Below are 144,179 nucleotides of genomic sequence, written 5' to 3'. Positions count from 1 at the left end.
GAAAATTAAAAATTGGACTGCACCAGGTGACGATGAACTGCATGGCTTTTGGCTTAAACACCTAACAAGCCTTCATAAACAACTATCAAAACAGTTCAATCACATTTTGCAAGGAGGTGATATTGAACAATGGCTAACAACTGAGAAAACTCAGCTCATAATTAAAGACCCAGCAAAAGGTGCAGTTCCAAGTAATTATAGACCGATCACCTGCCTGCCAACCATGTTCAAATTATTAACTGGAATAATAGCAGATGAAGTGATGCAACACTTATTAACTAACAAACAGTTTCCAGTTGAACAGAAAGGAAATTGCCCGAACACCAGAGGCACAAAAGACCAGCTGCTGATTGACAAAATGATTTTAGAAAATTGCAAGAGAAGAAAAACAAATCTAAGTGTTGCATGGATTGACTACAAGAAAGCCTTCGAATCATTGCCTCACACATGGATACTAAAATGTTTAGAAACAACTGGTGTCAGCAAAAACATTCAGATATTTATAAAAAAGCAATGAGCATGTGGAGTACACAGTTAACAATCAATGGTGAGACACTTGGACAGGTTAGCATTAGAAGAGGCATTTTGCAAGGGGACTCACTACCCCCTCTGTTGTTTGTAATCGCCATGACCCCACTTTCACAAATACTAAACAAAACAGGCCTCGGATACCAAACATCTAAAACATCCAGTAAAATCAACCACCTGCTGTACATGGACGATCTGAAGTTGTATGGAATGTCCCAGTCAGAAATCGAATCACTGCTAAACACTGTCCGTATATTCAGTAGCGATATAGCAATGGAGTTTGGACTAGACAAGTGTGCTGCATTAATAATGAACAGAGGGAAAATAAGAAAAACAGAAGGAATAGAACTGCCCAATGGAAGCAAGATCAAGAACCTGGAAGAGAAAGAACCTTACAAATACTTGGGCATTCTCCAGGCTGATAACATCGCACACACTGAAGTTAAAAGAAAAATTGGAAGTGAATACATCAGGAGAGTTCGAAAAATCCTCAAGTCCAAACTCAATGGTGGGAACACCATACAAGCCATAAACACCTGGGCTATACCTGTTATCAGATACACTGCAGGAATAATAGACTGGACCCAGGCAAAGCTAGAGACGCTGGATCGTAAGACCAGGAAAATCATGACCATCAATCATGCTCTTCACCCCCGCAGTGATGTCGATAGGCTCTACCTCACTTGCAGCTCAGGTGGAAGAGGAATGCTGCAAGTCCATCAAACAGTAGAGGAGGAGAAAAGAGGCCTTGAAGAATATATCAAGGACAGTGAAGTAGATGCACTTCAAATGGTCAATAACGAGGAACTATTCAACACCAATGAAACAAAGCAGGCCTACAAGAAAGAACAAGTCAAGAACCGAGCAGAAAAATGGAGAAATAAGCCCCTGCATGGTCAATATTTGCACAATATAAGTGGAAAATCAGACATCACTGAGACCTGGCAATGGCTTAAGAATGGCAACTTGAAGAAAGAAACAGAGGGTTTAATACTGGCTGCACAAGAACAGGCACTAAGAACAAATGCATTAAGAGCAAAAGTCGAAAAGTCAACCACAAAGAGCAGGTGCTGCCTTTGTAAAGAAGCAGATGAAACCGTGGACCACCTAATCAGCTGTTGTACAAAGATCGCACAGACTGACTACAAACAAAGGCATGACAAAGTAGCAGGGTTGATACACTGGAACATCTGCAAAAAATACAAGCTAACTGTAGCCAAAAATTGGTGGGACCATAAAATTGAAAAAGTGGTAGAAAATGAAGATGTAAAAATATTATGGGACTTCCGACTACAAACAGACAAACATCTGCCACACAATACACCAGATATAACTGTAGTCGAGAAGAAAGAAAAACAAGTCAAAATAATCGACATAGCAATACCAGGGGATAGCAGAATAGAAGAAAAAGAAATAGAAAAAATCACCAAATACAAAGAACTACAAATTGAAATTGAAAGGCTGTGGCAGAAAAAGACCAAAATAATCCCAGTGGTAATTGGCTCCCTGGATGCAGTTCCAAAAGACCTTGAAGACCACCTCAACACCATCGGGGCCACAGAAATCACCATCAGCCAATTACAAAAAGCAGCTTTACTGGGAACAGCCTTTATTCTGCTACGATATCTATAACCATTGACAATAAAATTCTGGCATCCCAGGTCCTTGGGAATGACTCGATGTCTGGATAAAACAAACCAGTCAATAACGCCTGTCTGACTGTGTAAACAAGAAATAATAATAATATTAAAATAATAATAATAATAATAATAATAATAAAATACCTGTCTCCAGAGTTCTTTGTCAAATTATAATCCATTTTCTCCTCTTCCCTTTGTTTTGAAGCTTTGAAACAAGTTATCTTTTCTCAGTGTCTTGACTACCTTTATGCCAACACTTCTCTTTATTCTTTTCTACTGTAGTTTTGTCTTTTTCAATTGGGGGCCAGTTTAGATGATAGGCTGGGGCCATCCCACTTAGGGGTGTACATGAGCACGTCCCATCCCCTTCTAATTGCATGGGTGTGGTTCATATGAACCTCCCCCTCACATGTGATATGAATACCTAGCATTTCTTGTTGAGAACTTTTGAGAATCAAACACAAGATGTACTGCATTCTCTATGGAGAATTTTTGGCTCATCTTGAAACAACACTTCCTTTTTCTTACTGCAAATATGTCAGATGTTTTGGCCAAAGAGGATTCAAAACATTTTGCTCTATGCAAAGACTGTAGATGTGTAGAACTCCCCTGAGAAAGTTTTGATGTTCAAATTGAAATTGGAAACAGATTTAGGCTAGACATTAGAAGAAGTTCCCAGCTGTTTGACATTTGAACATTATGAGGTTATTCACATGGCTGTTAGGGTTCAGGAGTTGCCAATGGAAAAAAATTAATCCAACTACTTGTGAGGAAAAGTTCAAATAGACTTGGCCTTCTAATCTGAAGTATTCCTTTCCAAAAGTTGGGTTTGTCCAAGGTAGTGAATGAGATCTTGGCAAGCTATTCCCGGGAACCCCTTCCCCAGGTAAGAAACTTCGCTAAAAGTTCTACAAGGCTTTATTTGATCTCACCACCATCTCAGCAAGTGCACAGAAGCAATGCAGCTCAACTCAGAGACCCAGTCAGACCCAGAACAAATGTAATACAATCATTTTACACCTTCCACAATTTACTGGAAACAGTTCCGCCCCTGCCCCTCACCCCAACCGGGAACATAGTAGGTAGTGCCATCCTGCATGTACACACTTAATAGAATATTATGTCTCCACATCACTGACATTTTTTCAACTTCCCGAAATCATGCCCATAAATATCCTTGTTTACAGGTACCCTTGACTGGTATCACTGTCCACAGGATATTGCAGACTCCCATTTTTCCATTCTGCCCCATGTTGAAACCCTTTTTAGCCACAAGTAACCTATTCCAACATTTCTAGCACCAGTATATATTAATTTCCCCACTTAGGTAGCCTCTGACCCACAAACATCTGTGCTAAAGTTCGGTCTGAGCTAAGTATAAGCTTATTTATTATTGATAACTATTTATGGATTCATATAGAAATTGTGCATCAAAACATGTTAACGCAACTGAAAACTGGGTAGGACAAGTCAGCATAGGTTGGGGAGCTGTGTATGCTCCAAATTTTTGGTTGTGTGGGAGCAAACAACTTGGTAGGAGGGAGAAGTGACTGGAACTATCCACATAACCAAGCAGTTGGGGGAGTGAGTGGGTGGGGGCAAGGCTGCACGAAGTTTACCATCCCCTCCCAGATGATCCACCTATCATTGCTGGGAGCGTGAACTACGCTCCAAGACAATTCTCTGCTGAGCTAGACAGTGCAGAGCTCCGGAAGCCACGATGACATGTCTCGGCCTCCTGGTATCCCACAATGCACTGTGTGCTGAACGTGGTACATTGGGGGATTCCCCCAGGAGATGGGCTCTCTAGGCACCCCTCTCTGTGTCATTGTTAGCCCAGGCTAAAATCTGGGCTAGGCAGTGCTGCCCTACCAAGATTGGGCCTGATCCTGGCAGTTCTCATATACAACCCAACCCAGGCTGAACTTCCCTAGCCTGGGTTAGGTTGTGCATGAGAACAGTTTCACTTTGTGGAATCAAGGTAGGACAGCTTTTCCTCCTACCTTGGTCAAATGTGGGGTATGAAAGCTGTGTAGGATAGCAGTGCCCTACCCAGGTTTTCCTCCTACCTTGACTCTTCACAATCACTCCTCCCTCCTCCAGCCTAGTTGTTTGCTCCCACACAACCACAAATTGGGAGTACACACAGCTCCCACACCTGGGTAGGACACTTGTCCTACCCAGTTTTCAGTAGTGTGAATGGCCTCTCTGCCTCCAGCAGTGGTGGTCTCTCCTTCACTAGAGGTTTTCAGACATAGACTGGACAGCCCTCTGTCAGGAATGTTGCAGCAGATTCCTGTACTGAGCAGGGGATTGGGCTAGAAGACCGCCAAGGTTCCTTTTTGCTCTAAAGTTCTGTGAGTCTATGAAACTCCACACTTTACATGCCATTTGGTGGCAACTCTAGCTGCGAGTACTAATCATGGAGTTCCACTTGAGTCATCACAAACATTTAAACATGGAAGAGGAGTCAATCAGTGGAGTAGAACCAGAAAGGCTGAAGGACACATGAGAGCCGAACACTCCCTGCCTAGCCACTGAAATCTCATTAAAACACTTCTGTTATTTCCCCCTACGGCACTGCTGCCAGCAAATTTGCTCAGATGAAGAAGAAAAAAACTCAGAGGTGTCATCATCAGATGAATGTCTCTGGCGTTCACCTCCCCAAATAAAAGATTAAATTCATAAAATGCTGAAACTTTAATGACTTCCGATCTGTCCTATCCAATGGTGATTTGTTATCCCAAATACTCCTGCCATCACATTAATGAATGCTGGATCCAGTGGGGCTTTCACACTAATCCCCATTCTTTAGCTATGTCAGCTCTTCAGTGATCACCATGTAATTAATCAGATGCCGGTGCTTGGACTGAGGACAGGCTAATACGGTGCCTAATGAAATTTATTAATGGTGTCCTGCATAATTTATAGGATCTAATCATCCTAGCCTTGGTAGAACAACAACATGTAAACAGTTTTCCTTCATTAACTAACATGTCAAGATAAATTAAGAGTCTAGGGTTTTTCATTTTGCTGTCAATTGTTGACTCAGATTTCTTACCCACAAAAGGAGGAATGGATAGGCTTGTTCTGAAGGAGCTTAAGTATGACACATGTATAACATAAACCCCTCTTTCTCACAGAGCCCACACTTTGACCCCGCAATCTGGCATCTATCCACTCTACACACAAAGTGTTCTGCTTAATGGGACACTGCACGGAGGCTATGTAGTAGGCAAAGACAGCAATCATTCTGAGTTCCACAGTCCAGAAACCAGAAGCGTGAATACAGTCAGAGAGAAAGCGAAACTAACGGTTGGAAGCATAAGAAGGTGCTAAGAAAGACAGCCCTCCATTTTCCATCACTGAAATACCTTTAACTGATAGTAGCCAAGGAAGTGGTCAAATAAAATTCACCCCCTTGGGTTCCATCAAGAATCATCTTCCTTATGATGACAGTTCTGTCTCAAGTCCAGCCTATTTCTGGAACCATAGCCTGATGAGACATTTTCACTCCTCAGATCCAATATGTACTAGGGCCCAGGGGAGCTGCTGAACACCTTGAGGCTGCCACCCCAGAAGTTCCCTCACTTGGGGAATCTGCAGAGTCAGGGGACCCAGTGAAGTCCACTGTAGATCTGGTGTGAAGTCCATACCAGATCTACTCTCAACTATCACCCTTAGGACAGTGGCAAGTGGAAGCCTGCACCAGAAGGCATAGTACATCATTGACAGCATCAGGCCTTTTCTCTGAATTCTACTTGGAGGAGGAAGAAGACATTAAGCATATTCTAGACTGAGATTCCACTTTCTACCAGAAGATGTGGGTAGCATGCCCAACTATAACACCACCTCCCAATTGCTACTATGATTTTGTACTGAATTGTTCTGTGCAATGGTATTTTTGTTAGCCACCTTGAGTATTCCTATGGAAAGTGAGATAAAATTCTAACAGGAAGTAATACAATGAGACTGTTCTCATGCACAGCCAAAACTGGGCTAAGGAAGCCAAGTCTGGCCTTGCCTCCTCATAAGAAACCCCTCATAAGAATCTTCCTGGACCTCGGTGGCAAAACCACCAAAGAGGCCCGCCTTCTAAACAAGGTTGGGACTGGGAGCAAATGCTCCCTTAGACCCTTTTCTCTGCTCGTGTGCAGTGCTGGCTGCTTTTAGACAGCTCTGTAACACTGATGGGCACCTGCCCATTGTTGTGGGGAGCCCCACAATGCACCACACACTCACACAATACATTGTGGGAGCTCCAGCAGTGGGACGATGAGTCCTGACCCCTGCACCTCTGCACTGCCAGGCATTGCACACTCTGATCCTCCTGTACCAGCAGCTGGATCGTCTGCAGGGAAGGAGAGCTTCTGCCGCCTTCCCTGCTGCCTGCTGCCCAGCCCTTCTCACAGATGGTGAAAAAGGGCTCAGTGTCTCATCACTGAAGCCACATGAAGAGGAGACTGCAAAATAAACAGGTCTTTCGAAGACCTCAGAGAAGATAGGAGAGTGTGAGGCCTAGCTGATAGGCATCCTCTCGCTCACACAGAGCCAGCATAACGGCTTGGTTACACTCACAGCAGAATAAGATGTGGAATGTTGCGGAGTGGACTGCATCCGTTCAGAGTGAGGGTAGGGGAATCCTATTTTTAATGCTCCTCTACCTTACGTGGCGCAGCGGGGAAATGCTTGACTAACAAGCAGAAGGTTGCCGGTTCAAATCCCTGCTGGTACTAAATTGGGCAGCAGCGATACAGGAAGGTGCTGAAAGGCATCATCTCACATTGCATGGGAGGAGGCAATGGTAAACCCCTCCTGTATTCTACCAAAAGAAATCACAGGGCTCTGTGGGCAACAGGACTCGAAATCAACTTGACGGCACACTTAACTTGGAAAGAGCCAGCATAGCATAGTGGTTAGAATGTTGGACTAGGACCAGGAAGACCCGAGTTCGAATCCCCATTCAACCATGAATCTCACTGGGTGATTCTGGGCCAGTCATGTATCTCTCAGCCTAATCTACCTCACAGGGTTTTTGTCAGGATAAAAATAACCATATACACCACTTTGAGCTCCTCGGAAGAAGAGCAGGATATAAATGTAAACATCAACAAATAAATAAAATAAAATAATTTCCCCAAAATAGAAAACCAGCATTGCAGGCAAAGGACTGGGTTAATTTCCCTACCCATAGGTGCTATTTTCTGTCTGTTGGGAATTTTTGCATGAGAGAATATTCAGAAAGTTGAATCTCCATCTCTAAACTGAAATGGTATGGACCATTTTACCATAGCATTCCCACCTCATTTTGCAGCATATCTAGCCCATTCCTGAGAACAGGCAGTGATAAAAGGGAAGGAGAGAGGTGTTGTGTGCCCTTGTGCTGGACTTGCCAATTTTGGGCACTCCAGCCACAGAGTCCCACAGCACAAGGAGAGGCTATATAATGGCTTACTTCTAAGCAATTCATCTTAATTGGATTGCAGAAGGCATTGAAGGATGCATTTAATGCTAACTAATTACAAGGTAAATCTACTGATCAAAATGTTAGCTGGCAAATGCTGGGCTGGAACGTTGTAATAACCCTTCATTTCCCTCCCAGACTGTAGAGTGCCATTTCTGACCTCTAGCCATCCACCTCCCGCTTAACTTTCTTGTGCTTATTAGAAGATCCAGTCAGACTGTTACACCGGCGAAGAAAATAAGAAATTAATTCTGAACACCCCATTTAATGTGGGAAGGGTACGACATCCACGGTTTCTTTCAAAGCATCGCCAGAGTAATTTTGTGACTGCCAATTGAACGTTTATAGAGAACACATCTCAATGTGTTCAGCCAATGAATCCCTTGAGTGTCTCTGCTTCATTAACTGTTTACATGGTGACCTCGGTAGGAAGTTCTAGCCTGGCGCAATCTCCATTTCTTACACCGCCTCAGGCAACGGTGTAATGGGTCTCTGGGATTTTTTTTAAAAAAACACTATGATCCAAATTGAGAAATATGGCATTAGCATCTTAATCCTGCTGATCTAGCCATCCCCACACCCCTTGTCAAGTGTATCTCTCTGTAGTCCCGGTAATGCTTTATAATTTGCTAACAAAGTGTTCTCTCATCTCCTCTGTCCTCCATTTGCACTCATCCAGAGTGAAGGGGATACATTTGCATCGAAGTCTAGCGGTCATATTTCAAGGAACTCTAATTCTCGGCTTCGCAACCGACTGGGCTAACTGCTTCCACTCTCCTTTAATGGCGCCATTATTTGCATCATGAATCACAATGTCAAGGAAGCTCATGATATTTAAATTTTACGAGGCTGCCTTCCAAAGTAACAACTTTCTAACTCAGCAGAAAGTGGAGAGAAATGTTTTACCTTCCAGGGAGCCCAACTCGGCTTGGTAAGAAATCATTCCCCAGAGGCCACTGACTGTCCGGATTATTACTCTGGATGTCCCACCGTAGGCATTCTGGCAAGATAATAACTCTTTCCTCCCTTCCCACTTGTAAACAACAATATAGATAAATAGATGATATTAGTTAAAATCCCATGATAGGTGATATCATTTGATAAATGGGCTCTTCTTCATCAGGAAGCTCCACTGGAGGAACGTAATGGCGGTGTCCCTCACTGTATTGTTTCAATTTTATCATCTAATAAAAGCGAGATCTGTCCTCCATTAATGACTGAGGGTTCCATACTCCTGATGTGTGATAATGTAGAAAAATAATTCAAGGTGTTTGGGCGGCAGATTCTAATATTTTACTCTGTGCATCTGTTATCCATTCTGTTTATTACTGTTGGAGGGAAGAGAAGTCTGAGTCATAGATCAGGGCTCTGATGTTGCAACATCCCTGGGCGGGTTCTCCCTGGGCGGGTTCTCATGATGACAGGAATCATGATTGAATGCTGGTTACCCACATTGGCATGATCATGTGAATCTGTGCTACACCAGGAATCTTGGTTCCATACTGGGGTGAAAAACACCATCGGTCATCTAGGATAAACAATTATGGCTGGGGAAGATGGGAGTTGTAGTTCAACAACAGCTGGAGAAGCAAGGTTGACTACCCCTGCATTAGAGCAAGGCTGTTGTGCTAACTAGTTGTACCAGTTCTGAAGTTTGCAATGGCCCCCTTTATGGCCTGGGTCATGACCCTGCCGGGGGGTTCGGTCCAATGTCAAGCTGAACTGGGGGAGGGGTCGGTTCGATTTCGAGCTGTCGAACTGAACCAGTTCAACTTGGAACAGGTTTGGAATAGAACCTGTTTGCACATCCCTAGTCAGGAACAGTCCTTTCATAAGGCAAGATGAGGCTTCAGGTGGAGAATTATTGATGTGCTAGCAGCATGGCAAGATGCATTCTGACATCATCAAGATGCCCTCTGACATCACGATCAGAACTCTTCAGGACTGATCCAATCTTCAGGACCAATCTGACAGTCCTTGCAAAGTTTTCATGAAGCATGAGGAGAGGAGAGGAGGCCTCCCACCTCCCTGTCTTCCATACCATTTTCAAAGCTTACAAAGGTCCGTTTTGACAGGGGGCTTGCCCCAACCAGAGGCATAGGGCAAGGTAGCATTGAGTGCCTCAGATCAGGCACTGTGGTACCTTGGGCTGCCGCTGATTGGAGCCATCTGGGAACATGCCTACTCAGAGTGAAGAAGGAAAGCTGGCTGGAGGGGAAAGGGATGGATTCTTGGCAGTCTCTGTGGGGCTGGATTATCATGCACCATAAACCTAATGGAGGCCTGGGGGAAGCCTTGTAAAGGCAAACCAGTCTGTGATAAGTGGATTGACTGCCCATGGCATAAACCCAGGCAATAGCCTGGGTTTATGCACCGAGTAATACTTTGTAATAAATATAAACTGCTTTTTGAGCTCAAAGAAAAACAGTGTGCTTATTTCAAAAAGGTCAGGAGCATCTCTCAACTGCCCTGTGAGAAGCTGCTGATAATATCCACTGGGCTGGCATGACTCTGGCTTGGAAGGACTAATAAACAGGGCTCCCAGAAGACTATTCGGAGAACTAGTAAAGAATGCAGGGGGGAAACTACAACACTTCTCAGACCTTTTGTGCCAGCCAAGTAATGGAGGCTTCTAATTGCCTGCTTTAAGTCCCTGGGGACAGCAGCAAATGGCTGGATTCTGGATGGGGAAGGAGGTTAGAAAGCCCCAAGACTAGGGATATGGAAAAACTAGGCCACATCCTGACTAATGAAGAACACGGTCATGAAGGATTGTGGGGAAGTGTCTAGAGTTCACATTCAATGCCCCCCCCCAATTGATTGAAGTAGCCTTTTGATTGATTGACACAACTGATTGAAATATCCCTGCTCTGGCAATCTTCTCTTCCAGATAATTTTTGAGTGTGGGCAGAGTGGGGGTGTTTCACCCACTTGCAAAACAGCTTGTGTATAGATAGATGGGGTGGGGGTTGCACGTGAGCCCCAGTCATATTCCTGCAACCCCTCATTAGCCACGTGTTTGGGTAGGATGTCAGCCACTGTCAGAGAAAATCCTCCAATGTTTTGGGAGGAACCAAGAGTTTTTCTTCAAATTTCTGTCTCTTCTCAGAAAGAATGATGGAATTCTCCAAAATGAAATTTACTTTGGGGAAGAAAGGTTTCTTACCTTACAAGAACATGGCTGTCCAGCTCCACTTCACCAAGGATCAACTGGATGCCCTGCTCCGTGCAGCTCCGTGAAGCATGGAGCAGGGCGGAGAGATCTGATACCAGAACTTGTTGTTCTGGCCTCCAGGCATTTCTCAGTGCGCGGCACACATGTTGCATTGGGGATTCCCCCATGAGATGGATGCTCTATGTGCCCATCTCTGTGACTGCATGCAACCCAAAGAATCACACCACACCCGGTAGCTAAGATAAGGGTGGCGGATCACCCTTAACCTCAGCTTAAACTGGGTTTGTTAAGGGGGTTAGGCAGGCGGGGAGCAGAGGGATACATGAGGATCCTGTCACTTTTCACAATCAGCTAGGGGTGTGCAATTTGGGTTTTGGGGTGATTCGGCTCGGACCCGAACCGAATCACTCCTGTTCTGTTTTGTGCCCGAATCTGGGTCACCCGAATCACCCTTGATTTGGTTCGGATTCGGATTTAATCCGAATCTGAATCCGAATCGATTCAGGGGGGTAAAAAGGGGCCCAGGGGCAAAATTTTGGGGTGGGGTGGTAGTGCCCAATGGGTAGAGTCTACCACCCCAATTTTTCTGAGGTGTGAATTCTCATTCTATCATAGCAAATGAGATTTTTTTCAATTAAACAACTCTCATGACCCCACTTTCACTTTTTCACACTCTCTATTACTATGAATAATATGAGGAAGTAATCAATTTAGCACACTTCACCTTATGAAGACAAACCTCATAAAAATAAATTCACCAAAATTCACCCCTCTGCCCAATCACTCTTAAATTGGGGATGGGTGGTAGCCTCCACCCATTAGGCACTATCTACCAGCCCACCCCACTCCTTTGGGGCAGATCCACTTTCTGCCCCCAATCTGCCCCAGAGACACCCAAACTTCAAATATTCCCAAAAAATCAGCCCTCTGCCCAATCCCCCTGAAATTGGGGTGGTAGCCTCCACGCATTAGGCACTACCACCCCACCCCACTCTTTTGGGGCAGATCCCCTTTCTGCCCCCAAACTGCCCCAAAGTCACTAAAACTTCAAAAATTCTCAAAAAATCACCCCTTTGTCCAAACCCCATGAAATTGGGGTAGTAGCCTCCACCCATTAGGCACTACCAACCCACCCCACTATTCTGCTCCAGGCCCCACTTTATGCCCCAATCTGCCCCAAAGACATGAAAATTTCAGAAATTTACCAAAAATCAGCCCTTTGCCCAATCCCCCTGAAATTGGGGTGGTAGCCTGCATCCATTAGGCACTACCACCCCACCCCACTCCTTTTGCCCAGATCCCATGCTATGCCCCCGAACTGCCCCAAAGTCACTAAAACTTCAAAAAATCGCCAAAAATCAACCATGAACCAAATCACCCGAATTTTTTCGGTCCGAAATTCGGGTGATTCGGCTCGTGCCCAAAAAATATCAGGGGACATCGGGGGTGATTCGGTTTGGCCCCAAATCACCCGAAATTGTTTGTTTCGGGCACAGATCGTTCTGTGCCAGAAATTTTTTGCACATCCCTACAATCAGCCTAACCGTGCTTGGGGGCAGCCCAGGCAGGGTTAGGCTGGTCGTGAGAACAGCCCCACTGCCTTCCAAAGTAAGAACTCCATCCCAACTGTCAAGCATGGTGGTGGAGGCATCGTGGTTTGGGGCTGCTTTGCTGGATCAGGACCTGGACAGCTTGTCATCATCGATGGAACCATGAATTCAGTTGCATTTCAGAAAATTCTAGAGGACAATGTCAGGACATCTGTTTGTGAATGGAAGCTTAGCCAGAAGTAGGTCATGCAGTAAGACAAAGAGCCAAAGCATTCAAGTTAGTCTACCACAGAAAGACTGAAAAAGTCTTGACTTAAATCCTGTTGAAATGATGTGGCAAGACCTGAAGTGGGTTTTTCATGTAAGGAAGCCCTCAAAAGTCACAGAGCTGAAATCTGTATGGAAGAATGGGCCAAAATTCCTCCAAGCCAATGTTAGAAACTGATCATCAATTACAGGATGCCTTTAGTTGCCCTTATTGCTGCTCAAGAAGGTGGCACCAGTTAATGAGGCTATTCTGACGTTCACCAGGAAGCAGGCTAAGCGAGCCTAGTCCACTTTCTGGTGCTCATCGAAACCAATGGGATTGTGGGTGAGCCTGGTGGTTCCAAGGCAGCTAGCCCACCTAAATCCCCCTCCACTTAAATGAAGTTAAGAGAGTGAGCATTCCATTAACCTCGTTTATTTGCTCGTGTGCCAACGCGGTGCATGACAACACTTGAATAGACTCCCGGCTGGGGGTCTCCCAAGAAACCTCCCAGTTCTGGGTGTCCCCATAGAATGCCCCATGTGCTTACACACCCTGATCTCCGCATACCCCTGATCCCCACAGCCCCCACTGGCTCCGTGACGGAGCCAGCAGTTGTGTGGGCAGCCAATCTGGCCACCCAGGGCTAGATGTTTGATTGTCTGTGGGGAGAGCGGGCTAATATGAAGCACCTCACTGAATGTTCACAAACTTTTTCATGCTAGGATGTTTGTTGCTGACTCTTTCTATAGGGAATATCTACTTTTTATATATTTATTTATTTATCAAATTTATACACCACCCCAAACTTTTGTCTCTGGGTGGTTAACAATAGCATAAAACAAGTTAAAAACACATACAAAGACTTAAAACAATTTAAAAATTTAAAAATAAACCAGAGATTAAAATCTTAAAAAAAATTAAGGCACTGAGAAAACTTTTTCTCAGCACTGCAGATGATGTATGATGCTGATAATCTATGGAGTAGGCAGGCTTCTTTCTCCTTTTAAGATGATCCCATCCAATCAGGAATCACATAGCCAATGTGCTGATAACAGAATATTGCACAATTAAGCAGTTTTGCATAGCCTTGTCCACACAATCAGTAATGGGTAGGACAAGTATGCTACCCAAGTTTGGGAGCGGTATGCTCCATCCTACTCAAATGGAGCTCCATCCAACCCAGCATCTGCACCCAGCTATTTAATTAGGTAAGAGGGAAATCCCTCCTACCCAGTAGGAGCCTTGAATATGATCACTTCCCCTGCCTCCTGTCTTGCTTTTTACATGCACACAATCACAAAATGGCAGCGCACGCAGTTCCCAGACTTGGGTATGACATTTGTCCTACCAGTTACTGATCATGTGAACTAGCCTAATATGTGCTATAATCACTGTGGTCAAACAAAGGTGCTTGAGTGAGGGCAGTTCTTGCTGGACTAGGTGATCCTATTCAATGAAGAATGCAATGATGTCACTGAGGGGAAATGAAGCCAATTCAGAGCCTCCTAAATAGGCAAATACTTTTTGTCCTCTTTGGCAGTGATGCCTCCCCAACTGGGGAAAAGCATTGTGCCTTTTAATGTTGATGAGATAGTTCATGATGATGAACCTCCCAGCCTTTCTGCTCAACCCTAGAAATTGCTCCATAATTATTGTGTCAAGCTTTTATTTTCCAGTTGCAATCATTTTTATTTTGCCCAATGATGTACTCTCTTGATTTAAAAGAATTTCAACTTATGGTGCAAACTCTACATGCTTAGGAAACTTGGCATGATTAATTACCGCTTTCTGGTAAGGATGTTTGACTTTTTTCCAGTTCTGCATTTGTCTGGCTCTGGTTGTCAGCTATTAGAAATCTCCTCCCATGTAGGTACTTGTGGCTTGCTCTTAATTTTCTCCCACGCTCCTGAAGTCTTTCAGTACATTGCTTTATAATTACTCTATAATTAGCCGACTTGTGTCACCACCGCATTAGAATACTTATAAGAACATAAATTGTCTATCCGTGATGGCACTGACACAATGGTTGCGGTTGCTAAAATATTAAGTTCTCTGGTCTTCAGTGAATAAGCTCAGACCATGCTATTGGGTCATATTTTGACTTCAGTCATTTGCCTTTTCTTTGTACAGTCCCTGTAATGCATTTGCCATAATGGCTGTTCTTCTGTTAATGCGCTGTAAGCATTAAAGTGCCATTTTTTAAACCCGCCAGTGTTTTTTTGTGGAGGAATGAAGCCGAACGGCATCCCCTGTGGTATAAGTGATGGAACTGGATTGGAGATAATAGGTGATACAGTGTCTGCTCAGCTACGAAGCTTGCTGGGTGACCATTCTCTCTCAGCCCAACCTCTTCATGGGGTTTCTGGGAGGGAAAAATGGGATAATTCCATGTGCTGGACCCTGAGCTTGCCTTCTTGGACAAGCTGCAGAAGTCTAGTCTGTCCAATCACTTGCTAGACTCCCTTTAGAAAGTGCATTTACTGTATCTTCATTCTCAGCATTTGATAGATCTCTCTTGCAGGAACTTTGGAAACTCAAAGCAAGGGGGAGAGGCATTCGTGCCTCTTCTTCTGTAATTTCTTTCAGAGTCTGGAATGCAGCCAGTGTGCTGTCTCTCCAGGTACACGAACTTGGCTTCCAAAATGCAAAACAAACAACAGGAAAGAAAGCCAAACTCACATGCACTTCCTCTCCCTCTGTTTGTTTTGGTGTTTGGAGTTTCAGTTCAGTATCAGGCTGCATCATTGAAAACTGATGGAACCGTCAGCCATGACTACACACTCCAGGCACCTCCAGCTGATAATGATCTTTGTTCCAGAAAAGAGAGTGGAAGTAATCTTAGAAATATACAAAGATCCACTGGTGCAGATGAGAAGGGGACTGGCAGGGAGGGCACAGCAAATAGTGGAGGTTGGTTACATCTTCCAGATACCGTCAGGTCCTGTGTCTGATTCGAATTTCCAGCCAATATATTTGAATTGGGGGGTGGGAGTTCATATTTGTGAGCCCTCCTTTTGAACACTCACCCCATTTTTCAATGAAATTGCGAGTCAAGAGTAAAATTTTGTCTACACAGTTGAAGGTGATCTTAAACTATGGTGACAGAAGTTTAGCAAGAATGTATACCACAGAACAGGGAAAGTACCAACAAGCGTAAAAGGATGGTTAATAATTAGAAGAAAGCTGAATGGACAAGCAAGCCTCCTTCAGAAAGCAGAGGTGTTGCCTGCATGAGTCTTGCCTATTTTTTAGGAAATGCCACATGAATTTTGAATTTTTGTGACATCTTAGAATTCAAATTTGACTTTTGGAACCCGATATTTTCCCCACCCCACAAATGTCAGTGTTTTGATATATGAGGTACTGTATAAGTTTTTTTTAAAAGACTTAAATCTTTATTCATTGAAAGTCAACCATTTCCAGCATCATTTTGCCAAGCCCAGTACCTCACACTTAGTTTATGTTGGGCTTTAATTGGGGTTTCTCATGATAGGAGAGTACGGACTTTCTTTTGCTGTAAGATAAATTAAGTCAGGGGAACCTATCTGAGGATTTCTATCTCTCCTTTTCATTTCAGCTCTTCCAGAAAGGTCATGTTCTCAGTGAGGTGACCACTCTATATGTGGGCTAAGTCACGTCATACTGTGGGTGGAAGCTCAGGTGACTGAATTCTCCTTCAGACAACAAAATGGCATCCACATACAAAAATAGCTTCTCAGGGACAAGGCAAGGCTAGAACTATTTTCTCTAACTCGTAATTTTCTATGTGAAATTTACTCATAAGAACATAATAACAGCCCCGCTGGATCAGGCCTAAGGCCTATCTAATCCAGCATCATAAGCCTCCACCTGCTGTATGAAATGGTACAGCCCAGATATTGGTTGACCACCTCAGTGAGAACGATGCCAAAGTTTACAAAACTTATGAATCTGTTTCACCTTGAGTGAGGCCATTGTACCACCTTGTCCACTACAATTAGCAGACGCCATTTATGGTCTCAAACATGGGTTTCCCCCTAGCCCTAAGATCCTTGCAACTGGAGATGTCACTGATTAAACCTAGAACCATCTACACATAACAGCAACAACAATGCCTCATCCTGGAGCCTCGTGCTGGGGTATGGGTCTTTGTCCCATCCCCTCAGCAGACAGCTGCAGGGAATACCCTGATTGGCAGGGCTTTGGAGGAGGTGGGGCTTATGAGCTCTTTGGCCAGCCCTTGCCTATCCCCTTAGTTCATCCTTTGCAGGCTTCAGGGAAGGTGCTTTCTCGAGCTTCTCCTTCCCTGCAATATGGCCTGTGGGCCAAAGAGGATGCACATGTTTTAGATGATTGTCTTTTTGTTGGGCCATGGGCCTCTGGCTGCTTAACAATTTCATCTTTCTAACTGAGGAGCTGGACATTCCGTTCTCCAGAGGTAAGACTGAAGGGCCCTGTATGCGGCTTTCCTTTTGAGGCATCGAGCTAGACCTTCCTGAAGACAAGCTCTGGGTGCTCCAAGAGTTCACTGGGGCTCTGGGGTCAGTTCAGAAGACCACACTTAGGTAGCTCCAAGTAGTGATTGGCCACTTGAATTTTGCCTGCCAGGTGATAGCTCCTGGGAGGGCCTCCTTGAGGTACCTGTGTGATGCTGTTGTGGAAGTTAAGCTACCTTACCACAGGGTGCAGTTTACTGAGGGCATGTGAGCTGATCTGGCAGTATGGGAGTCATTTCTCCAGGACTTTAATAGAGTTTCCCTCTGGTGGGAAAAACAGCTGCTGGAAACCAAGCTCCAGATGCACTTGGATGCCGCTGGTGGCCTTGGTTTCAGAGTCTGTTTTAGGGAAAGGTAATGCCCTGCCCAATGGCCCTTGAGTTGGACAGATAAGGGGATTACGAGAGATCTCACACTTTTTGAGCTGCTCCTTATTGTTGTGGCTGTGCTCCTGTGGGCGGAGGAGTTTCGTGACTCCATTGTTTGCTTCTGATGTGACAATCAGATAGTAGTGCAGGTGGTGAACTCTCAATCTTCCCGTTCACCTAGAGTCATGGGAATCCTGCACCCCTTTGTCCTTCAGTGCCTGCAGTTTAACATAATTTTTGTAGTGTGCCATCTGCCAGCGCTCCAGAATGACATAGCCGGCACCCTGTCTTGTTTTCAGATAGCAAGGTTCAGGAACTTAGCTCCTGAGGCCAATGTGGAACTGGAATGGATACTGGAGATTCTGTGGAGGCTTGGAGGATAGAAGCCTGGTGGGCCATTGATTTTGGCCCTGGTGGGCCAAATTCAATTGACTCCCAGTACCAGGGCTAGTTATGCCAGTAAGGTAGCTTCTTCCCGCACATTTAGACAGCAGGCATGCCTCTTAGACACCTGGCCCATTCCCCCTGACCATCTCATGCAGTATATGGTATACTTGCACTCTTCAGGGCTCTCCTGAACTGGGCTCTTCTTGATTCAACAAGCCACAGATGAGTCTGACTTTGCTCCGATTCATTGCTGGATGCCTGGGGTAATTATCACTTGGGCTGATTGGCTGCAGCGTAGAATTTGGAGGGGGGTGCAGAATTTATGTGGGATAGAATGGGTCATGAAAAAGGTGAACATCACCATGGGTAAATATGTTGAATTGCATGGGGGCACATTTATCTCGGAGCCGAGAATTGTGCATTCATCTCCCGGCCTTTTCCGGACTGATGGGGTTCATTTATCGGCTGAAGAGTGTGATCTATATTTAGGCAATCTATGGCATGGGCTTGTTGAAGAATTGGAGGGTGGTGGGGGTGGAAGGCCAAGCTAGGCTGACCTCCCTCTGTGGCAGGTACAGTGTGGGCTGGGTGGAGGTTTAGAAGGGTTTGAGATTGGTGAGCACCCTTGGGCATTTGGAAAGGGTGGATTGGTAAATCAGTCCTTAGAGGCTTTGCGGCTCAGGGACTTTGATTTGCCATGGCTTCACAAACCTCAAAGGCTATGTGGCTTGGGGTGTGTGAGGCCCTAGAAGTTGCCGTGACCCTTTCAGGTTGACAATGATGGAGATGAAGGACTTTGGTGCTGGAGAAGACTTTTGAGGATACATGGACAGCCAGGAAAACAAACAAATGTATTATAAAAAATTTCAATCCAGAATTTTCACTCTAGGCACAAATGACACATTATGTGAAGACCCAGCTCCCTTGAGAAGTCCATCATGCTGGGAAAAGTGGAAGGAATGAGAAAAAGAGGATGACCAGCAGCAAGGTGGATGGACTCGATTACAACAGCAATGAATGGACCACTGAGAGACCTAAAAGGCCAAGTTAAAGACAGATCGTCCTGGAGAGAATCTATCTATATGGTTGCTAAGAGTTGACACTGACATGACAGCACTTAATAAATCAACCAATCAGGTTACTCCACTTATGTGTGACTTGTCTTCTTTGGGGTTTGGGTGCAACATCTTCTTCACTATGAGCCCCATCACCCATTGAGTTCATCTGGAGAGCTTTGTATGCACTTGCCACTAGCTTGTCTGGCTAGCCTACACAGAGATGGCCATTCTCTGTTGCCACTCAAGGACTCTGGAATGCACTCTCGGCTGAAATTAGAGCTTCCCCATCTCTGACAACTTTTTAAAAGTCTTTAGAGACACATTTATTCAATGTATCAATTTTTTAACTAGCCATGCCATATGGCGATTTTACTTTGGAAGGGCAGATTTACATCAAAGTCTCTGCAAGCTGTCAGGGAGCACTCCATACACGATTCAGGTTTTTCATTGTTCATTGAACCTTAGCCTGATGTATGTCTGAGTTAAAACATTCCAATTTTTGCATAATTTGGTGGGGGGGATTCGAAATGTCCAGAATGTTGTAACTCACAATATTTAACCCCTCTAAATCCCTCTGTGGTGATCAGCCTTCCCCTCTACTAAGGAGTGAACCAAAAGTGAACCCTGTCCTGTTGTCAGATTGTGACCTCTAAGGATCAGCCACTCAGCACATGGTGACCGGGACTTAGAGGGTCTGGCGGCAGGAAGTGAAGGGGGTCTTTCTTCTCAGAAGGAGCCAAGAGAGGGATGAGAGAAGATGGGGCGCATGCTTCATGAGCACCAGCCATGAAGTCTGGCTGCCTGATGGCCAACAGCCAGCCTGGAGACTTCTCTTGGGGAAGGACATCTGCAGATCCTTGAGACATAAGGAGTGCAGGAAACTTGAATTATCTCCTGGAGTTTTGTGTGAGTTCATGGAAGACAAGGGCTTTGGCTTCGGGGAAAGGGTTAGCAACGGAACCGTGTGTTAGCCTAGGTAGCCTGTGTTAGATTTCTTTTGATTTTGTGCTTTTGCAAATCCTTACAATTGGTCTATAGTGTTTTTATCTAAAGTGTAACTAAGAGCCCTTTTATCCAACCAGGGCTCTGTAGAAGTCTCTGTATCCTGTAAAGGTGCTTTTAAAGGTTCCTTGACACTGGAGGTGCTTTTTGAATTATCTTTGCAACTGGGTAACCACAATTTTTAAAAGTGTGCCACTCCAAATACCAGCTGGAGTGCTCTTTGAAAGTATTCTTGCAAGTACTGAATGTTTCTGTTACCTGTCACTAAAAGCTGAGAAAGCCTCAGACTGAAGAAGTCTGTAGTATTTTGAATAGGTTTTCCCCCCTCTTTTTGTTCTTTGGATTTTACCTGCCTATGAGTGGGTTTTTAACACAAAAAAAGGGGTTTTTTTTCTCTGGTGCAAACATGCCTTAATGTTAATTGTTCAGCAACCTACCATGTTTTCCCACCATGTGGAAGCTGCATGTGGATGTGTTTTTGTACTTTTCCATTGGTAAATGAGATGAGGAGAGTTTCCTTGGAATTTTGCCCACTCCGGGGCGGGGGGGGGGAATAAACTCTGTTTAAAAAGTGGCAGTGGTTTATTTATAATCCTTATACCTTTATTTGGTATAAAGGAATAGCCTTTATCGAGCAAACATGGAGGGAATGATGCAGCATTTTTCTTTCCCCCACATGGGGTTACTGTTGCCACAAAATATCACCCAAAGCAAAGTTTTTATGTGACTTAAAGCTTCTTGCCTGGGATAAATATCTGGGGGATTTAAACAGCAGCATAAATAATTTTGATAAGGCTGGGAGAACTTTGAGGGGGTTCTGCATAGCCCTAGCTGAGGCCAAACAAAAACAAAAACATGAATGTAGGTTTTATGACTGTGCTCTTCTGACTCTTGACACTATTTGATGTTATGTCAAAGTGGATGCCATGTACTCATGGAGAAACCTGCCACATGATGGGCAGCATTCAGCGTATCTAATGTGAGAGCTGTCAGAAAAATGAACCCACAGCAGGGGTGGCCCAAATTACTCCAGTGTGTGAAGTGAGACACCAAATACTATGTTAACTGATGACCCATCAAAGACTACCTTACCTGATGACCCTGGTGGGGACCAGCCCATTTTCAAAGCTGAGGGAAGTTGCCAGCAGACATCTCTTCTCTCCTTGTGCTTATGCCAAGCTTTGCAGAAAGTGTGAGGAGAGGCCCTCTGTGCAAAGTGTGAAAGAGTCCAGGTGATGCTGTAGAGCTGCTCCGATGGTGGCCAGGGGGCAGCTTGCCACCTTGCTGGTGTTGCAATAATCTGCCACCTGAGGCAGGTGCCTCACCTTGCCACATGAAAGGTGCTCACAGCCATATTTCAAGCCAATTTTGTAGCTCTGCAGTTCATGAGGTTCCATTAGAGTTTCATTTGGGCATATTCCTAGTCTATGTAGTCTATAGTTCTAAGAGAACTGGATATTAAATGTCTTTTGCCTCAGTTTGTAGAGGAACCCCATCATATGTACACTGAATTCTGTTTTTGGTGTCCCATTAAAAATCTGACAAAAGAACACCACTGACTGTAGACTCTTCTCTTGGTGACACAGTGGAGGGGTAGGGGAGAGAAAGGCGCAGAGTTCGCACAGAGGACAAAAGTGGGAAAAGTAGCTGTCTAAATCATATATCGTTAAACTGATGCTCACTGAATTACCTCTCTCCAGGGCTGTCAGAATATGTGGTTCCCTTCCAATATGATGTGAAGGAAATGCCTTCTGGCCTCTGAAATATTGTTTGCAAGGCCAAATGTGCTTTTTCACAGTTTCCCTCCAGAAGTTGCTAAGGAGCATTTACTCCAATGTTCTTTTTTGAAGCAGCAGAACTACGAAAACATGAAGTCATACACATGTAAAATCCAACAGCTGCAAGCCGTTTTAGACAAAAATAAAAACCATGTTAGTCCAGAGAAAAGTGTTTACTTCTGCAAATACAGATATACCCCAGCTATTCTCCCAACAGTGAAATTGTATGGAGTAATCCAGAAGTCTTCTTCACTGTAGGCAGCTCCACACTTTCTATGAGGCAACACATACACTTATGCTCCCCCTTCTCCTGTTTTCATCTGGTTGGCCAGTGGAGTCTACATGACACATGGCAGAGAGAAATATTTGCCTTGGCCCATGCGCTTGGAAGAGAGAGCACCTTTGCCACAATCATATATTCACTTTGCAGCAGGAAACTTTTCCTTGCCTGAGAGGATGAGCCATTTTTTCTATTCTGCCTGAACTTCACAGTTTCCTTTGATTTCAGTTCTTCTCTCTTCTGCTAAAAAATATTATTTTTTCCACCACTGAATAAAATCCATAAATACATATTTTTCAGGTATGTTCACATATTTCTTACTCAAACAGCTGATGCAATTCTACATTGCAAAGTACATGTTTAAATATGTGTTTGTTTTTTGCAAATGCACAGAATACATAAACTGTAGATATATCTTACACAGTCCAGTCTGCTGTGAAGTGGGAGGAGTGCAGAATCATTCCTTCCCTCACAAATATAATTAAGATTGGAATTCAGTAAGAACCCTTCTATAGGGTCCGTTCTGTGTTCTCTCTGGTGGTGACTTATTTTCCCAGCTTTTTCTCTTCCCAACTGGTCAGGCAAGAGAAATCTTCCTATTTAGGGGTGAGTTGAAGAGCGGAATTTCATTTAAAAAAATTAAACAGTGCACCACTCTTTTGAGAGTCTTTAAGGGGATGCTCTGAAAGGGTGTCAAACCATTCATCTATTCAGAGTGAAGGCAATGCTGATTCAGGGATCATTGCCTTCAATCAATTGGCTTCATTTTTCTTTAGCAATGCCATCATGTAGCCAAAACTGATTATGGGCTATGTAGTGTTGTGATGTCTTTATTATGTGATCCCTGATTGGCTGGGGTCATATAGTTAAAGATAAAGATGCCTTAACCCCAAGGGGGAAATAATGCCAAAGCAGCAGCAAGCAGATCAGGGAAAATCAGTACAGATGGTCAGAGGCTCATTTTGGGGCACAGTTGTATAACTGCTTCACTCATACACACAAGGAAATCTTAAATCGATTTAACTAAAGGTTTATTCTGCAACAACTCAATTTTCTCCTGCTCCTTTCCCTCTTGATTCCTCCCCCACACTTGCTACAGGATCTTCACTGAGACCAATGTCCAAATAAACAAATGGCAAAAGATTACTGAATAGAATACAACAGGCACCTAAAAGGGCCATTTCATCTGAAAACCCCAAATAAAGACATTTGAGCCCTGGTCCCAATACCACCACCATTTCCTTCTGTAATTGCTAACTCCTCCTTCAGTTCTTTTTTCTCTTTCCTGGTCAAGCAAGCAAGAGAAGTCACTATAATTACTACCTGACCACTAGTACTTATTCCAGTTATGTAGTAGATCTAGTGCCTAAAAGCTAGACAATATAGAATAGATAAAATACAAATATGATGAATATTTATATACTGCTTTTTAAAAAAAGTTCCCAAAGTGGTTTACATAGATATACATAAATAAAATTGCTATCTGTCCCCAAAGTGCTTACAATCTAAAAAAGAAATGTAAGATTGACACCAGCAACAGACATTGGAGGGATGCTGTTCTGGGGATGGATAGGACTAGTTGCTCTCCCCCTACTAAATAAAGAGAATCACCACTTTAAGAAGGTGCCTTTTTGCTCAGTTAGCAGGGGACAATATAGAACAGGTAAAATAAAACACAACAAACCCTTTGGATGAACCTAATAAGACTACACACATGTAAAAATACTGCTACTTGTAATTTGTACTGCTGTTCTTATTAACCTTTCCTTCTCTACATTTGACTACTTACTTCCTATTAGGGATGTGCAAAGTCAAATTGATTTGACTCAAATCTGGGTGATTTGAGTAATTCAAATCCAAATCAAGACACCCTTTAAAAGGGCAATTTGATTTGAATTCAAATCAAATTTTCAAAATGCAATTTGAATTCAATTTGAGAGTTGTTTGGCACCTTTTAAAAACCATTCAGGCCCCGATTGGTTTAAAAAGGAGCCAAAACAGGGTCAAATCAATTTAAATTCAATTTGAGTTCAAATTGAATTTTTGGACCAGATTCAAATTTGATTCAATTTCAAAATGAATTTTCAGAATTCAATTTGAATTCAAAATGAATCAAAACATTCATTTTGTGCAAATCTCTAATTCCTAGAGCTACTAATTTACTGCTCCCTACCTATGTTGCACATTAATTTCATGCCTGTAATAAATTAAGCTCATCACCAACCAGATTCCAAGTGGCCACCCCAGCACCATGTGATCATGATCATGCATGCTTCCAAATATGCCTCTATATCAGCCTAAAGGCTGAAGCTGTCCCTTAGATTCCAGAAATGCCACTCTATGCTATGATCTAAGACCACACAAGGTAACTCAAATTAGATGGAATGGAAATAGAACAACACTTTAAAAGATAAATGTAATTAAAACGTTCATTTCCATTGAGTATGTTGAGCCATTTCAATCAACAGAAGTATCAAACTTATTATGATGAGTCTCCCCTTTTTTGAGATCCAAATTAGACAGTAGAAAAAATTAGTTTAATCAGCACAGAAACACAGATCAGACCTGACAATGTTTATCATGGCCAAAGGTCCCTTGTATTCCTGCTTTCCCCCACCTGCACCAGCCCCAACTATAATTGCTTTTGACTGGCCCAATCATGTTGTCCTCATTGTAATGTCATTACAGTTTATGATTCCATAAGGCACTCAAATTGATTTCTGTTTGCACTTACTTCACATTTCTTTTTAATGCCAACCCCGAACTCTGTGCGTTCCTTTTTATTAAATACAAAATGGCATCATTTTTGTTGTTGCTGTTGATTACAATTAGATCTCATTTTAGCTTTCATTATGCAAGGGCTTTCTTGTCATAATTAGAACCATGTGGATCTTTTAGGTGCATTCCAACTAAGCCTGTACTCTAAATGTCAAGCTCAATGAAAGCTTTGCAAAACCACATGGAAGAGCAAAGCTATATCGCTTTGATTGGAGTCAACAGCATCATATATTAAAGCCATATTCTGTCAAGCCCTGCAGATCAAGCAGCAGTACTCGCCTCTCCTAGGAACAGAGGAAGCTGCTATATACTGAGTCAGACCGTTGGTCCATCGGGCTCAGTATTGACTACACTGACTGGTAGTGGCTCTCCAAGATTCCAGGCAGGAGTCTTTCTGTGTCCTACCTAGAGTTTCCAGGGATTGAACCTTGGGCCTTCTGCAAGTGCTCCACCACAGTGCCACAGTCCCATTGCCATCTTCTCCTTAGGAGGAGGATTCCTCTGGATCCTATGTTGTCGGGAGATCCCAGGGAGTCAATCTCATGCCACTGCCTACCATATAATGCCAACATTTTTACATTAAAAATGTATACTGTATTCTGCTTTTTCACTCATTATTAAGCCTGGCCCTCAATGATGTTAAACATGCTGGCTAACATCCAGATTGATGCTGCACAAGTGTCACAAACAAGGATGCACACACACACGAAGGCCACATAGCTGAATGGATGCTCAAAGTGGCGAACTCTCTTGAGATCTTGGTCCACTTGCACAAGCATAGCACTTCCACAACATGAAGAAGAAAGAAGAAGAAGGGGGCAAGCCCCTGCCCCCGACAAATGGCTTGCCCCCACCTCCCAATTCTATTTCAGAAATATAACATGTGCTACACAGCTCTCCCACCCATAAATGCACTTTGCCCCTTCTGTACTGCCCCAATATTTTTCTGCTGCTAACACTCAATAGCAAATAGCTTCAAATTATTCCCTGCAACACAAATGAAGTGAAGAAGAGGTTTCATAGCAGTAGTCACTCCACAGATTGCCCAAGATGATCAGAACATAAGAACAGCCCTGCTGGATCAGACCCGAGGCCTATCCAGTTTAGCATCCTGTTTCACACAGTGGCCCACCAGATGTCTCTGGGCAAGAACTGAGGGAACCTTGTTCCTTTAGTGCAATAGTAGTCTGGAGTGCAAGCGGCCGGCGTAGTGGAATTTCCTAGTATATTACACTAGTACAGCATCAGTTGGAATGTCAGCCACAACTGTCTATTTGGGGTTTGTGTGTTCATCTTAAAATATCAGATGCAAACAGGTCCTTGGAGTTACCATTTGCTTCAGTAGCATCTTTGGGGACCCATAGCAGCATCAGAGGGCATTTTGGAAGGGAAAATAGTGCAGATTTATTGCATGAACACTGCAGTTAGTTCAAAATATCCGGTTGCCAACTAGGACCAATCAAGGGGAACCTATCTGAGTGTGGTTCAAACAGTTACACTGTTTTCTGGGTCAGTTCCCAGGCTCAATGCAAAGTTCTGTGGAGGGCTTCTTTAAGGAAAATTCAGAATTTCATGACATGCAAGTAGAATTTGTGTGCAGTGTGCACTGCTACAGCACACAGCTGTGCATTCCCCTTGTCTATGCACAAAATTTGATTTGCTGCCTAGAATCATGTTACATGATGTTGAGAAGAGTGGGGGGAAATTCTGAGAAATGGAAATTAGGCAGCACTATTGCAGGACAGTGTTCACACTCATTGATGAATGCTCTGTGGAGAGTAGCAGTGGAATCCTCAGAAAACATATTTTGTTGCAGGGGGAAGAGAAATGGGTCTGTTTGAGTCATGTCTGGGTTATAGAGAAACCTGAACAATCTATATATTTAATTCTCTAAGATGTACCTGTGGCTAATCCCACGCATGGCAGCTCTCGCAAGAGTTTGGCGGGCTGCCGGATAGCCACGGGGACAGGGAAGAAAACAGCCATGGCGGCCGGCAGAGGCGGCCTGCTGGTGGAGCTGCGCTGGCGGGACGAGAAAGTGAAGCTGTGCCAGCAAGAGGACGTGGCCAGCCAGTGGAGCCGCGCCAGTGGAAGGAGGCAGCCGGTGGAGGCAGGCAGGCGGCCTACGGGAGGAGGTGGCGGCGGGTCAGCTGGAGGCAGCTGGTGAGCAGGCGTGTGGGAAAGTAAGCATGGGTGGCCGGCCAGTGAGAAAACAATGGCGGCAGTGGGTGGGAGAAAATGGCTGGGCCAAACTAGAGGCACAGATGCTCTGCACCCGGACCAGCTAGTTCACTTTATTTGTCTCATTGTTATTAGTCATGTTTTATACCATCTAATACTATTTTTGCATGACTTGGATTTTGGAAATGTAGAAATGTTCTCTTAGAACTGCACATTTTGTGTCTGGTTGCACTATTTTTTTTTCTTTCTTTGTTTGTTTGTTTAAAAGTCCTGTTCCGGTGCTTATTTTAAAGTCCTTCATGGTGTGGGTACTGGGTACCCATACTGTAGGTATGTCTATTTTAACATTGGCCTGAGCGGATGGAGATAATCTGTGAAGGCTCTCTCCATGCCACTGCTGTCTGCATAGCTTCCAACATTTCTCCAATGAAAAGAGGGACGTGCCCATGAATATGTAGGAGGTGTGGCCAAGTAACCTGGGAGGCATGGCATACAAAAGTGACTACAAGCATATTCCGAGTGGAAAGCAGGTAATCAAGTGCATGTCTAGGACTTGATTCCAAATTTCCAATGCAGATGAACCAAGCTGGGGTGAGGAGTGTGATGACTGAGATGAGGCCCTCATCAGTGATGGCACCCCAAGTTACAGAATCCTCTCCCAAAAGAGCCTTGCCTGGCAGCTAATTTTGTGGCCTTTCAGTGCCAGACAAAATATCTTTTTTAAATTTTCCAGACATTTTAATTTGTGCTGAGGCTATTTCAGTGTTACCTTTATATCTGCTGTTTCATTTTGTATTGTTTTGATTGCTGTTTTATGGTTGGTTTGGATTTTATTGAATTCTCTAAGTCATCCTAGAAAACAGTTATATTGAAGTGTGGCATATACTTTTAAAATAAAATAAAATAAAGTCCCTTCAATTTTGCCAGGAAACTTCAATTTGACAAGAAGTTCCTGGCTCTCTTGTCAGCAGTTCAAACTTTGATAGTGCCTCTTGAAAATGGAATTTCAGCAACAAAATTAGTAAACTTGACACAATCCATGTGCATTTGAGGATTTCATATTTGAGAAATGTATGACATTTTGAACAGTGTTATGTGTGTATTTTTTTTTTCCCATGGAGGAATTAAATTCAGATGAAACTGTTCTGAATTTCTTCCAGAGATATGCATGGTAACTTTAACCTAGCCCCTGAAGGATATTTTGCATTCTGCTCAATATTCAAGGATGACAAAGCAGCAGTAATTATAGAGGAATTATAAAGCAAGGCAGTGAAAGATTTAAGAAGATAAAAAAATGAATATAAGACTTGATCATCGTTCCTGCATTCATGCATTCAAGAGCAAACTCTAATAATAGGTTTTATATAATTTAGTAGGCCTTCATGTGCAATCCAGTGACAGAAAACCAAGACGGAAACTTAAAACCATGAGCAATTAAAAATAAGAAAATTCTACCTAGAGCATGCTCCAGGCCTCCATGATTTGGAACCAATTCATCTTTAATTTGGCACACTTTATCCCAAAGCTGTAACTAGGCCTTTTGATACATGGGGCAGGCCCCCAATTTTGTACCCCTGCCTGCCAGACTCTGGTGTCAGAGCCACACAAATTCCATCTGGTATAATTTATGTAATAACTGACAAGTTGAAAGACTAAAACAGGCATTTTGAAACTGACCCTACATGGAGCAGTTGGTAAAAATATATAATTATATATTAAGAATATTCATGGGCCTTTATTTTATTGTATTGCATTTCTATTTCATGCTATAAGGCTGAACTGAACATTTTCCACATCAACTGTTCAATCAAAAGTAGAGATTCTGCTCCTCAACCATCTTGAGCCTATCTTTTTCATATATAGATATAGATAGAGATAGAGATAGAGATAGAGATAGATAGAGATAGAGATAGAGATAGAGATAGAGATAGATATTTGTTGCAGTAACTCCTCCACTCTTTATTGCAGCTTCAGTGACATCTTTTTCTCTGTTTTATTCCTCTTCAGTTGATCCTAGCCAGGTAGGCATTGTGTGCTGAATATGGTAAATGTCGCACTGCTATATAGGCAATCAGATCTGGCTATTTGCTGATGTCACTCGGGGCAAATGAAGCCCATTTAGAGTGAGGGGGATGCGTTCTATATTATACTGAAATGGTAGTGCCAGTATAGTTAAGATAGGGAGTTGTTTCAACATTCTGCCATTATAAGCCCTGAACATTCTATTGGTCATAAAATCAAAAGCACCTGTCAAATCTGCATGACCATAAGCATACATCAGCTGCTTGACAAAAGACGCCAGTCCTGCAGATGTTGTGCAGAGCTATTTAAAATGACAGAGATACTGCAGCTAAGAGCAGATTCACATGTTTGTTATATTTTGGGGGCATCAGATAACCCACCTTAATTTATTTAAATGTCCCATTATTTATTTATTTATTTTAATTCAGGTATCTGCATAATCTTTTTGTTCTGGGGAAAAACATAATCTTTTGTGTTCTGGGGGAAAGAACACCAATCCAGTATTTCCCGAGTTATTCGCCTCTGAACTAATAGGCATAAATTCATCAGCGGCATCTCTAGCAAGACCAAGACAGAGTCTGGGTGCATCATTTCAAAAGTCAGCATAACAAATTAGACTGTACAAAGTCTTTCAGTTTATATGGCATGGAAGTTGGAGTGGACACCTTAAGTTGCAATTTCCACACTTTAAAAAACATTCATGAAAATTTAAAGCATCTTAATTCTTGTTTTAAACCAAAGATTTTGGGATGACTGCATAGGTCATATAAGTGATCTTAGTGAGTCACAGATCAAAAAAATTAATTCTTTCATAACCTTTTTGCAATGACCCCTTAAAACACCATGACGGAATCTTAGCTTCCATCTGGAGCAAGATAAGCATCAGCCTCCATCCTGGGTCAGAGAAGTAGTCTATGCAACCTGAGTCTTGTACAGAGAGCCTGGGAAAAGTTCACTCCATGCTCCTGCACACTAAATGAGGCTAAATCTCCATTTGGAACAAACAGTGTCCTGGAAGAAAAGGTAGGCCAGACAGCCATGCCCTAATGCAATCACAGAAGTTCCTGGTCACTTAATTAGATTTGGCCTACTCAAGCCCTTTTGTTCTGGCACTTATTACTACTATATGAATATGTATATACTGCTCTTCAACAAAAGTTCTCAGAGCGGTTTACATAGGAAAATACATAAATAAGATGGTCACCTGTCCCCAAAGGGATTTGAACTCATTCTCCCTGGTTAATCAAGTCCTTATCGTCGGTATAAATAGCACAATTTTAGTGGCAGGCAGGCTCAAAAATTAATAATCCAATTCCAGAATACCAATAAAAATAAAATTAAAGTTCCAGACACAACAACAGAAAGATAGGGGGAGGAGAAAAATCAAACAATCACAGAGCTCCTTGCCCAAGCTGCTACCAGGGAGGAGCCATCTTAACTCCTACTCCGAGTGTCCCAGTCTAAAAGAATCTTAAGTCCAGCAACAGCCACTGGATAGGACCAGTTGTCTTCCCCTGCTAAATATACCTCCATCCAAATAGCCCTGCCTCACCGATACATCCCCCTCAATAAAACTTCTAAGCACAAGACTTTTCCATCTCTATAGTTCTTCAACTCAAACCCCAATATTTTCATGCCTTGGCAGCTCTCTGAACTCTAACCCCCAAGAAAAGCTCTATAAACAGCCACAACTAGTGGACTTATGTGCGACTCCAGACTATAGCGGACACTCAGCCCTGTACTACCCTGGAATTCTACCCAGCTGGGTGCCTGAACCTGGATCCATCCTTCTGCATCTCATGAACCTCAAGCATGGCTAGAAACTAAGTTTCTTCCCTGAGCTGAATCTCTAAGAAATCACTGAGTAGAATTTCTACACAAGGGCAAAGCTATGATTGGGCTTGTCTGCACAGCACTCTGTACCCTAAACATCCCTAGTTCCCTGAATGGAATCACATGGACTAGAAAGGTCAATATATGGGCTTGTCACAGGTCCCGCTGCACCTATCTGCCCAGGAACCCTCAGTGCTTCCCTGAGTGCTAAAAAAAAGGTAGTGTGTCTTAGTCCTATCTAGACCCCAGTATCCACCCAGCAGCTGACTGCTTTTGGACTGAAGTGCCTGCCCAGATGGACTCCAAGCTTTATTGCTTATAGAGCTGTAGATGCTGCTGCAGTGTAGAATCCTGGATGTTTGCAGCTGAAATCCACCCCTTTTACATTGCTCTCAAGACAGAAGGATTCTAGAAAAGGTAAAGAGAGGCTCTCTTCCTTTCTTCTACACTTCCAAAATCCCTCACTCAACAACAACACTTTCCTCTTCCTTGTATACAGTATGTGCCTCTCCAGCCACACCCATGTCTTGGCCGTCTTGTTTTGCTCATGAGTAGGCTCTAGCTCATGAGCTGATTATTACTTGTGAGCAGGCCATTACTCACGAGGAAGCCTTGCTTGATGTCAAATCATTATTTTTTGCTGAATCATGGCATAGAGTTGTATTTAAGAGCACGACTCAGCCATTTCTTGTTTAGCACTGAAGCTGATGTTTTACATCAAATTGTCTGCTATCTTGAATGCCTGTTCTTGTTTTTGTTTTAAATATTTATGCATTAAAAAGGACTCAAAATAAGCAAATCATTATGTCAAAGGGTGGCATATAGCCTGCCCAGCACCTCCACTATAGATAATTTGTGGTACATACAGCCTGCTGGATCAGGCCCAAGGCGTATCTAGACGAGCATCCTGTTTCACACAGTGGCCCATCAGATGCCTCTGAGAAGCCCATAGGAAAGATGTGATGGAATGCCCTGTCTCTTGCTTCTGCTCCCCTGCAACTGGTATTGAGAGGCATTGTGCCTCTGAGTCTGGAGGTGGCCTATAGTCACCAGACTAGTAGCCAGTGATCGACCTGTCCTCCATGAATTTGTCTAAGCCCCTTTTAAAGTCATCCAAGATAGTGGCCATCACAACATCATATGACAGAGAATTCCATTGATTAGTTATGCACTATGTGAAAAAGTACTTCCTTTTGTTGGTCCTAAATTTCCTGGCCTTCAGTTCTACTGTTGTGAGAGAGGGAGAAAAATTTCTTCTGTCCACTCTCTCTACTCGATTCATAATTTTATACACCTTTATCATGTCTCTCAGTAGTCACCTCTTTCCCAGCCTAAAATGTAGGGGTGTGCAATTTGGTATTTTCGGTGTTTCGGTTCGGACCCGAACCGAAACACCCCTGTTCTGTGCCCAAATTTTGCTCACCCAAATCACCCCCGATTCGGTTCAGATTCAGATTTACCCGAATCTGAATCTGAATCTAATCAGGTAAGAAAAATGGGTCCTGGGGCCAAAAGAGAGGAGTGTGGTGGTAGTGCCCAATGGGTGGAGGCTACCACCCAAATTTCAGGGGGATTAGGCAAAGGGCTGATTTTGGTGATTTTTTGAAGTTTTAGTGCCTTTGGGGCAGATCAGGGGCAGAAAGTGGGATTTGGGCCAGAAGAGTGGGGTGGGGTGGTAGTGCCTAATGGGTGGAGGCTACCACCACAATTTCAGAGTGACTGGGCAGAGGGCTGATTTTTGGTGAATTTCTGAAGTTTACGTGTTTTTAAGGTTTTCCCCCATTAGGTAGAATGCAGGGTGTATCACTTCACATTGGGGGGAAAGGGGTGGCCTAGAGCGGGGTGGGGTTGGTGGCAGTGCCGGGTAGGGTAAGGAAGCTACCTGAATTTTTTCAAAGGATTAGGGCAGAGGGCTGATTTTTGGTTAATTGTTGAAGTTCATGTCTTTAAGGTTTAGATTCTATGCTAGCAAATTAAAGTGGATTCATGGTGTCATTGAAAATCTCATTTGCTATCATAGAATCCACACTCAGAATACCTCAGAAACAACAGAACCCTGTACGCCATGGGTTAGAAACCCATGGGGGTGGTTGGCACCCTATGTGCACTACACCACCACGCGCTCTGGGCAACCCCAGCACCCCCCAGGTGCACTTATGGGGCTGCTGAAAGCTCCATTCTATTATAAAGGAAAAACCTTAAAGATGCGTAAACTTCAACAATTAACCAAAAATCAGCCCTCTGCCCAAATCCTTTGAAAAAATTCAGGTAGCTTCCTTGCCCCTACCTGGCACTGCCAGCAACCCCACACCGCTCTAGGCCACCCCTTTCCCCCCGACGTGAAGCGATACACCCTCCATTATACCTAATGGGGGGAAACCTTAAAAATGCGTAAACTTCAGAAATTCACCAAAAATCAGCCCTCTGCCCAATCACTCTGCAATTGGGGTGGTAGCCTCCACCCATTAAGCACTACCACCAAAACCCACTCTTTTGGCCCAGATCCCACGTTATGCCCCCTATCTTCCCCAAAGACACTAAAACTTCAGAAATTCACCAAAAATCAGCCCTTTGCCCAATCCCTCTGCAATTGGGATGGTAACCTCCACCCATTAGGTACTACCACCCCACCCCACTCTTTTGGCCCCAGGACCTTTTCAATTAAAGTAAAAGGAAAGCAATTTCTGCATTGAAATCAATGGAGGCAAAAAGGCGGGAAATTCAAAGAGCCGTCAAACTGAAAACGGAGGGGGAAGCAGAAGACAAGGCTGGCACTTTTCTAGGGCACAAAAAGGAGACCCGAAACACCCGAAAAATTCGGACCCGAAACAGGGGTGATTAGTTTCCGGACCAAAAATTATCGGGTCTCATCATGGGTGATTCGGTTCGGCTCCGAATTACCCGAAATTGGTCGTTTCGGGCACAGATCGTTCTGTGCCCGAAACGTTTTGCACAGCCCTACTAAAATGCTTCAGATGCTGTAGCCTTGCCTCATAAGAAAGGTGCTCCAGGCCTCTGGTAATCTTGGTTGCCCTCTTCGGCACCTTTTCCAGTTCTACAATGTCCTTCTTTAGATGTGGTGACTAGAACTGTAGCAAGATTGGAGTGCGCCCAGAGACAACATTTTAAAATCCACCCCGCCAATGAAGCTCAGCTCAGGAAGTAAAGAAATCTTAAATGAGGCTAAATAGTGGTAACAAAAAGCATAGTAAAATTTACACACACACACACACACACACACACACACACAACCTATGTGCCACAATAGAACATCATCCTATATTGTTTTTAAAAAGGTTTTGTAAATTGTGGACGATGCAAGTCATTTAATGGTACTAGAGAAAGACCTAAGAACATAAGAACAGCCCTGCTGGATCAGGCCCAAGGCCCGTCTAGTCCAGCATCCTGTTTCTCACAGTGGCGCACCAGATGCTTCTGGAAGCCACAGGCAGGAGTTGAGGGCGTGTCCTCTCTCCTGCCATTACTCCCCTGCAACTGGTTCTCAGAGCCATCCTGCCTTTTGAGACTGGCGGTGACCCACAGCCCTCCGACTGCACCGTTTCCAGTTCTACAATGTCCTTTTTAAGATGTGGTGACCAGAATTGTATGTAGTACTCCAAGTGTGGTCACACCATCATTTTGTATAAGGGCATTATAATATTAGCCATTTTATTTTCAATCCCCTTTATAATGATCCCTAGCATGGAATTGGCCTTTTTCACAGCTGCCGCACATTGAGTCGACACTTTCAATAAGCTGTCCACCACGACCCCAAGATCCCTCTCCTGGTCCGTCAACGACAGCTCGGATCCCATCAGCATATACTTGAAGTTGGAGTTTTCGTCCCAATGTGCATCACTTTACACTTGCTAACATTGAACCGCATTTGCCATTTTGTCGCCCACTCCCCCAGTTTGGAGAGATCCTTTTGGAGCTGCTCACAATCCATTTTGGATTTCACTACCCGGAAGAGTTTGGTATCATCTGCAAATTTGGCCACCTTGCTCCTTTCTCCAACTTCTAGATCATTTAGGAATAAATTAAAAAGCACCGGTCTCAGCACAGAATCCTGAGGGACCCCACTTCTTACCTCCCTCCATCGTGAAAACTCTCCATTTATACCTACCCTCTGTTTCCTGTCTTTCAGCCAGTTAGCAATCCACACATGTACTTGTCCCCTTATCCCATGTTTCCTCAGGAGTCTTTGATGAGAAACTTTGTCAAAAGCTTTTTGGAAGTCCAGGTATACTATGTCAACTGGATCACCTTGATCCACACACTCGTTGACACCCTCAAAGAAGTCCCCAAGATCTGGTCAGTCACCAACAGCTCTGACCCCATCAGTGTGTATGTGAAGTTTTTTGTGCCAATATGCATCACTTTACACTTCCATGCACTGAACTGCATTTGCCATTTTGTCACCCGCTCACCCAGTTTGGAGATATCTTTTTGGAGCTCCTCACAATCTGTTCTGGATTTCACTACCCTAAATAGTTTAGTGTCATCTGCAAATTTGGCCACTTCACTGATGAACCAAACTTCTAGATCATTTATGAATAAGTTGAAGAGCACTGGTCCCAGTACAGTTCCTTGGGGGACCCCACTTTTTACTTTCCTCCTTTGTGAAAAACTGTCCATTTATTCCTACCCTCTATTTCTTGTCCTTCCACCAGTTACCAGCCTACACATGAACCTGTCCCCTTATGCCCTGACTGCTCAGTTTACTCAAGAGCCTTTGGTGGGAAGATTTGTCAAAGATTTTTGGAAGTTCAAGTATACCATAAGGCTCTCCACACAAGCAGCGTGGAGAGCCGTGAGGCTTGGGCCACTCTCCCTGCATGTGAGCAGTCAGCTCGCCCTGGGTGCCTGGATCAGCCACCCACACAATTACTGGCACTGTCATGGAGCTGGTTGAGGCGGCAGGGATTGGGGGCCTCCCGGCCCCTGGAAGTCCTAGAATGCCCCATGCAAGTGCATGGGGCATTCTGGGGAGCCCCCTGATGCTGGGAGGCTTGTTGCAGCCTCCCAGTTGGGGGTCTACTCATGAGTTGCACACCGCAGTGACACATGATCAAATAAACGGGGTTCGCTCTCTCTCTCTCTCTCTCTCTCTCTCTCTCTCTCTCTCTCTCTCTCTCTCTCACACTGTGATGCCTCTCTGATTTGCTTCCCCAACTCCAGGTCATTCTCAGTGTTTTGATCCGGAGGGCAATATCACTTCCCTAGTAACAGATTTCCTTTCGGTCTTCGTATTGCCACCCATAATGATTTGGTGGAGGATCTGAATGTGCAATTTCCATAGACAATAAGGGACAGGGCAAGTAAGGGAGAAGGAGTCCACTAGCTCCAAAATGTTGCAGGTCAGTGCTGTTCACAGTTCCATCTCTTTCCCACCTCTTGTCTTTTGAAGATCTACAGATCAGTCATATCTTTCTTTCTTTGGGGTTCTATAGGCGAAAAGTGTTATCCTATTCCACACACACTCCTACTTTTGTCATTTATTTGAATGGGCATCATAGATTGATAACGCTGCTAAAGACAAGCTTCCACTTTGTCTTCTTTGGCAGGAGCTACTGATGCTGATGCAGCATGTAACGTAAGTCATATTGTGGAAATCGACTGTGTCCTTGTAGGTCTGTGAGCTTCCTCTTACAGCCAAATACATCTATGGAGATGGATAATTAGCCAGCTGCAGTCATGATATACTGAATAGGCGGAGAAGCATTTTTTTTAGCTGTGTATTTATTTTAATTGAAATTCATAGTCCTCCCTGTTTCAAAGCTAAGAGTAGACTTTCCCCCCCAAGGGCATTACGTATTTCAGGTAAATAGTGTAAACATATGTTGGCTGACATTATGAAGAAAATCACTCAAAGTAATCCCACTGGAATTAAAAGGACATCTTAGGCTTGGTCTACCTTGTCCTTTCAATTTCAGTGGGGCTACATTGAGTAAGTTCCTTCATGTCAGGCACTGAAGCTCTTCTCATGATCAGTGAGAAGAGCTTTGGGGCTAACTGCAGGGAGACTGGGCTTAGCCCCCTCTCCCCGCAGACGAGGAGCCGCTTGTAGATGGGTGGCCAGATCGGCCACCCATATGAATGCCGGCTCTGTCACAGCGCAGCCCCTGGAAGTTCCAGAATGCCCTGCTCAAGAGCACAGGGCATTCTGCAGAGATACCCCTGAGCCCAACCTCCCGGTCAGGGGTCCACTCGTGTGCCGCTCCGCTCCGCAGCAACACGAGCAAAAAATGAGGATAACGGAGCGGTCGCTCTGTTAACCTCACCTTAGGGGAGGGGTAGTTAGGAGGGCTAGCCTCCTTGGGAGCACCAGGCTCGCCTGCAAGCCGGGGGGGGGGGCACGATAGCTGGAAAGCGGGCTAAGCTCCCTTAGCCCGCTTTCCAGTGATCATGAGAATAGCTTCAGTGTCTCTCACAATTGTGCCTAAGTCCTGTTTAAAATATCTTCATTAAAATAGTTATAGAGCATATATCATTATAAATGTGACTATTTGAATATTTCACTGTGTATTAAGATGCTTTCCATAAAGAAGATGGCTTACCATGAATGACTGTGTCAATGGCCCTGTGTAACATAGGCTGCCCTTGTAGAGCGCCAGGATCGCTCCCGATCCCGGTGCTTCTGCCTCACCTAACCCACCTAAGAACATGCCCTTAAACCCAGCACTGTGGTTGTGTGTGGGCTCAGGCTGCAGGCAGCCTGGTCACACACAATGCCAGGTGGCAAGAGCATCTGGCTAAGGGAGGATACCTCAATGTACCATGCTCCTGGCTCCCTGCTCTGCCACTTTCTGCAGCATGGCTTATGTACCGCATGAGTAGCAGAGCCCATAAAACAAAATCAATCGTGTGTGGTCCTTGCCAGCCCTCCTCCCCATGAGCATTTTTGGTTGTGTGCACGACCTTATTATGTTGCACACATGTAGAGGTGATTGTGTACACATCGATATGTTTTTATGCTAAGTGTTTAGGCATTCATTTGTGAGCCTGTTTATAGGCCCCCTCAAATGCATGGTACAATTAGGAAAGTGTAATACTCAACGTGTATAGAACTTAATGTGTGGGATCCTGTCACCCAAGATTGGTACTCAGGATGCCTCTGAGTACCAGTTACAGGGGAGTAACAGCAGGAGAGAGAGGGTATGCCCTCAGCTCCTACCTGTAGGCTTTCAGCGGCATCTGGTGGGCCACTGTGTGAAACAGGATGCTGGACTAGATGGGCCTTGGGCCTGATCCAGCAGGGCTGTTCTTATGTAAGAGTTCACAACGACTCCTTTTCACAACATCAAATTCTACCACAAACTGGGTTCTTATTTAGTCCATTCGTTGACAAGAAAGGCACTGTGCATGTGTACAGATCTGTATGTATGTACACTGTACACAGATTGTACATGTGTTGACCATAATGTGGGATTTGTGGTGAGTGCTCCTGGGTTTCATAGTATTTTCAAAGGATGTGGCCATTCGTGCTCCTTGGACTCCATGGGAGGAAAAAGTCATTTAAAAAGTCAAGCTGGAAGCTGCTTATGGCAGGGACTAGAGCAATAAGAACATAAGAATGACCCTGCTGGTTCAGGCCCAAGGCCTATCTAGCCCAGCATCCTGATTCACACAGTGGCCCACCAGATGCCACCAGAAGCCTACAACAGGAGTTTGGGGCATGCCCTCTCCCCTGCTGTTACTCCCCTGCAACTGGTATTGAGAGGCATTATGCCTTTGAGGTTGGAGATGGCCACCAGACTAGTAGCCATTGATAGAGCTGCCCTCCATAGAAGAAGGATAGAAGAGAGTTTTGTCTCCTGTCCCCTGCTAGTCCTGGTAAGTAGTTTTTGGAGTCGGGGCATGAGGGGGTGTATGAAGCAAAGCATTTGAAATGCAGAGCAATGGCAGGGGAGGGGGCATGCCTTCCTCTCCTGCATGTGGGCTTCCCAGGGGCATTTGGTTGGCCACTATGGGAAACAGGATGCTGGAATAGACAGATCTTGGGCCTAATCCAGAAGGCTCATCTTATGTTCGTTTGTTCCGTGCTTGGCTGAGGTCACACACAGCAGTCTACAAAGGGTCTATATAAAAAGATAACTCAGATCTCTGTGAGAGGAGAGATTGTGACATACATTTACCATGAGGATCCAAGTCGCTTGTTTATTTTTGGAAGATTATAGATGTGTTACACACTGCTGTTGCTAAAAAGGAAAAAACACACACCAGTTATTTGTTTTTGGGAAACGGTAGCCCTGTTATTTCTCTGCATTTTAAAGTAGGCTCTCCCACAGACTTGCTAGCTGCGGCCATAACACTTATTTCTTATATATTCCACCCCTTTCCCATTCCCAGCACACACAAACATCACACCCAACGGCACTGCTGCACCACGCCTCACTTTAAGTGAGATGTTGGAGTACAACTCTATTTAATCATATTAACATACTGCAGTCTGGGTTTCATGTTTCATTGATGTGGTAATTAGTTTGGGTTATGCAAAATAGCATGTAAATTGAGACCCGGGGTCGAAGAGGATTTTTTTTTTTAAAGAAGAAAGCACTACCAAATTTACTGTTACTAACTCTAAAAATAAGCCAGAGTGCATAGAAAGCGGATGGTGTCACTAGGTTTAAGCTTTGAAAATTTCAGTTAAAAGATCCCAGAACCCTCTCCCTAATTAATGGAGATATAGCTTGATGGCTCCAGCTTTTGTTGAAGTAGTCTATCTTTGATATTAGACTGTCTAGAAAACCACCAGTTTCTGTTCTTATAGATTCTAGAGAGAAATAAAATTGCTCTTCCCCCCCACTTTCTTAATGAGAAATCCTGTGCAAAATCGCTTTCCCATGTACTGGATAATTATCCTACTGCAATGTCAAAGAATCAATGTATTGGCAGGCCTTCTATTCATAGACTGAAGATCTTTAAGCACCACTTAATTTTATTTTTGACATGACTTGGGAACTACAGGTGAAACACCTTTTGCTGCAATCAAATATCTGACTTGGAGTAATAAGTAGATACAAGCATTTGAAAACAAGCAAACCATTCTGCCAGACACAGGAAAAAGCAAAGGATTCTGGGAGTTATGTCAATACTTTCAGAGCCAGTTCAGACATTACTTTAAGAAGGGGGTGGGCAAACTTGTCCCTCCAGCTGTTATTGAACTACAACTCCCATCTTCCCATCTTGGAAGTTGTAGTTCAACAGCAGCTGGGGTGCCAGACTTGCCCACCTTGGGTTTAAGACGTAGTATAGTGACCAAGAGACAGAGCTGCAGATCAGGACTTCCCTTGGCCAAAACTCACCATTGCCATGATCTTGCCAGGTGGCTTAGGCTAGACATTGCCTCTCAGCCTTAGCTCTGATTATCCTACAAGGTGAGGATAATACTTTCCTAAACGGCAAGGTTCTCAAGTTCGTTGTCACGCTTGGATCTCCACATGTTGTCAGATTACAAGTCACCATGGTGGCTGTGAATGATGGGATTAATCATCTAGCAACATCTGGGGACCCAAGTTTGGCAACCTCTGCCTTCCAGGGTTGTTGCAGGGATTGCATGGGAAGCAGTTTGCAATCTCGAAAAGCACGATATCCATATAAAGTGTTAACATTCGATAGATGCTGCAAATGTGAGGCCCACTTGGGTGCCTGCTAAAAATGGATTAGACTCATTCACATGATTGCTGGCGGGGCAGGAGGAATGTCCTACCTGGCTTTGGGAGCTGTGCACACTCCCAATTTTCAACCGTGTGCTTGCAAAACTAGGTAGAAGGACAGGAGTATGTCCATGTGTGAGGCAGCAGCTGGGTAGAACAAGCATGCCCTACCCAGTTCTCATCCCCAGCATTTTGCCAAACTAGGAGGAAAAACCATCCTACCCAGCTGCCATCTTGCACATGATCATAGTTGCCTCACCCTACCTACGTATTTGCAAGCACATGAGCTCCACCCTGGGTGGAGATGTAATTGGAGCTGGGGTCACCACCAGCTCTTTCTGGTGCTGCCACCACGAAGGGCACCTGGCAGCTGCCCCCCATGTGACGCCCCTCTCCCTGCTGCCACGGGCACCCAGTGGCACCCCGGGCAGCGGCAGCAGCCTCCTCACCACAGCTGATCAAGCATCCTGAAGTAGACTGCCCTGCTCCCACCACTCAACTGACCACCGCACATGTGCGACAGCCAGCTAAGTGGTCAGCATGGCACTCAGCTGCCTTACCGACCATGCAAATGGCTGCTGCGCATGCACAGCAACCAGCTGAGTGGCAGGAGTAGGGCAACCTACCCCGTACTGATCAGTCAGGGAAGCCACCACCACGTGCAGAGGGAGGGAGGAAATGGTGCTGCACCAGGGTGGGGTGGGGGCGATGACAGGTTGTGGGGCAGGTGGCCTGAACATGGACCGCCTATGCCCTCCCTACCACTGCACATAACCAAAAATTGGGAGCATGCAGAACTCTGAAAGCTGGGTAGGGCATTTTTCTTACCCTGCTGGTGGTCATGTGAACAAGCCCATTATGTAGGGCTGTACAAATATCTCCACCTCCCTGAAGAATGACATTGCATATTCAGACATTGATTGGCAAAAATGGAGATGAAATTTTTGCAAGCCTAGTCTAGCCTGAAATATGAGTTTACATCTGGCATTTATATCAGAGCATACCGATCAGCTCACTGTGGCTTTTTCTTGTTCCCTGTCAAAGTGCTAACCAGCTGGCTGGCCAGTAAGAAAGACTGGACTAGTACAGACCTTTCACAGCTGCAACTGGCTGAGTTGGACATCGTGGCGGAAAACTGCTTGCTTTGTCCCATTTCCCCCACAGGTCTGCAATAACTGTTCAGACACCTGTTGCTTTATTTGCGACACTTATCCACAACTGTGAATGTGTGATTTTCATTTCGGAAATCCCAAACTATTGCATCCCTAATAAGAGACCTCAAAAGGGAAATTAATTTATTAGGCAATCATATCTTAAAAAAAAAAAAATGAAACACACACACACATCTGCACACAGACACAGCATAATGTTTGAGTTGGGCTACTGATTGAGGGTGAGAAGTGCCAGAAGGTTCTGTGCAGCGAGGTTTTGTGATGCAGGCTGTAGAGTAGACACCTTGCTAAAGTAGCCAAGGGCTGGGAATCTTCTGAGCCAACCCCCCTTCTCCCCGAGTAACAATTACCGTTGTCACTGGCAGACCCACAATCCCCTCTCCTTGCTCACCATAGATGCCAAAGAATTTGTCTAAAACAAATAAAAATAGTGATAGCATGTGCCCAGAAGCCCTCCCGCATTTTAGGACCCTACCTCCTTCCCCCGATGGTTTCTGCCTTTCTTGCTTGCTGGTGCCATCTGAGATCCTTGGAGGAGCTTCTGTCCAGATAAAAAACTGAGTCTCGCCTCCCATGTGGTCCTGGTCCATTTGCTGTGCTCCACTGAGCCCTGACAAAGAACTGTGTAAAGCATCAAGGTGCTCAATACTCTTTCCTTCCAGGAACATATTTTTGTGACATGTTGTGGGCTTCAGAAGGAAGGGTTGATCATCAAAAACCACTCCTTCCGCCACTTGTCTGATGTCACAATGATTGTCTGGACCTTGGAACTGCTGCACGAGTGCACTGCTACTTTGGATGTCAGCCAATAATGATGATAGCTGCCCTGATGAAGAGAATTACTCAAAGTAGTCCCAGTGGAATTAAAAGGACATTGCCTACCTTGTCCTTTTGATTTCAATGGAATTACTTTAAGTAATTTTCCTCATCATGCCAGCCATTGATAATAGTAGTAGTTGTAATGGACTTTCTAGAACAAACAGTCTTCCTCCTGACTCTAGAAACAGATGCCCAAATATTGGAACCTGCCTAGGAAAATAATATGGTCTACCCATGTCTTTCATGTTTGCAGGGCTGAGTAAAGTATAACTCTGCTGTCTTAGAAAAGATCTTCTTTGAGAGCAGAATCTCAGCAGGAATGGCTTGAAGGCAACATTTAAGCCAGCTGTCGGATATGCTTGACTTTTCTAGAGTATGTCAGCTACACGAAGACCTAAAACTGTTGTCTGAAAGTACATTTTTCAGTCTGAGGCATATACCTCTGATGTTCTTCATCACTGAACCTCCAGTGCTGATATAAACTGACTCTATTCTCCACCAGAACAGCATCTTTTATTTTTGTTGGACTTCAGCTTTGGCCTATCAAGCTGATGCTTAACTGTACAACTCACATCCACATCTGTAGGATAGTAAATATGTGTGTATTTGTTCAATGGCTATATCAGTTCTGGCCTCTCAGGGCACTGCTGCCTTTTTAAAAAAAGGGGGAATCATTGACTCTGTCAACTTTCACTCATGCATGGCTCTTCAGGGGCTCTTATCTGTGATAGGAAAGAATGCACTATAAAGAGCCTATTATCAGTTGTATGTTTCACGAAGAACTCTGACTGGATGAAGAGAGAATTGGTCTGAAGTGTTAAAGGATCTTTTCATAGTTATGAAGCCAAAATGAGTGCCTTGTCATTATATATCCTGACTGTGAATGTGCCCCCTCAAATGTGAAGATTTATATGAGCATTATACAGTATAGATAAACTCTTAGCTGCCACTGGAAATCCCTGTCTCTGAACCTGAGGATTATTACTGTGGTTGCCATTGGACATAACGGCAAACCACAGGTCCAATGGACTTGCAGCTTGCCTTCATTCCCCTGGAACGCTCCCAGACGATTGCGAACTGTGGTCTGTGAGGCTGCAAAGAGAGAGGAACTGGCACCGGGGGCTTCCTCCTTCACATGAAGGAAAGCCGTGGCAGCCAATTGAGTAGGAGGGAGGGAGGAGCTTCCTACCCTTAGCTCCAGTTTGTCCAATATGCACAAACCAGAGGACATGGTGGCAGAATCCTGACAATATGATGCTGTCTTCATACCTGAGGTTTCAGTGGCGAAACTCAAAGCAAATCAAAGGTGGTTTGGGGTCAAAAACCAACCCATGGATTCATGCATTTGGATGACCAAAATCTTGAACTTCTGGTATGCTTGCCTCTGGTTTGTTGTTATGTCCAAGAGTGGCCTGTATGTTGAGGGGAAGTTGCACTTATGCATGGCTTAGTCTATTGTGGCTGGGGCTAGGGAGAGATGTAGACCAACAACATCTGGGGACCCAGGATTTGGAACCCCTGATCTAGGGGATAAAAGAGGTGCTCTTGCCCTTGTGCTACCCCCAAAGTGGTGACCCAAGAGAGACAACTCCTTTTGATGACACCCTCTCTGAGGCCACCTTGCCAGACATTGTACACTGGCCCAGAGCCAAATACCTGCCCCCCAGAAGTTCACTAGTCCACAGGCAGATTTTTTATTTACAATTTATCATCAGGTTGGAGTTGCAACAGAATCTTGCTCTCTCCTATTCTCTACACAGCAATGGCAATGAAGGCCAAGGGGATGCTTGGGATGGAAAACCATCCTTCGCCTGCTACAACCACTGCTTTCATAGGGCCAGTTGGGTACTTCCTTCAGAGGTTTACTAGCCCAGTAATTTACAGCAGGGAATGATTGGGGTAGTAGTTTAACAACAGCTGGGTAGCCATCTATGGCCACTTCTGTCATAGGCAGTATAGTGGCACCGCAGAAGATATGGCAAGGAGGTTTAGTGGTGTGGCCCACTTTTTCCCTCTGTGCATATAGGATTTTATAGATTCCTTATATTTATACACATATAAAGGGTTTCATTGCAGACTTTGTAAACCTTGAGATCTTGTTTGTCACTAAAAACATGGGAATCACTTTCATTCCTGTATTCATGTTTTGAATCTTATATCTTTATGTCAATTAGTATAGCAAGGCAGATATAATGTTTACTTTGAACATACCCCCTAGTTGACCACCTGGAGAAGGGAGGATAGATAAGATGTGCACCAAGGACAGTATCTTAATTAGAATGTCCTTGGCAGTTGTTCAAGTGTTTGGGTCACACGCATATCACTGATAAGCTGTACCCACCAAACCATCTCCAGGTGCTGTTCATGAGTATTGTAAAAGAATAAAAAGGCAGCAGGAAACCCCAGTATTTCGAACCTCAGCATAAACCTAAGACCCGAAAAGGTGCTGCTCAACCAGCCAGCTTCAGGGGGTCCGTCCGCCATCTTCTGGGGTTCCTGATGAGCAGAAGGGACGTATGGCATATCCTTTGTTCTGCAATCCTCTTTAGGTGTTATCCAGCTCTACCTAATAACACTTCTTTGGCATTTACCCTGCTGTGAGCTTATTGTCTTCGAATCCTAGAACCTGTTGGTCATCGGCTGGCCACCACTACCAATACAGGCAGATGCTTTGTATTATGAGGTAGTGATGGTGGTTGGACCTTCTTCACCTTGCTGATGCTTCAACACAGTCCAGCTATCTACTACTACCAATATTTATATACCGCTTTTCAACAAATGTTCCCAAAGAAGATTCAATAGAGAAGGAAGGAAGAAAGAAAGAAAGAAAGAAAGAAAGAAAGAAAGAAAGAAAGAAAGAAAGAGAAAGATGGATCCCTGTCTCCCAAAGGCTCACAGTTTAGAAAGAAACGTAGGACAGACATGAGCAACAGTTACTGAAGGGATTCTGTGCTGGGGATGAATAGGACCAGGTGCTCTCTCCAGGGGCATAACTATAATACAGCAAGGGGAGACAGTTGTCTGGGGCCCCACTGCCTTGGGGGGCAGAGGCAAGTCACATGACTGACCCCCACCCAACCGCACACCCACCCGGGCTTCCTTCAGTTGTATTCATCCTCCAAAACTGATGTGAGTGTTGGAGCCACCAGAACAGCAGGTATAGGGATAGAAGGGATAGAATCTAACAAGCCTGAAAACCTAGGTGGACTGGAGTCCTCCATAGAAACCCTGTGGGTGACTATACAAGGCCAGAAAGGGAACGTGCTACTGGGTATGTGCTATCTCCCTCCGGATCAAAATGCCGACAGTGACTGGAAGTTGCAGGAAGAAATCAGGGAGGCGTCAAGGAGAGGCAGGGCTGTAATTATGGGTGACTTCAATTACACACACATAGACTGGGTAAATTCACAGTCAGGTCAGGACAAAGAGGTCAAATTTCTAGATACACTAAATGACTGTGCCCTAGAACAGTTGGTCATGGAACTGACCAGAGAGAAGGCGACCTTGGACCTAATTCTGAGTGACACCCAGGACCTGGTGTGTGATGTCAGTGTCATCAACCCTTTAGGGAACAGTGACCACAGTGCCATCAAATTAAGCATACATGTGGGGAGTGAATCAACAAGGATGTCTAACATGGACATTTTGAATTTCAGAAGAGGAAACTTCTCCAAAATGAGGAGTACAGTGAAAAGAAACCTGAAAGGGAAATCCAGGAGAGTCACTTCGCTCTAGAGTGCATGGAGTTTACTCAAAACCAAAATACTAGAAGCCCAGTTAGATTGTATACCCAAAAGGAGGAAAGATACCACTAAGTCCAGGAGGATGCCAGCATGGTTCATGGGTACCGTCAAAGAAGCCATAAAAGGGAAGAAGACTTCCTACCAAAATTGAAAGCCCTGTCCAAATGAAGAGAACAGAAAGGAACACAAACTCTGGCAAAAGAAGTGCAAGGTGACAATAAGGGAGGCAAAAAGAGGGTTTGAGGAACTTTTAGCTAAAAGTATCAAGGGGAATAACAAAAACTTCTTTAAGTACATCAGAAGCAGGAAACCTGCCAGGGAGGCCGTTGGGCCATTAGACAATGACAGAGTGAAAGGGATTATTAAGGAGGATATGGAGGTTGCAGAGAAGCTAAATGAGTTCTTTGCATCTGTCTTCACGGCAGAGGATACTGAGCATATACCTGTTCCTGAACCAGGCTTTTTAGGGATGGAGGCCAGAGAGCTGAGTCAGATAGTAGTGACAAGAGATGATGTACTAAACTGTCTGGAAAAACTGAAAGCTAACAAATCACCAGGGCCTGATGGCATCCATCCAAGATTCCTCCAAGAACTCAAATGTGAAATTGCCGACCTCCTTGCTAAAATTTTCAACTTATCCCTTAAATCAGGCTCTGTACCAGAGGACTGGAGAGTAGCAAATGTAACACGGATTTTCAATAAGGGACCCAGGGGCGATCCGGGAAATTACAGGCCAGTTAGCCTAACGTCCGTTCCAGGCAAATTGATGGAAAGCATCCTCAAGGATAAAATTGTAAAGCACCTAGAAGAACAGGTTCTGCTGGGAGTGAGCCAGCATGGCTTCCGCAAAGGTAAATCATGCCTCACCAACCTTTTGGACTTCTTTGAGGGTGTCAACGAGTGTATGGATCAAGCTGATCCAGTTGACATAGTATACCTGGAGTTCCAAAAAGCTTTTGACAAAGTTCCTCATCAAAGACTCCTGAGGAAACTTAGCAGTCATGGGATAAGGGGAAAAGTACAAGTGTGGATTGCTAACTGGCTGAAAGACAGGAAACAGAGGGTAGGTATCAATGGAGAGTTTTCACAATGGAGGGAAGTAAGAAGTGGGGTCCCCCAGGGATCTGTACTGGGACTGGTGCTTTTTAATTTATTCATAAATGATCTAGAAGCAGGGGTAAGCAACGGGGTGGCCAAATTCACAGATAATACCAAACTCTTCCAGGTAGTGAAATCCAAAACGGATTGTGAACAGCTCCAAAAGGATCTCTCCAAACTGGGGGAGTGGGCCACAAAATGGCAAATGCGGTTCAATGTTAGCAAGTGTAAAGTGATGCACATTGGGACGAAAAACCCCAACTTCAAGTATATGGTGATGGGATCCGAGCTGTCGGTGATGGACCCTGAGAGGGATCTTGGGATCGTGGTGGACAGCTCGTTGAAAGTGTCGACTCAATGTGCGGCAGCTGTGAAAAAGGCCAATTCCATGCTAGGGATCATTAGAAAGAAGATTGAAAATAAAACGGCTAATATTATAATGCCCTTATACAAAATATGGTGTGACCAAACTTGGAGTACTACATACAATTCTGGTCACCACATCTTAAAAAGGACATTGTAGAACTGGAAAAGGTGCAGAAGAGGGCAACCAAGATGATCAGGGGCCTAGAGCACCTTTCTTATGAGGCAAGACTACAACACCTGGGGCTTTTTAGCTTAGAAAAAAGACGACTGTGGGGAGACATGATAGAGGTCTATAAAATCATGCATGGTGTGGAGAAAGTGGAGAGAGAGAAATTCTTTTCTCTCTCACACAACACTAGAACCAGGGGTCACTCCATGAAATTAATTGCCAGGAGGTCTAGGACCAACAAACGGAAGTACTTTTTCACATGACATATGATCCACTTGTGGAACTCTCTGCCACAGGACGTAGTGACAGCCAGCAACCTGGATGGCTTTAAGAGGGGTTTGGATAGCTTCATGGAGGAGAGGTCCATCAATGGCTACTAGTCGGAGGGCTGTGGGTCACCTCCAGTCTCAAAAGGCAGGATGCCTCTGAGTACCAGTTGCAGGGGAGTAATGGCAGGAGAGAGGGCACACCCTCAACTCCTGCCTGTGGCTTCCAGAAGCATCTGGTGGGCCACTGTGAGAAACTGGATGCTGGACTAGATGGGCCTTGGGCCTGATCCAGCAGGGCTGTTGTTCTTAGGTCTTTCTCTAGTACCATTAAATGACTTGCATCATCCACAGTTTACAAAACCTTTTTAAAAACAATATAGGATGATGTTCTATTTTGGCACATAGGTTGTGTGTGTGTGTGTGTGTGTGTGTGTGTGTAAATTTTACTATGCTTTTTGTTACCACTGTTTAGCCTCATTTAAGATTTCTTTACTTCCTGAGCTGAGCTTCACTGGGCGGGGGGGATTTTAAAATCTTGTCTATGGGCCCACTCCAATCTTGCTATGCCCCTGGCTCTCCCCCTTCTAAATAAAGAGAATCAACACTTCATGTGTCTCTTTGCTCAGCAGTGGAGCTGTCTCTCTCCTATCCTCTACTAGGCAGTGCTAATGAAGGCTAGAGTGATGCCCAAGATGGAAAGTGGTCCTCCATTACTTTCAGCGGTGTATGAAAATGCCTTCTATTTATTCAGACCAATGGTCCATCAAGAATAGTATTTATTCCTTAAAATTTATTTGTTTGGCCTGGCTTTCCATGGTTTTAAAATCTGTTTTAATATTCTAACCCGATTTGGGGGCTTTTAATCACTGTAACTGTTTAATTGTTGTTTTAAAATGTTTTTAAATTGTTAATTGTTATATATTTTTTAATTTGTTTTAGCTCTTTATTGTTTTAGTGGTTTGTTTTAACTGTAAACTGCCCTGAGCCATTTTGGAAGGGCGGTATACAAATCAAATCAAATCAATCAATCAATCAATCAATCAATCAATCAGAGTGTCAGGAATATCTGCTCTGACTGGTAGTGGGCTGCCTTTCCAGCAACTACTGTCCAGTCCTTTCAACTGGAGGTGCTAGGGATTGAACCTGGGGCTTTCTGCATGCATGCACATGCTCTACGATGGCCTCTTCTCAGACATACTGTTCCATTTGTGCCTTCGTTTGCCTGGTACTGAACTATGAACTATTATGAGCAGAGATGAGGGTGAAGACACCAGAGCTGAATAGTCTGTTCCCTATGGAAGCATTCAGGATTGGACCCTAGACCTTCCAAGTGAGTCTAGACTGGACTCCAAGCCATGATGTGGGGCAATGATATGTTTGTGACCCAGGGTCTATATTCAGACCCAATATGGAATGCAGATGCTGAGTATCTTCTGGAAGTTATGGCTATGATGGATTATTTCTCAAAGTCCTTGGAAGATCACATGCTCATCTCTAGAACTGAGGTTTTTTAAATAACCAGATTGTTTTGAATTACCAAATTCCAACTTTGTGTGTTGCAGAAGTATATATGAAATATATGGAACGTTGCAATGCCCAACCATCTTTCTACACGTAAGAATGACTTAATTTTCTGCCTCTCACAACTTCAGCTGGTCTTATGCATGCCTACAGTACAAGCTAATTAAATGGAGAAACGTTTGAGATACAAAGTTAATATACTAATTAAATGACAAGTATGCTTTGCAAATTGTACCTTTGGCTTCTTGTGCATTTAGAGAATTAATTAGCAGTACAATCAGGCTGCTGCGGTTGTAAAATGCCAATATGGATGTGATTTGAAGGTACTGTCACTTCTGCTTTTCATCACATCGTTCCCTTTTTAAAGATGACACCTGGGCCCTAATGAAGGTGCTTGACTCTGTCAGTTTGTCTGCAAAATTAAAATGGTTTTGTGGTGTCTCGGTAGCTTGGAGCACAACAAAATGGTATTTAAGGCTACATTGTCCCTGGCTTGACACGATCATTAAGCAGTTGTTATGGTTTTGGAAAACGGCTGACTATTAAATGGGCTCATTTCTGCAAATATACCCATATGTTCGACACTTTTGAGCAAAATGTGGAGGTAAAATTAACTGACCTGATCCGCTGAGGTATAATCTTTGAAGGCGCTGGGGGACGATCTTGTCACCCATACACAGATGCCAGGTGGAGAGGATCCTGTTCCACCCGGTCCAAAACTGTGTGGTACTGTCTTTCTTTCTTTCTTTCTTTCTTTCTTTCTTTCTTTCTTTCTTTCTTTCTTTCTTTCTTTCTTTCTTACATTTATAAACTGCCCCATCCAGAGGCTCTGGGCGGTGTACAATAACTTAACCCCCCCCATAAAAACACACAATTCAAAACACAGTGCTAAAAACAATATAAAAACAATTCAAAAACAATTAAAATCATTTTAAACCAATTAAAATACACTTAAAAACAACAACACTTTACAACACTTTACTTACTTCCCCATTCTCTGCTCTTCATTTTCAGACCACAGAAATGAAAAGACAACATCAATGATTTATTTTTAATGGGTCTCTTACTCTGGAGCAAAAAGTGTTATTTCAGGGAAACTGTTATGGAATAAGAAGTCATTGCCCCCGATTAAGACTCTTTCCTTGTTCCAGAGTAAGTCCTAAGGGGAAGACGGGTCCAGAGTAAGGGAAATAGCATGTGCAACCCTTGGTCTATTGACCCTTCACTGCACTTGTGTGGAAACCTGGTCTGCAATTTGAGCATTTTGAGTGAGAGAAGATCATATTCCAGTGCAGGGCATTACAGACTCTGGCTGCATCACTCCTTAGTGCATTGCAGCATAGACTTCCCAGCGGATCTTGCTCAGATCAAACATTTTCTTACTCTTCCATTTATTCAGTTCTGCAAGTTGCATGGAACTTTGAAAGCCTCTGACTGGGAAGTCTGTAGGCACTTTTGTATGCGGTGTACATACATATATACATTGCTTAGCTCTGAGTGAGGAAATGTGATCATTTTGCATTCAATTAACGTGGATTTTTCTCTCTCTGTCTAGTCTGTTGGTGCCCACAGAAGAAAACAGTAATAAATCATTTATATAATCAACCCAATCTTTTCTGCGGGGAAATACAGTGAAGCAGACTGTCTCATAAATTGTTTAGAATAATGCAACTCTCCAGTGATTTAGCTTGATTTGTTTGTTTAAAACATTTTTTTTTAAAATACACACACGCACACCCAGATAGAGATTTTTTAGCTTTTATTACAGTGGTACAGGGGAAGATGAATAGTTTACTTTTCAAGTCCAAACGACTGTACTAATGGGGGAATCACATCTCCAAAGGCAGGCAGGCCAACTCATGGTTTGTAGTGGTGACGGAGGGTGAGATTGAAAGGGCCAATACTGACTCAAACCCATTGGTTGCTCTAACTCAGGCCTGCTCAACTTAGGCCCCCCAGCTGTTTTTGGACTACAACTCCATAATTCCCAGCCACATTGGCCAATAGCCAGGGATTATGGGAGTTGTAGGCCAACATCTGCAGGTGGGCCAAAGCTGAGCAGCCCTGCAGTTTAACTCAACATTACCTGCACTGACCTACAGTGACCCTCCAGGGTTTCAGGTGAATATTTCCCAGCCTTACCTGGAGATGCCAGGGTTTGAACCTGGGACCTTCTGCATGCAAAGCAGATGTTCTTCCACACAGCTACCATCCTTCCCCAAAAATATATCATTGTCTTGTCTAGTGTCAGGAATTGGTCCCTCTAGCTCATTATTGTCTGCACTGATGGGTAGCACTACCCCAGGTTTCATAGATGGGTCTTTTCCAGCCCTACCTGGACATGCTGGAGAGTGAACCTGGGATCCTCAGGTGGGTGATCTGTGTGTGTGCAAAGCAGGAGTTCTACTGTTGATCCACACAGCTCTATCAAAGGTAGGGTTGGGAATGACTCCTGTCTGAAACCCTGGAGAGATGCTAGCCATTGGAGCAGACAATACTGACCTGGATGGACCAATGGTGTATCTCAGCATAAGACAGCTTCCTAGGTTTCTCCTGAAGCCATACTCTGTATTCCTTATGGCCCATTCAATCCTCCTGTCTTTGCACATGAATGGGGCAGGTTAACATTTAAATCATTTAGAAACATGGGCCTGAGAGCATCACAGGTACTTCTAAACTGGTAATTTGGGCTTCTAAACTGAAGCACTTTTGAAGCCTTTGATGGCAAGGTGGGTGATCTCCCCAGCATCTCATGACAATCACTCAAATCAAGCACTGAGCCTCCATTATAGCTTCAATTTGATACTGAGAAGACACAGAGATGCATTCATGGGGTCTCCCCATACATGGAAAACTTTTCCTGTTGTTGCAATGTAGCTTCAGGTAATCTCTTCAGCTTTCAAAAGAAAGGCAACAGCTTCTCCTGAAAAAGAGCAACCTGTTTCTTTTCAGTTTTACAACAAGGCTGGCCCATAGCCGCTGGCCCATAGCCACAAACTGCAACAATTCCAGCAGCCAACTTGCAAAAATCGAAGCAGCATCTTCTTTCCAAGCAGCACCAGAGAGCTGATGGCCTCTCCTCCATCCATCACGTCTCACTTTACCTGGCCATTTCTATTGCATATTCATTACTGCATTTTTGAGACGGGGCAAAAATGGAAGATGAAAAAGCCTTGTGAGACATTTTTATGAATACGAATATGACGGATATTTATATTCCATTTCCCAACAAAAGTTCTCAAAGCAGTTTACACAGAAATTATTAAATAAGTAAAATGGTTCCCTATCCCCAAAAGGCTCACAATCTAAAAACAAACAAAAACAAACAGAAGATAGACACCAGCAACAGTCACTGGAGGGATGCTGTACTGGGGATGGATAAGGCCAGTTGCTCTCCCCCTGCTAAAAAAGGAGAGTCAACACTTTAAAAAGGTGCCTTGACTGGATTCTGTTGGCAGACAGTGATGGGTGTAATACTTGCGAGCTCTTCCAGACATTATTTCAAAGGGCCTTGTGTATTAGAGACGTCACTCCCTGCCCACACTGCTTTGCAGCTGTTTGGTGGAGACCCAAGTGTCCAAATCAGGTGTCTACAAAACACGGAGTTCCAGTTCCAGCCTCCAGTCAAAAATATATGAAAAATCAAGTCATTTACATATATCTGTGAACCAAAGCTTATTCACAAGTGAATACTTGGGAATCCTGGAAACACCATGTTTTTGCTTTGGGTCAAACTAGGGACCCTGCTAGGGATGCTTTGGTGATTCATTGAGTTTGGTGTGCAGTTCTTCTGTCTGGTTTTATCCAATTTATTTTATGATGATTGGAGTAAAACTAATGAGTGCTTGGGTGCACAAATTCTTGTACAAGAAAGGATGACAGGGAGAAAAACAATGCTGAGTGTGCATCAGAATGTGTATCACAGTACACATCTGAGTGTGTATAGGAACATAGGAAGCTGCCTTCTCCTAAGTCAGACCATGGGTCCACCTAGCTTAGTATTATCTACACAGACTAGCAGCGGCTTCTCCAAGGTTGCAGGCAGGAATCTCTCTCAGCCCTATCTTGGAGATGCCAGGGAGGGAACTTGGAACCTAGATGCTCTTCCCAGAGCATCCCCATCCCCTAAGGGGAGGATCTTACAGTGCTCACACATAGTCTCAAATTCAAATGCAAACCAGGGTGGACCCTGCTTAGCAAAGGGGACAATTCATCCTTGCTACCACAAGACCAGCTCTCCTCCCAAGAGGAGGAGATAAGGTTGGGGACCTGATAAGGTTGGGGACTCGCAGAGAGCGTGCCTGTCCTGATGTCACGGGAGGATGTTCAGAAGCGCTGTTGTAACTTCCCTTAATCACATGAAGGAGTGTCCTACTAAAGAGCCCCTCCATTAAGGGGTGGCCCAAGAGCTCATCATGATACCCTCCAACATCAAGGCAGGTGTGCTCTTAGCACCCCTCCATCCTGATCCCATGTTGCAGCTGGTAGTCTGAAGTCAAACCAGTCCATTTGGATACTTTGATCATGCTTCCAGAACCATGGACACCTCCAGACTCATCCTCCAGGCCTTGACTGGCTCAGAAGAAGATGCCTTGGAGTCACCACCGGCTGCATTGGTGCTTATATCTTGGTGAACTATTCTCAGTGCATTTGCTTCATTAGTCTAGCAATACCTCATTGTGTTCATATTTCATTTTGAAATGGCCAGCCACTCTTGTCCTGCCCAATTGCTAATGGTTTGGGGGTAACACTCCTGCTATGGCACATAGATGCTGACCGTGCACCTATGAACTGAATTAGAAACTGCAAATAAAGAATTCCAAACTAACAATTAGAATCTAGCATCATTCTCTGGAGCACTTTTTTATTTATTTAAAGAATGACTTTTATTCTAGAAGGAAAGTTCCTCAGGTTGAGACACAGGACAATTTGCTTTTCAGATCCATAGAGTCTGGCACATAATTATCACTGCTCATCTTTATTAAACACGATCTCTGTCCTTGTTTTGCTCTCTTTGCTGATAGATGTAACCTCAATACTGTTGCCATGGCTACAGTAACAGTAGCTGAAAAGATTTTGTTTGTTGTAAACAAACCCAGCTATGCTAGTGGGAATTCGAGCTGAGAGCCTCCGATTCCTTACCTCCTTATAACTTAGGATTTAAAAAAAATAGATTTCCATTACCATTAATTTGACCTGGATCTGAAGCTCTCACATATATTTGTGCAAACAACACATTTTTGCAGAACCTGCAAGACAACTGTAGGTTACAAATGCCACCCACCCAGCAGCACATCCCTGTGGGGGCTAGAAATTATTTTATTTACATTCTCATATCCAGGGGTTGCCTTCCACTGCTGATGGAGGTGGGACAGCCTGAACACAGATTATTCATTCCAGAGCTTGGAGCCAAAGAGTAAACTTAAGCTGAATTTCAGCACTGGGGACGAAATGTGGAGGGAGGGACCATTTGTGTCACAAAACCACTGTCTGTAACTGCACTTAGCACTGCTTCCCATTCACTCAAAGAAAATGAAAATTTCTGAGGGAAACCTCTCCCCATCATACAATGGGAAGATGCAGAGGGGAAAATCATATTGTCTGTCTATCTATCTATCTATCTATCTATCTATCTATCTATCTATCTATCTATCTATCATTTTAACATGTATATCCCACTTTTCGCCCACGGAGCCAAGAGCAGTGAAGTGTACATGTTTATGTTTATCCTCACTGATTAGACCGAGAGATAAGCGACTGGCTCAGATTCATCCACTGAGTTTCATGTTTCAAGGGAGATCTGAACTCAGGTCTCCCTGGTCCCATTCTCTGCCACAAGATGGGTTTAAAAGAGATGTAAACAAATTCATGAAGAATGGGTCCACCAATGCCATTATGTCATAGTCATTATGTCTATATAGAATCTGCAGGTCACTCAATCCTAGTTGCTGGGGAGCAACAACATGAGAAGGCTATTGACATGAAGTTCTGCTTGTCAATAGCTTCCCAGACTGACATGGTTGGGTCATCACAGAAAGCTAGATGCTGATCTAGATCAGGGTTTCTTAACCTTGGGCCTCCAGATGTTGTTGGACTACAACTCCCAGAATCCCCAGCCACAAAAGCCATATCTGAGGATTCTGGGAGTTGTAGTCCAACAACATCTGGGGGCCAAAGGTTAAGAAACCCTGAGCTAGATGGACCTTTAGTCAGATCCAGCACAGCTCAGCTTACAATCTTAGGGCCCTGGCTCTAAGCAGCCAATATTTATTTATTTATTTATTTATATTTATATCACAACATGATATAAGATCCCAACAAAATTCATATGCAGTACACAAAATACAGTATCACATAATTTAGAGGGGGGGAAACATTTAAAAAGGACATATCACAATACGGAAGGACAGAAATATTGGGCCCATTCAGTCATTGTAATGAACTGTGGGTTCAGTGAAACCAGGGTTCTCTTGCCTGTCCCCTGACCTGCTCCCTGATGAGCCGGAGCTGTGGTCTCAGAGCCTGGAAGGGGGAGGAAACTGGCTGTGCAGGCTTTCTGAGACCCAGGAAGGAAAGCCGTCCCAGACAATTGGAAGAGTTGCCCAAACCAGATGACACAATCTAGCCTCTGGACCCCTTGGTTTGGTAAGAGTACCTTGCTTCAAACCGAGGGTTCATCTGGAGGTTTCGAGGAGGAATCAGAACTGTGGTTGGGTCCTGCAACCGCAGTTCTGATAATCTGCAGGTAGTGCGGGGCAAAATTGAGGTGGTTTTACCTAAGGTTCTGTGTGGCATCTGAAGATGGCCATATAAATAATCACCATATCAGACCAGCACAGCCATGAGAGGCCAAAGGTATAATATCAAAGGCCAAATATAATAGTGATAGTATCCTCAAATATGATGGAGGAGTGGGGGAGGAGGAATAATTGTACTTCAGAATGTAGCAGGAATAAAGGGAGAAAAACCCATGTCTGCCACTCTTAAGTGGTTGAAGAAAGGATGAGAAAAAGTTCTGATAACTATGAATATATTTCCAAGTTAGTCTTGCTAACTGAGCAAAGAGATACCTTTAAAAATTGTGATTCTCTTATATTTAGCAGGAGGAAAGCAGCTGACCCTATCCAACCCCAGCACAGCATCCCTCCAGTGGCTGCTGCTGGTATCTGCCTTATATTTCTTTTTTAGATTGTGAGCCCTTTGGGGACAGGGATCCATCTTTATTTGTGCGTTATTTATTTTTGTATGTAAACTGTTTTGAGAACTTTGGTTGAAGAGTGGTATATAGATATTGGTCGTTGTCGTAGTAGTCTTGTCAACTGGATTAAAATCTAATCCAAGTGCAGCTCAGCCATTAGAATTTGCTGTAAAGGAGTATTTACTATTGTAGCCTAATTCTCCCGTTACCTGGTCAGCATACCCTGCCTTTGCGAGGTCTCTCACTCAGGGTTTGGGGGCTCTTTTATTTATTTATTTTATATTTTTATCCTTAGATCTATATATCTGTCTTTCATACAAAAATTATCCCAAGAGAATTCAAGCCATTGCCCTTATTCTGTTTGTCTAGCATCTTCACCTGAGGGCTCTTGAGATGAAATCATTTTAAGAAGTGCAACAGGAGAAAGAAGTGCCAAAATATTTATTGTTTTGTTCCAGAGGAGCTATTACAGCTCATCTGGGTTGTTTTTTTTTAAAGCCTTTTGAATCTTAGTATATCTGCAGGAGGAATTAAGTGGCAGGCAAGGATTTGGAAAAAAAGCCAAATGGCCTGGTCTGTTATCATTCGACCAAGGATTTAAACTGAACTTGCATTCACATTAATTGGAATTGGGCCTCTAAAACTGGAAGTATTGACTGAGCTTTTGAGCAATCATAAATGACAATGTGATGCACACTAGTGATACAGCCCTATTAAGATCAGTAGTGACCCCTGTGATGGGGATCTGCAATGGATCCCTTTAGAGTAAGCACCACATTTTAAGTAGATTTTTCAGGTGAAGCTGGAAGTTCCTCCTCAGAATAAATTTGCGAGGAATTCTGAGGGAAGCAAAATGTTCAACAAGACTTGTCGTCCCCCCCCCACCAAAAAACCCTGAGAAGTGAGGCTCCTCACATGAATACCAGTTGTTAGTCAAGACAATGGCATAGGAATAATTGAACAAGGGTGTGAGGGGGACAAATATCCCTGGCCCCTATGTGAGAGGGGCCTGCTAGCTGCATGACAGCTCTTTTTTTTTTTTTTGCCCTCTCCCTCCTGCCTCTCCAACAAGATTAATCACTACTGCTGATTTATCTTGGCTTCAAACAAGACGAGTTCTTTCCAGGAAGGGATGGGAGGTGTATCAGGCAGCATCCCTTCCTCCTCTCCTCCTCCTGATTGGCTGGCTAGTGCTCAGGCTTAACCCACCCTTCTCTCATCTTGACCAACAGGAAGGAGAAGGGCTCATCTTCACTCCTTGTCCCAGGACCCACCCTCAGGGGTGTATCTAGGTCCAAAAGCAGCCCGGACCTGAAGGGCTTTGGAGGGCCATCCCCACCCCCTGCCGCCCCTGGCCCCACTGCAAGGCCCACCTTAATTTTTTTAAAATAAATAAATTCCTGCTGCCACCCCATTGCTGGTCCTGTCTCTGGGGAGCAGGGTTTCCACATGATCGGGTGTGCTATTTAAAGCCCCGCCGCTGCCCCGCACCCAACCTGCTGCTGCCCCACCGCCATGCCACTGTCCCACACTGATATTTGCCATTTTTCACTTCCAGGGGGTGGAAGTGAGTGGCGAGCAGAGCAGGCCTTCCCCCTGCAGTGGTGGCCTGTCCAGCAGGTGTGCCTGCGCAGTCAGAATATGGAATATTGCGTGCTGTGAAATCACTGGCATGCTATGTTCCATATTCACACTGCGCAGGCGTGCCCGCCGGATAGGCCGCCACCACTGCAGGGGTGGGGGGTGGGAGGCCTCCTCTGCTCGCCATTCACCCCCCATGGTGAAGTTGGCAAATATTGGCACGGGGCAGCGGGGCAGAAGGGGGCGGTGCAGCAGGGCTCTGGGAGGCCCCCCCAATCATTTGAAGGCTCCCCAGGAGACAGGAGGCAAAGGATCTGCTCCCGAAGTCCATGGCTAAATCCTCCTCTGCCCACTCTAACCTTGCTATGCTCCTGAATCAAGATATACTGTGGGTTTTCTTTTCCCTTCAGAAGTACAGAATATGATGTTGGAAGCATACTGGGCTGAGGCAAATGTTTTTGGCTGCAATTTGTTGCCTCTAAATTTCTGGGAGCCATGAAATAGATACTGGGATCCCCATCGGAGCAACACTACATCATCACAATGGACTGCTTCACATGATGCAGCCCCTGGCACACAAAATGATGAAAGGGATGTGCCCAGAGCATGCCCATTGGAATGTTTTCTCCTGATGCCCTCCTGATATCTCTTCATCTAATGGTCCCTATATACATGCTCCAAATACTTGTTTAAGACAGCCCCTGAATGCCATTAAGGATGTACAGGGAGCACATCTACAGAGGATGTCCTGATGGGCATGCTCTGGGCAAATCCCCTTCATAAACACGTGACAGAGATGGCATCATGCAAATGAGCCCATGGTGTCATTCATGGGTCTTCTGGGTAACATTTATTTATTTATTTATTCATCATATTTTTATACCGCCTGAAATGTACATCTCTAGGAGGTGTACAAAATGTAAAATGATATTTAAAAATCAACCAACATTACGATGCAGAGAACAATAAAAACAGTAGCAAAAACAAACACAAAAAGTATAACACAATTATTAAAACAAATTATTAAAATTAATACTAATAAAAAGTCTGAGAGAACAGGAGGGTCTTGAGGGTCTTCCTGAAAACAAACAGAAAAGGAGATGTTCTTATTTCAGCAGGGAGCATATTCCAAAGCCCCAGGGCAGCCACAGAGAAGGCCCAGCCCCAGGTTGTCACCAAATGAGCCAGTGGCAACCACAACCGGACTTCTCCAGAAGATCATAACAAGCGGCAGGTTTCATGACAAAGGAGGTGCTCTCTTAAATAGCCTGAAGCCAAGTCGTTAAGGGCTTGATAGGTAATAAACAAAACTTTGTATTTCACCCGGAAACAAACAGAGTGGTGCAGGGTGCTATCAGTATGCTGATGACACCCAAATCTATTTCTCCATGTCAGCATCATCGGGAGAGGGCATAAACTCCCTAAATGCCTGCCTAGAGGTGGTAATGGGCTGGATGAGGGATAACAAACTGAGACTTAATCCAGATAAGATGGAGGTACTCATTGTGCGGGGTCGGAACTCAAGAGATGATTTTGATCTGCCTGTTCTGGATGGGGTCACACTTCCCCAGAAATAACAGGTACGCAGTCTAGGGGTGCTTCTGGATCCAAGTCCCATGTTGAGGCAGTGGCCAGAAGTGCCTTTTATCAGCTTCGGCTGATACACCAGCTGCGTCTGTTTCTTGAGATAGACGACCTCAAAACAGTGGTACATCTGCTGGTAACCTCAAGTCTGGATTACTGCAATGTGCTATATGTGGGGCTGCCCTTGTACATAGTCCGGAAACTACAGTTGGTCCAGAATGCAGCAGCCAGGCTGGTCTCTATGTCATCTTGGAGAGACCATATTACTCCCATATTGAAGGAGTTACACTGGCTGCCAATATGTTTCCAGGCAAAATACAAGGTGTTGTTCATAACCTATAAAGCTCTAAACAGTTTGGGCCCTGGGTATTTAAGCGAACGTCTTCTTTGTTATGAACCCCACCACCCACTGAGATCATCAGGAGACGTCCGTCTGCATTTGCCACCGGCTCGTCTGGTGGCTACTCAGGGATGGGCCTTCTCCGTTGCTGCCCCGAGGCTTTGGAATACGCCCCTTAGTCAAATAAGAGCCTCCCCATCTCTGACAACTTTTAAAAATACTTTAAAGACACATCTGTTCACCCAGGCTTTTAACCAATATTGTTTCGATTGTTTTAATGTTGTTTTTAGTAGGGATGTGCGAACCGGTTTGAATTTGAACCGGGGTGGTTTGAAGGTTCGAATTCAAACCAAACCAGCCATCAGGTTTGAGCTGCAGGTTCGAATTCAAACCGAACCAGGGGGTGGTTCGATTCGAACCAGTTCGAACTGGTTTGAACCAGTTCAGACATCCAGAAATTGGTAGGATGGTAGCTGACACCCATGGGTACATGCGACCCAAACCCCAAAGCAATCAGACACTTGTACAATTTTTTAATGGATTTTTGAAAATAATTAAAAATATTTCAAATATTCTTAAAAAATCATAGGGGTGTCCAATTGCTTCAGGGTTTGCATGGTTGTTGGCACACATGGGTGCTCCGCAATAAGGAATAATGGGCTAGTTGGAGTCCCATTATACCCTTTGAGAAAAAAATAGAAATAATTTTTAAAAATTCATAAAAAATTGTACGAGTGTCCAATTGCTTTGGGGTTGGGGTGGCATGTACCCCTGGGTGCCAGATACCATCCTACCAATTTTTGTGTGTCCAAACCTGTTAGAACAGGTTCAAACTGGTTCGAATTTGAATCAAACGAGGGGGAGGTTCGAGCAAAACCCAAACCGAACCACCCCCTCCTGGTTCAAACCTGGTTCAGATTTGAACTGAACCAGGCAAACCGGTTTTGTGCACATCCCTAGTTTTTAGAATACGGTTTTAAAATTTTAAATTGTGTTTTAAATGTCTTGCTTTAAATTTTTTTTGTTTTTGTTTTTAATTAATGTTTTACTTTTTAATCTTGTTGTAAACCTCCCAGAGACGTACGTTTTAGGCGGTATAAAAATGTGTTAAATAAATAAACAAATAATAAATATTGGCAGCCAGTGCAGTTCTTTTAAAACTGGTGTTATGTGGTCCCTTCCTGTTGTCCCAGAGACCAATCTGGCTGCAGCATTCTGTACCAATAACAGTGTCTGGACTATGTACAAAGGCAGCCCCATGTAGAGTGCATTACAGTAGTCAACCTTGGAGGTTACCAGCATACGTACCACTGTTTCAAGGTCATTTACCTACAGAAATAGATGTAGCTGACGTATCAGCTGAAGCTGATAAAAAGCACTCCTGGCCACCACCTCAACCTGAGTCACCAGGGAGAGCTTTGGGTCCAGGAGCACTCCCAAGCTACATACCTGACCTTTCAGGGGGGAGTGTAACCACATTCAGAACAGGCAAATCTAAACCATCTTTCGGGTCCCGACCTCCCACGATCAGTACCTCCATCATATTTGGATTCAACTTCAGTTTGTTATCCCTCATCCAGCCCATTAGTGCCTCCAGGCAAGCATTTTAGGAAGATATGCCATTTCCTGATGGTGTTGACATGGAGAAATAGATCTGGGTGTCATCAGCATATTGATAACACCCAGCACCAAACCTCCTTATGATCTCTCCCAGTGATTTCATGTAGACGTTAAAAAGCATTGGTGACAGTATGGAGCCTTGTGGAACTCCACACTTTAGTTCTCGCTTTCCAGAACAACAGTCTCCATGCGACACCATCTGGAATCTTCCAGAAAGGTAGGAATGGAACCACTGTAAAACAATGCCACCCAGTCCCACCTCCCTCAGGCAGTTCTGAAAGATATCATGGTTGAAAGCCGCAAAGAGATCCCAAAGGATCAGCAGAGGCACACTCCCTCTATCAATAGCCAGTTGGAGATCATCCATCAGGCTGACCAAAACAGTCTCAACCCCATAGCCCACATGGAAGCCAGTTTGAAATGGGTCTAGATAATCTGCATCATCCAAAACTGCCTGGAGCTGAGAGGCCACCACCCATTCAATCACCTTGCCCAACCATGGAAGATTAGAAACAGGTCTGTAATTAGCTAAATAGGGATCCAAAGCAGGTTTGGATTTCACAAACTGAAAATGATCCAATCTAATCCAATAAGAGGAGTTGCTGGATGCCTCCACAGTAGTAACAGCTGTGGAATCCAGCTTGACCCAAATATGAGAGATTGCTCTTAGTTCAGCAGGGAGCATATTCCAAAGCCCCGGGGCAGCCACAGAGAAAGCCCGTTCCTGAGTCACCACCAGATGAGCTGGTGGCAACCGCAACCGGACCCCTGCAGAAGATTGTAAAAGGAAGGCGGGTGCATGACAGAGGATAGCCTGGTCCCAAGCCATTAAGGGCTTTATAGGTAATAAATAGCACTTTGTATTTCACTCAGAAAAATATCAGCAACCAGTGCAGTTCTTTCAAAACTGGTGTTATATGTTCCCTTTGTGTTGTCCCAGAAACCAATCCGGCTGCCATCAGCTGGCTGCTCTTGGGCTGAAGCTCCATCAGCCAGTGATTTTTGCCCCACCCTGCCCCATAGGTAACTTTATTCCACCTCTGAAATGTACTCAAATACCCCATTAGTTTTGATGCCTGTGAGAGATACTCTGGAGCTATTCTGGCGATCAATAGAAAGCAGGGTAAGGGTGCTTAGCCTGCTTTCCACTGCAACCGAGCCTGGTTGAGTCAAAGCAGGTCACCTGCTTTTGTAGCCCTCCTCTAAGCCCAGGTTACCGGAGCGAGCACTCCACTAATCCAGACTTCCCGATCGTGAGTAGCTGCAGCGTGGTTCCGTGCCATGGCTACTCATGAATAGACCCCTGGAGGGGAGGCGAAAAGCCACCTCCCAGCATTGGGGGTCTCCCCAGTATGCCCTACGTGCTCGCGCAGGGCATACTGGGGCTTCCAGGGGCCACACAGCCCCCAAACTCCCCAGCCCCTTCCAGCTCCATCATGGAGCCGGCAATTGTGTGGGCAGCCGATCTGGCCACCCAGGGCTCTCGCCCTGCTCGTCTGTGGGGAGAGCGGTCTTAGCCCACTCTCCCCGCTGAGCTTCACAAATCGGGTCTCACTGATCGTGAGACTCAGCTCTCTCTGTGGATTGGGTAAAGCTGATAAACTATTGGTCAAGAGTTGAGGACAGCTGGTCTGGGGAGAAGAATGGATCTTGTGATAGGAAGCCTGAATTTTTACCTTTGCTAAGCAGGGTCCGCCCTAGCTCAGTGGAAGAGCATCTGCATACTTGCATCCAGAAGATTCCAGGTTCACTGCCTGGTGTCCCCAGGTACAGTTGAGAATGACTTCTTCCTCTTCCTTCCTCCTGCCTCTTTCCTTCGAGAGCTGCTGCCAGTCTATGTAGACAATACTGAGCTAGATAGACCAATGGTCTGACTCAGTATAAGGCAGTTTCCTATGTTCCTAGAGTTGATCCCTAACTTTCTCTTAAGCAAAGTTTCCACAAGCATTTGAATGTCCCTGCTGAGAGAAACGTCTGAGGAATTTCAAGGCCAATGGAAACATGTTGTGATAAAGACAAGCAACATTTCTCAAGGGAGTTCTATATATCCCTAGGTCTCACAGCCAGTTTTTCTGCTGGTGGTGTGGATGTGAACTGTAAATTTTGTTAAAGAAACAAAAACAGAAAAAATGCCTCAGGACCAATCTTTGAGACTGATTCCATCCTTGACTCACAGCAGAAACCTTACCCATGAAAGGGAAGACCACACCTTCTTGATGGAAAGCCCCAGGGACGTAGCAAGGTGGGAGTGGGCCCAGAGACAAGATTTTAAAATGGGCCCCTCCCTCAATGAAGCTCAGCTCATGAAGTAAAGAAATCTTAAATGAGGCATAGTTATAGATATCTTCTATGTGCCACAATAGAACATCATCCTAAATTATTTATTAAAAGGTTTTGTAAATTGTGGACGATGCAAGTCATTTAATGGTACTAGAGAAAGACACACTGTTTTGGTAGCTCCAGGTCTTAACTCTCACATCAATTTCGGAGGTTGAATACAACTGAAGGAAGCCCGGGCAGGTGCGCGGCTGGGGGAGTCAATCATCTGGCTTGCCTCTGGGGGGGGCAAGGCAGTGGCCCCCCAGACAACTGTCTCCCCTTGCCCTATTATAGTTACACCCCTGGAAAGCCCTGCCCCTAAATAGAAGGTCACCTCACCCATAGAGGTCTCCATGAACACCTCTTACATCTTGCTTCCTTTCTACTCATGTTTGGTTGACATGAAAAAGGAGCTTGATGGTGGAATGCCTGGAACTATTATGCTGTGTAACAAGTTATTCATGTTGCCACATTAATGTGCTGTCTGTCATGTTGAGTTTGGGGCTGACACGGAAATTTTGAAAAAGTGATATTTGAAGTAAATTTCATGGTTCTTCCTAAAGGTCATATGGATTTATCTGAATAAGTGATTTGTTTGTATTTCTGGGAAGTTTTGAGGGGTGGGACAACTTTTGGAGAGCCACAATGTTCGCTGAAGGTGCTGGTATGCAGAGAAAATTACTGCTAACTGAGGGAAGGGGTGCCTTTTAAAGTGATGATTCTCTTATATTTAGCAAGGTGGAGGGGAGAAAAACTCAAGAAGTGGGGGTGGGTGGGGTGGGGTTCAAGTCTCTATATTTTCTGAGCAGTGTATTTCCACAAGTGATTGCAAGAAAGAAAGAAAAGTCTAAAGCCAAACTCTAGGAATTATAAACATGTAAAGTTTCTTTGCACATATGGATTTGTTAAGCACACTTAAAGATAAACTTCAAATCCCTGTTTACAAAATGGTACAAATAATAAAACATACATACAATGACATCGTCAGGCTATTTTATGATAGCTTCTCTTCCAAAAAGTAGCATCCATAATACTGGTGAAAATGGTGGGGGTTACAACAGCATTCCTCCAGTGGCTGTTCCATCAATCATTTTATTTACAGCCGTAAGCCAAACAAAATTAAAACTTTAGACAGTTACCATATATAAATATACAGCATAAAATAACTAAAAGATTCACAATCAGCCTCATAAAACCCCATGACGAGAGGTTAGTTTCATAGCCCCATATAAAAATTTAGCAACTAGTTTAGTAATACCCACATTAACATCAGAAAGACATAAATTAAGATAAAATGAGTCTGGCCTGCCTGGGAACTGAACAAAAAGTGGGGGTCAATAATTCTTTCCTTGAGTCATGAAACAGAGGGCAGTACTAAAGCACATGAGCAACTGTTTCTAAACAGCCCTCTCCACAAGAACATAGCCCCAAAACAGGGGGGTCCTTACAAAACCTTCTAAGGAGCAAGGCAGAGGATAAATCATTCAGCCTGGCTCTTGCAAAGGCTGACCTCAATTTAACCAGACGGAGTGTGGAGAGATATTTAGCAGGATGATTTTGAGCAGGGAGGGAAATCCCAAGATATATGGGAGAGCAGCATCTATTCACTAAGGAGACAAGGCGTTGATACTCACTGTCTCTAAGACGTTGGATCATAATAGCCTTAGCACTGGTAAAACACAGAGACAGTAAACTGGAGGGAGAAAGCCCCAAACTCAGCACTTTTTTTGGTAACCACAGATAACGAAGGGTTAGGGAAGTTGTCCCTCCACATAAGTTGAATATACAATGAACCCTGAGACCCAAAGCAAAATTTGAGCCAGCAAGTTCGTGTAAGCTCCCAAGCCCAACAGGCAATGGAATAGGAACCCGACTCCAGACACAAAGCGCCATAGGAAACACATCTCGGCACTCTAAAAATAGCTCTGAGAAATCTGGACTGAATACAGTGGCTGTTGCTCATGTCTACCATATTAGGGGTGTGCAATTCAGATTTTTGGTTTTTCAATTCAGATCCAAATCGAAACACCCCCGATTCATTTTGGATCCGAATCTGGCCCTTCCAAATCACCCCCGATTTGATTCGGATCTGAATTAATCCGAATCTGAATCTGAATGGATTCGGATTAAAAAATGGGTCCTGGGGCCAAAAGAGTGGGGTGGGGTGGTAGCGCCTAATGGGTGGAAGCTACCACCCAAATTGCAGAGGGATTGGCCAAAGGGCTGATTTTTGGTGAATTTTTGAAGTTTTAGTGTCTTTGGGGCAGATTGGGGGCATAACATGGGATATGGGCCAAAAGAGTGGGGTGGGGTGGTAGTGACTAATGGGTGGAGGCTACCACCCCAATTTCAGAGTGATTGGCAAAGGGCTGATTTTTGGTGAATTGTTGAAGTTTACGCGTCTTTAAGGTTTCCCCCCATTAGGTATAATGGAGGGTGTATCGCTTCACGTCAGGGGGAAAGGGGTGGCCTAGAGCAGTGTGGGGCTGGTGGTAGTGCAAGGTAGGGGCAAGGAAGCTACCTGAATTTTTTTCAAAGGATTTGGGCAGAGGGCTGATTTTTGGTGAATTGTTGAAGTTTACGCGTCTTTAAGGTTTTTCCTCATAAGGTATAATGGAGCTTTCAGCAGCCCCATAAGTGCACTTGGGGGGTGCTGGGGTGGCCCAGAGCGAGTGGTGGTGTAGTTCACATAGGGTGCCAACAACCCCCATGGGTTTCTAACCCATGGGGTACAGGGTTCTGTTATTTCTGTGGTGTTCTGAGTATAGATTCCATGATAGCAAATGAGAGTGGATTCATGGTGTCTCATTGAAAATCTCATTTGCTATCATAGAATCCACACTCAGAACACCTCAGAAACAACAGAACCCTGTATACTATGGGTTAGCAACCCATGGGGGTGGTTGGCACCCTATGTGCACTACACCACCACTCGCTCTGGGCCACCCCAGCACCCCCCAAATGCAGTTATGGGGCTGCTGAAACCTCCATTATACCTTATGAGGGAAAACCTTAAAGACGCGTAAACTTCAACAATTCATCAAAAGTCAGCCCTTTGCCCAATCCCTCTTCAATTGGGGTGGTAGACTCCACCCATTAGGAGCTACCACCCCACCCCACTCTTCTGCCCCCACTCCCACGTTATGCCCCAAATATGCCACAAAGACACTAAAACTTCAAATATTCACAAAAAATCAGCCCTCTGCCCAATCCCTCTGCAATTGGGGTGGTAGCCTCCACCCTTTAGGCACTACCACCCCACCACACTATTTTGCCCCTGGGACCCAAAATTCGAGTAGACGTCACATCAGACCTTTTTGCATTGAAGTCAATGGGAGGCAAAAAGGTGGGAAATTCAAATAGACGTCATTGCTCAAAATGGAGGGGTAAGAAGAAGGCATTTATTGGCCACAAAATGGAGGGCCGAAATAACAGATATTTCAGAGCCAAAACGGGGGTGATTTGTTTCGGCTCCAAAAAATTTCGGAGGGCTAGAAGGGTGATTCAGTTCCGATCCGAATCACCCAAAATTGGCTGTTTTGGGTACAGATCGTTCTGTACCTGAAATGTTTTGCACATCCCTATACCATATCTTTCCTTTTAGATGGTGGGCCATGATGGAACAGGGAACCGTCTGTCTGTCTGTCTGTCAACCATTTTCAGTGTGGACTGCTTTGAGCACTTTATTGAAAAACAATATATACATTTCCATAGTATTTTATTTATGTATTTATGTATTTATGTATTTATGTATTTAATAAAGTTTCAATAAAAACAAACAACAAAAACAAAACAAAAACACTACTATGCTAAAAAGCGAGCCAGGGTAGTAGTAACAGCAGCAAGCTCTAGTCACTGTCGTAGAATTGATCTAGTACTTTCCCCAGTGCATTCTGGGAGGGGAAAAAGGTCACCAGCAGGAGCCAGCCAATAGAAACAGCAGCAGCCCTTCAAGCACCACTGATGCCACCACTACCCACAGAAGCACAGGGGCTTCACTTAAAAGAAAGAAATATACCCCACAACCACTGCTGCTGCCAGCAACAAAAATGATAACCTGCTCCCCATGCTGAAACTTCTGGTGGTGTTCATGCTTCCCCAAACTTATCATACACACCCTTCTTCCATTTTCACCACTAGGAAAGAATGAGAAAAAAGAAGGGACTATTTGGATCTCACTATCTGCTTAGAAACAACCCCAGGTGGCTAATAATAAAAGAAGAACAATAGTGGCTCACATGATGGCCCGTGATCTTTACACACAGTCAGAGCTGCCTTGAGACAAGGAGCCTTCCAAGTAGTTGCCCTGCAGGCTTGTGGGCGGGACAGGACGTGAGAAGGGAGATCAGGGAGTGGTCTTCACTTCTCTGCCCTTCTCACAAAGATGCTGTTTGCTGCCAGAAATATGTCCATGAGGGCAGCATGAGCCCACTCCCCTGTGGCCATACATTTGTATCCCCAGATATGTCATGTGCATAGGGCTTCTGCCTCAATATAATGTCTCATTTGAACCCTCACCCACTATCATTGGGTATTTCTGTGCTCCCAGAGGCTCAAAACATTAATTAATTGTCAGTTCTTAATTCTAACATTTTGTCCGCTTAGGACACATCAGTGACACCCCAGTTAAAAAAACTTGCAAAGAGTGGGTCATTACCATAAACGGTGTTGCCTTCATGATCAAAAAACTGTTAGGTTACAAGTGTTCCCCATTAGTGGTACAGTTGTACCCCCTACTTAGCTGACTTGCAAAACACCCACTGGGATGAGGTGGAGGAGAGCCTAGCCTGATTTTTTTTGGTCGTAAGAACCACCGGGCTCGCAGCCGTGCCTATTGGTTCTTGAGCGGGTAACCCGCTCGAGAGCCCCTGCGAAAAAGCAGGTTTGCGGAGCGAGCACTCCAGCAAACCTGCTTTTTAGGCTCGTGAGTAGCTGCAGCGTGGCTTCGCACCGTGCCTACTCACGAGTAGACTCCCAGCTTCAGGGGTCTCCCCAGTATGCCCTGTGCACTTGCACAGGGCATACTGGGGCTTGTGGGGGCCATGTGGCCCCCGCTCCCCCCACTCCCCGTGGCTCTGTCACGGAGCTGGCCATTGTTTGGGTGGCCGATCCATCCACCCAGGGCTCCCTGCCCACTCGTCTGTGGGGAGAGCGGGCTTAGCCCACTCTCCCCGCAGTTTTTACAAAAGCGGGTCTCACGGATCATGAGACCCGCCTCACTATCTTAGTGAAATATATTCTTCTAGGACTTGGTTTGCCTCTGCAAGGTTTGTTTGGTTGACATTTATTTATTTATTTATTTATTTATTTATTTATTTATTTATTTATATGTCAAATTTGTACACTGCCCCAAAATTCCATTTCTGGGTGGTTAACTATAACATAAAGCAAGTTAAAACATACACAAAGATCTTAAAACAATTTAGGCAATCTAGCAATCAAAAACAGATTAACACTTAACAATTTAAAAAAGCTGAAAAAGCTTGGGTGAAGAGGTGGGTTTGAAAAATAAATAAATTGCCAGAGATGGGGAGGATCATATTTCAGTAGGGAGCAGATTCCACAGTCTAGGGGCAGCAACTGAGAAGGCCCATCCCCATGTGGCCACCAGGCCCTTCAACAGTAAATACTTCTGTGTACCTCCCTGCCATGGTTGTCAAGGCTGGCCAATGTGGAGTACAGACTTACTCCATAACAACAGCATTTTCATTTTCATGATATCCGGTGAGTGTTAATTTCTGCCCTTATTTTTCATTATACCCCTGTCCAGAACCATCCAATTCCATCACCCCTCAAGCTCTCTGAAACAATTTCAGCCTTTCCCTCTTGCTCCTTATCATCCATAGAACATCCTTTCAGGTGGAACATACGAACATAGGAAGCTGCCATATACTGAGTCAGACCATTGGTCTATCTAGCTCAGTATTGTCTTCACAGACTGGCAGCAGCTTCTCCAAGGTTGCAGACAGGAACCTCTCTCAGCCCTATCTTGGAGATGCCAGGGAGGGAACCTGAAACCTTCTGCTCTTCCCAGAGCAGCTCCATCCCCTGAGGGGAATCTCTTCCAGTGCTCACACATCAAGCCTCCCTTTCATATGCAACCAGGGCAGACCCTGCTTAGCTATGGGGACAAGTCATGCTTGCTACCACAAGACCAGCTCTCCTCTCCTAAGAGGTGCCACCTTCCTCTTCTTTCTCTTCAACCCATCTTTCCCCATCATCCACTAGGCCCCCCAAGAAATGACATGAGTATATGTAACTCCACTTGATCATATTCATTCATTCTTAGCTGTGCATCTCTCCCTCCTTTTGCTGCTTTTCATGTTCTCCCATTTTATACCCTCCAGCCAATTGTGACCTCTCTGAAATCCAACTGATTTCCATGAGGCAAATGTAAGCATATGTCAGTGGGCTTAAATATGCTAACCATGGCTGGATCATATCCTTAGAGAATAAGTTTTTTGAATAGGGACCGGTCTTTCTGTCTCACTCAGTAAAGTTCAATATACACCAGTGGTATAATGATAACAACAAAAGTAAAAGATTGCCGTTGATGTTATTGTTGCGTGTATACCCTGCACTTCCTTCAAGACAGAGAAGATTGCAAATGCAATATGTGAGATTCAAATCCAAGACTGTGCTGGAAAGAGAGAGGTTTGCTTTCATGCGTTGCACAATGGAACAATGAATATCTGTCATGCTTCTGGTATCAATATCCAAGAGACAGAATGATTGCCTCTCCATCAATCATCCTAAGTGCAAGATGGAGACAAAATCGTGGCATTATCGCAAAATAAATGTCTCCCACTTTGGAGAGATATACCTTAGAGATCCCGGCTGCATCCATTTTTGATTACACCAGAGGCTCCTGACACATGGCATTGCTGAGAAAAATTCTTCAAACGCAGTCTAAAAGGGTGCAAGAGGGTGCACATGCACCTGGGACTGGCTACAGAGCCTGTTTCCCTGCCAGACGATAATCACGAGGCAGACCACGTTATTCTAGCTTTCATTTACTGGTGGTGGAGTAGAGGGGTTAAGCAACTGAGCTACAGATCCAGAGCCCATGGTTCCTCTCTTACCTTGGGCATAAACTCACCAGAGGTCACTCCCCACCTCAGATATGGGGATGATGCTACTCACATGTTTTATATTCTTGCTGCAAGGATTACAACAAAATAATACACGTGGAGTACTCTGCCTACGTGAAAGGAATCACAAATGCTAAATGTGATTACTCCCCAGGAAAGACTTGAAACAATTATTATTTATACAACGCTGGGGTGGGGTTTCCTCAGGCCTAATTTCTTAACACAGATTTGTGTGGAGCAGGAGTCATGTTCATTCTGGAGGCAGGGAAAGGATGCTTCTCTGGGTGGCATATGCCACCAACCTCCCATCCGTATCAATGGAGCTGTGCCTGGGATAGAATGGATAGAATCCATATTTGTTTCATAGAATCATAGAACCTTGGAGTGGGAAGGGAGCTTGGGGGTTTTCTGGTCCAAATCCCTGCTCAGTGCAGAGAACTGCTATAGCAGCACTGTCAGATGGCAGCCCGGCGTCTGTTTGAGAACCTTCCGCCAAGGAGAGCCTACCACTGCATGAACCAGTCTGCCCGCAGCTCTTGCCTGTGGGCTCCCCAGAGGCATCTGGAGGGCCACTGTGTATAACAGGATGCTGGACTAGATAGGCCTTGGGCCTGACCTAGCAGGGCTGTTCTTATGTTCAGAACATAATTATGTTCTGTCGTAAGAACATTATGTTCTTATGTCAGGCTCCACAATCACACAGCTCTTAAAGTTAAGAAATTGTTCCTAATGTCCTCCCTAAATCTGCTTCTTTCGATGTAGAGTTCAACCCCTTGCTTCTAGTCCTCAGGAGTAACAAAACACACACACACACACACACACACACACCCCAAGTCCACTCCTCCTTCTGTGTGACAACAATGTTTTGAAACTTTGTGGTAGGTGTTGAGTAGAGCTCCACACAACAGCCAGTGTGTTTGTCAGTAGTGGCTCGAGCCAGAGGAGGGCCAAAGGAGGTGCAGCTGCCTCTGCTTCCCTGCCCCACTTGAGAACCCTGCCGTCTGCACTCTCTCCTCCACCCTCCACTTCCTCTCCCTTTCCCTCCTCCTCCTTTTAAGAAGATGGAGTATGTGAAGAGGTGGAGTTGCATCTTTTTGCTTGTATGTTAGACATTAAATTGCCTCCACCAGGGGAGCAGTATTTGGGGCTTGCTTTAGCTTCCAAAATGTCTCAGGCTGCTATTATTTTTAAACCATGAAAAGGGTTTACTGTAGCGACCAGGTTGTTTACCTAAAGCGAAATTTAAGGCACATTTGGAGCTTGAGCAAAGCATCTAAAGACGACTCGTTTAGAACATTTAGAATTGCTGAGAGAGTTAAGGCATGTAGGAACACTTGGAAGAAAAGAGCTGGTCTTGTGGTAGCAAGCATGACTTATCTCCTTAGCTAAGCAGGGTCTACCCTGGTTGCATATGAATGGGAGACTTGATGTGTGAGCACTGCAAGATATTCCCCTCGGAGGATGAACCTGCTCTGGGAAGAGCAGAAGGTTTCAAGTTCCCTCCCTGGCATCAACAAGATAGGACAAGATTTTTTTAAAAAAATTTTTTATAGGACAAGATTATTTTATTGAACCAACAAACTACCAAAGCATACAGTACGTTGCCAAAGCACAATTATATACAAAGTGGTTGTTTGTACATCATATATCTACAAAGATTTACACACAATGATTTGGAAACCCACAAGGTTATGAAGTATATGCAGGTAGTACTGTAACTCGGGGGTGGGGGATTTCAAGGTACATCATCTACCTGCAAACTTGGAAAATCTGCTGCCAGACTGTGTAGACCAGGGATTCCCACATTGGGTCTCCAGCTGTTATTGGACTTCAGCTCCCATAATCTCCAACTAAAGGCCACTAGGGCTGGGGATTATGGGAGCTGAAGTCCAATAACAGCTGGAGACCCAATGTTGAGAATCTCTGGTGTAGACAATATTGAGCTAGATGGAACAATGGTCTGACTTGGTAGAAGGCAGCTTCCTATGTTCCTATGAACCATCTGCATGCAAGCATGCATGTGCTCTTCCCATAGCAGTCCTATCCCCTAAGGGGAATATCTTACAGTGCTCACATGTAGTCTCCCATTCAAATGCAAAGCAGAGCAAACCCTGCTTAGCAAAGGCAACAATTCATGCTTGCGGCCGCAAGACCAGCTTTCCTAAAGTGGAAGTTAAATTGTACTGATACATTTAACACAGCCATAAAGGGGTTATCTCTTTATGTTATTGCAGTTCACTAACATCTAACTTCCCTTTTCATTCAGCTTCAACCTAGTCCTTTTTTGCACATTTTGTGAGATGTTTCTCAGTCCTCCTTAGAAATGCTTCAGATTTGAGCCTTTAAAAAGCCAAGCTGCACAGATACATCTTCAGACCAGGATTCTAGGAAAGTACCATCTGCTTTTCAAGGTCTAGCCCTGCAGTTTTCAAATACTGTCCTCATTCTCTTTCTCCCTGCCCTGATGCTGCGACACAGTCTTAATTTTCTGAGAACTGGAATCAGAAAAGTGTCAGAGAGGCTCAGCATTTAGGATACCCAGTGAAATGGTTGCCCCGGCAACAGCAAGCACATAAAAAGTATTCAGAACAGACCCTGTTTTGCCTCTGTTTTAAGCTTCTGCTGATAGGAGAATCAAATCTAATTCAGGCCTTTTTTATTGTTATTTTATTTAAGGTGAACAGCAGGACAGAAATCTCTCCATGTGCCTGTGGTATCCTGCCATCTACAGGACCAAAGCTGCAATTGCAGTAATGAAGGCTGCTGAGAGCCAGGGTTTCAAGAACATAAGTGGAGGTATGTCTAGAACAGGGCTGCTCAAACCACAAGTATAGTTAAAAAGCTTGGGTGAATAAATCTGTCTTTAGAGACTTTTAGAAAGTTTTCAGAGATGGGGAGGCTCTTATTTCTTCAGGGGGCACATCCTGAAGCCTCAGAGTGGCAACAGAGAAGGCCCATCCCTGAGTAGCCATTAGACAAACTGGTGGCAACTGCAGATGGCAGTTGATCTCAATGGCAGTTGATCTCAATGGCCTCTCTAGATGATCTCAATGGCAGCAGACCTCATAGCAAAGAAGACATCGAGGCTATTCTCATGAGGGGGGAAACCCGGGCCTGATTTTGCCCCATTGTGAGAACCACTGGGCTTGTGGGCGAGCCCAGTGGTTCTCTGGCGGCTAGCCTGCCAAAATAGCCCTCCCTTTAAATGAGGTTAGTGGAGTGAGCACTTATTTTGGTGATCATGAGTTGCCACGGCGCAACTCTGTGCCACGGCGACTCATGAGGCCCCCCACCGGGAGGCTAAAACAAGCCTCCCAGTCTCAGGGGTCTCCCCAGGATGCCCCAGGCACTTGGGCAGGACATACTGGGACTTGCGGGGGCTATGCGGCCTCCAATCCCCACACCCCTACCGGCCCCGTGACAGAACCAGTAGTCATGTGGGCGGCCGATCCAGCCACCCTGGGCTAGGTGTTTGATCGTGGACTAAGCCCACTCTCCCCGTACAAACCCTGCAGGCTCTCCACACTGCTCATGCGGAGAGCCTCATTCTCCTAAATACCCTAGGCCTAAGTTCTTTAGGGCTTCATAAAGGCCTTCAGTTGTCATCAGCTCTGTCTTCACTTGCTCAACAGCCCCTATTAGAGCCTTTCTTGACCCAGGTTTGGACAGTTCTTCTGAACATGGTGGTTCCTTTTAGTCATCATCTCTATGAGTGCTAGGTCATGGGCAGTTCCAAGAGGGTAGGTCAAGCCTGAAGTCAGGATCGGGGTGCCTCAGTAGAGGACCAGGAGTGAGAGATCTGACCTGGAACTGAGGTCAGGAAGGAAGCTGTGACTCAACGTTAAAGCCAAAAGGCTAAACCCGAGTGGACAACAGGGCCCAGGAGTGGAATTGAAGCCAGAACTCAGAGCCAAAGCCAAGGGTCAAGTCAGGCAGGAACCAGGGGACCACAATGTACCAGGACCAAGGAGACCTTGAAATGGAGGTAAAGCCTGAGCCTATACAGGAAGCTTTCCTGTCCCTGAAGGATCTAATGAACAGCCTAGCTGGGTGAGGTTGGACCAGAGCCTGAGAACTCCATATTCTGGCAAGGTTAGTGTAGTTCAGCTGGCTGCCACTTGGGGCAACAGCATGCATGTTCTCAGATTGCTGACCTTGACACAGGTAGCTCTTGATACACATATTTGATAGACTTCAATTCCTTCATGAATTTGTCCAATCCCCTTGTTTAACCATTAAAGCCAGTAACATTACAAAATTTGTATGCAAATCTTCTAAAAATGTTGAATATTTTCAAATGTCACTTCTGAAAATTTTGCTTGAGATCTGCGTTGTTGTTTTAAGTAAACATGTCATCTTGTTGAATTTGGCAATATTCTGTATCCTCCAAAAGAGAATAACTAATGCTTCAACTACATTTTCCAATGTTTATTTAAAATCATATGTACTAATGTATTGCTCCTTTAAACAAATCATCAAAGCTGAGATCCTGGTGAAAGTGCTTTTCATTTCATAGCATGATTAACCACTTTTTGAGCACAAGAAGTAGTTATTTATTTATTTATTTATTTATTACATTTGTACACCGCCCCAAACTTTCATCTCTGGACGGTTAACAATAGTATAAAAGAAGTTAAAATATATACAAAAACTTAAAACAATTTAACAATTTAAAAATCAGCCACAAATTAAAAACTTAAAATTTTTAAAGAACAGAAAAGGCTTGGGTGAAGAGGTGGGTTTTCAAAAGCTTCTTAAAAATTGTCAGAGACGGAGAGGATCGCATCTCAGCAGGGAGCGCATTCCACAGTCTCGGGGCAGCAACTGAGAAACCGCTCCCCCGTGTGGCCACCAGCCGAGCTGGCAGCAACTGGAGACGGACCTCTCTGGATGACCTCAATGGATGGTGGGGATCATAATGAAGAAGTCGTTCTCTTAGATACTCAGGGCCTAAACCATTTAGGGCTTTATAAGTTATGACAAGCACTTTGTATTTTGCCCGGAAACCTATTGGCAGCCAGTGTAAATCTATCAACAAAGGAGTGATGTGGTCTGTCCAAGATGACCCAGAGACCAACCTGGCCACCGCGTTCTGTACCAGCTGAAGCTTCCGGACTACATACAAAGGCAGCCCCACATAGAGCGCATTGCAGAAGTCATGTCTGGAGGTTACCAACATATGTACCACTGTTTTGAGGTCGTTCATCTCAAGAAATGGACGCAGTTATACGGAATGAAGACAAATTGTTTCATAAGGATTGGTGGGGTGCGGGGGGAGTGGTTGGGACTAGAGATGTGCACGAAACAATTTTTAAAATTCATTTTGTATTTGAATTGAATTCCGAAAATTCAAATCAATTTTTGAATTGATTCTGGTCCAAAAATTCTATTTGAATTCAAATCACATTTGAATCTATTCAACCCTGTTTTGGCATCATTCAGGGAGCCTGGGTGGTTTTAAAAGCTGCCAAATGACTCTCAAATCAAATTTGTCAGTTTGATTCAAATCTAAATTGAATTGTCATTTTAATGGGAAATTTGATTCAAATTTGAATCACTTGAATCACCCAGATTTGATTTGAATTTGAATCGATTTGCTAATCCCTAGTTGGGACTAGCTTTCCTCCAAGGAATTCCACATGGCACACATATGGTCTTCCACTTTATCCTTATAACAGTCCTGTGAGATAGGCTGGGTGAAGAGACTATGACTGACATAAAAGCACCCAGTACATTTTGTAGCTAAGCAGGGACTTGAACCCAGGTTGAAGTCCAACACTCTATCCACTGCACCATTTTCAAATTGCACATTTCAGATGGGCTGATCTCCGATTGATATTTCCTATCCATCTTGTAAGACAAATACCATGCCAGAGAGAAGTACATTTTTGTCATGCATCATGTACCAGTGGGGGCCCAACTAATTAGTGTATTTTTTTTAATTAACATGATTGAAAATGTGACAATTAGTAGGTTGGGAATTGAGTCAAATCCCTTTTTTGCTACCTGAAACTTCTACTCAGCCAGAAGTTTAGAGCCTAGTTCACACAAGCAACAGATGAAGGAATTCTGGATTTTACCTGGAGAGAGAACATCAAGTTTGGATGCTTCCTCATATTAAGATATATGCATGCACGCACCTAATAAGGGTATTCACATGTGCAGCCTAACCCAGGCTAGGGAAGCCCTAGTAGTATGTTATTTTAAATTACATCTCATACAAGCAATACAGTGTTATTTGGTTAAAATGTACCGCATTATTATTAATTTTTAGAAAAAGAGACTTCTATGAGAATTCTCATATTTTGTGACCCATATCCAAACCAGACTGAGGGAGGTTACCCATCAGTGCTAAAATACATTAACAGATTTGTCCTCATATTCCTTGAAAGTCACCTAAGATGCTTCCTGCTGTCACTTCGTTGATTTTCTTCAGTGGTGCTTTATTGACTACGGAATGTAGATTTGCTACAGTTTGTTGTTGTTTTTAAATTCATGCACCCAAGCAAACCTTTTGTGAACATTTTTTTTAAAAATTCCTGATTATTTGGATTTATTCTCTGGATGTTTACTTATTAATTCATATACAATGTATTTCTTAATTACATCCCACACAGGAGATACTAGGATACATCAGAAGTGGGGATCAGCAAAACCTGTTGGACACAAGACAAGTTCTAACACATGGGCAACATGAATCTGGACGTTCCCATTGTGGTATTTAGTGGCCAGGTTCACACTTAGAGGGGAACCTGAGTTCCTCTACACCATTTGAAGCTTGTGCTGCAGATGTTGCTGGAAATAGCTGAGTCAAGCCAGAGGTATCCCTCCTGTCTGCACCTCTCAGTGAGGCCCTGGATGGTATCCCAGCCTTCTTTTGCACTGCCCTTCAACTAGCAAGCCTTCCCTATGTCATCCACTTTGTAGCCATTGGTTCCAATTGCAAGGGGAGCTGATTCATCTAGAGCAAACCAGGGGTTCATGACTAGCCTGGGTTCACACACAGTGCACACCTCAGGGTGAGCAACACTTGGTTTGGGAAGCCAGCTTCAAATCTTGGTGACACATTGTGGCTTGATACCATGGCATGGGTTCAGAAGGTCATGGACAACTTGGTTACTGATTTAACAAGTAGGTTATATGTTATGTGTGAACTCTGCCTACCTACCTAGCTAACTGTCTACCTGCCTTTGGGGCTCCGCTCCTCATGCAACCACATGACTGTCATGGTGGCTGATGCCCAAAGTGGGATCAGGAGGAGGATCAAAGTGGGATCCTCCTACATCCCACAATGCACCATGTGGGCAGCGGAGAGGCAGCCTTACTTAGCAGCTGTACTCTATGGCTGCTGCTCCCGGTGGCCATTGCCAGAGCCCTGGCACTGCAGACCAACTGAGGAAGAACTCCTTTTCCATCCTACCTCACTTTATGCCTGGGTAGTGAACTGGGCTACCTGGGTTCGCAGCTGCTGGGTCAGGAGGCCTACTCCAGTCGCCCAGATGACATGGGCTGCTTGGGTAAATTCCCTCCTACTCAAGCAGCCTGTGTCATATGAAAAGACTCTGTCTGTCTGTATTTCCAAAGAGTTATCTTAAGCATACTCTGAGTGTTTTTTTAAAAAAGTATTTTCAGTAGCCCCTGTCCCATAGCACAAACTGCATGCCTATATATAGTTTAGCTGCCTATATATAGTTTAGCTCGGGGTTGCTATTTCCCTGCCAAACCACTGGGGACAAAATGGTAAGCCCCCCATGGGCCAAATGGGGTTCTTCCTTCTTCACTTCAGTAATTAAAGACCCCTGCAGTGAGACTTAACTTGAGACAAGCCTGGCATTGCATCCTAATGTGAATTCGACAAGACAAGCTGAATTCTCCTTACAACCTGAGACGTTTCATCATCTTAATTGATCTGGAACGGAGAAACAGCAGGGGTCTGAGTTTAATATTTTGGCAAGATCAACCAGGACTGCCATTCTGTATTTAAAAAGCACAACTGAACTGACAGATGAGCCTTGGCTTCCCTATTTACAAGAGAACCTGCAGCCCTATTGATTTTGACACTGCAAGTAGGTTTGGAGTATGCTTTGCCATTTTGCATTGCTCTCTTTTTCTTCTAGAAAGTGTATAGTTGTCAAGAAAGTTCAGCATGAGACTGTTTTCTCTTTGGATGAGTTTCATATAATCTTCTGAACCCCCATTAGGAGTGTTAGTAAACCTCTGTAATTTGACAGGTTTGTTGAGGGTATGTCTATCAACACCTATGATCCATGATGGCAAAATTGATCATCCATGTTCAGAGGCAGTGTACCTTTGAGTATCAGATAATGGGGACAAAGAAGGGAGGGTGTTGCCTTCATGCTCTGCTTATTGGCTTTGCAAAAGCATCCAATTGGCCACTGTTGCAACTGGACTAAATAGACCTTTGGTTCATCCAACAAGACTCTTCTATGTTCTCAAGTTAGTATTGCATGAACAAGTGGAAAGTGGACTAAGAGAAATGAGGCTTTGGATCTCTGTGAGACATTTGCATTGAACAAGATGTAAGATCCAGATCCATTGCATAATGATGTGCTGTCCCTTCACTATCCTTGTTCTTGGTTAATGAGACACTTCTACAGCTGAATTGAAGGCTCCCGCCTTCTTTACCATTGCTGCCAGTTTCATAATGGTGGCAGGCCTCTGGGTGGCTGGAAGTCACCATTTGTATTTCCCAGAAGTCCCCTGGAAAGAATGCTGTGTCTTCTGTTATCCTGAAGAGCTTCTGAGAAATAAAATGACTGAAGAAACTGAAATCTGAAGCGATCTGTACTTCCTGTACACAAATAAACAGGACATTGGAAAATTCCTCACATATCAGCTTGAATTTAGAAATAAGACTAGTCAATTCAGAGATCAAAAAGCTGAGAAGAATTTGGAGAAGGGCAATTTCAGAAGCATCCCTAGAGGAATGAGCATGTCAGCAGATCTTAAAACTCGGAGGGGGGGGAATCAAATTTCAATGCAATTAAATTAATTAGTTATTAAAAGGGCTGATTTAGGCTAGTGATTAAGAGAGTGGACTCAGAGGGGAAATCAATGGGTACAGTGGAAAGTCTTCTCCATCTTGTATTTTAAGAATGTGGGGACTCCTCATGCTCACCTCTTTTGGGGGGCCCCTAGTGTCCACTTCTTATTTGAGATATTATGAGATTTGTAAACAGTGTTCCCTCTAACAGGGATTCCCAGATGTTGTTGACTACAACTCCCATAATGCCGAAGCAAAAGCCATTGCAGCTGGCGATTCTGGGAGTTGTAGTCAACATCTGGGAATCTGTTAGAGGGAATTTGGCATGAGCTCAGCAACCCTCAGCAGCATCTCTAAAAACAAGGCTTCTGCTTCATGTCCACCTTCTGAGTGTGTGATATCACAACTCAACAAGTGATAATCAGGGGCTGGGCTAGAAGCCCTCCGAGATCCCTTCCTTCCAGTCCTTCCGATGATTCTATAACTCCCCCTTTCATGACAATTGCTTCAAAAGACTAGATAGGAGTGACCAGGGCTGGAACCAACATTCTTTTGATTGATGTTTCACTGTGGTGAGACACTCTTAAGTTACAGAGAAAAGGCTGGAAAGGTTCTAATTACCTCTGCAGCTTCCATAATAGACCCACAGGGATGGCACCAAGGGGTAGCAAGGGGTGGCGGGAACTTTTCTCACTCTGTCTCTTGCTCCTCCATCCACCAGACTGCAACTTGTCAGCAAAGTGTCAGACAATACAGTATATTATGGTCCTATAGCTTGAATTAGTTATTTTTAAAGGCCTCCGTTATTTAAAGGAGCCCCATTCACTCACTCCTCCACCCCCAAACAAGCAGCAGAAGCCAGTGCAGCCAGCCAGTAGGAGACTCCTCCAGCCTCCTAGGAGCAAGACCAAACCCTTAGCTGCCTTCCTAGCTGAGAACTGGGCTGGGTGAGACAATGAGGCGGGTCTCACGAGCCGTGAAACCCGCTTTCTGCAAAACTGCGGGGAGAGCGGGCGAAGCCGCAGACAACCGAACAGGGAGCCCTGGGCAGCCGGATCGGCCACCCACATGGTTGCTGGCTCTGTGACGGAACCGGCAGGGGCTGGGGGGAGTGTGGACCGCGTGGCCCCCGGAAGCCCCAGTATGCCCTGCGCAAGCATGCAGGGCATACTGGGGAGACCCCTGGAGCCAGGAGGCAGCTTTTTGCCTCCCGGTCGGGGGTCTACTCGTGAGTAGCCATGGCGCGGAGCTGCGCCACAGCTACTCATGAGCAGATAAGCCGGGTTTACAGAGCGCTCACTCTGCAAACCCAGGCTAAGGGGCAGGTTACTTGAGCGGGTTAGTTCGCTTGTGAGCCTGGTGGTTCTTACGATTAACAAAAATCGGGCTAGGCTCTCCTAGCCCGATTTTTGTTAATCGTGAGAATAGCCCCAATGTATGTAGCAGGAGTGCAGAGTCATCTCCCCGGTATATTTCAGCCACCCTGATACTGACCTCTGTCTCCACCCTAGGCTTTCCTGCCACGTGGTATTGGTCAAGAAGATGAAACTAGCCTGGAATGCAGACTGAAAGCTTTGGCCTAATCCCCAAAGAGAGTAAGGCTCTCCACATGGGCAGTGTGGAGAGCTGAGGAGGGTTTTGTGGGGAGAGCAGGCTTGACCCACTCTCCCCGCAGATGATCATTTGGTAAGCCCAGGGTGACTGGATCGGCTGCCCACACAATTACCGACTCTATCATGAAGCCGATGGGGTGATGGGGATTGGGGGCTACCCGGCCCCCTGAAGTCCCAGGATGCCCCGTGCAAGAGCATAGGGCATTCTGGGGAGACCCTTGGGGCCATGAGGCTTCTTGTAGCCTCCTGGTCGGGGGTCTCCTTCGGAGTCAGTGTGGTGTGGAGGCATGCCGTGGCAACTCACAAACAATCAAATGGGGTTAGCGCCCTCTCCACTAACCTTGTTTAAGGAGGAGGTAATTTAGAGGGGTATCAGCCGAGAGCTGCATGGCTCCCGGTGCTGCACATGACCTCTGAAAACTGGGCTGGGCTCCCTTAGCCCTGTTGTCGGTGATCGTGAGAATAGCCTCAGTATTTGCTAAGAGGAATCTGGTCCATTATCTGAATAACTTTGAAAATGTCAAGGAAGCTTCACTAATAAGGTATATAAACTAACAATATCAATCATTTTACCTTTGTAAGTATTTAATATATAGCAAAATCTTTGCTCTTTGCCACCCCTTGCTCTCCCAAATTACTTGTTTTCGAGTCACCCCTTTAGCTCCACCCATCCAGACTGTGCCTCCCCACCCACCCACCCCAGCCTGGCTTGGCCTGGCCTGGTTATAATGCTTCCAGATTCTTTGCCTGGGCAGCATTCTGGTTTTGATTCAGAGAACACTGAGTGCTTTCCAACCTCTGCCCTTCCCAGACTCAATGCATATCCCCCCCTCTCCCTCCCTCCCTCCTTCCCTCTCTCCCTCCCTCCCTCCCTCCCTCCACACACATGCCCACCCAATTCTGCCTAGGCCGCTACTAGATCTGCCAACAACTCTTTCAAAGCTCTGCTCCCATTCCACTTGGACTCTTACATCTAGCCATTGAGGTAGAGAGAATCACGAAGGAGGCAGCTATTCTATTATCTCCATGCAAAATATAGATGCATGCATGCAATTCAGGAGCATCCAGAGATAGATAGATAGATAGATAGATAGATAGATAGATAGATAGATAGATAGATAGATATGCATTCATGCAAGCCCATGAATGTCTTATCTCGCTGTTACTGTAGCCTTCATGAAGCTCAATGAGGTCTCATTCCCCATTGTTTCCAGCGGGAGAGTTTGTCCAGTTTGTCCATGAAAATAATGAATTTTTATGGGTTTTTGGATTTTTCTGGTAGTCTGGTCAGTGTCTAGAACCTACCTTGGAAAATGGCATGTTTCTATCTTTTGCTCTGGTTTGGTCTGGGTCAGTGAGATCCAAGCAGTCAGTGAGATCCAAGCAGCTTTATATTATAGGTATATAGTTAAAAGTTGCAATAAGTCTTCAGGGCAATGCCCACCCCCACTCCACCAGTGGCTCTGTTTATATGATCTGTGCGGAGTCATCTTATGAGATTTCATAAACAGAATCAACAATGGAACTCACCAGAGACTGTTGTGTAGGAGAGACTGCATCTATCTCTTATTCTTCCATACGTTTGTCTGAATATTCCCTAGCCAGCATTATGCCTTGGCTTGTTTTCTTTTAGTATATCTATTGAGGAAAATGGGCAAAGGGGCAATGGGACATGGGGAGACAACTCTAACTGGCTTATTCTCCCACTGTAAGGAGCATGGCTGCCTATTCCCCTGGAATCTAAGAAAACAACACAGAAGAACCCCATTATCTGCGGGGTGGCAATTACCCAACCACATATACATGAAACCACAGGTGCCAGGTTCACGATTAATGAGGTTCTCCTGGATATCAATCTGTTTGAATGTGGGGGTGATATATGGGCCTCCATTTTCAAATTAGGAAGAAAACCCGGCTTCTGGTGTCTAAAGTTTAGGAAACTTCATACTTACAGTCTCCTTCTACAATGGGATCACCCTTCGCCCTTTCCTTTGTTCTTTGTTCTGTATGTGCAATTTGGGACCCAAAGGTGTGACAGTCAGGTGTGCCATCAAAGGATGTTCATAAAGGGAAACAAAGTGAGATTGGAACTGAAATTTCTCCAAAGTGAAATTTGATAGAGAATTAAAGGATTTCCAGCTCCTTGAATATCACCAGAATTGCCTGCCCTCTCCGCCACATCACTTGCAGAACCTGCAAAATTTGGCCATGCAGCATTTTGGTGCTATCTTAATTAATATACAAAATTGCCCCTATTTTTATCTGTGTTATATTAGATGGTGGGTTATAGCTCTGAACTGAAGAAGTTCCTGCTTTCATTGATTCACCACAGGGAAAGATTCCTAGTGACTCAGATTTATAGCCAATACCCTCTCCCCAGTTCTTAAGTGCAGGCCCTATCCCCTTTTCATGCTCACTATCCAAGCAAATTTCAAAAGTGCTACTTTGAAGGCAGCTGTGTGAGGAGGGTGGGTGGGCTCCAAGTTTTGCTGAATCACAGCTCCCATCAGCCCCAGCCACAATAAATTGTAGCTGGGACTGATGGGAGTTGTAGTTCAGCAACATCTGGAGGCCCCCAGGTTGGGAACCACTGCCTTAAAGGACAGAGGTTAAAAACAGGTTATGCCTGTATTTACCCCCAAGAAAGAGGATTCTGAATGTAAGACGACCTCCCTATATTTAACAGGAATTAACTGGGGGAAATACTTGTTTTGGATTAGGCCTGCTCAACTTGGGCCCCCCAGCTGTTTTTGAACCACAACTCCCATAATGAGCCACAATGGCCAATAGCCAGGGATTATGGGAATTGTAGACCAGCAACTGCAGGAGGGCCGAAGTTGAGCCGCCCGGTCTTAGATTCAGGTAAATACAGTAATAGGCCCAACTGGGTGGCTATGAATTGGATGTTCTGAATCATGTCCCACAATTCTCTGTAACATGCTGAGGTTCTTTTGTAGATGTGCAGAGGTTCTTCAACACGCAGAGAGGCTGTTCCCATGATCAGTGGGAGCGCCTGGGGAGGGTTAGAAGGGAGAGCGGGCTTAGTCTGCTCTCCCTGCACACGAGCAGGCAGTCTGCTCCAGGCGGCTGAAGCAGCTGCCCACATGACTGCCAGCTCCATTACGGAACCAGCGGGGGCTGGGAGGATGAGGGGCCATGTGGCCCTTGGAAGCTCCAGTATGCCTTGCACAAGTGCACAGGGCATGCTGGAGAGACCCCCGAGCCAGGAGGCTGCTTTTTAGCCTCCCGGTTGGGGGTATACTCATGAGTTGCCGCAGCGAGGAGCCGCGCTGCAGCAACACACAATTTTAAAAATGGGTTTGCGGAGCACTGACTCCGCAAACCTGGTTTTAGGGCAGGGGTAGTTTAGCGGGTTACCCGCCTAGGAACCACTGGACTTGCAGCCGAGCCTGGCGGTTCTCACGATGGAAGAAAATCGGGCTAGCCTCCGCCAGCCCAATTTTCTCCCGTCGTGTGAATAGCCTCACAGTCTTGATGGTGGGCATTTTGCTACTACTCAAATAATGGCTACTTTATCCCATGCAACAATATTTAGGTTGTGATGATGAGGTGTGCCAGGTGCTCATAGTTCAAGCAACTCCTGACAATCCCATTCCCATCCCCTGGTTTTATTTTCTCCTTTAACCTTTTTTTTTTTAAGTTGTGAACAAGAATTCTTAAAAATCTAATCACAGGAACTTCCATATGGCTGGATAAATAATCTGTCTGACTTTTGCTTCCGCCATTCCATTTTGTCACAACGCTCCCAAAATGTAATAGGTTCTTGAGGTAGCATTACTTGTAATATCTTGAGATCTAAAATGAAATGTTGGTTGGGTCAGGTTCATTTTCCCTCCGCATAGCTCTGTTCTGAGAACTCATTGATTTCTGTAATTAAATGAGCTGGAAGTAAATCCAAGCCCTTTGCCTCATGTTACCAATCAGAGCTGATGCCTGAATTTTAATAAGCTGTTTAGTGTGATCTTGTGCCAGAGTGGGTAGGTGTTAACAATTTCCCTTGCTCTAGAATTCCATGTAGCAATCTGTGGTTATAATTGACTCAGCTAGGACAAAAGAAAAGGGGAGGTGGAATGGCTTTAGATGAAAATGAAGCACCAAAGCACAGAGAGTGGCTACTTCAATGAATACAAAACCCCTTCCCTTTTTATGTATGTGTTGAGCTCAACAGTTACAATTTACTTGCTCCTTTCAAACAGATTGCTGCCTTTTCTGATTTTCAGCCTGCTTTGGGAAAGAGAGAGATCTAAGGATGCATTAAAAATAAATGAAGAACATCAAAATACGGGCATTCCAATGTTTAATAAATTAGCCAAGACCATAGCCACATATGGTTATCTGTACCTACACTGAGTGATGTACTGGTGTGGATGTTTTATGTTGAAAAAGCTAAAAAAAGAAGCAGAAGCAGAATCTACATAAGCCTCTTTTTTTATATGATACAGGGAATCCTGGGAGGAGGTGGTTTTAAAAGCTATTTAAGAACTTCATAGAACTAAGGGTGTCTATTAGCTATGATCACTACATGACCCTACAAGTTCAGAGGCAATATGTGACTGAATACCATTTCCCAAGGGACAAACACCAGGGAGAGCTATTTCCTTCCCACCTTGCTTGTGGACTTTTTGAGAGCATGCTGGGAAGCCGGATGCTGGGCTAGATGGACTTCTCCTCTGATCCAGAAGGGGTCTTTTTATAAATCTATCTATCTATCTATCTATTTATTTATTTGATTTTTATACCACCTTTCCGAGCTGGCTCAGGGCGGTTTACAGTTAAAAAACAGAAATCATTAAAAACAATTAAAACAGAAATACAAATATAAACACCAATTTAAAAACATCTTAAATAACAATTAAACAATCAAAACAATTAAAACCCTGAAAACCAGGTTAACATTAAAACAATTAAAACTAATTAAAAACCCTGAAAGGCCAGGCCAAACAGATGGGTTTTAAGGGCTCTCTTGAAGGTCAGTAAAGAATTAAGATTACGAATTTCTGCTGGGAGTGCATTCCACAGCCCAGGAGCAGCTACAAAGAAGGTCCGCCTCTGAGTCACCACCAAACGAACCGGTGGTAACTGGAGATGGACCACCCCAGATGACCTTAACGTGCGGTGGGGATCATGTAAAAGAAGGGACCATGCCTCTTCAGAGGTAGGGATGTGCACAAAACCAGTTTGCCCGGTTCGGTTCGAATTTGAACAAGGTTCGAACCAGGAGGGGGTGGTTCGGTTTAGGTTTATGTGTCTTTAAGGTTAGCAATGAGAGTGGATTCGTGGTTTGTCATTGAAAATCTTATATGCTACCAAAGAATCTACACTCAGAACACTTCAGAAACAACAAAACCCAGTACCCCATGGGTTAGCAACCCATGGAGGTGGTTGGCACCCTAGCTCTGGGCCACCCCAGCACCCCCCAAGTGTAAGTTATGGGGCTGCTGAAACCTCCATTCTTCCCTATGGAGAAAAACCTTAAAGCCACTTGTGGGGTGCTGGGGTGGCCCAGAGTGAGTGGTGGTCTAGTGCAAAGAGGGTGCCAACCACCCGCATGGGTTGCTAACCCATGGGGTACTGGGTTTTGTTGTTTCTGAAGTGTTCTGAGTGTAGATTCTTTGGTAGCATATAAGATTTTCAATGACAAACCAAGAATCCACTCTCATTGCTAACCTTAAAGAAACATAAACTTCAAAAATCACTTAAAAATCAGCCCTTTGCCTAATTCCTTTCAAATAATTCTGATAGCTTCCTTGCCCACTCTAGGAACTACCACCCACCACACTCCACTCTAGGACACCCCTGTCTCCCCAACGTGAAGCTATACATTTGCTGCAATCCTAATTATTACCTATGAGGAATTCAAAAATACTTTAACAATTCACCAATAATCAGAGGAGTGTCCAATTGCCTTGGGGTTTTGTGGATAGTAGGCACCCATGGTTGTCTACCACCCACCGCACTTTTGTACCCCTAGGTGCTCCACAATAGGGGATATGGACTGGTTATGGTCCCATTATACTCTATGAGAAAAATAATTGAAAATATTTCAAATATTCATAAAAAATCGTAGTACTGTCTGATTGCTTCAGGGTTTGGGTGGTTGTTGGCATCCATGGGTGCTCTACAATAAGGTATAATGGCCTGGTTCAAGTCCCATTATACCCTATGAGAAAAAAATAAAAATATTTTTTAAAAATTCATAAAAAAAATCTTACGAGTGTCTGATTGCTTTGAGGTTTGGGTGGCAGGTACCCCTGGGTGCCAGCTACCATACTACCAATTTTTGGATGTCCAAACCAGTTCGAACTGTTTCGAATCGAACCTCCCCTGGTTTGGTTCAAATTCGAACCTGCAGCTCGAACCTGATAGCTGGTTCGGTTCGAATTTGAACCTTTGAACCACCCTGGTTCGAATAAGAACCGGTTCAAATTCAAACTGGTTCGCACATCCCTATTCAGAGGCATATGAATAGTCTCCATCTCAGTGGTGACAGAGTACACCACAACATATATTATACAAGTTCATTGAGGCTCTTCTCATGATCGGTGAGAAGAGCCATGAGGGGGTTTGTGAGGAGAGCGGGTTAAGCCGGGCGGCCACAGCAGCTACCCACATGACTGCTGGCTCTGTCACAGAGCCGGCAGGAGCTGGGGAGTTCGAAGGCTACTTGGCCCCTGGAAGCTCCAGCATGCCCTATGCGAGTGCGCAGGGCATGCTGGAGAGACCCACAAGTTGGGAGGCTGCTTTTTAGCCTCCAGGTCAGGGGTCTCCTCATGAGTTGCCACGGTGTGCAGCCGCGTTGCAGCAACTCATGATTTAAAAAAACTGGGTTTGCGGAGTGCTCACTCCGCAAACCTGGTTTGAGGGGAGGGGTATCTTGGTGGGTTAACCGCCTGGAGGACACAGGGCTCGCCTGCGAGCTGAGTGGTTCACTCGGTCCACTGAAATAGGGCTAAGCTCCCCTAGCCCGATTTCAGTGGACCATGTGAATAGCCTCCTTATGTTTTGCTGCATTGCATTGTGTTGCATTGCAGTATGATATTTTGTTGTGTTGTGTTGTATGATAGTCTGGTCTAGTTTAGTATATGGCTCTCCCCTCAAAGTAGGCTAGGGAGAGGTTCTCAGGCAACCCTCTTCTCTAGCTAGATAGTCTCCTTGTTGTGCTTGGTGCCCTGAATGCTTGCTGACACTCTGTTCACTAGCTGCATCTCATCCCCAGCTCTGTTGGCATTAAATGCTCAGTTGTTCCTGCTAACTAAGCAAAGAGGCACCTTTAAGAGTGGCATATCCCTTATATTTAGCAGGGGGAGAGCAACTGTCCCTCTCATTGGTTCTCCCACCACTGCCTTCACCAAGCTCATTCCCTCCTGAGCTCCCTGTTGCTTCTCTCCCCGTCTCATCTCTTGACATCAGAAGCACCCCTGGTAGACTTAACAGTGCAGCGGACACGGGCCAGGAGTCGGGTGACTCCGCAGATGCTGCCACCACTGCTGCCTCCATCACTTGTCCTGGGGATGAGTCCAACCACAGTGGCTCTTATGCTGTTGGCCATTGGGCTGGGGCCCAGATAAGTACATGTGTTGAATGTTGTAATCTGAAATTATCGTGTGTCATAAAACACACCTCAGAGAGTGCCTTCTTCTGTATGATCCCCATCACACATTAAGGTCATCTGAAGAGGTCCATCTCCAGTTACCACTAGTGCGTCTCATGGCGACTCAGAGGTGGGCCTTCTCTGTAGCCGCTCCTGGACTGTGTAATGCACTCCCAGCAAAATTTCATTATTTGAATTCCTTATTGAACTGGCATTCCAGGGCTTTTAAAAATGTTGTAATTGGTTTTAATGTTGTAACCTGGTTTTTCAGGGTTTTTAAATTGTTCCGATTGTTTAATTGTTTTTAATGGTTTTGTTTTAATTGTAAAACAATTAAAACATTTTAATTGAGCCATTTTAGAAGAAATTTTTTATTGAACTTTTATTCAATAAAAATAGAATAAATAAATAAATAAATAATAAAATAAAATAAAAGGCAGTTTGATTTGGTGAGAAAAGACAATCTATTGCTTCCAGATACTGAGCTGGGTCCCACGATCAGTGAGACCCAGTTTGTGCAGCTAAGCGGGGAGAGTGGGCTAAGCTCACTGTCCCTGCAGACAATCAGGGCGGGAGCCCTGGGCAGCCGGATCGGCTGCCAGTGCCTACATGATTGCTGGCTCCATGACAGAGCTGGCGGGGGCTGGGGGGAGTGGGGGCCGATTGGCCCCTGGAAGCTCCAGCATGCCCTGCGCGAGCATACAGGGCATGCTGGTGAGACCACCAGAGCCGGGAGGTGGCTTTTCACCTCCCCCTCCGGGGGTCTCCTTGTGAGTGGCCTACCCACAATAAAAAAACTGGGTTTGCAGAGCACTCAACCCGCAAACCCGGTTTTAGGGGTGGGCTTCTTGAGCGGGTTACCCACTCTAGAACCACCAGCCTTGCAGCCAAGCCCGGTGGTTCTCACAGTTGAAGAAAATCAGGCTAGCAGAGGCTATCCTGATTTTCTGCAATCGTATGAATAGCCTCACTGTCTTTATTATTTATTTATCAAGGGGTGGGGAGTTTTTTTTTTGGGGGGGGGGAGAATGGGATTCCCCAGTCTACATAAAAGTTTGAGTATTGCCAGGTACAATAGATAAGAATATTATTTTTTCAGAAAGACACAAAGAGGTGGGTCTCACGAGCCGTGAGACCCGCTTTTGTTAAAATTTCAGGGAGAGTGGGCTAAGCCCACTCCCCCCCGATGAGCGGGCAGGGAGAAGATGGCCAGCTCCATGATGGAGCCAGCGGGGGTGGGGGAGCGGGGGCCACATGGCCCCCACTGCCCCAGTATTCCCTGCGCGAGTGCCCAGGGCATACTGGGGAGACGCCTGAGCCGGGAAGTGGCTTTTTGCCTTCTGGCTGGGGGTCTACTTGTGAGTGGGCGCGGTGCGAAGCCGTGCTGCGGCTACTCACGAGCCTAAAAAGCAGGTTTGCTGGAGCGCTCGCTCCGCAAACCTGCTTTTTAGCAAGGGTTCTCGAGCAGGTTACCTGCTCAAGAACCAACGGGCTCAGCTGCAAGCCCGGTAGTTCTTACGACCAACAAAAATCAGGCTAGGCTCTCCTAGCCCAATTTTTGTTGGTCGTGAGAATCGCCCCAAAGCATAACTTATCCAACTTGTTAAATGGGTCATCTCAGTCCATATAGAAGCCCATATTATCCAAGGAATGAAAAAGCTCTTTGTTAGAATAGTTTGGTCAAGTGTAACGAATCGGATGGACCACTTTCTAACCCCAAAACAGTTTTTTATCATTTTGCCAAGTGGTAAGGACAATTTTACCTTGACTCTCTCATGAGGCTATGTGAGGTGCTAGCCTCATGTGGTGAGTATGCCATGGGGCAGTGAGTTCAGGCACTCTGTCCTGCCCCTTCCTGTGGGCATCACCCCACTGCCTGCTACTTCCATCCCTGCCTTCGCTCTGCCGATCCCACTCATCTTTGAATTCTATCCTCTTTGGCCACTTACCCCATCTCACTACCCCAAGGCCACCCCAATTCACACCCCCTACCAGCCACACCTTCAGGCTCAGATGAACTTAGGGCTTGGCTTTGGGCTCGGACAAACCAGGTCTGGTTCAGTTCAGCCATAGCACTGGGCCAAACTGGTTTGAGGGCCAGTTTGGGGGTATACTTGTAAAGGGGAATCCTGACCAGATTCCCCTTTACAAGTCAAGGGGGATTTCCTAACATAAGGTGGGAGGGTGCGCAAACGTAACTTTTATTTTAAGCCTGCAGCAGCAGAGAGTCTATGGAGGCAATGGGGGGAGGCAGCAGGGGCTGTGGAGGTCACAAAATTGCCTCTGTGTGTGCACAGATGCCCAAACTAGGCCACAGGAGGTCATTCAGGAGGCCAGCGGGAGGCTTGGAGAAGCCCCAACTGCCAACACCTACCACCACCTCTGCCACCTCTAGAGACTCTACATCGCCGCAGGCTTAAAATAAAGGGTACTTTCACTCCCACCCACCTTATATTAGGGAATCCTCCTTTACTTGTACGTCCTCGCCAGATTCCCCTTTACAAGTATGCCCAAACTGGTTCACAAGCCGGTTCTTAGAACCAAGGCCCAGGCCAGTTCGAACTCAGACCAACACCCTTTAGGGGGCTGGTCCAGTTCAAACTTGGACCACCCAAACTGGGCCGGTTCAATCTGAGCCGCAGTTCAAACTGAGCCTGCTTGCACACCCCTTATTCTGAATCCTTGAATGGACAGCTCCACAATTGCTTCTGTACACCTTGCCTTGGACTTGCTCTGCCCTATTGCACAGTTTCCTATCCTCACACCACTCAAGGTTGGTGCAATTGGGGCTCTAGTTTACTAGGCAGTTACATACCCACTGTGATAACATACCTCTTGGTAAATAGTCATCTTGCCAAGTGGTAAGAGGGACTTTCTACCAAATGTCCATATTTACCTTCAAACATGGAGGAGAAACACACACACAAAGAAATGTCATTCAAATGGATGACAAAACAGCTTATCTGACCTGGAAAATTAAATATGATTTATAAAATAATTTAGTTAGAAAATATAAAATCAATAACACTGAATTTGTTACCATAAATCAAAATGTGCCTAGTTAATGCAGATTTTTAAGTAACGGTATCGATCGTAGATTCTCATCAGTGGATTGCATAAAGGTTAATTCAGAAATGCACTAGGACATGGTTTGGAATAAATGAATTCAGTTTAAATGTATCACTGAAATTATTTTTTGAGCTAATGGAGTGATAATTGAATTCTCTCTCTAATCTGAAGCAAGGGATATAGTAACACCACAACATAATTACTTGTCTGGTTAAATACATCGTCCATATGCGCGTGTGTGTGTGTGCGTGTGTGTGCGTGTGTGTAATTTGCTTTCAGATTCATGCTGAGAATCTCCCCGCTCCTCTTTATCATAATATAATTTAACAAAATGTAGCTTTCCTTCTTCATCAAATTAAATCAATTTGAAAAATTGAAGAGGCTTTTGGCTTTAGCTTTCCAATCATCTTTCATTGTTACTGTTAACAAAAGCTGGAGGGGAGGGAGAGGAGAGGAGAGAGATAATAGAGGAAACTAATGAAAACTTACCTTCCCAGCTCAAAACTTTGTGGATTGTGGCAGCTCTCAGAGGTCCTTTTGGTGCTGCTTGGATAGGAAGGGCTTCGCTCAGTAGGCTAAAGGGTCCAAATGCAAGAAGCAATCTAAGTGGGGGCTCAGAATCTTCCTGTGCTGGATGGGGTTACACTCCCCTGGAAGGAGCAAGTGCACAGATTGGGAATACTCCTGGACCCAGGCCTCACCCTGGTATCTCAGGTGGAGACCATGGCCAGGAATACTTTCTATCAGCGTTGGCTGATTTGACAGCTGCGCCCATTCCTCAAGAAGGATGACCTCAAAACAGTGGTGCATCAGCTGGTAACCTCCCGGCTCGACTACTGCAATGCGCTCTACATGGGGTTGCGTTTGTACATAGTCAGGAAACTTCAGTTAGTTCAGAATGCTGCAACCAGATTGGTCTCTGGGGTAACCCGGAGAGAGACCATATTATGCCTGTTTTGAAACAATTGCACTGGCTGCCAATATGGTTTCTGGGCAAAATACAAAGTGCTGGTTATTACCTTTAAAGCCCTGAATGGCTTAGGCCCAAGTTACCTTAGAGAGCGCCTTCTTCTACATGATCCCCACTGCACATTAAGGTCATCTGAGGAGGTCCATTTCCAGTTGCCACCAGTTCGTCTGGTGGTGATGCAGAGGCGGGCCTTCTCTATAGCTGCTCCTGGGCTGTGGAATGCACTCCCGGCAGAAATTCGTAATTTGAGATCATTACTGTCCTTCAAGAGAGCCCTTAAAACCTATCTGTTTGGCCTGGCCTTCCAGGGTTTTTAAATGATTGACCAATTGTTTTAAATTGCTGCCCTGATTTCCAGGGTTTTTTAGCTGTTTTAATTGTTTACTTGGTTTTACTCTGTTTTTATAGTTTGATTTTAACTGTTAACTTGTTTCAATTGTTTTTATTGTGCTGTAAACCGCCCTGAGCCATTTTGGAAGGGTGGTATATCAATCAATCAATCAATCAATCAATCAATCAATCAAATAAATAGTATTGACTTAGATTTTCTTTTGAAGTGAATTATAGCATTCATAAAGAGGGTGAATGATACCCAGCCTGTGCTAGATGAGGTTGCACTCCCCTTGAAGGACCAGGTTCACAGTCTGGGGGTGCTCATTGATACAGAACTTTCACTAGAGGATCAAATGGCCTCTGTGGCTCGGATCGCCTTTTATCAGCTTCGGCTGATACGCCAACTGCGACCTTACCTGGACAGAGATAACTTGGCCACAGTGACTCACGCTCTGGTAACCTCTTGCTTAGATTATTGCAATGCATTGTACGTAAGGCTGCCTTTGAAGATGGTCCAGAAACGGAAACTGGTACAAAATAGGGCTGCAAGATTATCAACTGGGACTGGACGTTTTGGTCATATTTTGCCAGTTCTTCATCAGCTGCACTGGCTAGGGAGGTGCACGGAACTGGCGGAGGGGGGGGCGGCCCAAAGGCAGCGGTACTTTTAAGGACTGGGAAGAGTGCTCTAACCCCACCCCCATGCATTTCCCCCACTGGTGCTGCAGTAGGGTCCAGTGGGGTGGCAGCATACCTCCTTATTGCCCCATTGCTTCCTTGGACTGGAAGTGACCGGAAGTACTTGGTGCATGTGAACATGTTGGGTGCATGTGTGCACCAGTGTGCCAGCTACTTCCAGTCACTTCTAGTCCAAGGAGGCAACGGGGTGGCAGGGAGGTACACTGCCGCCCCACTGGACCCTTTTAAACTGCAGCGCTGGCAGGGGAAATGTGGTGAGGGTGGTGTAAGAGTACCCTCCCTAGTCCTTAAAGGTATCCCCCCTCTGCCTTCAAACTGGTCAAACTTGTTTGGAGGCCCATGAAAGGATCTCTGAACAGGTTCATGCACATCCTTAGCACTGGCGTGCCACCCAGTCCCAATTCAAAGTGCTGGTTTTAACCTTTAAAGCCCTAAATGGCTTGGGACCAGGTTACCTGAGAGAGCACCTGGTCCCATATGTCCCTATCTGTACCTTAAGATCTTCTTCAGAGGCTCTTCTCAGAGGTGAGGCAGGTGGCTACCAGAGAGAAGGCCTTTTTGGTGGTTGAACCCCATTTATCAAATAGCCTCACCAGTGAGGTTCACCTGGCTTCATCACTTTGTTCTTTTAGGTGCCAGGTGGAGACCTTTTTGTTCACTCAAGCCTTTTAAATTCAGGTTTTTTAATTCAGATTTTCAGATTTGTTTTGATTTCTAACTAATTTTAAAATGAGTTTTTAAGCAGTTTTTAATTTCATGTTGTACTTTCTTTTTAACTTTTTTCTGGTCTTCTATGGTTGAATGTGTTATGTGTTTTATTGTATGTTTTAATCCTCCATTGTCAGCCGCCCAGAGAACAATTTGCTATGGGGCAGATAAACAAATAAAGTTGTTTATTATTTCTTGTTTACACAGTCAGACAGGTGTTATTGTCTGTTTTGTTTTATCCAGACCTCGAGTCCTTTCCAAGGACCTGGGATGGCTGAATTTTATCATCAATATTGCTGTTGTTGTTATAAATATTGTCACAAAATGTAAGCTGTTCCCAGTAAAGTTGCTTTCTGTAATTGACTGGTGGTAATTTCCATGTCCCCTATGGTATTGAGGTGCTCTTCAAAGTGTTTTGGAATTGCACCTAGGGCACCAGTTACTACTGGGATTATTTTGGTCTTCTTCTGCCACAACCTTTCAATTTCGATTTGAAGATCTTTATATTTTGTTATTTTTTTCTATTATTATTATTATTATTATTATTATTATTATTATTATTAGTTTACACAGTCAGACAGGTGTTATTGACTGGTTTGTTTTATCTAGACATCAAGTCCTTCCCAAGGACCTGGGATGGCTGAATTTTATTATCAATACTGTTGTTGTTGTTGTTATAGATATCATTGCAGAATATAGGCTGTTCCCAGTAAAGCTGCTTTTTGTAATTGGCTGATGGTGGTTTTTGTGGCCCCTATGGTGTTGAGGTGCTCTTCAAGGTATTTTGGAATTGCACCTAGGGTGCCAATTACTACTGGAATTATTTTGGTCTTCTTCTGCCACAGCCTTTCCATTTCAATTTGTAGATCTTTGTATTTGGTGATTTTTTCTATTTCTTTTTCTTCTGTTCTGCTATCCCCTGGTATTGCTATGTCGATTATTTTGACTTGTTTTTCTTTCTTCTCGACTACAGTTATATCTGGTATATTGTGTGGCAGATGTTTGTCTGTTTGTAGTTGAATGTCCCATCATATTTTTGCATCTTGATTTTCTACAACTTTTTCAATTTTATGCCCCACTAAATTTTGGCTACACGTAGCTTGTATTTTTGCAGACCTTCCAGTGTATCATCCCTGCTTGAACCCTGGGTTCAAATTGCATGGAATGATGGAAGAATCCACCCCACACTCAGCATTCCTCTTTGCAGGCAAATGCTAAACTTGCAGGTGTCAAAGGAGCATAGTGAATGGTTGCATCAGTATGGGGGCCATGATTAGTAGGTGCAAGCTCTTTGTCTCCTTATGCATTCACTGGCTGACATCCAAATTAATGCTGCACTCGTGCAAAAATGTTGCACTCATGCAAGGATGTTGCACTAGTTAATTCTGCTAGGTTGGGAGCTTGCATTCCAGATTAGTGTTCTGCTGGTGCAACAGGCTCTGCTTGTGCAAGCTGTGGCACATCTCCTGCTGGGGAACCTCTTCTTGAGTCCATATTACAGGGAATGATACTAAGTGATCCACTTCTTGTGTAAGTGCAACACCTGCACAAGTGGACCTAGACTGTAAAGACTGAGCACATTGACAACGGTGAGCCTGCCGTTGGATGTTGCTGCCAAGGAAGAGTATACATTCCCTGGCATATGTTTATGTATGCACGTTTGCAGCAATCTTTACTTCAGCTCTTGTATTCAGGAGGTTATCGTCCCAGAGGAAAAAGAAAAGGGAAAACTAGACTGAAAAGTATCAGGAACTACTTGGCTGGAAATAGGAGCTCAGTTGGTGCATGGCTGCCTCGTGTGGCAAGACACCAGAACTACAATTTGATGCATCTCCCTGGGCAGTAAGGAGTTCCCAGATATCGGAAAGACTCTGCCTACCACCCAGGCTAGCCACTGGTTCCCCTCAACAGGAAGTGGGAGTGCTTCCTACTGAGGCCAGGACGTTGCTTGATGAATTATATGCTTTCCTGACTTGGCTTGTTTTCTTATTTGAACCTTCCAGTTCTGTCTCCTGCTTTTGGCTCTTAGCTGCTACTCAATTGCTGCCTACTGTTTGCCTCAGACTACAGGGCAGGAATCTCCTGGATTCCGCATTTGGGGTCCGGAGGTCAGAATGGTGGTATGTGTGTATACAGTGTAGGTGAAGAACCCCCATATGAGATGCAGTCGCTTTCCATTGAAACAACTCCTTCTGCTTTAGAATAACTCACACACTTCTGAATATTCCCTTCATGCACGTGCTGTACAACCATGGGGGCCTGCTTCTCAGCTCCTGAATGTAAGGGGTTGTATCGTAACCCTTATCAATTGTAGATTTGAATGTTTTCAGTCTGCGGTCCTGGGTACCCTTACAAGGGATAGCCCCACTGAACTCCAATTAAACATGGATAAGATGGAGCGATATAAGTAAGGAAATGAACAAAAACAACATATCATTATAATGAATGCCGCATTATTGCAATCTGCTATTCAGAAATATTTCTGAGCTTGTTAACTGCAAATGGAAATCTCAACAAATCTGAAGGGTTTATCACTGCCGTTTTATTGTGGGAAATGATTACATTCCTTCAGATACTCATCCGTGCTTTCTTTCTTGCTCCTTCTTTCTTCCTCTCAAAAACAGATTGATGAAATTGTTCAGAATTCTCTCTGAGCTCCAGTGAGATTGTATCAATTACTTAAAAGTGCTAAAAAATTGGGCAAGGACATAATCTACCCTCTTGCTGTAAAGACAATCTGAAGATTAATGCAAGCATGCATTAAAGGAGGGAAGCGGGGGAATCGACTAGGGAAAAGCTAGTGTGACAAAATGAACACTTGTACTTCACTGTTGCTTTGCGAGGCAAAGGGAATTAACTGTCAGATGAGAAAGAGGATGAGCTGCCTGCTTGTCATATCAAAAGCTCTTCGCTTTAATCTGAAGATAATGGATATGTTGCCAGTTGAACAATGATTAGAGATGGAACAAATTTGCTCTCTGAACTTGTGCTCTGTGAACGTGGATGTTGAACATTCTTCAGATATTCTCTGAGTACAAAAATATTTGCTGTATATTCACTGTTTGGGATTTTAGATATCCCATGCTACTTTATTTCAGTGATGCGATATTGGACAATATTTGATAGTTGTCCTGCAACAGTATTTATTTGACAGGTGACATGAAATGATGTTAGGATTTTGACAGGATCTGACCACAGTTAACTTATAAGCTTTCTTATTTGGTGTCTGCCAAGGCCATCAAGCACCACAAAGCAGAAACAGAGGCTGGATTCGCACGTAATGCGAAATCGGAGTTAAACGGGGCAGAAGTTGGAACTTTTTTACAGCTGAGTTTTACCTCACCAAACTCCAGTTTGAACCTTTGAACCTCTTTTCAAATCATTCTTTTGTAGGGATTTTCGCCACCATAACCTGAGGTTTTCGGCGGCAGCATTATATCTGAACGTGGATGGCATCGTAACCAGAGGCTGGTTCAATTTCTGGAATTGTGATCATAGAGACGGCAGTGCAGACCCACCTTGGATTGCACCCACTCCATGCCTGAGGCACTTCTAGCTGGCTGCCTCTCCGAGTACTTGCCCCACCCCGTCTGCAATCCAACAAAGCAGTTACCTGCCAACACGGAGATCGCAACATGCCATCCCATGGTTGTCAGCCTGTCAAATGGCAAAGTCACACAGGGGCATGCCCTCTTCCCACTCTGTCCCTTGTTCCCCCCTCCTGGCAATCAGGAGAGAAAGGGGATGGGATAGCAAGATGGGTACTACATGCTATGCTCTCCGAAAACGGTGTGACAAAGATGAATGTTCACAAGCACATGCTCTCGAGGTGGCAACATGAGCAGGCCAATGCCATTAGAGTGCTGGGATGGCAGCATATGGCAGGGCAGTGATACTCGGGGTTGGGTTAAAAATAAATTCTTGAATGGCTAAGGTCTGTTTTTCATAAAGTGATGTTCGGGAAAGGGTGCCCAGCCCCTCCCCTTGGGGGAATGTGTATAATCCCTAGGCCTACTCATGAGAAGGGCCGGGCAGCAGGAGTAATGTGATGTAAGCAAGTGTAAAGTGATGCATATTGGGGCAAAAAACAAACAAACACTCACATAGGCACTGATGTGGTCCAAGCTGTCAGTGACTGACCAGTTCAGAGATCTTGGGGTTGTGGTGGACAGCTCATTGAAAGTGTTGACACAGTGTGCAGCACCTGTGAAAAAGGCCAATTCCATGCTAGGGATCATTAGGAAGGGATTGGAAATAAAAAATGTTACTATTATAATCAGGGGCGTAGCAAGGTTGGAGTGGGCCCAGAGACAAGATTTTAAAATGCCCCCCCCCAAAGTCCAGGGCCTCCGCACACCCCAGGCCCCCAAGGATTTAAGTCTGATATTCCAAAATAAGTATGGTGCCTGCAAATACATTTCACTGAATACACACACGCACACGTCACAATATATAGTGATATACATTGAGTACTATACATTTGTATTACTTTTAATGCCTAGAACACACTAGACAGATGAATGATTAAAATGGGCCCCTCGCTGCAGATTAGCAAAGGAGACTTTCAACCATGCAGGGTGAACCTATGTTTGTTTTCTCAGAATTCTGAACAAATTCAGTCAAGTTTGATTGCAGGAGGTTTTTCACAGGAGGCTTTTAAAGCCCTTTAAGACACATCTCCTCTGGAATGGAGGTGCTGCATTCACATGTTGGCCAGATTTACCCTGAAGTCCCTGCAAGTTATTGGGGAGCAGTTCACACACAAGAAAAATAAAATAAAAGCACAAGACATGCTTCACAGTTCTCACTCAGACCTTCTGGGTTGCAAAACAACTTGAACATAAGTGCATTTATAAATGAATGAATGAATGAATAAAATTAATAAAATACTGTTCCAGAAGTTTTTGCAATTTTCTGCCATGAAACAAGCCACTTATAGGACTTTTTAGATAGTTTTTTTTAAGTCAGCAAATTTTCCAAGCTGTTTCAAAATAAATATTCAGAGACTTCTCGGTCCCTCCCACCCCCATATCCAAGCCCTATGGCAAGCAGATCCCTATATATGGGGGGGGGAAGGTAACCACAAAAAGGAGTTCACACTCTACCTGGCAAATGCTGGTCTGGGTTGAGCAGGGCAGCAAGGGGTCTTCTGCTGCAGAGAAGACGCTGGGTGCCTCCTCCTTCCTGGCTGGCTTGGGCCCTACTCGAGTTCAGGCTTCACTGCGGCCTACACGAGGCCTCCGTGGAAGCCCAACCGCCCACCCACCGATCAGCTGAGAGGCGGGAGAAAAGGAGCTCTTTGCATCTTGCCTGCTGCCTCGATTGCCGGCCAGCAGAACAAGCAGGAGAGACGGCGAAGAGGGCAAGTGGCTGAGAGGCTATGGGGCTGGGCAGGGGGCAATGGGGAGTCACATGAGGTGCCCCTGGGGTGCCCCTCCAGGCAGTGGGGCCCCCAGACAACTGTCTCCCCTTGCCCTATCATTGTTACGCACCTGATTATAATGCCCCTATACAAATCTATGGTGTGGCCACATTTGGAGTAATGTGTACAATTCTGGTCACCATATCTTGAGAAGGCCTGCAGAAGTGGAAAGGGTGTAGAAGAAGGCAACCAAGATGGCGAGGGGCCTTATGAGGCAAGGCTACGGCATCTGGGTCTTTTTAGTTTGGAAAAGAGGTGAGTATGGGGAGACATGATAGAGGTGTATAAAATGCTTTGAGTAGAGCGAGTGGACAGAGATAATTTTTCTCCCTCTCTCACCACACTAGAACCAGTGGTCATCCCAGGAGCAGAGGGAGGCCAGAGGTGGCCTGGGTCCAGCCCACCACTGTGGCCCCCTAGCCCCGCTCCTGCATCTGATGTCAGGCACTAAGCCCCACCCCTGCAACTGGCATCAGACACAGGGGGCATAGCTTTGCTTTCAAACAGGGCCACGTGGCCCCATTTGCAAGCAAAATCCCCTGGCCAGTGCCACGTTTGCAGCACGACTGAAGTAGCTCTCCCTGCCATGCTGTGAATGCACTGGTTTAGCTCACAAATGGTGTTGCACTGCCCCTTTTGTGAGCGAAATCCCCAACCAGTGCTGTGTTCTCAGCACGGCCAGGAGACTACTCTCTCTGCTGTTTAAGCAGGGAGAGCCGCTCCAGCCACACTGCCAATGCGGCACTGGCCGGGGATTTTGCTTGCAAACGGGGCCACGCAACTCTGTTTGCAAGCAAAGCGATGCCCCTATGACATCAGATGCAGGGGGAGTGGCTCAGGTGTGAGGCGCGGCCCCTGAAGAGCAGCGGCATGGGTTCTTCGAACCCGTTAGCTTAATGGTGGCTCCGCCCTGGGTCATCCCATGAAACTGAAGGCCAGGAAATTTAGGATGAACAAAAGGACTCATTGTTCACACAGCATGTAACTAATCTATGGAATTCTGTGCCACGGGATGTGGTGGTGGCCACTAGCTTTGATAGCTTTCCAAGGGGCAAAGACAAATTTCGTGGAGGACAGGTCTATCATTGGCAGCTAGTCTGGTGACTATAGGCCACCTCCAGGCTCAGAGGCAAGATACCAGTTGCAGGGGAGCAACAGCAAGAGAGAGGGTGTGCCCTCACCTCTTTCCTGTGAGCTTCTCATCATTTGGGTCAATGTGGGAAACTGGATGCTGGACCATAGGCAAATAGGTCTTTGACCTGATCCAGAAGGGCTGTTCGTATGTTCTCATGTTCCTATGTAAAGACATCCAAAAGATTCAAGAGACAATCAAAGCAGTATAAATCCCAATGCATTTTGATGTGTAATTAGCTCTTCATCAAAGCCTTTAAAAAAAAATACAGATGGAATTCTGATTAACAGCAACACTTAGAATTATTTGTACTTCAAACTGGGGCTGGACACAAGTGCCCCAGTAAATTCATTACCTAGGTGGTGAATTGAGGGTCCATTTTTGCAATATTTAGGAGGGAAAGATTTTATTTTATTTTTTGTAGGGGGGTGATGAGGACAAGGTTATGAAGGCAGCAGTGACAGTAGTAAAAAGTGCATTGCCCTTTAAAAAAAATTGTAGCCAGTAGCTACAGTTGAGATGCTTGATATGGCTCCCAGTGGCTGCCAGATATAGCACTGTACTAGAGCATTGAGGGGGAAATGTTAGCCAACAGGAGTGGCTGCCAAGAGGGCCTCTGCTTTAACTACATCCTGTAGCCAAAAACCAATGACTGATAATGGGGAAGACAAAGGTAGTACATTCTGCCTGAATATACCTGACTCAATATAGGAACTCGGTTATTTCGATCCCTGAAACTCAACTTTAAATTTTTTTTTTAATGTAAGGATCCTTTGCAAGCTGCTACTGGGGCCATAAAGTGGAAGGTATGTTTTTAAATAACATTTTACACAAAAATATTGTGTATTCAAAATAAAACTTGCAGTTAGAGGATTAAAATGTGCCTTCATAAAAGCAACCCTCTGAAAAACACTTGCTTGGCCAAATAAAGAAACACTTATTCATTCATTCATATTCATTTTATTTAACACATTTGTATACCGCCCAAAACACAAGTCTCTGGGCCATTTGCAACAAAACAAAAAGGTTAAAACATTATAACAATTTAAAATTTAAAATGTTAAAACTACTAAAAAACAATTAAAACAGTATCTAATTAAAAGCCTGGGTGAACAAATGCGTTTTGACTGCCTTTTAAAAAGTTGTAGGAGGTGGGGAGGCTCATATTTCAGCAGGAACTGTGTTCCAAAGCTTTGGTGCAGCAATGGAGAAGGCCTGCCATCCCTGAGTAGCCTCCGGATGAGCCGGTGGCAACTGCTGACAAACCTCTCCTGATGATCTCAGTGGGCGGTGTGGCTCATAGCAAAGAAGACGTTCTCTTAAATACCCACGGCCCGAGCCATTTAGGGCTTTATATGTTGTAACAAAGACCTTGGGGTTATTCTTACGATCACAAAAATCGGGCTAGGAAAATCCTAGCCCGATTTTTATGATCATCAGAACCACTGGGCTCGCAGCCGAGCCCGGTAGTTCTGGAGCGGCTAACCCGCTCCTGTAGCCCGCCCCTTAGCTCGGGTTTGCAGAGCAAGCACTCTGCAAACCCGGGCTATCTGCTCGTGAGTAGCCGTGGCCCGGCTCTGCGCCACAGCTACTTGTGAGTAGACCCCCGGGCGGGAGGCTTAAAAGCAGCGTCCCGGCTCGGGGGTCTCCCCAGTATGCCCTGCACGCTCGGGCAGGCCATACTGGGGCTTCCAGGGGCCACGCAGCCCCCGAGCTCCCCAGCCCCCGCCGTCTCTGTCTCGGAGCAGGCCATCATGTGGGCGGCCAATCCGGCCGCCCAGGGCTCCCTGCCCGCTTGTGAGCGGGGAGAGTGGGCTTAGCCCGCTCTTCCCACTCACCAGGAAAAACCGGGTCTCACTGATTGTGAGACCCGGTCCCTTGTATTTTGCCCAGAAACCTATCGGCAACCAGTGTAGATCTTTTAAGATAGGAGTGATATGGTCTCTCCGAGATGACACAGAGACCAACCTGGCTGCCACTTTAGACTCAGCTTAAAACAAAAGAACAAAGAGTGAACAACTGGCAAGTGAAAGAATCAAATGTTACCCATGTTAATTTCCTGTATCTCTTCCTTTAATCTGATGTCTTCTTTTAATGGGAAGGCTACCTCCAGATAGCAAAATAATTAGATCTCCTAGCTGCCCCTTTCAACTCGGCGATTGTTATGCTGACTGTTAGATTGAGTAAAAGTGGCTAAATGATGTGATTTTAAATGCTAGTGGTGGGAAGGAGGGAGATACTCAGAGAGATTAGGCCATTAATCACGTATTATGACATGCATTCATCTTGATAGGCTCTCGTTAGAGCACAGGGCAGCCATATCATTTTAAGTGATAGTTATCAGATCTGGCAGCTAATTTCATTCTAAACTGTTCTTGAATAAAAGGATCTTTGGACCTCGTTCTTAGTGTTCACGTAGGGTTACCAGTGGGCCGGAGTGGGGTGGGGGGGAGCAATCTGGCCAGTTTTTTGACCTTTCAACTGGTTGCTAGGTTTATTTCCATACAAACTAGAACATTTACTAGGTTTTTCTGAGAAAATGACAGCAACAGCAGCATTTTTACTTTGTGCACAAAGCATTTTTACTTTGTGCACAAGTGGAGTTCACACGTGCACACTAAAGTATGCCAGGTCACTGAGCTGATCACATGATATTGCATATGAGACTGCTGTGTGCAGCATGTGCTTCTCCATGCAATACAATCCCTTTCACATTGAAAAAAGTGAATTGAAAATTGAAAGAAGTCTGGCCTAGATAACTTCTCTCTGATATTCGAGTTTTCTACATGAAGAAAATGTGGGTATTTTATTTTTGGTATGGAAGAGCAGTCCATTATGTGGGTCCCATGTTTATTGTGGCATGATACAGCTGCAGGCACAGGACTGCCTCAGTGAGATCTAGCCCATTGAGAAGGTCCATATGTACTGTTAATGCAATCATCTGTTACTGTCTCTGTATTGTCGAGAACTGATTGCTTCCTTCCCTTTCTATCATATAAATGGCAGCCTACATAATTTTGCATGCTGAAGGTGTGAGGTGAATTTCATCACTTGCCATATTTAACAGCTTTTGTTTCTTCCATATTATTATGCATAAGACTCCTTTAAATGGAGAATTAATAAGAAAATAATACACTACATTCCCTTTGTCAGGAAGATGGGCGGGGGTCGGCGGGTGGGTGGAACACCTCCAGCGTTCGTCTGCAAAAGCATCACAATTTAATGTGCTTTTATTTTAGCAGCCGCACTCCCCCGAAATGTTCTTGGCAATTAATTCAGGCTATTTAAATGTAAAGCATACTAATTAGGCAGCCTTGAAAAATGAATCTTTCCAGGAATCTGGAGCGTCTTTTAAAATGCACAGACATTACAACTCTGCTGGCATTTTAATGTCTTGAGAGGAATGTTTCACACATGCTGGAAGCACTCCTAAATCACCTACTCCCGAGCAAACCCACAGATTTATTCTTTAGTGGGGCTGCTTCATATTCATTCTCTGTTCAGTATTTTAATTTGTAATCATGTCTTCAGCATCTCCCTTTGTGCTGTAGAACTTCTCTAGGAAGCTGCGTTATCCGAATCAAACCATTGGTCCATCTAGCTTAGTATTGTCTACACCAGAGATTCTCAACGTTGGGTCCCCAGATGTTATTGGATTTCAGCTCCCATAGTCCCCAGCCCCAGTGGCCTTTGGATGGGGATTTGGGGGATTTGGATGGAGATTATGGGAGTTGAAGTCCAAAAACATCTAGGGACCCAACGTTGAGAATCTCTGGTCTAAACTGACTGGCAGTGGCTTCTCTAAGGTTTTAGCCAGGGATCTCTCTCAGTTCTAAGATGTCAGGGACTGAATCTGTGATTGATTGATTGATTGATTGATTGATTGTGACTGAGCTCCTGTGAAACCAAGAACTGGGTTTGAGACTCACCTCTGCAACAGACTGGTCTAATCTTTGTTACTGGCCTGGTGTGTTTGCCATCACAGAGGTGACCCACAGGGCAGCAGAGTGGTACTTGTCCACTCTAGGGTCCACATTAATGCCCCCCAACATGGCCTCCATGTTTGTACCCCACTTTTCCTCCAAGGAACCCACGGTGGTGTACATAGTTATGTTTTTCCTCACAACAATCCTGTGAGGTAGGTTAGGTCAAGAGATAAGTGACTGGCCCAGAGTCACCCAGTGAGATGTAAAAATTCTGTATTATGAATGCAGAGTGAAAGTCAGCTAATAGGAAGTGCCTTTGTTTTGTGTGCTTGTTTCCTTTTTAAATGCCGTTTTTGCAAATGACCCTATGGAGTCACATGTGAGTGTCTGAGCTTCAGACACGGGAACTCATTCACTGCACATATCACAGAAGCAGGAATGGCTCCACTGCTTCATAGGTTAAGTGTTGTCAGGATATTAGCCAGTGGAACCAACAAATAATAATAATAACAGCAGCAGCAGCAGCAGCAGCAACAGCAGCTTTATTTGTTGGCCAATCCATAACAACTGTTCTCAGGGTAGCTCAACAAATAAAACCATTAAAAAATTGAATAAAATGTACAATTAAAACATATTAAAACAAAAAAAATATAATAAAATACAAGAAACATTTTTTTTAAAACCCTTCTAAAAATGTTTTAAAATACATAGGTGAACAGAAAGCTCTTCACCTGGCAACTTTAAAAAGACAGAGATGATGCCAGGTGGACCTCAGTAGGGATGTGCAAGCAGGTTTGACATTGAACATGTTTGACATCAAACCAGTTTGGTCTGACCATTCGGGGTCAAACCAAACAATCCCCGGTTCGGCCCAACTCTGGACCAAACACCACCACCCCGACCATTCGGGGAGTTTGCGATTTTTTTAAAAAACATGTTGTTGGGGGAAGGTCTGTAGAGTTGTTGGGGGAAGGTCTGCGGAGCTTCCCCCTCCCCCCCACTGGTCTCCCTTGATGCCCATACAGGCTGGTTGGAGGCCACCACACCTGCGCAATTCACCTCTGCGTGACTTGGGCCCTGCAGAGGCCAGTTGCGCAGGTGCGGTCACCTCCAAAATGTCCACCGCATGGGAGGGGAAGGCCTAAATGGGCTGAAGAGCCGGCCAGCTGGCCAGTATGATCATCAAGGGAGGCTGGCAGGGGGAGGGGGGACCTCTGCAGATTGCCCCCCCCCCACTGCCTCCAACAACTCCACTGGAGGGGTAAGTAATTTTTTTTTTTAATTTAAATGTTTGTGAAATGCCCCTGCCCAGACTGAACCGAACTGGGTGGGGGGGTTCGAGGGGGTGCTGGACCAAACTGGCCTGGTCAGTTCGGCTCTGGTCCAGACTCAAACTGAACTGGACCAGCCGGTTCCATGCACACCCCTAGATCTCACTGCGGCGCCTACTTTATAAATGAAGTGCCACCACCAAAAAGACCCTCTCCTTAGTAATAACTGATGTATCCCTTCACCACCACCAGCAACTGAATACAGGCAGTAGATCATCCATTCCTTGCGATATACAGTATGTCACCATTCAGAATAATAGTCAGTTATTTAGGATTATTGTGCAGCCTCCAAATTAAATATAGGGGACAGCTCTGTCTGTTGTGGGATTCTTAGCTGTTCTTTTATGCTTTTAAATGAAAGCTGCATTTCCGAGAAATACATGCTCCTTAAGTGGAAAAGTTATTCAAGGCTATTTGCATGGGAAAGTTGCCTAATTTTGTATGCACTAGAAAGGATTACATTAAAAGTCTGTTTCACTCTTTTAACTGTTTAGGTTCTGCTTAGGGTATTCAATTTCTGGACACTCTAGAATTGAGAAATTCAAGCTGAGCAGGTGACATCTGTGCTCTGATAGTTGCAATACTACCTGGAATTTCCACAACAGTGGCCTTACACGTTCAGAAGCATTCTGAGATTGCCTTGTCACTGGTCTTTGGGTGTGTGAATGTGTTTCTAAGCAGAATTGAGAGCCTGCCCTGTGCACAGAAATGTCTAGTTACAGCACTGGGGGATCCATAAAATATTTATGCTTCACTCAGAGATTTTAATTGTTTGTTTACACACATTAATGAACATTATGTATTTGTAACCCTGGTGTATGGCCCTTTCAATCAAACAAGGGAGGGGAAAGCACACCATAGAGTTGCACATGCTCAGTGGGGTATTTCTTTGTTTTGTGATCTGCTGGTTGTACTTTTGCAAGCCTTATGCCTGACAGGCAAACTGGTGAGAAAGAAGTATTTTCTCATGTGGGAACTATCTTAAACTCTGGGCACAGGTAAAGTGAAGATCTGGAAATAGAAAGGTGGCATTTAAATAATTGTGCCTGTTTGGATTTGTAACTGTGCAGAGTTTTTCTACCTACTTTTATCTTCTACTTTTTTGAGCTGGTTGCCCTATAGACTTTATTTCTGCAACCCGGAAATCTGAAAGAGATTGCCAGAGAGAATGATATCTTTCTAATGGGTGACCTACAAGGAGATCTGTAAGTTGTAACATATGAACAAATACCAAGGGAGAGGACTGATCCAAACATTGAGATTCCAGTTTGACAAGTATTAATGTATTCTGTACAGCTGATTCTTAATGTTTGCAAGGGGAAATATAAACCCCCAAAATCTTGTTTCATTACTTTAATAACTCGGAATAAGAATCATTTGTAAAAACTTGCTTTCGAGTCTACTTGCTGTCAACACCAAACTCAGTTCTAGCAGTGTGGCTGAACAAAATAGAAGTTTTGGATATTCAGTTCTTTAATGTTACAGCCACAAGCCAAAACAGGGGGGAAAAATTACAGTTATATAATTGATTACAGTTATATAATTGAATATATGTAATTAAAACAGGCTGAAATTAGAATTAGTTAAAAAAAATTGACAAAATTTAAAACATAATGATGATAAAAATTTAAAGCAGTAAAATATCCTTATTAACCATCCGGTGACATATATTTATGGCAGCAGCACAGAATTTAGCCACATTAGATGTAATAAAACACTCTGAGTCCGAAAGCAACAAGTTTTGTATTTTGGTGCTATTTTAACCCCTGTGCACTAATCTATCCCCAGTAATCGCACCACATTGAACAACATTAACTTTCACACAAATGCTAAATATATATTTTCCCCCTCCAACACGGAACTCTTTTGAGTAGAGTTTTTTTTCCCCATTCACACACACACACCCCGCCCCCGGAAAGAAAAGAAAAAAAGCTCAGTAGCTTGTCAGGGAACTGAATTCCACACTGCCAGATTGACAGCAATCTTTTTGTCTACCACCATGTTCTCTCAGCTCCCCATCAATCAAATTGCATTGGCTGATAGAGAAGGAAGATAATCATATTATTTAAGCTAAAGTGTAGCTGCTCAGCTAATCATCCATTGTCAAAAGTCCAGCCAAGTTGCCATGATTTGGAAAAAGAAATGATACCAATGGAAAGTGACAGTTACTTTTATCCTCATTGACAATGGGATATTAACACCAATGCTTGAAAGAAACCTTGTGGATGGTTCAGGATTAGAGTGTGATTGGAAGCAGATCTACCCATTCGGCATGTGCATTCATTTTAGAAATGAATGGGAATGAAAACAAATGAGCCCCAATCACCTTCATTTCTTTTGCAATGAAAACAAATGGGAATTAAAAATGAATGGATTCTGGAAGATAACATGTTCATTTTCATTTCATTTTTCATTTGTGTTCATTAATTTTTATAGGAGCTCCTGGAGCCTTGGAACAGCATGCACAATATGTACAGATCACAGATGCTTTATGCAACCATTATTTCAAACTTGGTACAGGGCAAATGTTAGCCAGCCCTGTCCCCACATCCATGCTGGGTGGCCAATACTCTCAATATTGGGAGAAACTCACTACTGGTACAGCATTTGTCTCTGCAGACAGACCTATCCAGGTTAGGTGTGAGCGGGGGATGGTTATTAGGTCTGTGCAAATTCGGATTCGAAAATTCAGATTTTATCAGAAATTGCCCCAAATTAGTAAAAATTGGTAAAATCTGCATCAACCTTTTTCCAAAATCAGATCAGTCGGGTCAGAATTATTTCCAAAATATTGAAATTAATTTTGGAAATAAATTGGAATGTCAGAATTAGCAAAATGGAGTAGGATCTTTTCCCCCATAGAAGGGAATGGGGAAATAAAAAACATCGCTAAAAGTCACTGGTTGGTCCTAGAGCCTTGAATCCTGCCACACATGTGGGGAATGAGGTCAGAATCACCTGCAGTCAATTTAAAGATAATTGGTTGATCCCCTAACATTTGGTGATTTTAAAAAAAAATTTGTTTTAAAATCACTAACAGTTGTGATATCTGGCTTGTTTCAAGCCAGAACCTTATTGAAACTTCGGAAACTGAAGATCCTCCTTGTACCTAATGCAGTGCATCAGTGCAGAGGGTGGGTCAAGCTGACATGTTTGCATTTGTAGTGTACTTAGTTTTAATAATGACTGAATAGGGCTAGAAAGTTCACAAGGTGAAGGAAGTGAGAGAACAGTAACACTGATGCATTTTGCATTTCCTATGAAAATGGTACCCTTTGGCCCATTTGTCTGAAATATGGCAGGTCTGATAATATGGAGGTATAATCCGATGCTTGTAATTTTTATGCCAATAGGTTAGGCAAAATACTAGTTCAGCTTTGGAAAGGAGCTTCAGGGTTTCACACTGAAGAAAGTACAAAGCTTGTAGTTACGGGCTGACATGTCCTTTAGTGTAACACAGACAGTTCTGCTAAGGGCTAAAACACACACCAGTGTAGCTGTACAAATAGGCTTACTTCTTTCCAATTCACAATCATATGTTGTAATGTGATTTGCATTATTCCCAGTGCAAGTTGTGTAGTAGTGGGTGAACATGCAACAGTAAGTAGTAGTGGAACAGCCCCATTCTGCAACATTAGGAGCATGTGTTTCAGAAGCCCACAGTGGTGGAGGCAGTTCAGAACCACCTGTGTCATGCTGTGGGACATATCAGCCTTTGTGCCTTTTAAAATTGCCTATACATTGGCAATTTGTTGTCTTATCTGTCTCATATTTGACAAGTCTAATCCTTTACATTGCTCATGGAATGCCTGAAAATCTCTTACCAATAACATAGAAAACATAGAAATTTGATTCGGGGGGAAAGCTGCTTAGGTCTCTTATTCAAAGAAATGAGAAGGTTATAGCATGTGTACCTTATTTAATTGCTGCTAAAGTGGGGATCCTTTATCCAATCTCTCTGAAATTTGATGGCTTGACTGCTGGCTTGAAGTAGTGCTAGAACACCTGAAAATGTCATGCCATTGGAATGCACATTATTGAAGGTACAAGCATTAGCCACGTCTTTGATAATGGGCACATACAAATGAGAGATTCACCTTTTCTATAACTAGGGTTAGCTAAGGATGTGCAAACCAGCTCAACCTCGAGCTGGTTCAACATCGAACTTGGCCAACTTGAGGGCTTGCCCCCTCTCACCCTCAAGCCAAACCAGGCCCTGTTTGGATCAAGATTGAGCTGAACCGCCTTGGAGGGTCTGGGGTTTCTAACAGGAATTTTTTTTAAAAGAACTTACCACCTCCGGGTGGCACTGCCACAGCTGTGGAAGAGTCTCCAGTGGTTCCCCCTCCCCCACCAGCCTCACCACGGTCAGGTGGTTTCCGGCCCATTCTGAGCCATTTTTGACCCATTCTGGGCCTCTTCATGCTGGTGGTGGCCATTTTGGAGGCCGCCACATATGCACACTAGCCATCTGCGGGACTCCAGTCACACAGAATGCAGAAAAAACCACCCCAACCAAGCTGTTTTGAGACCAGAGAGGCCAGCGGGGGGCGGGGGGAGGAACTTCTTCTTCTTCTTCTTTAAAAAAAATTCAGTTAGAACCCCCAGACTCCCTCAGATTCAGTGCGGGGTGGGTGGGTGGAGAACCAAACAAGCCTGGTTCCTTTCGAGTTCAGACTCAAACTGAACCGGCATACTGGTTTTGTGCACCACACCTAGGGTTAGCCTTAAAGAAGAAGGAAAAGAAGGTGGGGTGTTTTGTTTTTTGGGGGGCAGAATTGTTAAACTCAGTTGCCTAGAATACTCAGCAAAACCCTGTATTAGAGAAGGCTGCTCAGGAATCAATGAAACATATCACTAGTCATCTGGGAATCTGTGGTTTTCAGCGGTGCTCACTCAAAAGAAAGAATCATTCTTGTCTCTGGTGCAGCAGGAACTTCAGGGAGTGCTGGAATGTGCACTTCGGTCTGCATTGTCTTGCCACAGCAAAACTGAGGAGTGCTTTTCCTTTTTTGCTTTGGCTTTGTCAGCTCTTCAGCCTTTTAGCATGACATTAGGAATATTAGCCTAGGCGGCCAGTGCATCACTCGTTCATAAAAATACAAATCGGCCCCTTAATAATTCATTGAGTGATTCATAATACACAGTAAAAGAAGGAACTCCAGTAAACTGCTGGGGTTTCCCAGCATTTTAGCCAGCACCACTAATGTCGAGAGTCATGAATAATGATACAACAAATTGTACTGTAAATAATGCATAACCTTGAGGTCGTATATTTAAAACCAGAACACTTGGAAGCAAACCTTCCCGACAGTCAAAAGGTTTTAAAAGCCCTTCTTGGTGCCAGCTGAAGTCAATTGTAGTTTCTATTAAAGAGTCTCCTGCAGTTCCCGCCACAACATTAAAATGGATGGGGGGAAATAAAAACCATCCAGAGTTGTAAATCTGTACTTTCGAATGGCTTGCAAAATCACTAATGATCCATTAAATTTGGCAACTATAAGACTCTGGCCGAATCAGAACCTCTTGATGGGTGCAGTCCAGTTGCCAGACTAGGGGCAAAAGTAGTCATGGATGGGTGGACCTTTATGGCAATAGGATTTTGCTCACGCCATTTTGAGGGGCAAATGTTTGGGCCTTGGCCCTCCACTCTAACTCCATTGATGGAGTGCCCCTCCAGGAAATCTGTTGACCAGATATTTAGATTCAAGAAAAATGAGTAGATTGTGGGAAATACTATTAGGAAGAGTTGGGATGGATTTAAATTAGGAAGTCAGTGACTGGACTATTGATGAGGCTAGGCTAAGGTGAGTGAGCCTAGATTTTGCTCTCCTACCTACACAACTGAAGCCTCATCTGAAGAGGTCTTAGAGACCATGATCAATTTTTAAACAGTTGTTTGGCTGACCAGTCAATGCCAAATACATGTGTGGGAATCTATAATAAAGCAGATATGACTCTGAAATAAAGAAAAATTACAACCTTTATCAGTCATATAGTTTGCTGCGTAACCCATTCCTGCTGATTATTCAAGGCCAAACCTTAGCCTAACACTGCCTCTTGTGTCATCAACATACCTGTCACCCTGATCGGGACCTCCCCCGTATGTCAATAAACTGTGGAATGTTCAAGTTTGTGTGCAAGTTTGAAGCACAGTCCTACTCCCTGTATGCGTGCTGCTTCCATTTCATCAGCTCAAATCGGGAGGAAGAGGCAAGCCCTAGTGTATGCTCTGGATCTGAATCGTACAAAGATCCAGAGGCACTGGGCAGAACAGCTAGGTCCATTATAAAACAATCCAGTTACTGTCCATTCACTTTTAGTACAACAGCTCCATGGGGAAGTTTTCTCACCTTTCCTGGCTCCTGCAGGCCACACCCTTCTGGTGCAAGCCTCCAGGATGACCCTCTGCCTTTGCTGCTCAGATTCTGTTGGGCAACTCCTCAGCTGTCACAGGCCTCCTGCCAAGGTCTTGCTCTTGTTGTTCATGTCCTTCTGCACCTCTCGGGGTTAGTGGACGTGGACAGGCTGATGGAGGAGGCTTCACAAGCTCTTTCCCTGAATACACCCAAGAGCTGGTGTGAACAATTATAGAGAATCTTGCCCACACCCTGAAATGTAAAGAGGGCAAAATAATAGAAATGTTGCTCCTGGCTAGGAGAGCTGGCAGACCATAGCTGGTGCTGTCTCTGGCAGTGCTCTGAGGGCAGGCCTTCAACTTGGGACCTGTGGGCATGAGCCCTTTTCTAGCTGGGCTCCATAGACTCAATCCTGTCTTGCTACTGCAGTATAGTTTTAGCACTGCAGGTTGCCAGTGCTGTAATTGTTGTGCGTATAGGTATCTTACCAAATGGCCCAAACAAGCCTTCAGGGTAACTGAGAATTAAGTGTGTGTGTGTGTGTGTGTGTGTGTGTGTGTGTGTGTGAATGATTATTACAATTAACAGGATTTATAAAAGTAATATAGATCAATAAAACATGTTACAAAACCATAAATATTCTCATGCAGCTGTGATGACTGTCCCCATAACTAATCATATCAGAAGATTTTGGTTGTGTCTTATTAATGTCATTATTTTTATTAAGTGACTGCTTGTGCTAATGAGATTTGGAAGTTTTATATTAAGGGCAGATGAAAAAAGAATTCATTAAGGAAGGGAGGTTTTTCAACCACATTCATAAAATTACATGCTCATAAAATGGGAAATATGATTTCAGCGGTTAGTTATACAAATTGATTTCTTTTTGTCTGATTCTAGGGACAAAGGCAAAGAGGGTGGGAGGGAGGGAGGGAATGCCAACATGTACAGATCAAGATGTGGATTACTGAAATTCTGGATGACATAAAAATCAGGACAATCCCAGCTAATGACTTTGTTTAACCTCTGCACAATTCTTTACTCCTTTTTCTAGTCTGTTTCCTCTACTGCGGGAAACTCTTTGTAGTCTCTTTCTTTTGTTGATTTCTTTAATAATATAATGATTAAATTAGCATTCCAGTCTTCCAGCACAGAGCTTGGCACCATACACATGGATGTGCCCTACTGTCTCCACAAAGCTACCCCGAGAAATGGTGGCTGCCCAAGGTCACTCTCACCCAGAGAACTCCACTACGGATGTCTATGAGTCGCATTCGAACAGCGATTCACAGCACATCCCCTGCACCTTTAAAAAGGGAGGAGAGCAGGGCCATCTGTGCTCGGAATAAGTTTTGTTCTGGGCGGCAGTGTCAAGGCAGTGTGTGTGCCCATGGATTCAGAGTGGGATCTCCCTGTTTAAACCTGAGCGGGATCTAAAATTAACTGAGTGGACAGCAAAAAACATGTGAGCATGCGCGCGCACGCATGCCTTAGAGGGAACACTGCTTTCCGCCACTTCCTGTGTAGGCGGTGCTCCCTCCAGCTATCGCCGCATGCCAGCGGCACTTCCCCCAGTTGCCCTTGTGAGATGCTGGCACGTGAGGGTAGCAGGGTGAAGTGCTGCCAGCACACAATGATACCTGGGGGGGGGGTGCCACCAAAACAGGAAGTGGCATTAAGTGGTGGAGGAGCAGGTATGGACCTGCTCTCCCCCCTTTTAAAGGTGCAGGGGATGTGCTGCGAATTGCTGTTCGAATCAGGATTTGTGCACATCCCTAGACTCCACAACTCAGTGAGGATTTGAACCCCAGCTCACATGGGTATAGGACTGTAGGTTCTTGCATAGATACTAGGACAATAGATACTAATTTACCTGAATAGAAGGTGACTTTTACTTTAAAGCGATGCCTTAAATGATGGAGGTTAAATAGAGGTTATACCCCAAAGAGAGAGGACTCTGAATTTAAGACGACTCCCCCATATTTAATAAAAAAAAGTGCTGGGGGGAAATCTTGCCTTGGATTTCATTAAATATGGCAAACCAAGGCAGACCCTTCTTAACAAAGTGGACAATTCATGCTTGCTACAAGAAGACCAACCCTCCTCCCTCAACTACTTTGCCATAACTGTCCAATTGAAGTCAATAAGATGTGAGTCATTAGTAACTCAAGTCTCATTAATTTCACACAGGCTTATACCTGAATTTCCCATCAACCCACACTTCTGTGGGTGTCTAATCTTGCAGTGGGCAGTGTTGTCATTCCACTAATTTCACTTAATTGTGGTTTTTTTCCAGGCAGTGGGGAATGTGACTTTATCTTAGTTGAAGTTTTTACAAAGTTTTGGTGTTCCGCATTAGGAAGGTCTACTCTGTGGTTTGAGTAAGCTCTTCCCCATAGTGTCTAATCAGAGTTTCCTTTTTAAAATGCCAGGAAATTCAGAAATCCAGAAACCTTTGGTTTAAGATGAGAGTTAAGATGCTTTACATTTTCACTCGTGCCCTAAAAAGAATGGAAATTGCAAGTTAAGGTGCCCATCTTAACTTCCATGCCATATATGTTGTAAAGACTTTGTACAGTCTGCACAAAAACATCAGTGGGCTTTTAATAAAGCTATAATTGGTAACCCTGAATTGTATTAATAGGCTTGCATGATGCACAGTTTTATGAGAGTGATTCACAACCAGCTATGCTGCTGTGCTGGTCTAACAAACACTCATGTGGCACTGTGCAAGCAGGCTCTTACACGACTACCTACCTTTGTGTAATTGCATGTGACTTGCATTATTCCCAATGCAAGTAGCTCATGATGTGCAACTGTGAGAGGGTAAGTCGTAGCAGAAGTAGAGCCCTCTTGCACAGCACTGCAGGAGTGTTTGAAGTATTTCTGCACCCATTTTATTTTTATTTATTTTATTTTTATTTATTTTTACATTTCTATACCGCCTTTCGTTAAAAGAAAACCCCAAGGCGGTTTACAAAAATTAAAACATACAATAAAAGCAGTAAAAACATCAAGCAATAAAAACATCAAGCTAAAAACATATAAACGAGCATAAAAACACGACAACAGATAACAGATAAAAACACAGAGAAGCTGCAGTAAAAATGATCATGTAAAAGCCTGGGTAAAAAGCCAAGTCTTTAAAAGCTTTCTAAAAGCCGTGATGGAGTCTGAGGAACGAATGGCCACCAGGAGAGCATTCCAGAGTCTAGGGGCAGCAACAGAGAAGGCCCTGTCCCGAGTGCACGAAAGCCGGGCCTCCCTCATTGTCGGCACCCGGAGCAGGGCCCCCTCAGATGTCCTTGTCAAGCGGGCAGCAACCCTTGGGAGCAGGCGGTCCCTCAAATACCCCGGGCCCAAACCGTTAAGGGCTTTAAAGGTCAAAACCAGCACCTTGAATTGGACCTGGAAACGAACCGGCAGCCAGTGCAGCTCTTTCAAAATGGGGGTGATATGTCCCCAACGAGCAGCTCCAGATAACACCCTCACTGCCGCGTTTTGCACTAGCTGCAGTTTCCGGATATTCTTCAAGGGCAGCCCCACATAGAGCGCGTTACAGTAATCCAGCCGCGATGTGACTAAGGCGTGGGTAACCGTGGCCAGATCTGCCTTCTCGAGAAAGGGACGCAGCTGGCGCACCAGCCGAAGCCGTGCAAAGGCACCCCTGGCCACCGCCTCCACCTGAGCCTCCAAAAGCAGAGCCAGGTCCAGTAGTACCCCCAAGCTGCATACTTGCTCCTTCAAGGGGAGTGCAACCCCATCCAGAACCGGTAAAATCTCCTCATCCCGATTGGCTCTCCTACTGACCAACAGTACCTCCGTCTTATCCGGATTCAGTTTCAGTTTGTTAGCCCACATCCACCCCATCACGGCCTCCAGCCCCCGATTCAGGACATCCACCGCCTCCCTTGGATCAGATGACAAGGAGAGATAGAGCTGAGTGTCATCCGCATATTGCTGACAACTCAGTCCAAGTCGCCGGATGACCTCTCCCAGCAGCTTCATGTAGATGTTAAACAGCATGGGGGACAAGACCGATCCCTGCGGGACCCCACAGGCCAACGGCCACGGGGCCGAGCAGTAGTCCCCCAGCACCACCTTCTGGACCCTTCCCTCAAGAAAGGACGAGAACCATTGCAACGCAGTGCCTCTGATTCCCATACTCGAGAGGCGGCCCAGAAGGATACCATGGTCGATGGTATTGAACACCGCCAAGAGGTCCAGCAGAACCAACAGGGACGCACTCCCCCTGTCTAGTTCCCGGCGTAGGTCATCCACTAGAGCAACCAAGGCAGTCTCAGTCCCATACACAGGGCGGAAGCCAGATTGAAAAGGGTCCAGATAATCTGTATCATCCAAGACCCTCTGCAGCTGGGATGCCACCACACGCTCCATCACCTTGCCCCAAAAGGGAAGGTTAGACACAGGTCTATAGTTGTCCAGGTTGGAGGGATCAAGGGAGGGCTTTTTTAATAGTGGTCTTACCACCGCCTCCTTGAGGCACGATGGCATCCTACCCTCCCTTAATGAAGCATTAACAATCACCTCCAACCATCTGCCTGTCCCCTCCCTGGCAGCTTTTATTAGCCATGAAGGGCAAGGGTCAAGAGCGCACGAAGTCGCCCACACAATGCCCAGGATCTTGTCCACATCCTCAGGCCGCACCAACCGAAAAGAATGCAACACAACAGGACCAGATGGTACCAAAGGCACGTCTGCCGGAACTGCCAAAACTCTGGAGTCCAGGTCAGCACGGATACAAGCGACTTTATCTGCAAAGCGACAGGCAAACCGATCACAAAGAGCTGTAGATGACTCCTCCCCCATTGTCTGGGGGGATGTGTGGAGCAAGGTTTTCACCACACGAAACAGCTCTGTTTGTCTGCACTGAGCAGACGCAATGGAGGCGGAGAAAAAGCATTTCTTCGCCGTCCCCACCGCCACGGCGTAGTCCCTAAAATGGGCTCTAGCCCGTGTTCGGTCGGATTCATGACGACTCTTCCTCCAGCGTCGCTCCAGCCGTCGCCCGAGTTGCTTCATCGCCCTAAGCTCTGAGGAAAACCAAGGAGCCGAATGGGCTCCACCAAGCTGGAGAGGGCGTTTAGGAGCAACCGTGTCAACAGCCCGGGCCATCTCTCCATTCCAGAGATCAACCAAGGCCTCGACAGGGTCACCAGCTCTGGACACTGGAAAATCCCCGGGGGCCGTCTGAAATCTGAGCAGATCCATAAGCCTCCGGGGGAGGACCATCTTAATTGGCCCACCACCCCTGCAGAGGGCAGACGGAGCAGTCAAACTAAACCCCACCAGGTGATGATCTGTCCATGACAAGGGAGTGGTCTCAAATTCCCCCACCTCCAGATCATTTATTTCTCAGTCGGCAAAAACCAGATCCAGAGTGTGTCCTGCCACGTGGGTAGGGCCCGATACCAATTGAGACAGGCCCATGGTTGCCATGGAGGCCATGAAATCCTGAGCCGCACCCACTAGGGGGGCCTCAGTGTGGACATTGAAATCCCCCAAAACAATAAGCCTGGGGGAACCCAAGGCCACCTCCGAGACCACCCCCGCCAGCTCAGGTAGGGAGACTGAAGTGCAGCGGGGTGATCGGTACACCAGCAGAATCCCCAGCCTATCTCGGAGGCCCACCCTCAAGGACAAACACTAGAAATTCTGAGATTGCCTGACCGGGCACCTGGAAACGGGGAGAGTCTCACGAAAGATGACTGCAACGCCTCCTCCCCGACCCTCGAGGCAGGGGTGCTGCACGATCTGGAAACCTGGAGGACAAAGCTGAGAGAGACCGACCCCGCCCAGCGCATCCAACCAGGTCTCCGTCACACATACCAGGTCAGAACGCTCATCCACAATCAGATCGTGAAGTTCATGACTAAGTGGGGATTTGAACTCAAATCTCCCTAGTCCTAGTCTAAACAAAACACTTCACTTGTTCTCAGTGACCATTTATGGTGACAAACCATTGCCTATCAGCTGTCCATGCTGTCAAATACCACCATTTCATATTCACTGCCAAAACCTGCAAAACAGCTGAGTATCTAATGCACAATGTGGAGAGCCAGCGTGGTGTAGTGGTTAGAGTGCTGGACTAGGACCGAGGAGACCCAAGTTCAACTCCCCATTCAGCCATGAAACTAGCTGGGTGACTCTGGGCCAGTCACTTCTCTCTCAGCCTAACCTACTTCACAGGGTTGTTGTGAAAGAGCAACTCAAGTATGTAGTACACTGCTCTGGGCTTCTTGGAGGAAGAGCGGGATATAAATGTAAAAATAATAATAGTAGTAATAATAATAATAATTAATAATAAATAATGCAAACAGCAAACATTCAACAACAACATCAAACAACAAATATTCGTATACCGCTTTTTAACAAAAGTTTCCAAAGTGGTTTACATATAGAAATAATAAATAAATAAGATGGCTCCCTGTCCCCAAAGGGCTCACAATCTAAAAAGAAGCATGAGATAGACACCAGCAACAGTCACTGGAGGGATGCTGTGCTGGGGGTGGATAGGGCCAGTTACTCTCCCCCTGCTAAGTAAAGAGAATCGCCACATTTAAAAGGTGCCTCTTTGCCCAGTTAGTAGGGGTCTAATGTTCAGCGAACGTTTGAGCAGGCTGAGAATACCTGTTATACTAGCAAAATATCAAAGGGGACAATTTCTGAGTACAAGCTCATTCCATATCTGGTTCTCGCTTTTTGCAATTTTGCATAGATCTAAGAGCAGGCCTTTGAAATTTGCTGTGGATTTTGCCCCACATAAGAACATTCCTGCTGGATCAGGCCCAAGGCCTATCTAATCCATGGGCCACCAGATGCATCTGAGAAGCCCAACTAAGACTTTTTGTTCCTAACCTACAGAAAACTGTAAGAGCACCTCTTTTACTCTGGGACCAAAAGCAGCTCTTTCCCCAAAAGCAGCTCTTTCCCCAACAGTAACCATTGACAACTGGTGCAGCTTCTGGAGAAAGGGGATATTCCAGGACCTGTCAGCTGACATCTCTGTCCCTCCAAGGCAGAGCTCTAAGTTGGAAATTCCCAACCTTGCTCTCCCAGATGTTGCTGGACTACAATTTCCATCATTCCCAGCCACCGTGCCTGAAGATTGGAGTTGTAGTCCAACAGCGTTTAGGGATCCAAGCTTGGGAATCCCTGCTCTAGAGACCCTACCACTATCACACTTGGGACTGACCTCTCTCTTTCCCCCCACTTTCTTTAACTTTCATTGGAACCTTTATGTTTACAATATCATTTGGATTTCATTTGCCCCTTTAATTCCCCAAACCATTAATTTTCAGATTGTGAGCCACATTTGGGACAAGTGTGTAGTAATATTTAGGTGGGGAGAGAGCTGTAACCTGCTCTGAGCCCATGCAATTCAGTGAGGTAAAAAAACACCGAACTAACTAACTAACTAAATAAATTAATTAAATTAAAATAATCCAGACAGAGCATTGTGCTTCATTCATGATTGCAATGGACGCCTTTAGCAACTCCTGGAGTGACATCATGAGGATGAGGTAATCTTTGCTCTGGAGAAATTGCTCTTCTGCCTTGTGATTTCTTTTGTTCTGCTGCCATCCATTGAGCAAACTGGAGACAGCACTTTGGAAGCAGCTTCTGCTTCTTGAAAGTTTTGACGGAAAAAGAAAAGACATGATGAGATGAAGGATACAACAGTGCTCCATGCCTATCCTGACAAGCTGGGAGGATGTCGGAGATCCAGGCTTCCTTTCCAGCTCATCAGCACCCATCCCAGAATAAAGGGGGGGGGGGTCAGTGGCCTCTGCATTCTCACGGAAATGTCCTCACATGTTGCAGGAAGCACCACCAAGTAAGAAGCAATGAGGGTCTTCACTCAACTGGAAACTGAGTAGGACAGGTGTCCTACCCATGACTGGGAGTGGTGTGCGCTCCCAATTTTTGGTTGTGTGGGAATAAACAATTGAGGAGAAGGAGGGGGGAGGGATTGTGTGGGAGTTAGGAGCTTGGTAGGACAGCCTTTCCTCCTACCTTGGTCAAATGCTGGGTATGAAAGCTGGGTAGGATGACACTGACCTACCCAGCTCCTGACTACCATTGATTGTGGGAGGTTTCCTCACAATCACTTCTCCTCCTTCATTGGCAGCTATTTCCTCCCCTTTTAATAAATAATAATAATAATAATAATAATAATAATAATAATAATTTCTATATTTCTATACCGCCCTTCCAAAAATGGTTCAGGGTGGTTTACAAAGAGAAATAACAAATAAGATGGCTCCCTGTCCCCAAAGGGCTCACATTCTAAAAATAAACATAAGACACACACCAGCAACAGTCACTGGAAGTACTGTTCTGGGGGTGGATAGGGCCAGTTACTCTCCCCCTGCTAAATAAAGAGAATCACCACGGTAAAAGGTGCCTCTTTGCCCAGTTAGCAGGGGTTTTAGGAACATAAGAAGCTGCCGTATACTGAATCAGACCATTGGCCTATCTAGCTCAGTATTGTCTTCACAGACTGGCAGCAGCCTCTCCAAGGTTGCAGGCAGGAATCTCTCTCAGCCCTATCTTGGAGATGCTGCCAGGGAGGGAACTTGGAACCTTCTGCTCTTCCCAGAGTGGCTCCATCCCCTGAGGGTAATATCTTACAGTGCTCACACTTCTAGTCTCCCATTCATATGCAACCAGGGCAGACCCTACTTAGCTAAGGGGACAAGTCATGCTTGCTACCACAAGACCAGCTCTCCGGGTCAATGATTATTTTGCTTGAAAGGCAGGGTAGTGGTGGGAGGCTAGTAGCAGGAGGGGGAGCAAACCCCATTCTCCACTAGATCTGGACCTGGACAGAGCCCTTTTCACACTATGACCCCATTTGCACATAATGGGAAATCGGAGTGGAAGGGGCCTGAGGTTGAATTTCTAATATGTCAGAAAGTGTGCAACCACAGTTCGGACACAAAAGCAACCTGAAGCTTCCCTCCCCAAACTCACGTTTGAACCTTAGGTTTGTAATGAATTTTGCTGCTCATCCCTGAGGTTTCTTCTGAAGTTTGTTATATCTGAATGCTGCAGCGACCTCTAACAGGACCTGAGGGAGGAAGCTCCTCCCTTGCTCCGGCTGTGATTGGCTGCTGACAGATCTGTATGCATATAGAGATCTGTATGCATGTACAGTAATTCACATGTACAGTAGAGCACATCCTAGCTGTACCCTGCATCTGAGGGGGACTATACCCATGTTCACTTGTAAAATGAATATATGTGCAGTCATTCTTACATAAACATGTACAATATATGTGTACAAACACCTAAACACAGTACAACGTCATATCTGAACAGGGCTAATGTCTGCGTCTAATTTAAAAATGGGATGATCCTGTTTGAGTGGGGCAGTTCTGTTCTTGAGTCCCCTCTCAAATTTCATTGGAATCCCTAACCTGTCAAAGCCTGCACCAATCGATGCTCAAATATTTTCTGCACACATTATAGATCCTTCTTTTGTTTTTATGTTAACATTGAATAAGCAAGTGTATCAGGCATCTGAAATAGGGATGCGTCATGGCAGGGCTCACTAAGACTCCATATGTCAGATTGTAAATGGAGTGAAATTCTTGGCTTGGTCTCAGCTGTGCCTCAGCAGCACCACTACTGCAGATGGTCAGAAGTGGTACTACAGCTTCCTACATCGGAGTACAGGATCAGGTGACACAAGAAACCTGTGCTCTATAAAGCTTGTGATCCCGCCCTATCTTCTCCTAATTAACCAGACAGTCACACATGAACCAAACTGCTTTTCCTGTTGCTCAACCATACTTGGTGGCTGACATCTAGACAGCTGCAATGCTAGTGCAATGAAAAGGCTACACCTATGCAAGAAGGTCATGTAGCCACACAAAATCACAGATATGTTGTATGCTTGTACTCCCTTCAGGGATAATGGGGGAGGCATTGCTATGTGATGACGCAATTCTTAGGAGTCACGGAGGCTCTTCAGCATCCTATAGTGAACATGGCTTTCAGATGTACAGAAACACCATGGACACTCCACTCTTGTGTCAGTGAGTCCATATGCTGTATGTAAATCAGGATGTGGGCATTTCACAGCAGGAGACACACCATAGTGTGTGCATTTTGATCCACAAGCATACCTTGTTGCACAAGCACACCCAGTTGTGCAGATACAAAACCAATCTGGGAAGCAAGCTCTCCACTTAGTGGAAGTAGTGTAACTTTTTTGTGCTTACACCATGTTAGGCTGGATGTTAGCTTGCACCACTTGTTTGCTTCCAAGTCTCCAACCGTCAGAGAAGGAATCATATTAAGTAAAGCATGATTTATTTATTCCCAAGTGTATTCCTCTAGATGCTTTATTCCAAAGAATTTCAGATAGCAAAGCAGGGGAGACCCTATTACTGACAACAGGAGCCTCTCCTGGCACATTTACACTGGACTGGATGTTCCAGTGGACTAATGCAGCCTAAGGAAGCTCCATATATAAAAAATGCATTTTTGTGCCCTTCCATGTATACACAAAGAGCTCTGCTGCATTAAACTCAAAGTCCCTCTGGTCCAGTATCTTGCTTCTCATAGTAGCCAACCAAATGCCTCCAGAAACTGAAAAGCGGGGCTTTAAGGCAACAGCCCTCTCCTACTATTGCTCTCTGGTGGCCCATTGCCTCTCAACACTTGGCTACCATAGCTAATAGCTCTTGATAGACCTCTTCCTCCATGGGTTTGTCTAATTCCCCTTTAAAGCCATCCAAGCTCTTTCACAAGCAGCATCTCAAGGAGAGCTGGTCTTGTGGAAGCAAGCATGACTTGTCCCCTTAGCTAAGCAGTGTCCACCCTGGTTGCATATGAATGGGAGACTTGATGTGTGAGCACTGCAAGATATTCCCCTCAGGGGATGAAGCCGCTCTGGGAAGAGCAGAAGGTTTCAAGTTCCCTCTCTGGTTTCTCCAAGATAGGGCTGAGAGAGATTCCTGCCTGTAACCTTGGAGAAGCTGCTGCCAGTCTGTGTAGACAATACTGAGTGAGATGGAACAATGGTCTGACTCAGTATATGGCAGCTTCCTACATATGTTTCCATATTTTAGGGCTCTAAATTCTGTACCTCAACTATGGTGCTGCTTGTGTATAGTATCTTAGCAATTCTTGCACGAGCTACGTAAGGAAAGGTTAGGAAAAATATTGTCAGATCTGGGGCAGTGGGGCAGGGTGGCAACTAGATGCAGATGCTGTGGCATAGTTAAGTTCATTGTGGATGCAATGCACAACAAGGACATAGTGCTGACATGCTGCACAACATTGTGCATGTGATGGAATGTAACGCTCACACAGTTGTACCAGAGTACTGTTGTGCAAGTGCAAAAATCGTGCAAATAGAGATGCACCACCACTTTGTTATTATTCCACTTGCACAACAGCACTTCTGTCCAAGTTCATGAACATTATGCTCCACTGTATAATGTTGAGCAGTATTTCAGCCAGTGTGGATTGAAGAAGAATGTAAATAAACCGAAGAGGTTGAAAGGAAGTTCAAAGATGGTGATGGGTCTGGAAACCAGTTGGACAGCTTTCTTTCTAGAACCCTCAGTAAGACTCAGTGAGTGTCCTAGAAGGAAAGGGTTGTAAAGAAAGCTGTCTCACTACATGCCTGAGTGGCTGAACTCCTACTGGGATTACCAGGCCAGTCAAAAGTACCTAGAGGGAGAGCAAAGGGTGGCGGGATGTTGGTTTTAAAGTCAATCATCAATTGGAAACACAGCCAGGTGATTGAGCATTCCCTCTGGAGGAAGAGGAAACAGGGCAGCCTATCCCCTACCCCCACCCAAAGGAAATGAATGGCTGGGAAGGGGAAGACGTCCAAGAGACCCAACACACCACACAACCCTATTGTCCACACATACACATACGTGCAGAAGGAGGTTTTTTTAAGTGCTTCCTCCATATAAACGTGATTAAATGGTAATCATCTGAAATGTAATAATAATATTACATATGTAATCTGAAATATAATAATCCTAATAATGATGACAACTTTATTTATTAGCCACTAGGGGTGTGCAATTCGGGTTTTCGGGTGATTCGGCTCGGACCCGAACTGAATCACCCCTGTTCTGTTTTGTGCCCGAATCTGGGTCACCCGAATCACCCTTGATTCGGTTCGGATTCGGATTTAATCCGAAAGTTTTTTCTGAGGTGTGAATTCTCATTCTATCATAGCAAATGAGATTTTTTTCAATTAAACAACTCTCATGACCCCACTTTCACTTTTTCACACTTTCCTTTACTATGAATAATGTGAGGAAGTAATCAATTTAGCACACTTCACCTTATGAAGACAAACCTCATAAAAATAAATTCACCAAAATTCACCCCCTGCCCAATCACTCTTAAATTGGGGGTGGGTGGTAGCCTCCACCCATTAGACACTATCTACCAGCCCACCCCACTCCTTTGGGGCAGATCCACTTTCTGCCCCCAATCTGCCCCAAAGACACCCAAACTTCAAAAATTCTCAAAAAATCAGCCCTCTGCCCAATCCCCCTGAAATTGGGGTGGTAGCCTCCAACCATTAGCCACTACCACCCCACCCCACTCTTTTGGGGCAGATCCACTTTATGCCCCCAAACTGCCCCAAAGTCACTAAAACTTCAAAAATTCTCAAAAAATCACCCCTTTGTCCAAACCCCCTGAAATTGGGGTGGTAGCCTCCACCCATTAGGCACTACTACCCCACCCCACTATTCTGCCCCAGGCCCCACTTTCTGCCCCAATCTTCCCCAATCTGCCCCAAAGACATGAAAATTTCAGAAATTTACCAAAAATCAGCCCTTTGCCCAATCCCCCTGAAATTGGGGTGGTAGCCTGCATCCATTAGGCACTACCACCCCACCCCACTCCTTTTGCCCAGATCCCATGCTATGCCCCCGAACTGCCCCAAAGTCACTAAAAGTTTTAAAAATCACCAAAAATCAACCATGAACCGAATCACCCGAATTTTTCAGGTCCGAAATTGGGGTGATTCAGCTCGTGCCTGAAAAATATTGGGGGACATCAGGGGTGATTCGGTTCAGCCCCGAATCACCCAAAATTGTTCATTTCAGGCACAGATCGTTCTGTGCCTGAATTTTTTTGCACATCCCTATTAGCCACCCCATAACAATTATTCCCTGGGCAATCATGTGATTTTCTGATTATATAGCCTGGTTATCGCTTATACAGCTCCAGGCGGTAACTACAGATCCCCTTCTCAGAAGCCCATGTGACTCTCTGTAAATCTGGTTCTGAGAGTGGGGAGTTGGGAAAAGTACTTGGCTGGGCCCTTTTGGTGGCCTGGCCCTACGGGTAAGGAAAGGACTACAGATACAAATATTACAGAGGAAAAGGACTACAGATACGGATATTACAGATATTTATATACTGTTTTTCAATAAAAGTTCTCAATGCAGTTTACATAGATATGAATAAATCAATAAAATGGTTCCCTTTCCCCAAAGGGCTCACAGTCTAAAAAGGAAACATAAGAGGGACACCAGCAACAGACCCTGGAGGGAGGAGCGTAGGGAGACTGGCGGCGGCCTGTGTGCGGCTGCAACAGCAGCCCCCTAGCCCCAACCCCTGTGTCTGATGTCAGATGCAGGGGCCTGGCTAGCCACACCAGTGGCCCCATTTGGAAGGGAGATCGGACCACACTGTGTTGGGCAGCGTGGGTCGGAGCAACTCTCCATGCCTTAAAGGCAGGGAGAGTCATTCTGGCTGTGCTGCCAATGCAGCGCGGGTTGATCTCCTGCTTAAACAGGGCCGGACGGCCACGTTTGGGAGAGAGTTTGATTGGCCCCACTGCATTGGCAGTGAGTCCAGGAGTGGCTCTTCCTGCCTTTAAGGCAGGTAGAGTCACTCCGGCTATGCTGTCAATGCAGCGTGGGCCGTTTTCGGTTCCAAACCGGGGGGGGGGCGTGTCTGCCACACTTGTGGCCTCTGATTGGTGGTGGCCCGGGTTCTTTGAACCTGTTTGCCTAATGGTGGCTCCTCCCCTGCCTGGACGGATGCTATGCTGGGGGTGGATAGGGCCAGTTGCTCTCCTCTTGCTCAATAAAGAGAATCACCACTTTAAAAAGGTGCCTTTTTAAGTTAGCAGGTGACTACACACAGTTAGCAGATGGACTACAGATAGATGATCCTCCTTCAGCAATGCCATGAGGGCTGTGTCGGAGGGGTGGGATATGGAAAACTGAAAATGATACTGCCATGGAGAGGACCATTCACTACAGCTGCCCACCATCACCCAGTAATCCAGGGTCCAATTAGGAGGGTGGCTGTGGACAGTCGAGGCAGAAGTGGATGCTCCAGGGCTTGCAGGGCTCAGCTGGGTGGGCCCTTCAGTGGGTTCTTGGGCCCATGCCTGCCCTTCCTGCCACTACTGATTTGCCCTTCTCAAACCCCATCATAGGATGCTGAAATAGAGACTCCTTACAGCAGCTACTGTAGGTGAAAGTTGCTCAGTCTGATTCGTTTTTGTCCCATGGCCAAAAGGTGGAGTAGATAAAGAGAAGCTCTGGGAGGGGAAAATATCCTCCACACAGCACATCCATTATTAGCAGTCTTTAGGAATCTAGATAAACAAGGTTGCTAAGCAGGCCCATGGGTTCTTCTATTGAAGTCAAACATCTATGGATCAGGAGGAGGAATGCGAGTTTATCTTCTCAGTGCGATGATTTAATGGAAGCAGCTTGTGCTGTATATTAGTGGCTTAAAGAGCTCGAGGGGATATCTGGTACTATTCTATACAACATTTCTGTAAGAAATGAGGACAGAAATCTTAGAAGACTAAGGGAATGCTGTGGCATCCAGATGCTCCAGTGTGCCTGCCTCCTGGACCTGGTCCCCATTTTTGGTTCCTATTTTTTCTCTCTTTTTGATCTCTGGGGATGCCTTTACAAAACGTTAATTTAAATCATTTGAGTTGTCATGGCTTAAGACTATGGGAAAAACCTCTTGGATCTGGTCCATCTGGTCCTTCATTCTTCTTCCCACAGTGGCCAACAAGATGTTTCTGGTGAGCCCACCCATAGGTCGTGAAGACAATTGCTCTTTACTGTCTTGTCCCACCTGAACAACTGCCTGAATACTGCCTCTAAAACAGCAGTTTCATGGCTAATAACCATTGGTAGAACTATCCTCTATGACAGGAGTTCCCAACCTTGGGTCCCTCCCCAGATGTTGTTGGACTACAACTCCCATCATCCACAGCAGCTCAAGGCCACTGCAGACATGGATGGTGGAAATTGTAGTCTGACCACATCTGGAAACCCAAGGTTGGGAGCTAGAGGTGTGCAAACCAGTTCGAATCCGAAATGGCCACAGTGCTAGGGAATAGGCCTGGAAAAGGCCAAAGATGCCCGGACCGGGTGATTTTTAGGAAAAGGAAGGCTGGTGGGGGAAGGGAGAACCTCCGCAGACCTCCTCCAGCCACCTTGGAGAAGCCCCCCAGAGGGGCTAAGTGGAGAGCCAGTGTGGTGTAGTGGTTAGAGTGCTGGACTAGGACAGGGAAGACCCGAGTTCAAATCCCCATTCAGCCATGATGCGTGCTGGGTGAATCTGGGCCAGTCACCTCTCTCTCAGCATAACCCATTTCACAGGGTTGTAGTGAGGAGAAACTTAAGTATGTAGTACACTACTCTGGGCTCCTTGGAGGAAGAGCGGGATATAAAAAATTGTAAAATAAATAAAATAATAAATACATACATACATACGTACGTACATACATACATAAGAAAACCCCCCCAATTGTCAACCCCCCCCTACTGGGGGGTGAATTTGAAAGGGGCCCAAATCAAACTGGCCCCCTGCTGTTGGAGTTCAGTTCAAACTCGAACTGAACTGGGCCAGGTGATTTTGTGCACACCCCTATTGGGAACTCCTGTCATAGAGGACAGCACTTTAAAAAAAAAAAAAAAAGACTTCAGGAAGCCCTGCAAAATGGTCTGGTTTACCTGTACTAGTTAAAGCGCTTCCGGCCAACTTAAACTATCCTTTGAATTTGGAGGAGACCCAGAAGGAAGGAGCAGAAGGAACCCATTACTCGAGGCCAGCAGTTCTCAGTCTAATGAGAGTGTGGTGCTTTGGAGAGCATATGGAGTGGATTTATTTTTAATGAAGGCTCTCTACAGCAGAAGCACAGAAGAGCAATCTGTAGTCAGGGGATGATTTAACATTCCAGACAATGCCCCCAGTTTTCTTTCCTTCCCTCAAACCTGGAGAATGAAAAAAATCTGCAGCTGGGAGGCTACATAAATGGCAGGCCAAAAGTTGATGCTTTCCCAGCATTTGCGGAGGTTTTTCTTCTTCGCCAATATTCAAATATGAGATTGAAGCAGTCCAGTTACTAGGGCATTAATGAGAAGTACATCACACTTTCACTTTGATGCACCATGATGACTAGGGGCTAAACTGAGAGACCCGGCCCCAGTTTCCACACACAAATCCCAGACTTAACAGCCAACTGATTTATTGGAGGCTACTTCCACAGAACATCCTGATCCAAAGCAAAGAGAGTTGTGCTGTTGTATTCAAATCACATTGCATAGGAACATAGGAAGCTGCCTTATACTGAGTCAGACCATTGGTCCATCTACCTCAGTATGGTCTAACCAGACCAGCAGTGGCTTCTCAAGGTTATAGACAGGAGTCTTTCTCAGCCCTTTCTGGAGATGTCAGGGAAGGAATTTGGAACCTAGATGCTCTTCCCCAGAGCGGCTCCATCCCCTAAAGGGAATATTTTACAGTGCTCACATGCAAGTCTCCCATTGAAATACACACCAGGGTGGACCCTGCTTAGCACAGGGGAAAGGCCATGCTTGCTGCCACGAGCCCAACTCTCCTCCAATGCCGGCAAAATGTGCAAAATGTTTTGAAATCGAAAGGGTTTCAACTAGAAATGGGCCATTTCGTGCTTGAAATGAAATGCCCTTTAAATATAGGGCCTGTTTCGATCTCGTGGGCAAAACAACCCCATTTCAATTCAAAATGTTTTGACTTCTCAAGCGCCCTTTCTGGAGACCTGTTTTCCCCTTGCTGATTAGTTTTCTGGCTCTGGCTTCTCATAGGCTTGCAATCTCTTTCCTTCTTGGTTGTCTTGTTATCATACAAATTAAGTGTTGTCATGGGCAACGGTGCCCCCATTGGTAGGGGAAAGGGAGGAGGGAGGGGGAAATACAAAAGGAGGGAGTTTCAAAATGTATTCAAATGGACTGTGAGGCAGAGAGAGTGAGAGCCCTTAAAGTGTGCCTCTCTTGAAGAGGATACATGAGGAAATGAATCAAGGAAGGATAGATTTGGTGGTTTTCTCAGCAATGAGTAAAATACGCTGTGATCACAAATCCCAGACTTGCGAGCACTCTTGTGGAGGTGGTAGTGGGGGGTGCACTCTGCAGCTCTGGGGTGGCTATTACTGTAGTGGTGGGGAATAGAAGAGTTGGCATTGGGGGTGGGGGCAGCAGGCTGTTCCAGGGGAAGGGATGTTAGTAATCTAGTTGCTGTTTCCACTTCTGGCTGCCCTTTCAACTCTCAGGTCTCAAGGAGAAGTTCCAACTGCTAGGGATGTGCATGGAACTGGTAGGGCCAGGTCAGTTCAAATTCAGACTGGATTGAAATCGACCCAGCCCAATCTGGTTCTGGGTTCGGTGGAACCAGCTTGACCCTAGAGCTGGGCTGAACTGCTTCATGGACCGGTTCGAGTATACTTGCAAAGGGGAATCCTTGAGGATTCCCCTTTACAAGTAAAGGGGGCATCCCTAACCTCAACTTCCCTAAAGGTATGGGGAGGAGGAAGTAGTTCTAGAAAGCGGTCTTCTTACCTTTAGTGAAGGCCTCTGGATAAGTGGCATAGGTGGATGGCAAGGCAGTGGCAGCAAAGCAGCAGAGATGGCGGTGGGTGGTGGGGGGGGCTCCTCCAAGTTCCCTGCCGGCCTCCCAAATGCCCAGGCTGTGTCTCAGTTCAGGCTTCCATCCATTCACACATAGAGGCCATTTGTGTCACCATGCTATTTGCATGTTGATGGAAATGGCCTCTGTGCATGTGCAGAGGTCACACAAATGGCCTCTGAACATGCACAGAGGCCCAAACTAGACCTCAGACAGCCCAGGCTGTCATTTGAGAGGCTGGCGGGGGGCTTGGAGAAGCACCCGTCACTGTCCCCATTGCCTCCAATGTTTCATCACTGCCGCCTCGCCACCTGCCTATCTTGTGGCCTCCACTAAAGGTACAGAGGCCACTTTCTCTCACTAGCCCTGCCACCCTGAACCTTTAGGGAAGTTTAGGCTAGGAATGCCCCCTCTACTTGTAAAGGGGAATCCTCAAGGATTCCCCTTTATAAGTATATCTGAGCTGGTCTGTGAGCTATTTCTTTGAACTGGGAGTCACTCTGGTTCGAACTCGGAGCAGCACCCACCTTTTGGGGAGGGGGCACCCCTGTTCGAACCCAGACTGGTCGAACCAGGCCAGCTCAATGTTGAGCTTGGCTTGAAGCAAGCTGGCTCACACATCCTTACCAACTATCCACGGAGCCTAGCAATGCTCCTCTGAATGCCAGGTTGGTTTCAAATGAGATTGAAATTATCCATGACTTGATTGTGGATGAGGGTGCCAACCTGGCATATATAACTGAGACCTGGTTGGGGGAGACAAGTGTCCCAGTTTGGGCTCAGCTTATCCCACCAGTTACTCTATTTTGGAGCAGGTTAGGGGAAGTGGGCGGGCGGTGGGATGGAATGGCTGTGGTCCATAAGAATAACATCTCCTTTATCAGTGTCCCTGTGAGACATTGACATATTGAGTGTGCATTTCTTAGGCTTGGAACTAGGGATAGATTAGGGATTCTGTTGGTGTACTGCCCACCCTGCTGCTCAACCGACTCCATAAATGAGCTGATGGATCTGGTCTCGGAGTTGATTTTGGAGTCACCTAGACTTTTGTGCTGGGGGACTTCAATATCCACTTTGGGGCTAGATTGTCTGGTGCTGCTCAGGAGTTCATAGCAGCCATGACAACTATGGGCCTATCCCAACTAGTTTCAGGACCAATGCATATTGTCAGCCACACACTCAATTTGCTCTTTTGTTCAGATCAGGGGGGTGTTCTGTGGGTCACGAATTCTGTAGTTTCCCCATTGTCAAGGATGGACCACCTCCTGGTTAAGGTTGGTTTCACAGTAACAATTCACCCCTGCAGGGGTGGTGGACCTGTTCGGTTGGGCTGCCCAAGAAGGTTCTGGATCCAGTAGGATTCCAAAAAGCCTTGGAGGGTTTTGGTGTTGGTTCTATTCTGTTGATGCCCTGGTGGGTACCTGGAATAGGGAGCTCACCAGGGCAGTAGACATAATTGCTCCTAAGTGTCATTTCCAAACTGCTTCACAGATGGCCCATTGGTATACAGAAGAGTTAGGGGGGCTGAAGCAGCAAGGTACGTGGCGGGAATGCAAGTGGAGGAGAACTCAGCTTGATTTTAATCAGCATAGAGCCCATTTGAAGGCCTACGCGGTGGGGATGCGTGCAGCAAGAAACAATTCTGGTCTGTGCACATTGCATCCACAGGTTCTAATTCAGCAGAGTTATCCTGGGTTGTAAGGAATTTAATTCATGCTCCTTCTGTTTTTAATTTGCCCCCAGTGACTATATTCTGTTGTAATGCTTTTAATGGGTTGTTTGCAGATAAAATATTTTGAATCCGGGCCAACTTGGACTCCACTATTTCTGCAGAGTCTATTAAGGGAGTGTCCAGCAATCCCACTTGCAGTATTAGATTGGATCAGTTTAGATCAGTTTCAATCTATGACTCCTGGGGATATGGACAAGCTGCTTGAGGTGGGGTGGCCTACCACTTTTTCTTTGGATCCTTGCCCAACTTGGCTACTTTCATCTTGTAGGGAAATTGTTGGAGGCAGCCTAGTTGATATCATTAATGCATCACGGAGGAAGGGCAGAATGCCCCCTTGACTGAAAGAGGCAGTGGTTAGACTGCTTCTTAAGATGCCTACCTTGAATCCCTTGGTGATGGATAGTTATAGGCCAGTCTCCAATCTCCCATGGTTGGGCAAGGTGATTGAGAGAGTGGTGGCTAATTGGCTCCAAGCAGTTTTGGAGGAAATTGATTATCTAGATCCATTTCAAACTGGCTTTTGAGCAGGCTATGGGGATGAGTCTGATTTGGTCAGCCTGATAAACAGGGAATTGACAGAGGGAGTGTGACTCTACTGGATCTTTTGCATCTCTCAGTGGCTTTCGATGCTATTGACCATGGTATCCTTCTGGGTAGCCTAGGGGAGTTGGGGATAGAAGGCACTGCTTTGCAGTGGTTCTGCTCCTATCTCTCGGGTAGATTGCCGATGGTGGTATTTGGTGACAGTTGCTCTTCCAAACAGGAACTATTATATGGAATCCCTCAGGACTCCATTCTGCCAACAATGCTTTTCACCACTGGGTGAGGTCATCAGGAATTTGGTGCAGGGTTTTATCAATATGCTGATGACACCCCAAATCTATTTCTCCTTATCATCATGATCAGGTAATGGTATTCATTCCCTAACTGCCTGCCTACAGGCAGTAATGGGCTGGATGAGGGTTAACAAATTGAATCTGAATCCAAGCAAGATGGTGGTGCTCATTGTGGGGGTTCACAATTTGAAGGATGGCATAGATCTTCCTGTTCTGGACAGGGCTACACTCCCTCAGAAGTAGCAGGTATGCAGTTTGGGAGGCCTCATCTCAGGTGGGGGCTATGGCTAGGAGCACTTTTTTCAGTTTCGGCTGATTCTACAGCTGTGCATTCTTGAAGAGAACGATCTCAAAACAGTGGTGCACCAGCTGGCAACCTTCAGGCTTGACTACTGCAATGCACTCTACATAGAGCTGCCTTTGTACATAGTCCAGAAACTTCAGTTAGTTTAAAATGTGGCAGCCAGACTGGTCTCCTAGGTAACCCAGAAAGACCATATTATGCCTGCACTTAAACAGCTCCAATAGCTGCTGATACATTTCCAGGCACAATACAAAGTGTTGATTACTACTTTTAAAGTCCTGAGAGGCTTTGGTCAGGGTTACATAGAGAGCACTTTCTTCCATATGATCCCCATCACATGTTGAGGTCATCTGGAGAGGTCCATCTCCAGCTGCCACTGATGTGTCTGGTGGTGACTCAGGACTGGGCTTTCTCTGTAGCTTCTCCTGGGTTGTGGAATGCATTCCCCACACAGATTTGTGGTTTACGAACATTACTTGTCTTTAAGAGAGTCCTTAGAACTTATTTATTTGGTCTGGCCTTCAAGGGGTTTTAAATTGTTTTGATTGTTTTAACTGTTTTAAACTGTTTTGATTTTATGTGGCTTTAAATTTGATTTTTAAAATATTATATTTTGTTTTAGTTTTGTAAACCACCCAGAGCTGATGGGTGGGGTGGTATATAAAATAGATAGACAGATTGCTGCTATAACTGCCTGGTTTTGCTGGATCTCAGATTGACAAAGGCAGAACTTGGTTGCCTTCCTTCTTTGAATTGTGGTTTGTTTTGTTTGTGAGATAGTGTTGTGGCAAGATATTTACTGCTAAGGGTGCTGCTGTGGCAGCTGTTGCAATTAAGAAAGTAATAATTGGAGTCATAAATGTGGTTTGTTTTGTTTGTGAGATAGTGGGGCTATTCTGACAATCAGCAAAAATTGGGCTAGCCTCTGCTAGTCCAATTTTTGCTGATCGTCAGAACCACCGGGCTTGCAGCCGAGCGCAGTGGTTCTGGAGCGGCTAACCCACTCTGGAACCCTTGGTAAAAAGTAGGTTTGCGGAACGAGCACTCCACAAACCTGCTTTTTACAATTGTGAGTAGCCGTGCTGTGCCACGCCTTTGCACCATGCCTACGCATGAGTAGACCCCCGGCTGGGAGGCAAAAAGCCACGCTCGTGCAGGGCATACTGGGGCTTGCGGGGACCACGTGGCAGCAATCGTCTTGGAGCTGGCAATCATGTGGGCAGCTGATCCGGCCATCCAGGGCTCCCTCTCTGCTTGTGAGCTGGATCAGCCACACAGACAACTGCCGGCTCTGTCATGGAGCCGGCGGGGGTTGTGGGGATTGGGGGCTGTGTGGCCCCCGGAAGTGCCAGGATGCCTCGCACAAGTTTGCAGCCTCCCGGTCAGGCATCTACTCATGTATCGCTATGTGCAGCAGCAACACACAAGCAAAAAGATTAGGTTAATGGAGCACTCGCTCTGTTAACTTTGTCTAAGGGAAGGGGTAGTTAGTGAGGTTTGCTGCCGGGAGCTGCGTGGCAGCACACAATTGCCCAAAAGTGGGCTAGGCTCCCTTAGCCTGCTTTTGGATGATCTTGAGAATAGCCTTATTGTTGTGGCAAGATGCTTACTGCTAAGGGTGCTGCTGTGACAGCTGTTGCAATGTAAGAAAGTAATAATTGGAGTCATAATTGTGTGTGAGAGAGCAACTTGTGCCAATGATATTACTGCAGCACGGGCACTGCGGCTGGCAGTGGATTCTGGGTCAGTGATACTTTTTTTTGCCATTTTTGGACTGTATTTGAAATGACAATACTATCTGTATTGTTCTGTGTTGGGAGGGACAGATTCCCTTTTACTGTGTTTTTTACTGTGTTTTTCAAGGCAGGGTAGCAAAATGCATTGCAAATCGCAATGCAAAACCTGTGTGTGCAATTCTGTGATCCAGCTTGTTCTGGACATAGGGAACAATGGGGAAACTTGAAACACCCCATTGTTCCCAATCGGTAGCTCCAAGGACACCAAAGTGGGTTATATGGTAGGGCATGATGGGTGCTACTTACCACCCAACCCACAACAGAAATGGGCAAGTGAGTGATCTTAAACAAATTTTATCCTTCCCCCCCAAACCCCATAGGATCAGACCTAACTTTTCTGGATTTTTTTCGAATCTGTGTTGCCATTTTGCTCGGGGAGGCCATTTTTGCAAACAAATCTGTTGTATCGGGACATGAGCAACCACAACTTGATGGTTGTTCATGTTGTAAATACTCAATCTTCCAATCTTCTAGCAGGGTTATGAATCTTGTTCCTGAGTTTGTTTTGCTTAGCCTGGAATTTAACATTTTCTTAAAGTTGCTGCACGTCCTGGGCTTGGCCAATAGCATAGCAGACACCCTCTCCCTCTTTCAGTTATTCAGGCTCAGGCAAATCACTCCAGAAGCCAACTTAGACCCCTCACCATTTCCTCCAGACCTGTGGTTGCGTGGCATTCTGGAACAGAGCAGGCAGTTCTTGCATCCTTGGCCCCATCCACCAAAGGCAACCTATTCATCTGGCTTCTCCCAGTATTTGGATTTCCTGAGTCTGTCATATGCAAGTAGTGGTCAGAATGTTACCGCTGAACATGTTCTGCAATTTTTGGTTTTTCTGCATTGTAGCCACTCCCACTGCAGTCTAGAAGGTCTATACATGTATCAAATTACCACACAGCCAGAAGCTTTTGCTTGCCTCTTCCTTGCTTTGTCTCCACAGAGAACCTTTGGATTCCAGCTCCCAGCAGCCTTGCAAGGAAATGTGACTTTTAAAATATACCACTCCTGTGGTCATTTCTACTAAGTGGCAGAGAGTGTTCCCAAATACCTGTTTGCATTCACCTGGAAGACAGCCCAGCTTAAAAGGACATGTGTTACAGTGATGCCACACCCTGTTTCACAAATTCTGTCCAGAGACTTGGTAGTCTTCTGTTTCTATCGAAGAGGCCTGTGAAAAGGACAGGCAGACCCTGTTCCGTGACCTGGCAGAGAAAAACTACAGCTTTGTCTCTGCAAGGGACAGTATTTTGGTTACATTACAGGTCCAGATACTAGGGGTGTGCAATTCGGATTTTTGGTGTTTCGGCTTGGACCCGAGCCGAAACACCCCCGTTCTGTTCTGTGGCTGAATATGGCCCTCCCGAATCACCCCCAGATTCGGTTCGGACCTGAATTTATTCCGGTCCGAATCTGAATCAATTCAGGGCAAAAAAGTGGGTCCCAGGGGCAAAATATTGGGGTGGGGTGGTAGTGCCCAATGGGTGGAGGCTACCACCCAAATTTCAGGGGGATTGGTCAAAGGGCTGATTTTTGGTGATTTTTTGAAGTTTTTTAGTGACTTTGGGGCAGATAGGGGGCATAACGTGGGACCTGGGTCAAAAGAGTGGGGTGGGGGGTAGTGCCTAATGGGTGGAGTTTACCACCCCAATTGCAGAGGGATTGGGCAAAGGGCTGATTTTTGGTGAATTTCTGAATTTTACACGTCTTTAAGGTTTTCCCCCATGAAGGGTGTATTGCTTCACGTCGGGGGGAAAGGGGTGTCCTAGTGCGGGGTGGGGTTGGTGGTAGTGCCGGGTAGGGGCAAGGAAGCTACCTGAATTTTTTCAAAGGATTTGGGCAGAGGGCTGATTTTTGGTGAATTGTTGAAGTTCATGCGTCTTTAAGGTTTTTCCTCATAAGTTATAATGGAGCTTTCAGCAGCCCCATAAGTGCACTTAGGGGGTGCTGGGGTGGCCCAGAGCGAGTGGTGGTGTAGTTCACATGGGGTGCCAACCACCCCCATGGGTTTCTAACCCATGGGGTACAGGGTTCTGTTGTTTCAGAGGTTTTCTGAGTGTGGATTCTATGATAGCAAATGAGAGTGGATTCATGGTGTCTCATTGAAAATCTCATTTGCTATCATAGAATCCACACTCAGAACACCGACCTCAGAAACAACAGAACAAAGGGGGGATTGTGGGAAATTATTGAAAATGTGCTTAAGCAGCAAAAAGACTTAGTTTGAATAAGAAGCGAGCTAGCTGAGAAAGATAGTGCTTTTCGTATCTGATGCATTCTGTTTTAAGGCTACATTTTTGTTTTTGTTTTTTAGAGTGAGTTGTGCAGCCCTGCCTTAGATGGTGTCACACTGCGGGATGCTGGCCTTCTTTTGCATTTGTGTTTTTCTAAAACTGATCAATTGGGTAAAAGAATAAAGTTTATTTAAAAGGGGGTGCTGCCCACGATCAGCCTTGGCTGTGAGGAGGCATCTGGTTTTCAGACCGCCGGGTAGTGGCCCATTCTTGCTGCATCTTGTCAGGACACCTTTGACTCATTTTCAGTTCCCCCATTTTAAAGTGGGCTTTGTGGGTGGCAGAACTTCCTTTTAATCATTTTGGCATCCATGCTTTTAGAATAATTGTAGCTTCTGTAGCAGCCTCAGAGGGGGCACCTGATCAACAGTATCAGAGTACTGGGATGTGGCCATTTAATGCTTATCAGTTGTATGTAGAGAAAGGCAAGAAAGGATGCACCCTGGCCAAGGAGCTCTTGTTCAAAGCTCCCAAAAAGGCCAATAGCCTGAGACAATGTTTTATTAATTTGTTATTTGCTCTTTTAATGTTGTAAACTGCTTTGGGTGCCTTTGTCAAGGCAGAAAGGTGGTATAAAAAAGTAATAAATAAATAAAAATAAATAATACATTAGCAAGGGCTTTTTCTAGCTGTCATACTTCAGCTCTGTATGCCAATCTTTCTTATATTTCATTTGGCTGCTTCAGGTTCATGGAGTCCTGTTTCGATTTGGATTTGGAGGCATCTATCAACTGTCTAGACATTTTGGCCTGATGTCTGCATTTTATGGGCTTGTACTCAGCGTGTGCTTTGGAGGGATTTGGTGCCATCCGTGGAGTCCCTCCTTTCCTCCCCACCTCCAATCAATCTCCTGATTTGTTCCTTAATCAATTGGGCAAAAATGACATCACCCATATTGCTAGCCTTAAATGATTGACATTAGTGGTGAATGATCTTGTCAGGGCACTAGTGGAGTAGAGGAGGAAGAGGTTCTGGAGCCCTTTGATCTGCCATGGGGCCTGCACAGACATTGCACATAATCTCCTTCCTTGGGGACAGCGATCAGAGTGGGTGTGGCACTCTGGGTGCCTGGCCATCCGTGGAACATAAGAACATAAGAAGAGCCCTTCTGGATCAGGCAGGCCCAAGGCCCATCTAGCCCAGCATCCTGTTTTGCACAGTGGCCCACCAGATGCCCCTGAGAAGCCACAGACAGGAGTTGAGGGTGTGCCCTCTCTCCTGCCATTACTCCCCTGCAACTGGTACTCAGAGGAATCCTGCCTTTGAGGCTGGAGGTGGCCCACAGCCCTCCGACTAGTAGCCATTGATAGACCTCTCCTCCATGAAGTCACCCAAACCCCTCTTAAAGCCATCCAGGTTGTTGGCTGTCACCACATCCTGTGGCAGAGAGTTCCACAAGTGGATCATGCATTGTGTGAAAAAGTACTTCTGTTTGTTGGTCCTAGACCTCCTGGCAATCAATTTCATGGAGTGACCCCTGGTTCTATTGTTGTGTGAGAGGGAAAAGAATTTTTCTCTCTCCACTTTCTCCACACCATGCGTGATTTTATAGACCTCTATCATGTCTCCCCGCAGTCGTATTTTTTCTAAACTAAAAAGCCCCAGATGTTGTAGTCATGCCTCATAAGAAAGGTGCTCTAGGCCCTTGATCATCTTGGTTGCCCTCTTCTGTACCTTCTCCAGTTCAACAATGTCCTTTTTAAGATGTGGTGACCAGAATTGTACTCAGTACTCCAAGTGTGGTCGCACCATAGTTTTGTATAAGGGCATTATAATGTTAGCCGTTTTATTTTCAATCCCCTTCCTAATGATCCCTAGCATGTAATTGGCCTTTTTCACAGCTGCCGCACATTGAGTCGACACTTTCAACGAGCTGTCAACCACAACCCCAAGATCCCTCTCCTGGTCCGTCACCGACAGCTCAGATCCCATCACCATATACTTGAAGTTGGGTTTTTTTGTCCCAATGTGCATCACTTTACACTTGCTAACATTGAACTGCATTTGTCATTTTGTCGCCCACTCCCCCAGTTTGGAGAGATCTTTTTGGAGCTCCTCACAATCCATTTTGGATTTCACTACCCGGAAGAGTTTGGTATCATCTGCAAATTTAGCCACCTCGCTGCTTACCCCTGCTTCTAGATCACTTATGAATAAATTAAAAAGCACTGGTCCCAATACAGATCCCTGGGGGACCCCACTTCTTTCTTCCCTCCATTGTGAAAACTCTCCATTGATACCTACCCTCTGTTTCCTGTCTTTCAACCAGTTAGCAATCCACACATGTACTTGTCCCCTCATCCCATGACCGCTAAGTTTCCTCAGGAGTCTTTGATGAGGAACTTTGTCAAAAGCTTTTTGGAAGTCCAGGTAGACTATGTCAACTGGATCACCTTGATCCACACACTCGTTGACACTCTCAAAGAAGTCCAAAAGGTTGGTGAGGCAAGATTTACCTTTGCGGAAGCCATGCTGGCTCACTCCCAGCAGGGCCTGTTCTTCTAGGTGCTTTACAATTTTATCCTTGAGGATGCTTTCCATCAATTTGCCTGGAACGGACATTAGGCTAACCGGCCTGTAATTTCCCGGATCGCCCCTGGATCCCTTTTTGGAAATCGGTGTTACATTTGCTACTCTCCAGTCCTCTGGTACAGAGCCCAATTTCAGGGATAAGTTAAATATTTTAACAAGGAGGTCGGCAATTTTACGTTTGAGTTCTTTGAAGACTCTTGGATGGATGCCGTCCGGCCCTGATGATTTGTTAGCTTTCATTTTTTCCAGACAGTTTAAAACATCATCCCTTGTCACTTCTATCTGACTCAGCTGTCTAGCCTCCATCCCTAAAAAGCCTGGTTCAGGAACAGGTATATGCTCAGTATCCTCTGCCGTGAAGACACACACGCAAAGAACTCATTCAGCTTCTCTGCAACCTCACTATCCTCCTTAATAATCCCTTTCACTCCCTTATTGTCTAATGGTCCAACCACCTCCCTGGCAGGTTTCCTGCTTCTGATGTACTTAAAGAAGTTTTTGTTATTCCCCTTGATACTTTTGGCTAAATGTTCCTCAAACTCTCTTTTTGCCTCCTTTATTGTCACCTTGCATTTCTTTTGCCAGAGTTTGTGTTCCTTTCTGTTCTCTTCGTTTGGACAGGACTTCCAATTTCGGAAGGAAGTCTTCTTCCTTTTTATGGTTTCCTTTACAGTACCCGTTAGCAATGCTGGCATCCTCCTGGACTTAGTGGTATCTTTCCTCCTTTTGGGTATACAATCTAACTGGGCTTCTAGTATTGTGGTTTTGAGTAAACTCCATGCACTCTGGAGAGAAGTGACTCTCCTGATTTTCCCCCTCAGCTTTCTTTTCACCATACTCCTCATTTTGGAGAAGTATCCTCTTCTGAAATTCAAAATGTCCGTGTTAGACATCCTTGGTTATTCTCTCCCTGCATGTATGCTGAATTTGATGGCACTGTGGTCACTGTTCCCTAAAGGGTCGATGACAGTGACATCACACACCAGGTCCTGGGTATCACTCAGAATTAGTTCCAAGGTCGCCTTCTCTCTGGTTGGTTCCATGACCAACTGTTCTAGGGCACAGTCATTCAGCGTATCTAGAAATTTGACCTCTTTGTCATGACCTGACTGTAAATTTACCCAGTCTATGTGTGGGTAATTGAAGTCACCCATAATTACAGCCCTGCCTTTCCTTGACGCCTCCCTGATTTCCTCCTGCAACTCCCAGTCACTTTCGGCATTTTGATCCGGAGGGCGATAGCATGTCCCCAGTAGCACGTTCCCTTTCCGGCCTTGTATAGTCACCCACATGGTTTCTGTGGAGGACTCCAGTCCACCTAGGTTTTCTAGTTTGTTAGATTCTATCCCTTCTTTAACATACAGTGCTACCCCTCCTCCAAGGCGCCCCTCCCTGTGCTTGCTGTAGAGTTTATACCCAGGGATAACAGTGTCCCACTGGTTCTCACTGTTTCACCATGTTTCTGTTATGCCCACTATATCTATTTCTGCATTAGCAACCAAGCAGTCCAGCTCACCCATCTTGGCTCAGAGGCTTCTGGCATTGGCATATAAGCACCTATACGCTGAATCTCTCCCCTGATGTATGCTATTCTTTTGACTCTTTGACCTGCTGGCACAGGCTCCCGTCTGCTCTTTATGGGGTTTTGCTCTGTCCCCTTCTGTTTTACTGAATTCTTTGCAGCCTCACACTTTAAAGGATGGCTTTTGCCAAACGAGATACTGCCCAGCTCCCATCGGCTGTTCCCCAGGTGTCATTTTAAAAGCTGCTCTGCAACCTTTTTGATTTTAAGCACCAGCAGTATGGTTCCATCTTGGTTCAAGTGCAGCCCGTCCCTTTTGTACAGGCCTTGCTTGCCCCAAAATGTGTCCCAGTGCCTAACAAATCTAAACCTCTCCTCCCGGCACCAACGTCTCATCTACGCATTGAAACCCCTCAGCTCTGCCTGTCTCACTGTACTTGCGTGTGGAACAGGTAGCATTTCTGAGAATGCTGCCTTGGGGGTCCTGGACTTCAAAATGCTACCTATCAGCCTAAATTTGGCTTCCAGGACTCCTGACTGCATTTCCCCACATCGTTGGTGCTGACGTGCACCACAAAAGTAGTAATCAAAAAGCAGTAATCAAAAGCATGGAAGCAGCTGGCACCAGAGCACCGTCAGGCAGAAGAAGCGTGGCAGGCCCCGGGGCTCTTGTGGGACTCGCGGATGAAAGGCCTGTGATATTCTGGCCCTTGTGAGAGATCTGGCTGATGAGGAGGAGGTCAACTGGTGAACAATGCCCTAAGAGTAAGGGCTGGCCAAAAAAGTGGGGAGTTGAAGAAGGGGAGGAGGGAGTTCACAGATCTTAATAGGATCTGGGAATTATGCCCTAGTTCTTAGTTGGGCTTAGCTGAATGGCTTCCTTGTTTACATTGGCCTGGGACCCACAGAGATGGAGCTCTGGACTGATCTCGCAAGAAAATTAACTCAGAGAGTTGATCCAAATGCTTTCCTGGTAGGGCGGTTTATTTGTTCCACAGCTTGAGCATCGTATGCCTCGACCTGAGCTTTTTGGAAGAGATGGAGTTCACCTGTCTGAGCTGTTGGGCAAGGCTTATGTCAAGGTAGGCAGTGCAACTTTTTTGGCTGGGCACTAGTTTGGTGGGTCAACCCAAGTTACTTCATGCTTGACTGTGGCAGTTGAAACTGAGCGGCAGGTTATTCAGTTGATCTGAATTGAATAGCTGTAAACCGCCCAGAGTTTTGGGTGCTATAAAAATATGCTAAATAAATAAATAAATAAATCGGTCTATCTGCTATGTTATTTATTTATGATCTTTATTTTTATTTTCCGTTTGGGGCTTTACTGTAGGTGGGGGAGGAGTTTGTGTCTCACCCTGCCAACATGTTTTGTTTTCAAAAACATTTTGGCCAGGTTGTTGTAGTAGTTGTTGATAATAATAATAGTAATCATCATCATCATCATCATCATCATCAACATCTGCAAAAAACAACAACAACAAGCTATCTGTAGCCAAGAATTGGAGGGACCATAAAATTGAAAAAGTTGAAGAAAATGAAGATATAAAAATATTATGGGACTTCCGACTACAAACATCTGCCACACAATACACCAGATATAACTGTAGTTGAGAAGAAAGAAAAAAAAGTTAAAATGATCGACATAGCAATACCAGGGGATAGCAGAATAGAAGACAAAGAAATAGAAAAAAATCACCAAATACAAAGATCTACAAATTGAAATTGAAAGGCTGTGGCAG

This window comes from Hemicordylus capensis, chromosome 2 (assembly GCF_027244095.1).
Source record: "Hemicordylus capensis ecotype Gifberg chromosome 2, rHemCap1.1.pri, whole genome shotgun sequence".
Lineage (NCBI taxonomy): Eukaryota > Metazoa > Chordata > Lepidosauria > Squamata > Cordylidae > Hemicordylus > Hemicordylus capensis.
Note: the sequence above shows the minus strand (reverse complement) of the source record.